General features: G+C 45.5%; 2 protein-coding genes across 2 annotated transcripts; both read right to left on the bottom strand.

Moving 5' to 3' along the window:
* Positions 1–10065: 10065 nt before the first annotated feature.
* ARHGAP30 (Rho GTPase activating protein 30) lies at positions 10066–56596 on the bottom strand. The gene is made up of 12 exons (XM_066608883.1): positions 56424–56596; positions 33289–33391; positions 33017–33161; positions 31478–31560; positions 29480–29587; positions 29101–29228; positions 28525–28690; positions 28257–28357; positions 27204–27281; positions 22230–22739; positions 19368–19693; positions 10066–17098 (listed from the first exon to the last, which is right to left on the bottom strand). The coding sequence occupies exons 1-12, from the start codon at positions 56527–56529 to the stop codon at positions 15176–15178; spliced, it is 3777 nt and encodes a 1258-aa protein (XP_066464980.1). The 5' UTR covers positions 56530–56596; the 3' UTR covers positions 10066–15175.
* Positions 56597–58042: 1446 nt separating this feature from the next.
* NECTIN4 (nectin cell adhesion molecule 4) lies at positions 58043–124287 on the bottom strand. The gene is made up of 9 exons (XM_066608882.1): positions 124078–124287; positions 76553–76906; positions 72691–72981; positions 72026–72137; positions 64603–64754; positions 62097–62244; positions 61019–61100; positions 59727–59795; positions 58043–59249 (listed from the first exon to the last, which is right to left on the bottom strand). Exons 1-9 carry the CDS (start codon positions 124133–124135, stop codon positions 58965–58967), a joined length of 1551 nt encoding a protein of 516 aa, XP_066464979.1. The 5' UTR covers positions 124136–124287; the 3' UTR covers positions 58043–58964.
* Positions 124288–126417: the final 2130 nt, after the last annotated feature.

Raw genomic sequence — 126417 nt, 5'->3', positions numbered from 1 at the left:
TTCCTTCTGAATTTTTTGTCTTTGTTGCTTCTTTCCACTTCTAATAGCTGGGGTCTCAAATGTATTAATTACCTGTATATTTTTACCTGGCCTTTCACTTCCCTACCCATATTATTCTAGTTTAAAGCTCTCCTAAGGAGTGAAGCAAGGCGCCCAGCAAATATATGCTTACCTGTTTTTGTAAGGTGCAACCCGTCTCTAGCAAGCAGTCCATCTTATAAGTAATTCACTCCATGGTCTAGAAATCCAAATCTTTGCTGATGGCACCATTTACTTAGCCAGTTGCTTACCTCTAGAATCCTGTTCCATCGTCTTATTCCATGGCCATCCACTGGGAGGATGGATGACAAGATCACCTGTGCTCCTAGTTCCTTCACCTGCTTTCTGAGGTCTTCAAAGTCTCTGCAGATAGTTGCAAGGTCCTTTTTTGCAGTGTCATTTGTCCCTACATGTATTAGTAGGAATGGGTGATGTTGACAGTCTATCAGACACATCTTTGATTTATGCAGCCTATTACAGGCAGCGCTTAGCTAATGAATAGCTAAGCGCTGCCTGTAATTGGCTGAGCGCTCAGCCAATCAGTGCAGCACTTTCAGAAGGCAGGGATTTTTAAATCCCCGCCTGCTTAAAGTGCTGGACAGCAGTGCAGGGGAGCCAGCCGGAGGACGCACCTGAGCGGCGGAGAGGTGAGTAAAGTCTTTTTTTGTTTTTCTCACCAGCTAGACATGATTTTCAGGGAAGAGATTATATTTCAAGCCCTTCCCTGAAAATCATGCTTTGGGGGTTGCCTAAAAAACACTGCTTTCAATGGGGCCGGCAGCAGCGCCAACTCCATTAAAAGCAATGGGATAGCATCCTGGACTTCTGTCACAGCTGTGGCAGAAGTCCGCGATATACTCCCTATGTTTTCAATGGGGCTAGCGCTGCTGCCGCTGGCCACGTTGAAAACACTGGCAGTATCGCAGATTTCTTCTCTGCGATGTGAAGCTCTGCTGAAACATCACAAATGAGTATGAAACCATTGGAAATCATTGGTTTCATAATCATCACTGTCGCATAGCAGGGAAAAAAAAATCACAAGTGGGTGTCCACCCTCATGAAGACTTTGCACCTTTTCCTCCAGTAGAGACACAAGCTTGTATTTCTGGCAGGTGAAGTTTGGCTTTTCCTCCAGAAGGTCTGTAAACATATAGCATACATTGCAGCTCACCATATGGCTCCTCTCCTTTTCCATTGTGTCAAATAATGTCCACTTCCAAACTTCTAAAAGTCAAGAATTGTAGTGAAGTTACTACTGATAGTGAAGATACTACTAAGTGTACAACTGGCGATGTCCTCCGAGCAGCTAGACCTGGCTAATCCCGCCAATCTTCCCGCTTGCAGTGATTCTTTGCTCTTTCCAGAATGTGCAGGGAATATGCAAATGAACTTCCTGTGGCTTCACTCTCTGGTGTGGCAATGTCCCCCAAGCAATAATGTGAGACCAAACCCCTAATTATATTATGACTAGAGATGAGCGAGTATACTCGCTAAGGCACATTACTCGAGCGAGTAGTGCCTTAGCCGAGTATCTCCCCGCTCGTCTCTAAAGATCCGGGGGCCGGCGCAGGTGACAGGTGATTTGCGGGGGGGAGAGAGGGAGGGAGAGATCTCCCCTCCGTTCCTCCCCGCCCCCCGCCGGCCCCCGAATCGTTAGAGACGAGTGGGGAGATACTCGGCTAAGGCACTACTCGCTCGAGTAATGTGCCTTAGCGAATATACTCGCTCATCTCTAATTATGACTCCAGATAAGCCCAAAAAATAGTTCCTACACCATCCAGTTTTGCACCTCCATGCTGGATGTTGGTTGACGTCAGGACCCGATGCCAGGAGCTTGGAGGGTATTTACACAGGTTGCAGTCAGGACCCGGTGCCTGGAGTTTGGAGGGGATGTATACAGGCCACTGCCATCAGGACCAAGCACCAGGAGCTTGGAGAGTATGTATGCAGGCTGCCGTCACGACCAGGTGCCAGGAGCTTGGAGGGGATGTATACAGACCACTGCTGTCAGGACCCATCGCCAGTAGCTTGGAGGGGATGTATTCAGACTGCTTCCATCAAGACCAGGAGCTTGGAGGGTATGTATACAGGATGCCACCATCAGTACCTGGCGCTAGGAGCTTGGAGGGGATGTAAACAGGCAGTAGCCATCAGGACCCGGCACCAGGAGCTTGGAGGGGATGTATACAGTCTGCTGCCATCAGGACCCAGCACTAGGAGCTTTGAGGGTATGTATGCAGGCTGCCGTCACGACCAGGTGCCAGGAGCTTGGAGGGGATGTATACAGACCACTGCCGTCAGGACCTGGTGCCAGGAGCTTGGAGGAGATGTATTCAGACCGCTTCCATCAGGACCAGGAGCTTGGAGGGTATGTATACAGGATGCCGCCATCAGTACCTGGCGCTAGGAGCTTGGAGGGGATGTAAACAGGCAGTAGCCATCAGGACCCGGCGCCAGGAGCTTGGAGGGGATGTATACAGTCTGCTGCCATCAGGACCCAGCACTAGGAGCTTTGAGGGTATGTATGCAGGCTGCCGTCACGACCAGGTGCCAGGAGCTTGGAGGGGATGTATACAGACCACTGCCGTCAGGACCCGGTGCCAGTAGCTTGGAGGAGATGTATTCAGACCGCTTCCATCAGGACCAGGAGCTTGGAGGGGATGTATACAGGACACCGCCATCAGTACCTGGCGCCAGGAGCTTGGTGGGGATGTAAACAGGCCATAGCCATCAGGACCCGGCGCCAGGAGCTTGGAGGGGATGTATACAGTCTGCTGCCATCAGGACCCGGCGCCAGGAGCTTGGAGGGGATGTATACAGTCTGCTGCCATCAGGACCCAGCACTAGGAGCTTGGAGGGGATGTATATAGGCTGCCGCCGTCAGGACCTGGTGCCAGGAGCTTTAAGGGGATGTATTCAGGCTGCCGCCAAATTCATCCAATAGATGAAGGTGGATTTTGTGGGTTTTATGCTCCTACGCTGGTTTTAGCCTCTCTCCCCTGCAATGCTGAAAGCCTTATAAGGTGTTGGGGTGAGGGAGGCTACAAATAGGGCGGCTCCCAATAACAGCGGGCGAGTTGACGTGTCTTAGAGATGTGTATGTAGTTCTATCATACTCTGTACCGCCCACCGCTGTGTGAGAGAAGCCATAATGTTCTCTCATATGCCATCTTACTCTGCCTGGAGTTTCTTTTTCTAATTTTCTCTCTGCTTAACCCGTGTAGGACCAGGCACTGTAAAATTACGGCGGCGATTTAAGTCTCCTGTCTCTGCAATCAATCAGAGCAGGGGTTTTTAACGCTTCCTGCCCTCTGCTTCCCCGAGTACCCATCGGGAGCCCGGGGGATCATGTGACCGCCTGGGTTCCCTACTACAGCAGAGCTGGAGGGTCAGATTAGACTCTGTCCAGCTCTGCCAGTGACTACTGTCATTGCAGGGGCTGTTTTCCCTTGTAACTGGGGCTCCTATGGACGCCCCAGCTACAGTGGGAAAGTGTCAAATAAAGAAAAAAAAAAGTGAATGTTCCCCAGAGGTCTTACATGACATCATGGGGGACAGAGATAGTAAAAAAACATAATTACATACATAAGTAAATAAAAATTACAGAATAAAGCAACAATACATACATAAGAAAGAAAATAACACGAAGCCAACGCCAACAAAAACCGTCGCCGTATGCACCCTGTAAACCAAAACCATACATACTATATATCAAAACGTCCGAAACAAATAGAGAAACTCGTTCCCATACTTTATTTTAGCATAAATATACTAAATAAAAAAAAATAACTATAAATGTTAAAAAAAATCATTTTTTTTAGCATTTTACCCCCAATAAAACTAAAAAACAGAAAAAAAGTCAGTGAAAAAGATATTAAAAATATAGCCCGATATGTCAGGGGGAAAAAAACACAGCAAAAATAATTTTGATAGCTAAAGGAAAAAAATAGGGCAGTAAAACCGCCACATGGGTAAAATCCCTTAAAAGTGTCTTGTCCTTAAGGTACAAAACAGCCTGGTCCTTAAGGGGTTAAACCTGTATGCAGATGGTTTGGTTCATGTGCCAGGCATTCCGAGGAATACAAGGTCACTTCATATGAAGCCTTAAAATGCGCAATTAACTCAGGTGTAAATAGAAAGTATACGTAGTCCCCAGCGAGCGGAAAGTAGGAGAAAAGAACAAGTAATTAAAAGTTGGACCTCGTTTAAGAAACAGATATGTCAGTCTTAAAAGCCCATTTACACGCAACGATTATCGCATACGAGCGATAAACGTTGCATGTAAACACTGTCATTGTTCACTCTTTGGCTGAACGATGATTTTAAGGTGAGCTTAAAATCCATCGTTCAACTGGAGAAAGATAACAGGGACCGCATGCTTTGTTCTGCACAGGAATCTGAGATTACATTTTATTCTGCCAACAGCCTGTGCAAGAACAATGGAGCTGTGTGCAGAACTCAGACCACATGTTGTGCTCTGCAAGCAGCTCCCGGAGGCCCTTTTACACACAAATGAAGCTGGTAAAGTGTTAATGGACAATTGTGTCCATTACCACTTTATGCAAAACGATCGCTAAAACTGTCAATGCTTCAATCAATTGAAAGATTGTGTTTGCGTATAGATGGGACTTAAGACTGCTTTAACATGGACGATGCAGTATCGCATCTTTGTTATGTGCAATATTGTGATTTTGTTTCACTACAAAGTTGCGCAACTTTGTAGCGCTCTTTTGCCGAGAGTTTTGGATGGGGTGGGGGTTGGCTTGAAATATATGCCCTACCCCGAAAATCCTAGCTGCTCCATCAAACTTGCTTGAAGTTCTCTGGCAGAGCTCCCTGGTCAGGAGTTTGAAAATCTCTGCCTCTGATTGCTTTCTCAAACGCAACGGCTCAGCCAATCTGAGCCTGTGCTCAATGAACCAATCACAGCCAGCCCCTCCTGGAGATGGGGATTTAGATCCTCCAATCCAGGAAGGGCTGGCAGAAGACTTCAAGGTTGTGTTGGGGAGCTTCAGGGGAGAAGTCACATTGGAGATGAAAGGGCCTCTTAAGTGATGTATAATTATTAGAGATGAGCGAACGTCCTCGGTAAGGCCGATTTCGCAATCGAGCACCGCGATTTTCGAGTACTTCACTACTCGGGTGAAAAGTACTCGGGGTCGCCGGGGGGAGGCGTGGCGGAGCGGGGGGTAGCAGCGGGGAACAGGGGGGAGCCCTCTCTCTCTCCCTCTCCCCCCCACTCCCCTTTGCAACCCCCCCGCTCACCCACAGCGCCCCCGAGTACTTTTCACCCGAGTAGTGAAGTACTCGAAAATCGCGGTGCTCGATTGCGAAATCGGCCTTACCTAGTACGTTCGCTCATCTCTAATAATTATTTTTTTTTTTTACTGCAGCCTAGGGCTAATTTTTTGGGTAGGGCTTATATTTCAACCCCCCTCTCCCACATCCCCTCTGAAAATCCTCACATGTGGTGATACACGGTTGTCTGACTTTGTAGGGATATAAAAATCGCACTACAGCCGCGAGAAAACGCAGTGATATCGCACGGACCACCGATGTGATATCGCTGCAATTTTCTTGCGTCGCCCACGTGAATGCAGCCTTAAAGGGGTTGTCTCGCGGCAGCAAGTGGGGTTATACACTTCTGTATGGCCATATTAATGCACTTTGTAATGTACATCGTGCATTAATTATGAGCCATACAGAAGTTATTCACTTACCTGCTCCGTTGCTGGCGTCCTCGTCTCCATGGCTCCGTCTAATTTCGCTGGCTTCTTGCTTTTTTTAGATGCGCTTGCGCAGTCCGTTCTTCTGCCTGGTGAATGGGGCCGCTCGTCCCGGAGAGCTGGTCACCGCGTCGTCATCGTAGCTCCGCCCCGTCACGTGTGCCGATTCCAGCCAATCAGGAGGCTGGAATCGGCAATGGAATGCACAGAGCCCATGGTGCACCATGGGAGAAGACCCGCGGTTCACCATGGGAGAAAACCGCAGTGCATCCCTGGGAAAGGACCGGCGGCCATCTTTGGGAGAAGATTTTTATAACTCCATATTTCGTCGGATCGGTGAGTAGCAAGCGATTTAAAAACCGCTTTAAATTGCTATTTTATGCCGGGGGGGTAACAGGGGGAATGGGGTAAGGTAAAATTTTGATGTTTGCCGCGAGACAACCCCTTTAAGGTGAATGTATTTTATGTTTATAAATTAAACCTTGTAAGTCTTTACTAATCAATAATTGCGAAACCCCGGCAGTAATGCTTATACATTAAAGGCGGAAAAAATAATTCTATACTTCCCTATTCCTCTCCTGGCAGTCTTCTTACTGTATCTTCTTCTCCCCGATCTTCTGGCTCCTGAATCCCCGGGTCACCTCGCCTCCAGCCATCCGGATCCTCTCCTTCCCGTGATGCCCATTCACTACAGCTCACTTTCTGCAGGGCAGTGTACCCAGGCACTACTGCCGTAGCATTCCCATAAGCCTTTGAATTCAGAACACAAGACTTTACCTGTAGCGCTCCATTGCGCTAACAGCTGTGACTTTAGGCCAAACCCGGAGCGCCCCCGGTCTTCACTCTTTAACCCCTTCATGCCCCAGGACATACATTTATGTCCTGGGCATGCAGGATCTGTAGTAAGCAGAATCAGAGCCAACCCCACTCCATACAGGGCGGATACCCTCCGTTTTTAACAGCTGACAACAACCGCGGTCAGTAGTGAACATTGATTGCGGCTGTTAAGCCTTTAAATGCTACTGTGAGTTCTGATAGCAGCATTTAAATGCCCAATTGGTATACAGGGATCCCAAACAGCCCCCTGTGATGAAATTGGGAGGTGTCATTCAGTTGCCATTGCAGCCTGGGGCCTTCTGTAAAATGTAAAAATGAGTTTTTAAACCTTTTTTCTCGTCCATTACATTAGGAGGCACAGTTGCATACTGTGAGTATAGCTACGGCCACTAGGAGGCAGACACTAAGCAAAAAAAGTTGGCCCACAGAGGAGGGTGAGGAGAAGGAAAGGAGGCACGGTCAACATTAATTTAATCCTGACCCTCCGGCCATGGTGCCCTCTATTCATGGAGCACTCCCTCTCTATTGAAAGGCAGGCAAGAACTGGGGTGTGCACTGCTGGAGTGTTGTACGTCACAGAAGGAAAGGTGAACATTGGGATTGAGGTCATTCTCCTCTTACTCTTCCCACACCACTACCACCTCCACCATCCTCTTCAGCCTCACTGAACTGCAACCTCCCCAGCTTACCTGTGCCAGCTCTTCTTGTTAGGGACCCAAGATGAGATGGCTTTTCATACCTTTCAGAGGTGAATTGGCTCCTCATTCTTCTTTTCTCTTCCTGTAATCTCAGCCTTTTTTGATTCTTTTTGGGGTCCACTTCTGCATTCCCTGGGTGGGGGTCTCACAGCATCTGTGTATGCTGCAACTGTTGATGTGGGGTGAGATTCTGCCTGCCCCTGACTCCCCACGTGAATGGGCTGGCGAAGGCTTCTAACTGATAGGCACAGGGTACTTCCAGGGGCAGTGTATGTGTGTGTGTGTGTATATATATATATATATATATATATATATATATATATATGTATATGTGTGTGTGTGTGTGTGTGTGTATATATATATATATATATATATATCATTAGATTTTAAAATATATATATTCTTGATGCATGCACAACACAAGTACTTAGTCTATTAAACTCAATATATTGGGTTTTATATATTTGAATACTATTGAACAGTAATAAGACAATTTCTACTTGACAAGCCTGATAAGTGTGTTACAAATAGAGTCAAATTAATAGCAATAGTTTTTACTTAAATTTATAATGTTGATGGATTTTTGGTGTCAGAGACCTGCCCAGTCAACTTATTAGGGGCCTACAGCAATGCAAGCAACAATTGCGTATACCCCAAATGGTATTAGGGGACTAGCCCCCTTACTAACCAACAGTTAACTGCTATTTGTGCTGTGCATATCCTTACAGACTCACAGGATAATGTATCTCTTTATATGCAACAAGTTTTTGCATCGCTACCAGAGATACTGTGGGCCAAAAACAAAATGGATGTTGGACAACATGGATCTAACTTGGATCTGGATTAACTTGGATCTGGACTTCACTGCAGGGTCCTCAGGCTGTAACTCTTGGAGTGTGGTTGCTGATGCAACTATAGACCGAGACACTGTTCTAGTGAGAACACCAGAATAGGATCAGCGTGAGGTAGCAGGCAGAGGTCATACTACTGGGACCACTCCTAGAGTAGCAACCTGTGGACCCCGCCGCAATGTCCAGATCCAAATTGGACTGGTTAAATGGGGGAAGAAAGAATAGGAAAGACTAGAAGCAATGGGATGAAACTGAAAAGGAGGAGACAGATTAAATATTAGACAGTGGGGGTGATCAATGAGTGGAACAGGTTACCACGGGAGGTGGGGAGTTCTGCTTCAATTAAAGTCTTCAGAGGCTGAACAGACATCTGTCTAGTGATCCTGCATTGAGCAGGGGGTTTAGACCCGATAACTATGGAGGGCCCTTTTAACTCAGCCATTCTATGAAGACCAGGAAGCTCCAGGTCTCTCCTCTGGGTTTGGACCGAAGTCACACCAGTGTGGGGTAAAGAGGGTCCACATCCGCAAAACCTGACAAAATAACACATAAAGTATATCTTGTTTTTTCCATGTCCTTGAGGCTCAGGAAAATTACTTGTGATCTACTTATGTAGAACATCTGCTTATTCCACTGTAAACTGTACATCTGTCCTGTTCATTGCACATCTGTTTTTTTTAGATCTTTCTTTGTTTTCACTAATTAGTTATACAGTTCATTCCTTTTCTTCATTCTTTTTACTATGCCCCTGTGCTGTGGTCACTGGCACAGATGCTGCATGGACGCTTGGCATTTCACACAGCCCTTGCTAGTATTGGACCTGTAATTTTTATTTCCAGACAGCGCATCTATGGAGCTGTTTGGTAGGTATTCTGCAGATCGCAATGTTGGGAGGGCACAAGCATGAAGGAAGGACGTCATCAACATTCAAGTAGCACCAGTGAGCGGAAAAACAAAGCTTCACAGGTGTTACTAACAAATTTGCATGTCCCAGGGCACAATCATGGAGCTTCCTGTAGCCTGCAGAAGTCAATGCTAACAGCACACTGAGGGGTCAGATTACATGCTTCCCATAGAGGTCTATGGAGAGAAAAGGAGGAGCTCAGTGAGAGAGACATAAAGATACTACAGCACTAATTGTGTTTTACTGTTTTACAGCTACTGGGCTCACAAACCAAATACAGGGAGGAGGAGGGGCACTGTTACACTTTACATTACCTGGTGTAGGTCCCATCTAGAGGGAGGAGGGTCACTGCTAGACCTACTGGTACCTGCAAGACCCAACTAGAAGGTGTAGCTGGTACCATTCTTGGGCTGATTAGGAGTCCCAGCAGTTGGATCCCCAGTTATCAGACATCCCCTATCCTCTGGGTAACTTGTGGATTTTGACACTGATTTGGCAAGGGTTTGACATGGATTTCATTCCTTCATTTGAAGAGGTGAAATCAAACTGAAAATCCACAGTATAAAGTGACACGCTGCAGATTTAAAATTTGAAACCAAAGGTTACTGTATGCTGCAGAGTATTTTTGCAGTAGATGATTGATTTCTAGGGATGAGCAAGTATACTCGCCAAGGGCAATTGCTCGAGCGAGCATTGCCCTTAGCGAGTACCTGCCCGCTCGAGACAAAAGGTTTGGGTGCCGGCGCGGGGGACCGGTGAGTAGCGTCAGTCAGCGGGGGGGATAGGGAGAGAGAGATCTCCCCTCCGTTCCTCCCCGCTCTTCCCCGCAGCTCCCTGCTTGACGCCGGCACCCGAACCTTTTGTCTCGAGTGGGCAGGTACTCGCTAAGGGCAATGCTCGCTCGAGCAATTGCCCTTAGCGAGTATACTCGCTCATCACTATTGATTTCTTAAAATTTCATCCATACATATGGTATTGTAGAATGCTGATGTTTTCCGGGGCTGCTGCAGTAAATGTGCAGCATTTCCACTACATGTGAAGCTATCGTAATATTTCTTCTCCACTGATGAAATGGCAGGTGAAATGCAAAGCAATAAAGTCATCCATTAAGGCCTTATACGGGCGAATGCGATTTTGGTCAGTGAAGAACTGACCTATTTCACTGCTAGCGTATGTGTGTTTAAAGTCAGATGTTGTATTTTTTTTATTCCTTTTTAAGCATGATTGTTCTCAGTAAAAGAAAACACATAATCTTGTAGATATGATACTTTTTAATGGCTAACAAAAATACATGATGTTATAGCAAGCTTTTGGACTTGCCAAAAAAATGAAAGTTGGTACAACTGATAACACTTCAATGGTCTGGGTTCTGTCTGAATTTTCAAATTTGGATAAAATGTGAACATTAAAATCACGTTACATTTGTGCAAGCCATGTGAACAGCGACTTACATGAACACAATCTTTAGGGGGCTGGATGAGAAATGGGAAGGGGATGCACTCACAAACGGACATGAAACATAAATCAGATGTGCATACCAATACCAGGTGGCCAAATACTTACCAATAAACCAATACACATAGGCAGATGCAATTGCTAATAAATACGAGGTATTGGTTTGTATTTTGGCCAGAGTACATAAGCTCACAAGTCCACGTCAAGGGTCCTCGTTGCCTTTTGAGTCGCAACACTAACAAGACTTCACAACCAGCAAACCCTGCCTACAGGTAGGGCGATTGTACCATTAGGGATGGCTCTACACTGGAATCTAGGTGCCTGGCTCGCTCTAGATGGTAACAGGCAGAGACAGAGCAAATACAAACAAGGCAGCAAACCACAAACAAGACATTGTTCACATAAGGTGTCAGTACACCTACAGACAAACAAGACAAGGCCTTAGTGTCCGCCTACCAACAGATGAAGGGGACAGGACAAGCCTTGGGCGTCGGCCCACCAATGGATGGGTAGGACAAGCAGACAAGAAAAAATTCCTTCCTGACTCCAAGCTGGCAATCGGAATAATCCCTGGATCAACAACCCTTTTTGAAGTTTTTAATGACTGTAACATACAATATTGTATTGCTCAAGAAAGACGTCTAGGCCCCTCTTGAAATTTTTTATTGAATTCGCCATCACCACATCCTCAGGCAGAGAGTTCCATAGTCTCACTTTTGTTGCCCGCCTTTCCTGTCTATTTGCATGACTTTTATCAGTGTTAAACCTCAAGTGCCACTTTTATGCCCAACCTCCAACTTCAAATCAAAATTCCCCATTTTGGCCATATATCGGCAGGAGACCCTCCGATCCTGAATATAGCATAATTTTAGTCATGATTTTATCTATTCAATGATATCAAGTGTGACACACAGATTATGCCATGGTACGCAGCTATGTCATTTCAGGGTGTTACCCAGATCCTCTTGCAATTTCCTTGCGTCCTCTCTTGTGTTAATTTCTTTACATAGTTTTGTGTCATCTGCAAATATTGATATTTTACTGTACAATTCTTCTACCAGGTCATTAATAAATATATTACAAAGAATAGGGCCCGACCCCTGTGGTACCCCTTCTAGTACCCCCTCCAATACTGCCCCCTGTGGTACCCACTAGTAACCCCTCTGATACTGCCCCCTGTGGTACCCACTAGTAACCCCTCCAATACTGCCCCCTGTGGTACCCACTAGTAACCCCTCCAATGCTGCCCCCCGGTGGTACCCCACTAGTGACAGTGACCCAATCAGAGTATGTAGCATTTATACCCACCCTCTTCTTTCTATCACTGAGTCAGTTACTTACCCACTTGCACACATTCTTGCCCAGACCAAGCATTCTCATTTCATATACCAAGTGTGACATGCAGATTATGCCCTGGTGCGCAGATATGTCATTTCAAGGTGTTACTAAGTTCGTAGCGCAACGTGTAGATGCGTTTTGTTCAGCTGGCCTGTCCGATTCTGAAAATATAATTCATATCGGGCTAGGCCCTTCAGATGACCCAATAACTTTTATTAAAAGATTATCTTAATAAAAAGCTTTGCATGGCTTTGGCTGTGTGAACTGACAAAGATGTCAATCCACACCACCAGGGGGTCATTTAGCACTTCTGTGATAATGGCTAGCTTTATTGCCAGTGGAGCAGGATTCCTTGGCCTCTAGTACATCAAAGACCTGACAGATGCAAAGGAGGGGAGAGTGAGGTTAGAAAATTGGTCAGACTTGTAGCAATAGTCGCCTTATTGGTCAGACTTGTAGCAATAGTACCCTTATTGGTCAGACTTGTGTCATTTTTTGCCTTATTGGTCAGACTTCTAGCATTAGTCGCCTTATTGGTCACACTTCTAGCATTAGTCGCCTTATTGGTCAGACTTGTAGCATTAGTCGCCTTATTGGTCACACTTCTAGCATTAGTCGCCTTATTGGTCAGACTTCTAACATTTGTCCCCTTTTTGGTTGGACTTGTAGCAGTAGTTACCATACATTTTAAAAGGTTATTTTTTTATATTACGTTTATCCCTACTAACAGTTCTGCCAGTTCTAACTGTACTAACTCCTCCCACTGCTCCACCTCCATTTCTATTACTTGGTCCCAGGTCACTGTCTACACGGTCCAGGTGGCATTCATCACCAGGTTATAGGAGATGCTGGATGAGAGGAGATAATGGGCAGAAAGAGGTACTGCAGGAAAGGAGATACGGGGGTGGGGTGGGGGGATAATTGAGGAGAGGAGATACTGGTGGAGAGGAGATATGGGGGGGATCTTGGAAGTGAGTAGATACAGTTGGGGAGATGCTGAAGGAGAGGACATACTGACAGAAAGGAGATATGAAAGGGAAGATGCTGGAGGAGAGGAGATACTGAAGGAGAAAGGATACTGGGCGGAAATGAATCCTGGGGGAGAGGAGATATGGGGGGAGTACTGGAGGAGAGGGGATACAAATATGAGTGGGATACAGGAAGTGAGGAGATACAGAGGGGGAGATACTGGTAGAGAGTAGATATGAGGGGAAGATGCTTGAAGAGAGAAGCTACTGAAGGAGAAAGGATACTGGGTGGAAATAGATATTGCAGGAGAGCAGATACGGGGAAAAGATACTTGGGAGGAGGAGATATCCTGGGGATGCTGGGGAAGAGGAAATATGGGGGATACTGGAGGAGAGAAAATATGGGGGTGGGGGAGATACTGGACTAGAGGAGATATGGAGAGGAATACTGCAAGAGAGAAAATATGGGGAAGATACTGGGGTAGAGGAGAAATGAGAGGGGATACTGGGTAGAAGAAGATACTAAAAGAGTGGAGATACAGGGTGAGATACTGGAGGAGAAGAGATATAGCGGGAGGGGAGGTGGAGGGGCAGTTCTGGCTGTCGCTGAAGGCACTTTTTCACTGGCAGATTTTCTGCCCAGAGCAACCATGATTTGCCATGTTTACATAGGAGGATGTGCTTTGGTGTTGTCTAAAAGAAGTGATGTCCTTACAAACAACTATTTGCTCTTTTGTTGGCTGACTGCTAGCACCTCCATATGGGGCAATGATGGATGAACATTCATTTCTGATTATCGGCCCATGTAAAAGACTCTTAAAGACGTACTCCATCTCTTTCATGGCTTAGATGGGAATACTTGCATCTGTGATCTGACCTCCCTGACAGTTATTGCAGGAACTTCTAAGGTGACAGCCTTATGTTGTTTCTGTAAGTCTCATTGAAGTGAATTTGAGTTATGGAAACAGAGAAGCACAGTGAGCTATGCTGTTTCCATAATTCCGAGTGGGGTGGTCAGATCACAGATGCAGATACATTCATCGCAGACATGATAGCCCAAGAATAGGAACACCCCTTTAGAGTTTTCAGCCAACCCAAAATAAAATACTTGATCCGCCCCCGCTCAGTGACAGAAAGCAGAGGGTGGTTATTAACTATACATTCTCCGATATAGTCATTATTACTAATGGGGTACCACAGAGAGAAGTATTGGAGGGGTCACCATTACTAGTGGGGTACTACAGGGGGCAGTATTGGAGGGGTCACTGTTACTAGTAGGATACCACAGGGGTTGGTATTGGAGGGGTCACCGTTACTAGTGGGATACCACAGGGGTTAGTATTGGAGGAGTCACCGTTACTAGTGGGGTACCACAGGGGTCAGTACTGGAGGGGTCACCATTACTAATAGGGTACTACAGGGGGCAGTATTGGAGGGGTCACCGTTACTAGTGGGGCACCACAGGGGTCAGTATTAGAGGGGTTACCATTACAAGTGGGGTACTACAGAGTGCAGTATTAGAGGGGTCACCATTACTATTGGGGTACTACAGGGACAGTGACTTCATTGGGACATGACCGTATTGTGCACATCTCCTTATATGATCTCATTATTATGTGACATCATTATACACACCTCCGAATGGGACCTCATTATGACATGACCTTGTTGTACAATGAACCTCATTGTGCACATCTCCTGATGTGATCACCTGTACCTGGTGAAGATGTCTTATTGTGTGCATGTTATATTATGGGAGGTGTAGGATCTCATTCATGAGGTGTGAGCTTGCATGGTGCCATCTGTTGTGGTGACAGTAGGACTGCATCAGTTTATTAATTGTCATTCTCTTTTATAAAACATTGTTCGGAAGCTCATACATGTTATACATGGGCAGTTTGATTCTACTAAGGCTAATTTCACATGGGTGAGTGTAATATCGGGCCATGAAATTCGCCTGATATCGCGGTTGGGAACGTGTGATGTCCTTGCAGAAGTGAGGCATTTTTGTGTTAAGGGCAGTATCGACCCTCTGGCGCGGCAAGTCTTTCCCATTGTTTTCAATGGGAAACCTCGCATCACACTCATGTTCACTTTGCACGCCGTGCAATGTTTTTTCCAGCCCTATTGAAAACAAAGGGGCAAGGCATTTTGAGGGAACGTCAAAAGATAGGACATGTCGCTATGCGAAGCGGGAAAAAAATTGCTTGTGTGTATGACTCTATACAAAAGAATTGGGTTTATATTCGTGCGAGATTTGTGCGTCTCGCATCGCACAAATCTTGCACGATTTGTTTGGCCTCGTGAAAGTGGTCTAAGAGAAGTCTATTAGTGACCCCAGTGGTGGTGGGGGAACTTCTTAAAGCAATGACCGGCGCTGTTGGTGGCACTTGCTTTGATCATCCCCAACACATGGTTCACCTAGCCTTGGCATGCTTAGTCTGTTCCTGTGGCAGTTTTCTTTTGAGTAGTCATCAGGTTTGTGGGCAGATATGGACTGGGCATCGTATATGGTGTCTTTTTCTACAGTATTAGGTCCATGCTGTTCTCCCTCACTACAAGACAGGGACATACAGCTGATAGGTCTGTGTGTTCTGCTAGAGGCCGGCTTCACCGTGAACCTTGGACCATGGGGAGCAGAGTCTGTTCTGTCTATAACTTCATAGGAATCTCCCATACAGTATGTCTGCATCCGTCTGACTGGGTTCTGAGACTGCCGTTCCTTGGCCAGTGCCATCGCTGTATCAAAGGAAATGCTGGTGGCGTTCCTCCAACTGGATCGTCTCTTTGATGCTGTGTCAGAAGATGTTTCTGGTGTCTTCATGTGGCTGGTCTTTTCTGACTTTGGTGACCTTGTCTCCCTGCTTGTAGATAATGAGGAGCCGACTTGTATCTTACCCTTTAGAGCTGGAGGCAGCTTGGCGAACTGTGGTTTAGGTGGCACAATAGGAACAGACTTTGCTTGATGGATTTTATTGGTGGTGGCCATTAGCCTCATGGTTACACTTCCATCAGGGTGCTTTCCATCAGGGACAATGTAGTCTATGGCAGCAGGAGGCTTGGAGACATCAGGTAGCCTCTTCTTTGTAGGGTAGGCTTCATTATCTTCATTTGGCTGGGCATGATCTGTTTCTTCTTGAGAATCCTTCAGCATTTCCTCAGGGGTTGTTGGGTTTATCTCGTTGCATGGTTGATTGTCTTCCACAGCTTTTTCATCAGATGCACACAGACAATAAGAATTGTCATCATCAGATCCATGATGATTTTCAGTGATGGACTCTTCTGCAGATGTTCCTTTGGTGCAGTATTGCTGGAGTATCTCTGCATGTTCTGGGGAAGAATTGATTCTAGAGATGCTCTCTGTTCTGGAGAGACGATTCTCTGAGGTGTTTCTGTCAGATGTCATTGATGAAGCATCGCCTTCATTGGAGGAATCAGCAGTTTTTGCATCTGAGTCTTCATCTTCACAGCTGTCATTTTCCAGTGTGGCATCAGATAGCAGGATGTTGAGAGCCATTGGTTGTTGGGATGGCATTGGTGCCCCTGGTATGTCGTCATCCTGTCTCTGATCTCCATGATGCTGATCTGCTGTACAGTCCATGTTATTTGCAGCTCTTTCATGCCTGGGGGGTGCAGAGCAATCCTCTAATTCTATACTTTTTACACTTTCCGTATTGTCTTGTTGGTCGAGTGCTTTGTGTTGTATTTCTGTAGCTTCTGACATAGCAACTCTATTCTCAGGAGTGACAATGTTCATGTTGTTCCCGTCTGTGAAGCCTGCGTCCTCCTGTAATTCATTGTTAGGAACAAACGGGCCTATATATGTTATATATTCCGACTCTTCTATGCAGACCATATGCTGTATTGTAGCTCCATCATCTGGGTTACAATGTTGGCCGTGTAGCTCATTCACCATAATAATGTCTATCTCATTACATTGTGTTTCTGAAGCCCTCAGTGGGTGATCCTGACTGTTGGATATATTATAAAGCCCGAGTGCATCCTCCTTAAGGTTCCCTTCTGTTGGGCCTGTATTTGAGGGAAAATTCTCATTTAGTATACAGTGCTGTTCCTCTGAAGATGGCTCCATGTTCTCTGGTTTCAGCTGAACTATTAGATCAAGGTCATTGTGTGCACTCAGATAAATGTCTTCTAGGCTCTCCTGCATCTCCTTCCAATGTCCGACCTCATCCACACAGCCAGTGGGCATGAAGTACATGGACTCAGGGTCATCCTCTACACACAGGTAATCTGATGGAGGCTCCACGGAAAACTCCTCCATCTGGAAGACAACAGCAAATAGAAGACTGTGATGTAAGACTTATATGACTTATAGAATGTATGGTCCTTTTAGAGCAGCAGTAAGGACAGGTGACAAATGTAAAGAGGTTTCAAGGGGTTGATGCTCGGACTGACCATACAGCACTGATAGAGCACAGGAGGCATTTTCTGGAGGTGACCTCGGATTCTCATCCCATAATTAAGCAGTCAGTGACATGTGGAGGTGAAGCTGAGGGGCTCTAATTAGCAGTAGATTGTACAGAGATGCAGCAGAGCTGACAGTGTGATGCCTTCATGAAGAGATTGATAGGACATAAGACTGACTTCACCTTCACTAATCTGAACTACAGAAGTGAGCAGCACCAACTCCACTTGATGACAATTTTCAATGGGTTATATCTGATCATGCACTATCTTCATGCAGTCACCCTTTTCACCCCCACACTAAATTGCAGTCCACAAGATCCCCATAAACAAGGCGGCCATGTTAATGCGAGGACTATAAGGGAAGAGCATCTGCTGTACACATTTTGCCCCACTAGGATACTCCGTGCAAGAGGAGCAGTAGCACTGATTCAACTAGGCAGCCTCTCCCTTCCTCTCCTTTACTAGGGGAGTTTTTCTCTCTTCCTCCTCTCTACAGCTTTTTTCTCTCTTCCTTTCCCTCTCAATCTTACCCTCTCTCTATCTCCCCTCTCTTTCTTTTCCCCCTTCCCTTTTCCTAACTCCATCGCTCTCTCTTCTTCTTTCTTTCTCTCTCTGTTCTCTCTTTCTTCCTCTTTTCCTTTCCTGACTTCCTTTCTCACCCCCTTTTTCTTTCTCTCCCCTTTCTATCTCCCCATTCTCTCCACCCTCTCTCCATTTCTCTTCCCCTCCCTTTCTCTCTTCCCATCTCTCTTCCTCTCTTCTGTTCTTTTTCTCCTCCTCTCTCTCTTCCATTCTCTCTTGCTTCTTCTTTTCTCTTCTTTTCTCTCTTCCTATCTCTGTTCCTTTCTCACTTTCTCTATCACTTCGACCCCCTTTCTTTCCCTCTTCTTTTTTCTCTTCCTCTTACCCTTTCTCGTTCCTTCCCCCTCTCCACTCTCTTCTCTCCCCTCTCTAACCCCCATCTTCCCTCTGTCTCCCCCACATCTCTCCTCCTCCCTCTTTTTCTTTCTCTTTCTTTCTTTCTTTTTCTTTCTTTCTTTCTCACTGTTCCCCTCTCTCTTCCCCCTTCTCTTTATTTCCCTCTATTCCCCTTTCTCTTCCTTTCTCCTTTTCTCACTCTTCCCTATCTCTCTTCCTCTCTCCCATTCTCTTCCCCCCTCTGTCTCTTCTTCCTTTTCTCCACCTCTCTCCCCTGTCTCTCTTCCTTCTTATTTTATCTTTCTTTCTACCTCCCTCTCCACTCCTCTAACCCCCACCTTCCCCCTTTCTCTACCCTGTCTCCCAACCACATCTCTCCCCCTCTTTCTTTCTTTCTTTTTCTCTCTTCCTCCCCTCTCTTTATTTCCCCCTATTCCCTTTTCTTTTCCTCTCCCCTTTTCTTGCTCTTCCCCTTCTCTCTCCTCCCTCTCTCCTCATCACTCTTCCGATTCTCTCTCCTGTGTTCTCTCTTCCTTTTTTCTTTCTTTCTCTTTTCCTATCTCTCTTTTTCTCTCTCCCTTTTTTGTATAATTAATTAGGAGAAATGAGATGTCTGGAACAACATCACAATAATGGACCTGAAATGAGAACCCAGGATTTCCGGTATCAACCCTACTCCGAGCCTGAACACCAGCAATCAGTTCCTACTCAGAAAATTAATACTACTGTCACACACCATTAACCCCCCAGCTTACTTCCATCTGTATCCGACCCCTGATCCAAATAATTACAGAGAGGCTGGTGTCACAGCTAAGCCTGGCATGAAAGTATATGGAAATGCTAAAGTTTCAGTGCTGTGGGTTATAATACTCAGTACTATGGCTAAGTTTCCAGACCGGTCCTGTATGAAATAAGTGCCGTGAGCATCTTTCCATGCAATAGCTTATGCACAGCAACTAGTGTGAGCAGGCAGAACTACAGTGTAAAGCATGGGGAAAGGAAAGCACCTCAGACTGAGCCTCTGATGGCACAGAAGATAGTACTCCTTGCTATTCCTTGTCTCTTATACTTGGCATCTCAATGACATTAGAGATTACAGCAGCAATATTGAGGATGTCTATGAGCTGAAGTAGAAAATGTCCTGATGGGATGCTTAATATTTGGGGATGGGTAGGTGGGGGGGGGGGGGGGGGGGGAATACTTGCCTTGTTCACAGCGTGTAGGTCATACTCCAGCATCTCGCTGTCCACTGTGTTTTCTGGTAATTTCTCGATGCTGGTGTCCTGGACATCCAAGAAGGAGAAGGTGTCTTGGACCTCTAATGAGATTCGAGTGTTCTCTGCTTTGGGCTCCTCTGTAGTCAGGGAGTCTGTTCCTGAGAAGAAACCTTCCTGGACCCCTAATGAGATTTGAACGTTCTCTGCTTTGGACTCCTCTGTAGCTGGGGTGTCTGTTCCTGAGCAGAAACCTTCTTGGACCTCTAATGAGATTCGAGCGTTCTCTGCTTTCGTCTCTGCTGTTGCTGGGGTTCCTGTTCCGGAAATAGGAAGAATGACAGAAATGACAATCACAATTAAAGAAGCTGCTGGATGTCATTATGAGGAGCTCTCTGCTTATTAGAATTCTCCAGTGACCATTCCTTGTCACCATTATATGAAGATGCAGCAGTTACGTGCTCAGATGCTCATTCTCTGCTTTATTGCTGGTGACTCTTTCAAATAAACAGGAAGATTTATAAAGAAAGGGTGCAATTATCCAACCTCTACTTATGAAAGACTAATAATTATTAGAAAATTATAGTACCAGTGTTTCTACTGGCCACACAGCTGTGCTACATGGTACATCCATTATGATCCCTACACATCACACATACAGCTCTACTACATGCATCCTAATTCACACACATCACACAGACACAACTGTGGTACTTCCATGCTGATTTCCAGACATCACCACCTCAGCAGACTCCTGGCTACAGTGATCAGCCCCATGGCATGTGATCCCTGACTCCACCCACACAGGTGATCACATGACGGTGACATCATCACAGGTCCTGGTGGCTGCTGTCGGCTTATCCACTTTTTAGTACTTTTCACAAAACTGCACAATGACTTCTCCCACAGCAGTGACGTCACCGTAGGTCCTTCAGCCCACCGGATCTCTTTTACCAAACTGCACAATGGCTTCTCCCTCATTAGTGATGTCACCACAGGTCCTTCAGCCCACTGGATCTCTGTGGTGGGGGTAAGTCGCTGTCTTCTGTCAGGACCGCTGAGCTGTGTCTGAGATAATAATGGCTTAGTTGTATTCTCATTTTGTTATTTTGGTCCTCCCCTTCCGAGAGCCCTAACGGTGTTGTTCTTCTGTCTGTCAGGCTCTGTGTTTTATATATACTGTAGAACCTGTGATGACGTTACCAGGGGCGGAGCATGAGAAGCACCTACACACAAACATACATATTCACGGTCAAGTAGGCATTAGTAGTTTGATTGACAATATGCATGTAGACCTTCAATTCACCGATAGTACAGCGGCGCCACACTCAGATTCCATTCAGGAAGAGCAGACTCTTCACACAGTGCTGCACGCTCAATGCAGAAATCCGGACAGCAGGATCTAAAGTTCAGCAGTCCATATATCACAATTAAAGAGCAGCAGTTGAGGTACTAAATTCAATCCATACTCACACATAGATCATCTGATCAAAGCGTTTATTCTGAGCATAGGCTCCACAGCACAGCAATGTTTCAATCGTTAGCACGGTCATGCTTGACAAAGACCGTGCTAATGGTTGAAACGTTGCTGTGCTGTGGAGCCTATGCTCAGAATAAACGCTTTGATCAGATGATCTTTGTGTGAGTAAGGATTGAATTTAGTACCTCAACTGCTGCTCTTTAATTGTGATATATGGACTGACAACATGCATGTAGACTGAGACCAGGAGTAGTCATGAGACACAAACATCAAGGCCTCCAAAGGAGCATCCTATATTGTAACCTATTGTGCCTCATATGTTATGGATCAGGTCATAGTGGCACTTCCAGTATGGAGCCTTCATTGCCTTTCAGACCAAGATGTCATGGACATGATTCATCATGTCTTCTTTAGATGAGTGCCCCGTAAAAGACTTGTAACTCAGACCTATAAATCTCTTATTATTCTATTTAGTTATGTACCATGATGCATCATTGATGCAGCAGGAGCTAATCTCTGACTGAACTGTAACCTTAGGAAATATGTGACCCTCATGAAGTCACTCTTCAGCCTCTCATCATGTATGGTGGACCATAATCTTAGATTATGTGACTCCATGAAGTTGCCCTTCAGCCTATAATCCTGTATAGAGATGAGCGAGTATACTCGCTAAGGCACATTACTCGAGCGAGTAGTGCCTTAGCCAAGTATCTCCCCGCTCGTCTCTAAAGATTCGGGGGCTGGCGGGGGGCAGGGAGTGGCGGGGGAGAGTGGGGAGGAACGGAGGGGAGATCTCTCTCTCCCTCTCTCCCCCCCCCCCCGCTCCCCCCTGCTCCCCGCCGCAACTCACCTGTCACCGGCGCCGGCCCCGAATCTTTAGAGACGAGCGGGGAGATTCTCGGCTAAGGCACTACTCGCTCGAGTAATGTGCCTTAGCGAGTATACTCGCTCATCTCTAATCCTGTATAGTCGACTGTAATCTTAGGATATGTGACCCCCATGACGTCACCCACTGGTGTAGCTATAGTGGATGCAGGTGATGCGGTTGCACCCAGGCCCAGGATCCTCAGTGGGCCCATAAGGCCTCTCTTCTCCATATAGGGAGCCCAGTACTATGAATAAAGCATTATAGTTGGGGGCCCTGTTACAAGTTTTGCATTAGGGCTCAGGAGCTTCAAGTTATGCCTCTGCTTAAGAGAAGTTGGGGGGCCCCAAGATAAACTTTTGCACCCAGCCCCATGAGCCTTTAGCTACGCCCTTGACGTCACTCTTCAGCTTCTCACCATGTATAGTGGACTGGACTGTAATCTTAGGAAATATGGGACCTAATGAGGTTGCCCCTCAGCCTCTCCTCATGTATGATCGATATTTACCACTGTGCTTGTTGCTATCTTTGTCGACCACTTGTCTTGGTTTTGCTTTTTCTGCATCATCAGACTCCACAGACAGACTGTCTTCCAGTGAGATGAGCTTTTCAGCGCTCCTGTGTGGGGTCACTATACTCAGTCCTGGACACTCCATCCCTCTGGTCAGTCGAGATAAGTTGGATGTAATATGGAAGGGGAGAGTAACCGAGAACGGTCCGGAGATGTGGACACCCACGCACTTCTCAGCTCGGCTTGGATTAGATTTAGGTGAGCGGCCTTGTGGGTTCCCTGTTATTGTAGACCTTCCTGGTTTTGGTGTTGTGGGCTCTGACTTGGCTTGACCTTCTTCTTCTTCATAATCTCCATCATTTGTGTCCATTGAGTGCAACTGCTCCTCAGAATCCAAGAAGGTAAACTCCACATTCTCTTTGGATGGAGACCCAAAGCTTTCTCTTCGAAGAGAGAGATGGTTTCTGGGAGACCGTAATGCCAAGCCATTTTGCTCTAAATCACTGTCTGTGAATGTAAGAAAAGAAAGGCTTCAGTTTTACATGTAAGACATACAATGAAAGGGAAACTGAAATGTAAAAACATAGAGGATAAGAACTGATCTTAACTTTTGGACAGAGGAGTAGACCTCAGTGCTTCATCCACTGTCCATGCAGTGGTATGTCCCCCCGTGACTGGTGTGTGATATGTAGCGGCAATTGACGCATTGCATCACCCCTGACACAATGTATCAATATAGCCCTTCTGCTAAGAAAGAACACATGGCTGGCAATGGAGCCGGTCATGCACAGAGTCATCCGCAAGCGGTGCAGCCGTGTTATCGTGCAGGAACACGGGCGGATCGGCACCCGTGTGACTGAGCCCTCACTCGGTATGGAGCGTGGCTGCACCTGAATAAGGGAGATTTCTTCTCCTTTGCCGACAGAGTGCAGGAGTTTGAATAAAGAGGCAGGAAGCTAGCGGCCGCCCGATCCTCCCCGCACGATGTATTCACTACAGGGCAGGTCCAATCTTTTCCCGGCTGTACAAATCAAGTCTGGGAAATGAGGTGGTGAAAATGAAACCACTGAAATCCCATAGAGATCCTATAGAGATCAGTGGTTTTGTTTTGCCCCGTTATACGGCGGTGATCATCATGCTGGTCTGAATCCGCCCTAACAGACATTATCCAGTTATGTACTATGTAAAATTTTTATAAATATTTTTAATGCACTATGTCTCATTCAGAGACTTAATATACAATCCAGTACTTGTGCTTAGTGTTTATGTATTGATTCTTATGAGCATCTTCCATAAATTTTTTCACACAGTGTGACTTCATTTTATGCAGTTTTAAAAAATATTTATAATTTATATTCATTATCTATTTCATTATTTATTCAACTATCCTGGGTCTTGTGTGGTACAGAGTGTTAAACTCTCGCTCACGGCCTGAAGGTTGCGAGTTCAATCCCTGCACAGTTAAGGTAGCTGCTCATGATTGACTCAGCCTTCCATCCTTTTGAGGTTGGTAAAATGAGTACTGAGCTGGTGGTGGTGGTGGGTAATAAATAAAGTACCTGAAAGCGCTGCGGAATAAGTTAGTGCTATACATATAACAAGTCCCTTTTAGAGATGAGCGAACGTGTTCTTAACGAACACTTACGCACCCGGACACCGGCTTAACCGAGGACTTCAGTGTCCGCGCGTAAAGATTCGGGGGGCGCCGGGGGGCGGGGAGAGGCGCGGCGGCGCGGGCGGCAGCAGCGGGGAACAGGGGGGAGCCCTCTCTCTCTCCCTCTCCCCCCCACTCCCCGCCGCACCCCCCCGCGCTGCCACGGCGACCCCCGAACTTTTTTCGCCCGAGCACGGAATTGCTCGCAAAGTTCGGTGTTCGGGCGAAAAGGGGCGGAGCCGAACACGTTCGCTCATCTTTAGTCCCTTTCCCTTATCCAATGTGCAATTAGTTTTGATGGCTGATTGTCTATATATTTTTTAGAATATAAGCTATATTATGCACAATGTGGAATTCAAGTATTTGCTCTAATTCTGATGTATATACATTTTTTTCCTTTTTTGTATTTCTCTTTTTTTTTCTTTTTCTGTCTCTATTTTGTATCTCATCTCACCTATCATCTGTTATATCATGTACATATAGCACCCATTACAGTCATTTCTGAGGAAAGGGTTGCGTCCCCAAAACGCGTTAAACACTGGCAGTTTTTTAAAATCTTTAATAAAGAAGAACCGGGTAAAACTACCTACATGAATACCATTTCATGAGAGTTGTGCCTCCATGTCCACAAATTTTCATGATTCCTTTCAATCCAGTAGTAATAGTGACTCCCTATAATGGCCCTAGTAGTAACACTGACCCCCATATTGACTCAGTAATAATAGTGTGCCCTATATTTACCCCAGTAGTAATAGTAGTAATCTCCATAATCTTTGAAAATTCCTAGTGAACAGGAGAAGTCCCAGAGGATTGGAAAAGGGCAAATGTTGTCCCCATCTTCAAAAAGGGAAGAAGGTGGATCAAGGAAACTACAGGCCTGTGAGCCTGACATCTATACTGGGAAAGATCTTTGAACAAATTACTGAACAGCATGTATGCAATTACTTGGATAAAAATGAAGTAATTAACCAGAGCCAGCATGGGTTTGTAACAAACAAGTCATGCCAGATGAATCTAATTTCCTTCTATGACAGAACCACCAACTGGGTTGATCAGGCAAATGTGGTTGATATAGTATATCTTGACCTTAGTAAAGCATTTGACAAAGTATCTCATACCATACTTATTGAAAAAATATGGGATTGATAAGGCAACTGTTAGGTGGATTCACAACTGGCTGAGTGATCAAAGTCAAAGAGTGGTCATAAATGTCTGCACATACAAGTGGAAGAATGTATCAAGTGGGGTACCACAAGGCTCTGTCCTAGGCCCAGTGTTGTTCAACATTTTTATAAATCATCTAGAGGAGGGAATTGATGGGAAACATCTAATTTGTTGACGACACAAAGCTAGAAGGGATAGCTAACACTAGGGAAGACAGAGAGAATATTCAAAATGATCTAGAAAAGTTTGAACAGCGGGCAGTGACTAACAGAATGGTATTTAACAAGGAGAAATGCAAAGTCCTACATCTGGGCAAGAAAAATGAAAAAAAGCATATACAGAATGGAAGGAATTGGGCTAAGCAGCACATGTGAAAAAGACTTGGGTACACAAATAGATCATAGACTGAACATGAGTCAACAATGTGATGCAGCAGCCAAAAAGGCAAACACAATTCTAGGATGTATTAAGAGAAGCATAGAGGCTAGATCAAGTGAGGTAATTATCCCCCTCTACTCTTCCTTAGTCAGACCTTATCTAGAATACTGTGTCCAGTTCTGGGCATCCCACTTTAAAAAAGACATAGACAAACTGAAGCAAGTTCAGAGAAAAGTTACCAAGATGGCGAACGGTCTGCAAATCATGTCCTATGAGGAACGGTTAAAGGATCTGGAAATGTTCAGCTTGCAAAAAAGAAGGCTAAGAGGAGACAATAGCTGTCTACAAATATCTGAAGGGCTGTCACAGTGCAGAGGGATCAGCCCTATTCTCATTTGCACAAGGAAATACTAGAAGCAATGGGAGGAAACTGAAAGGGAGGGGACACAAATTAGATATTAGAAAAAACTTTCTGACAGTGACGGTGATTAATGAGTGGAACAGGTTACCATGGGAGGTTGTGAGTTCTCTTTCAATGGAAGTGTTCAAACAAAGGCTGGACAAATATCTGTCTGGGATGATTTAGTGAATCCTGCACTGAGCAGGGGGTTGGACCAGATGACCCTGGAGGTCCCTTTCAACTCTACCATTCTATGATTCTATTTATAGTGACCCCCTATATTGGCCCCAAGTAGTAATAGTGACTCCTATAATGGCCCCAGTAGTAACACTGACCCCCATTGTGGCCCCAGTAATAATATTGTGCCCTATATTTGCCCCAGTAATAATAGTGACCCCTATAGTAGTCCTATTAGTAATAGCAATCTCGTAATTGGCCTCTGGCCGGGCAGAACCCCTATAAGCTTTCTACTTACCCAGCCTACATCTCTAGTCCGGCAGCCGCAGCTGAGTCTGTGACCCCTGACCTCTTATATTGGCGTCTGCGCTGCATACAGGACAGCACGTACAGATGCCAAATGTGAGAGGTCAGAGTTCACAGACTGCATTGCCGCTGCTGGACTGGAGCTGCAGGTGGGGTGAGGAGAATTCCTGTTAGGTTTGATGCACAGGTGGCGGGCCACATAAAAAAAAGGGGTGGGCCTTGTGTTTGACATGTGTGCCCCAAACTAACTGTTTTCCACTGTACAGAACGACCACTGCTACCTCGTTTCACCCATTTCCTCATAGATTGTAAACTCTTGTGAACAGGACCTTCACCCCCTATTGTTTAAGTTGTTTAATTCTGTACATAATATCTGATGACTGTACATGTGCCCTTTGACCTGTACCGTGCTGCAGAATATATAAGCTATATAAATAACAGCTATTATTCCCTGCATGGCTGTAGAGTAACATGATAGCATTCTATCTGCCCCCACCACTAGGGGGAGCTTAGAAGCTTTCTGCATGCTGTTATACACTGACCTAAATAATAGGACATTATGCTGTCAGCTCCCCCTCGAGGTGGGAAATTCTGTGTAAGTTCCAGATGTGACGCTAGACAAAGGTGAGAAGCCACTGACCCATTCACTCCAGCTTAGTAGATGTGGGACATGGTCTCCCTAAGAGGTTCAGAATCTAAAAGGGAGTAGATGGAGCTTGGTAAGATCCTGAGGGCCTCCACAGCACTGAGGCTTCTATGGCGTTACTTGGTTCTCAGCACCTCCAACACTTCTACATCCCTGCAGGCTAAATCACCAAGTGTCATACAAAACCACCCATTCCTTCAGATCCTGCAGATCTATTATAGTAAAATTGGAAAGAAGTCTTCTCACCAACTGTTGCATGTGGCACTGAGCTCAGGGAGTCCATACTCTTGGCTGGACGGAGGCTCATTTTTCCAAATTTTCCTTCTGTAAAAGAAAAGAAGCAAGAGCCTTCTCAAAATTATACAGGAAAGACTGAGATAAGTAGTCAAAGCGACAGGCAGGATTCCGGCGAGGGCGCGGCACCACATCAAGGCCTTTGACTGCATCGACCATGACAAGCATCGACCATCAAAATCACCTTTGACTGCATCGACCATCAAAATCAACAACGAGGCCATAGAATGTGTGCAAGACTTCATCTTCCTTGGCTCAAAAATTGACCAGGCTGGAGAATCTATGCCAGAGATAAATCGCAGGATAGCATTGGGGCGAAGCGCTATGCTAAACATGGACAAAATATGGAGTAGGGATATCTGTATAGCAACTAAACGCAGGATAGTGCAAACCACCGTTTTCCCCATAGCCATGTATGGATGTGAAAGCTGGACTGCGAGGGAAGCTGATAGAAGGAGGATTGATGCGTTTGAGCTGTGGTCTGGCAAAAGCTGCTGCGTATGCCCTGGACAGCAAGAGTAACAAACAGAGAAGTCCTGAATCGTATAATACCTGATAAACCATTGGAGGCCAAGATGACCAGACTCAGACTCATGGATTTTGGTCATGTAATGCGAGCAGAGCCGCAAGAAAAATCTATAATGCTTGGACAGATCAGTGCAAAAGAAGATCTGGCCACCAAAGGAGACGATGGCTGATACTGGCATGGATATCACATAACTGAAAGAAGCAGTGCAAAACCGAAAAACATGGAGGGAGCTCGCCTTTAGGGTCGTGAACGACCACACAGCTAACAACAACAAAAGAAACATTGATCCAAAAACAAGATTCAGCAGGAGATCAAAGCTTGAAGGACCTCCTGGCCCAGCAATAACAAAGGGATGGAGCTGTGCGGATTTTGGAAGATGCTTGAGACTTTACAAGACACATTGCAGTGATGGGGATGGGCGGCTGACTCCTGATCTGAGACTTGGGCCTGTTTTGTCCTGCACCCCAATCTCTTACCTTTATCCTCTTGTTTGTGAGACTTGCGCTTGGAATCTGGGTTAGACCTTCCAAGGTTGAAGATTGATTTCCATTTCTTAGCCTTCAAAGAACCCTTTCTCCTGCAGATAATGTCACAGTTATAAGGCTGTCTCTTTATAGTCATGAAGTGTGACTTCCTCACATGTGGATTCCCTCCACAGATGCCCATCACCCAAAATCCTTAAGGACCATATGTCTTCAATGTAGAAAACCAGGAGCTCTAGTTGAGGCAATAATAAGGACTTACTTGTGGTCTGAGAACTCAATGATGGTGTGGTACGGACGAATCTGTGGTGGACCATCCCCATGGTTCAGCATGTTCGGTAGATTGTAGGACAAAGAGCGGTAATAGTCCTCAGGGACACAGGTGGGCAAGTTCATTGAGGTTAAAGTGCTGCCATCATTGTCTTTTCCTGGTAGGATAACAATATAGACTTCAGTCTGACAACTATGGGTTGTATTTTTGGCCTGCTGGACACTTGGGAGTAGGAACCTAAACCTGTAATTGTGGTTGGGCTATTGAATGATGCCACTGGGGTGGGGATATAAGAATAGGTCACTGGGCTGAGGGTTTAGGAGGATGTAACTGTGGAACACCATGATGTGGCCCAATGACTTTTGTGTGACCCTCCTATAGTAGGAGCCCTGAAAAAGTTATTTGCAGAAGTGCTCATTTTCATGAAAAGAAGGCTATGACCATCACAGAGAGTATGCACTTCTACTGGGGAGGTGGGGGATGATGATAGAATATTGTGAGTGATAACTGTAAGGTTGTTGGGGGTATCTCTTGTTTTGGTCATAACCTTCCTTTGAGAACACCTACCATAATTTCTCCAGTCTCCAAACAGCTGCTCCACATGAGTTAGGATGAATTCTACCACAATGGACTGGATTCTCACCTCCATAAATGCGGCGGTGCCATTAAACCCCGTTGACTCAATGTCTTTGGACCTATAAATGATAACAGAAGTCATTTATGGGGATCACTTTGATTGAGTTTGGGTCACAGTAGAGCACTGGGTTGTGTGACAGTGAGGGTACAATAAATATCTAGAACTTATGTTGGAAACATTTAAACACTTGTCCTACTTCCCTGCTATCTTATACTGGTCCATCTGCCATAGGAGTAGAAGATGGATGTGATGGTAAAACCTGGAGACAAGGGATGAGCTGTCAACAAAGGCTGAACCACGTCTGCCTACCTGAGCAGGTTAGGGGCCCACACTATGGCCAGGTTCCTCGCATGCATGTTGGTTTGAGAACTGTATGAGGCCATTCTGAGTAAGTGTTTCATGAGATGTTCCAAGGTCCTAGAAGAAAATGACCAGAGGTATAGCTCATTCTAAATGGCTTATTCTGCCTGCACATTTTATACTGTATGACACTGGTGAACATGAAATGCTTCAGGGTATAAATGCAGGATGAGGCCGGTGCACCGTGGTGGGAACAAGTGTGTGCTCCATTGGAGGGTGTCCACCTTGGAGCAGTAAATGTTTCTGGACAGAGCAAATAGTGAAGTCATAAACTTGCATGAAACTCACAAGTACAGGTGTCGAGAGCAGTTTTAAACTTGAATTCACAGTGGGCATCACAGATGCTTAATAGATTGGGATTCACAGAGAGGATCTAAAACTTAACTTTTATTCGTGTGTCTAATTAAAAACATGAGCAGATATATAATGACACAGAACTAGGGGTGGCATGATTGGTACCGTCCCACCCAGATGGTAGGTGGACAGTCTGGGTGGGACGGCACAATCATCTGGTTTATTACTTTACTCACAAGCATCCTGTGGCTCTCTTTGGGCTCCTTCGAACGAGACAGATACATGTCTATCAGAATTGCGTTGAGCCTGAGCGCTAGTTAGTTTGAGCACTAATTTTCATATGTATTTGCGCCACCCTAGATTTGCGATACCGTTTTTAATTTTTGGGGTTCAGGATCACCAGGTTATCTCGATGCTGCCAGCCTGGACCCCCATTAAAACGCCACTAGGTCACCTCCAGGCATCGTGGCTGTTTTACAGCACCTGAGGAGACCAGCATTCTACTAAAGCTGTGTGGCGGGGAGGAGGCACTTACCACTTTTATTGTGTACCTCCCCCATGTCTGTTGATCCCCCAACATTGCCAGGGGGTAGATCTGCGGCTCTCTATTTGGACCAATTTCATCATTGCAGATTTAACAATGGGCACAGTGGGAGGGTTAGTGCTATCTTGGAAAACAGATGACTATTCGGTGAGAGGGGTAGCAGCAACGGTGCGCCTCCCACTGATTCACATTTCTTTAGACACGCCCACCGACACTAGTTTTTGGTACCGTAGGAACCTAAGGCTGCCTCCTAGTTTTTAGGATCCAAGCTGTTGAGTCCCTTGAGGTGGCATACCATCACACTAGTTGGTGTGACCTATAGTTCTGTGTGATTATACATCTGCTCTTGTTTTTAATTAGACCCACAAATAAAACTTAAGTTTTAGATCCTCTCTGCGAATCCCCAATTTTTAACTTGCCATAGGAAATAATGAGTTTTCTGCTAAATCGCAGAAATATAGAACATCTTTTATGTAAATACACACATTGCAAATAATGGATTAGAGTTTCACGCATCTCGCAATGCACAAAACCTTCCGTGTAAAAACAGCCTTAAACCCCATTTACACACAAACATAATCACTCAAAATTAATTCAAAATATAGCTTGATTTACAGTTTGAGCAATCATTTTGCATAAACTAGTGATGGGCACTAATGCCCATTAATAGCTTATTAGCTTTATTTGCGTGCAAATGAGTCTCCCTTCGCTGTATGCAGATAACAGCGGGTGGTCTGTTATCTGCATACAGCTCCATTGTTCTCCTGTGGTACTGCAGCTGAAAACAATGTCATCAGCACTCTTGTGGATAATCAGAGCGTGCAGTTCCTTCTATCAACTGGCTGGCCAAATGATGTTTTTTATGCGGAACTAAAAATCATCGTTCGGCCAAATTGTAACCGATAGTAACATTTACACACAACGATTATCGCTCAAAAGACATCGTTTGAATGAATTTTGAGCTATAATCGTTGCATGTAAATGGGGCTTTAGTCATAGACAATACTGAAAACCATTAGCTCTCTCCCCCTCATTAGTCTGGTGGGCTGAGCCCATGTTATTTCAGCTGTTGCTGGCACTTATAATAATGCTACCGGCAGGGTTTCTACCTGTAATGAGGGAGTGGAAGTTCCTTCAGCACCTCTCTGATCTTTATCAGCCGCTGCTCCTCCAGCTGTATAGCCACTGCATCCTGAGAAAGCCCAAATGATAAGAAACAAACATAACCAGAAAATCTTCTCCGAATATCAGTCACAAAGGGGCTGTCCTGTGATTGAGGCAGGACACAAATATCTTGTAGCATTTTCTCAAAGTGTCTTCTCTATTTCACCATATGGGTTATGATTAGAGATGAGCGAGCGTACTCGGAAAAGCACTACTCGCTCGAGTAATTTGCTTTATCCGAGTATTGCTGTGCTCGTCCCTGAAGATTCGGGTGCCGCTGCGGCTGACAGGTGAGTCGCAGTGGGGAGCAGGGGAGAGCGGGCGGGAGAGAGGGAGAGAAAGATCTTACCTCCGTTCCTCCCCGCTCTCCCCTGCAGCTCCCCGCTCCGTGCCGGCATCCGAATCTTCAGACCCGAGCACAGCGATACTCGGATAAAGAAAATTACTTGAGCGAGTAGTGCTTTTCCGAGTACGTTCGCTCATCTCTAGTTATGATTTATTGTTTTACATCTAGTAGGGTTGTGACTTTGAGTCTACATTGATAATGGATACGCCATGAATGTTAAGTAGGAAGCAACTTTAGTGTTTGGAGATGATGGGAACAGACGATGAGTGTCTAGGTACGGTGGGCACATATAGTCAGTGTCTAGGTATGGTGAGCACATATAGTGAGTGTCTAGGTAAGTTGGGCACATATAGTGAGTGTCAAGGTATGGTGGGCACATATATTAAGTGTCTAAGTATGATGGGCACATATTGTAAGTGCCTAGGTATGTGGGCACATATAGTGAGTGTCTAGGTATGGTGGGCGCATATAGTGAGTGTCTAGGTATGGTGAGCACATATAGTGAGTGTCTAGGTATGGTGGGCACATATAGTGAGTGTCTAGGTAAGTTGGGCACATATAGTGAGTGTCAAGGTATGGTGGGCACATATATTAAGTGTCTAAGTATGATGGGCACATATTGTAAGTGCCTAGGTATGTGGGCACATATGGTGAGTGTCTAGGTATGGTGGGCGCATATAGTGAGTGTCTAGGTATGGTGGGCACATATAGTAAGTGTTTGGGAGTGATGAACACATCTGGTGAATGTCTAAGGACAGTAGACACATCTAACAATTGTTTGGGAGATGGTAGGCACATGTGATGAATACCTGAGAGGTGGCGAGCACATTTGATACATGTCTGGTGACAGTAGTCACATTTGGTGATTGTGTGGGAAGAGTGGGCACATCCAATAAGTGTTTGGGGGAGACACATCTAGTGAGTGTCTGTGGATGGTGGGAACATCTAGTGGTGTCTAGGGACGATGAGCACATCTGATGAGTGTCTAAGCACATCTGATAAGTAACTGTTTTTAGCGGATACATATGATTGGTTCTCAGTGGGGTGGACATCCGTTGAGTCAAAAGAATGGAAATAATGTATCTTTTATGGAGGTAGGAACTTCTGAAGAACACCAAAGCATTCTTGATATACGTACAGCAAACTTGTCATAGAGCTGATATGTCAGCAGTGGATTAGGTAGTTCTCTGAAATATGCTTTGCAGAGGGAGCTGACACAGTGGACATCTTGCAGGTAGGTACTCTTGTTTAACTCTGGTAGCCGCTCTATGTCAAACTCTTGTCTGTATTGGAACGATAACAGAAGAAGATATAGTATTATATGTGTGTAGTAATGTATAGCATTTTATAGGGTTCAGCTTCTTTATTGTCCATTCATTTTCTTATTTGCAGCAGTTTAAAAGTACCTACCTCAATTTATGTACATTGGAAGCAATACCACATAACCGGTAGATCCCATCCACGATTCCATGCTCTTCTACAAACTCTGCGCAGCTTTTCAGAACCTGAGGAACTGACCACATGAACTCATTAAATGGGTATCTCGCACATCTGCTCCCATTCAACTGTCTTCACTAATGAAGACCTGTGCTTGCTGTTCCGTAATCCTCACACTTACATACTGGAGATATTGGATCTACTGATTTAAACTCAGACTCAATTGTTAGTTGGTGCAGCAGGCGATTTATTTACAGCAGTGAAACAACAGAAGTCATGCAGAATTACATCCAATGAAAGAATCGAAAAAGCTTTGTCCATATGGTCAATTGAAAGGTTATGTGGGTTGAGTGGAATCTACATCTGCCAGGCCTCCCATAACTGAGCAGCTACATACCTTGCACCTTATAGGTGTCTCAGGACTACTCAGTTTACTGCCGAAAATGTAAAAATTAAACGTCTTCCTTTCTAAAACTGGTATTAATGGAGAGCTGCCGGGAAAGTAGTCACCACCACCTCTACTCTCTTCAAAGATGTTTCCTGCTAAAAACTTCCCTAGCCATGGCAGGTAGATAGACCTCTGCGGGCATCATGCCACATACACCAGTTCAGTGGGCTAGAATCATCCCCTCCACCACAGCTCCGGCCCCTGGTAGCGAAATGTCACGTACTGTGTTCCCATGCTTCCCCTCTGGAAAACTTTTTGTCACTCACTAACAATAACTAAGCACCATAGGGATGAGCTATGTCCTCTTCATTACCCCACAGCTCATTTATTATACTAGGAAAGGCTCCTCTATATACTACACCACACGGGAGAGCCGACAGCTCCTTTATATATAACACTAAACAGGAGAGCCGATGACTCCTCTATATTCTACACCACATTGGGGAGCTGACAGCGCCTCTATATACTACACCACACAGGAGAGCCGACGCCTCCTCTATATACTACACCACACAGGAGAGCCAACGCCTCCTCTATATACTACTCCAAACAGGGGAGCTGACAGCGCCTCTATATACTACACCACACAGGAGAGCCGACGCCTCCTCTATATACTACACCACACAGGAGAGCCAACGCCTCCTCTATATACTACTCCAAACAGGAAAGTAAAAAGATCCTCTATATACTACACTACACGGGAGAGCCGACAGCTCCTCTAAATAATACACCAGACAGGAGAGCTGATAGCAACTATTTATATTAAAGCAAACAGGAGAGCCGACAGCTCCTCTATATACTACTGTAAGCAGGAGAACCGATAGCTCCTTTATATATTACACAGCAGAGGAGAGCCGACAGCTCCTCTATAGAGTACACCACACTGTATAGCTGACAGCTGCTCCTTATACTACACCACACAGGAGAGCCGACAATTCCACTATATACTACCTCACACAGGAGAGCCGACAATTCCACTATATACTACCTCACACAGTAGAGCCGACAATTCCACTATATACTACCCCACACAGCTCCACTCAATACTACATCAAAAGGAGAGCCGACATCTCTATATACTACACCACACAGGAGAACCGACAGCTTCTGTATATACTAATAAACACAGGAGAGCCGGCAGCTCCTCTATATATTAAACCACACGGCAAGCCCACAGCTACTCTATATATAACAACACATAGGAGAGCCGACAACTCATCTATATACTACACCACACAGGAGAGCCAACAGCTTCTCTATAAATTACACCACACAACAGAGCCAACAGCTTCTCTTTATACTTGACAACACAGGAAAGCCGATAGCTCCACTAGATACTACACCACACTTGATAGCTGCCAGCTCCCCTATACACTACACCACACAGGAAAGCCGAAAGCTCCTCTATATACTACACCACACAGGAGAGTCGTCAGCTCCTCTATATACTACACCATACAGGAGAGCCGCCTCCTCTATATACTGCACCATACAGAAGAGCCAACAGCTCCTCTATATACAACACAAAAACAGGCGATACGGCAGCTCCTCTATATGCTACACCACACTGAGGAGCCGACAGCTCCTCTTTACACTACACCAAACAGAAGAGCCAAAAGCTTATCTGCATACTACACCACACAGAAGAGCCGACAGCTCGTCTTTACACTACACCACACAGAAGAGCCGACAGCCCCTCTATATTCTACACCACATAGGAGACCCGAAAGCTTCTCTATATACTACAGCAAACGGTAGAGCCGACAGCTCCTCTATGTACTACACCACACAGGAGAGCCGACAGCTCCTCTATGTACTACACCACACAGGAGAACCGACAGCTTCTGTATATACTACACCACACAGGAGAGTCGTCAGCTCCTCTATATACTACACTATACAGGAGAGCCGCCTCCTCTATATACTACAGTATACAGAAGAGCCAACAGCTCCTCTATATTCTACACCACATGGGAGACCCGAAAGCTTCTCTATATACTACAGCAAACGGTAGAGCCGACAGCTCCTCTATGTACTACACCACACAGGAGAGCCGACGGCTCCTCTATGTACTACACCACACAGGAGAGCCGAAAGCTCCCCTATATACTACACCACACAGAAGAGCTGAAAGCTTCTCTATATACTATACCACACAGGAGAGATGACAGCCTCTCTACATACTACACCCCACAAGAGTGCTGAAAGCTTCTTTATATACTGCACCACACAGGAGAGATGACAGCCTCTCTACATACTACACCAAACAGAAGAGCCAAAAGCTTATCTGCATACTACACCACACAGAAGAGCAGACAGCTCCTATATATTCTACACCACAGGGGAGACCCGAAAGCTTCTCTATATACTACAGCAAACAGTAGAGCCGACAGCTCCTCTATATACTACACCACACAGAAGAGCCGAAAGCCTCTCTACATACTACACCCCACAGAAGAGCTGACAACTCTTCGATATGCTACACCACACAGGAGATACGACAGCTCCTCTATATACTAAACCACACATGAAAGTTGATATCTCCTCTACATACGATACCACACAGGAGAGCCCACAGCTCCTTCATATCCTACACCTTACAGGAGAGCTGACGGCTCCACTAGATAGTACACCTTACAGGATAGCCAACAGCTTCTCCACATACTACACCACACAGGAGAGCTGACAGTTTCTCTACAAATTACACCACACAGTAGAGCCCACAGCTTCTCTTTATACTAGACAACACAGGAGAGCTGAGAGCTCCACTAGATACTACACAACCCATGATAGCGGCCAGCACCCCAATATACTACACCACACAGGAGAGGCGTCAGCTGCTTTATATACTACACCACACAAGAGAGCCGAAAGCTCCTCTATATACTACACCACACAGGAGAGTCGTCAGCTCCTCTATATACTACACTATACAGGAGAGCCGCTGCCTCCTCTATATAATACTCCACACAGGGGAGCCAAAAATGACTCTATATACTACACCATACAGGAGAGCCAACAGCTCCTCTATATACAACACAAAAACAGGAGATACGGCAGCTCCTCTATATGCTAAGCCACACTGAGAAGCCGACAGCTCCTCTTTACACTACACCAAACAGAAGAACCAAAAGCTTATCTGCATACTACACCACACAGAAGAGCTGACAGCTCCTCTATATTGTGCACCCCATGGGAGACCGGAAAGCTTCTCTGTTTACAACAGCAAACGGTAGAGCCGACAGCTCCTCTATATGCTACACCACACAGAAGAGCCGACAGCTCCTATATGTACTACACTGCACAGGAAAGCCGACAACTCCTCTATATACTACACCACATGGGAGACCCGAAAGCTTCTCTATATACTACAGCAAATGGTAGAGCTGACAGCTCCTCTATATTGTACACCCCATGGGAGACCCGAAAGCGTCTCTGTTTACTACAGCAAACGGTAGAGCCGACAGCTCCTCTATATACTACACCACACAGAAGAGCCGACAGCTCCTATATGTACTACACTGCACAGGAAAGCCGACAACTCCTCTATATACTACACCACATGGGAGACCCGAAAGCTTCTCTATATACTACAGCAAATGGTAGAGCCGACAGCTCCTCTATATACTACACCACACAGGAGAGCCGACGGCTCCTCTATGTACTACACCACACAGGAGAGCCGACTGCTCCTTTTTATACTACACTCCACAGAAGAGCCAACAACTCCTCTATATACTACACAACACAGGAGAGCCGAAAGCTTCTCTATATACTGCACCACACAGGAGAGCTGAAAGCTTCTCTATATACTGCACCACACAGAAGAGCCGAAAGCTTCTCTATATACTGCACCACACAGGAGAGATGAGTAAATTTTTTGCCAGGCCCTGACCATTCCCAGGGACTTGAGGTACGTTACTTCTGTCTGCGGCCTTATTTATTTACTGCCGAGTGTCATACCAGTGGGTAACGGAACAGTGGCGTCACCCATAAATCTGCTATCCCTGTTCTCCAGTTTATTGGTAATCCCTATCCTAGTGGTGTCCGGAAGAGGCCCAGCACTGTCCTGACCGAGGCTACGTGCATCCCTCAGGGAGGGAGCGTGGTAAGTGCCGCCTTGACAAGCCAGCATCTTGCCCTTGCAGCTCCTCAATGTAAGTCCTGTGCCCACGGTCACCCTATGGGACCACTACACCACTCAGGAGAGCCTACAGCTCCTCTATTCATGAAAGCATAGAGGAGAGCCGACAGCTCCTCTATACTACACCACACAGGAGAGCCGACAGCTCCTCTATACTACACCACACAGGAGAGCCGACAGCTCCTCTATACTACACCACACAGGAGAGCCGACAGCCCCTCTAAATAATACACCAGACAGGAGAGCCGATAGCAACTATTTATATTAAAGCACACAGGAGAGCCGACAGCTCCTCTATATACTACTGTAAGCAGGAGAACCGACAGCTCCTTTATATATTACACGGCAGAGGAGAGCCGACAGCTCCTCTATAGAGTACACCACACTGTATAGCTGACAGCTGCTCCTTATACTACACCACACAGGAGAGCCGACAATTCCACTATATACTACACCACACAGGAGAGCCGACAGCTCCTCTATATACTACACCACACAGGAGAGCCGACAGCTCCTCTATATACTACACCACACAGGAGAGCCGACAGCTCCTCTATATATTACACCACACAGGAGAGCCGACAGCTCCTCTATATACTACACCACACAGGAGAGCCGACAATACCACTATATACTACCTCACACAGTAGAGCCGACAATTCCACTATATACTACCCCACACAGTAGAGCCGACAATACCACTATATACTACCTCACACAGTAGAGCCGACAATTCCACTATATACTACCCCACACAGTAGAGCCGACAATACCACTATATACTACTCCACACAGGAGAACCGACAATTCCTCTATATACTACACCATGCAGGAGAGATGATAGCCCTTCTATAACCTATACCACACAGATAAGCCGACAGCCCATCTATATACCACACTACGCAGGGAAGCCAACAGCTCCTCTATAAACTACACCACACAGGAAAGCTGACAGCTCCTCTATATACTACACCACACAGGAAAGCTGACAGCTCCTCTATATACTACACCACACAGAAAAAACGACAGATGCTCTATATACTGCACCACACAGGAGAGCCGATAGCTCCTCTATTTACTACACCACATAGGAAAGCCCATAGCTGCTCTATATACTATGCAACACGAGAGAGCCGACAGCTACACTATATACTACACCACACAGGAGAGCCGATAGCTCCTCCATATACTACACCACACAGGAGAGCCCACAGCTACTGCATATATATTACACCACACAGGAAAACTGACAGCTCCACTATATACTACACCACATGGGAGAGCCGACAGCTCCGCTATACTACACCACACAGGAGCAGACAACTTCTTCATGTACTACACCACACAGCAGAGCCGACAGCTCCTCTATATAGTACACCACAAAGTAGAGCCAGCAGCTCTTCCATATAATACACTATTAAGGGGAGCTGAAAGCTCCTCTATATACTACACCGCAAAGAAGAAACAACAGTTTCCCTCACTGCTTCATGCGCCCACTTCTTAGCAACCAGTGTACCGACTCTCGGCTCCGTACTGGCTGCCGGCTGGATGCCACTGACAGCTGGATGCCCCGCTCACTCACTGTTCTGTGCTGTGTGTGGCTCTCCTGCCGCCGCTGCCTGTGGCTCTCTTGCCGCCACTGCCTGTGGCTCTCCTGCTGCCATTGCCTGTGGCTCTCCTCCTGCCACTGCTGCCTGTGGCTGTTCCGCCTCTGCCACTGCTTCTGTGTCTCCTGCCGCAGTCAACCCCTGGCATGTCACAACACTCCCTCCCATGTGGCTCTCGTGACGCCGGTGCCTGTGGGTCTCCTGGCGCCGCCGCTCCCACTCTTGCCACTGTCGTCCCCGATGGACCTGTCACAGCGGCACTTGGGGGGATTAAACACGCCCCAAGCCAACATACTACCAGCCAATCAGAAGCTGGGGGCGTTACTACATTTGAAGAGTGCTCTTCCGGGGGTGACAAGATACAATAATACTGAGTCGAGAACCACTCTATATATACTACACCACGCAGCAGAGCTAAAAACTCCTTTATATACGACACCACAAAGTAGAGTCGACAGCTCTTCTATATACTACACCAGACAGAAAAGCCAACGGCTCCCCCATATACTACACCACCCAGGAGAGCTAACAGATTGTCTAAATAACATACCACACAGGAGAGCCCACAGCTTGTCTATACGCTACACCACAAAGCAGAGCTGACAGCTACTTTATATAATGCACCACTCAGGAGAGTCGACAGATTCTCTGTATACTACAACACACAAGAGAGCTTACAGATGCTCTATATAATACACCCTAGGACAGTCGACAGCCACTCTACATACTACACCCCACAGGAGAGCTGACAGCTCCTTTATACAACAACACACAGGAGAGTCGACAACACCTCTATATACTACACCGCACAGTAGAGCCAATACCTCCTCCATATACTACACCACAGAGGAGAACTGACAGCTCCTCTATATACTACACCACAAAAAAGAACAGCATCTCTTCATAATACACCACAAAGGAGAGCGGACAGCCCCTCTATATACTACACCACACAGGAGAGAAGACAACACCTCTATATACTACACCACACAGGAGAGCAGACAGCTCCTCTATATACTACATCACACAGGAATACCGACAGCTGCTCTATACAATACACAACACACGATTGCCAACAGCTCCTCTATATAGTGCACCGCAAAGAACCAATAGCATCTCTATATACTAAATGACACAGGAGAGTGGACAGCCCCTCTATATACTACACTACACAGGAGAGCAGACAACTCCTTCATGTACTACACCACACATCAGAGCCGACAGCTCCTCTATATACTACGCCACACAGGACAACCGACAGCTGCTCTATATACTACACCACACAGCAGAGTCAACAGCTCTTTTATATAATACACCACACAGGAAAGTTGACAGCTCCTCTATATACTAGTTTACACAAGAGAGCCGAAAAGACCTCTATATACTACACCACACAGGATAGCTGACAGCTCCTCTAAATACTACTCTACACGGGAGAGCCGGCAGCTCATCTATATTACACTACACAGCAGAGCCGACGGCTCCTCTATATACTACACCAAACAGGAGAGCCAACAACACCTCTATATACTACACCACACAGAAGAGCCGACAGCTCCTCTATATAATACACTACTCAGGAGAGTCGACAGCCCCTCTACATAGTATGCTACACAGGAGAGCTGACAGCTCCTTTATAGACTGCACCTCACGGGAGAGCCGACAGCTCCACTATACAACACCACACAGTAGAGCCGACAACACCTCTATATACTACACCACACAGGTGAGCCAAGAGCTCCTCTATATATGACACCACACAGTAGAGCCAATACCTCCTCTATAAACTACACCACACAGCAGCTCCTCCATATACTACACAATATTGAATAACTGACAGCTCATCTCTATCTGCTAGACCACACAGGAGAACCGATAGCTCCTCATTATACTATACCATACAGTAAAGGCAACAGCTCCTCTATATACTAAGCCACACTGGAGAACCGACAGATCCTCTATCTACTAGACCACACAGGAGAACCAACAGCTCTTTTATGCGCTACACCACACAGGAGATCTGACAGCTCCTCTATATATTACACCACACAGGAGATCTGACAGCTCCTCTATATATTACACCACACAGGAGAACTGACAGCTGCTGTATGCACTACACCAGTGTTCCCCAAACTCCAGTCCTCAGGGACCACCAACAGGTCATGTTTTCAGGATTTCTTCAGTGTTGCACAGGTGATGTAATAATTGTCGGTGCCTCAGATATTGCCACAGGTGTTCTTACCATAGGATATCCTGAAAACATGACCTGTTGGTGGTCGCTGAGGACTGGAGTTGGGGACCTCTGCACTACACCACACAGGAGAGTAAAGAACTCCTCTATATACTACACCACACAGAGGAGAGCCGACAGCTCCTCCATGTACTACACTACACTGGTTAGGGTTAAGGTTAGTTTCAGTGTAAGGCTTACATTAACAGCTGTAAATATTTCTATGGTAATGCGGGCCCACTTTCACATGGAAGCATTTACAGCTTATAATTTAAGCCTAAAGGCCCATTTAGACACAACGATTATCGCTCAAAAGATGTCCTTTGAGCAACTTTTGAGCGATAATTGTTGGGTGTATTTACAGGGCAAGGTGATCGCTCAAACGTTGAATGATCACCTTGCGCTCCAAGCGGGGGATGCAGAAGTCAAGTGGGGCCACTTGTCTTCTGCATCCAGCTGTTCTCTGCTCGGAGCGCCCGGCTGTTATACAGTTGAGCACTCCGAATGGGGGAATCAGAAGACAAGCGGGGTCGCTTGTCTTCTGCATTCAGCTAAGCTGTTGTCTGCTCGGAGCACCTGGCTGTTATACAGCCGAGCGCTCCGAGCAGGGTATGAAGAGCCCAGCTGGACAGCTGCGTTCTTCATACTCCGCCTATATTCAGAGAGTGGGATACAGCTGAAACAATAGTATCAGCTGTATCCCGCTGTAAATTCCTGATAAGGCTGATCGTTCTCTTTCAGCATGCTGAAAGATCAGTGATCAGCAACGGTTTAACGAAAACTGCACGATGTCAGTGCAGTTACACACAAAGATTATTGCTCAAAAGACGGCTTTTGAGTGAATTTTGAGCGATAATCGTTGTGTCTAAATGGGCCTTAACACTGAAACTAACCCTAACCCTCCATCCAAGCCAAAGTTCAGTTCTTCTGACATGTGCCCCCATGTAATCTCTTCTGGCTGTGGCTAGGTGCTCCGATCCCCTGCTGTGACTGTTCCCTGCAATGTCCCCCGTTGTGAGTGTCAGCGTGCCAGCAATACGAGGGGGTGCTAATAGGTCATTGGATTTGTGTTCTTTTTTGTTTCTATGGTAACGATTGTTGCATCACATGAAAGCCTTATGTGTCTAATATATGTTTTCAAAATTTTGTGTTTGTAGCTTATGGCAACAGTGATCTCGGCACGCGGGAAAACAAAATGGCGGAGTCTAAGGCGATATTCACAGCAAATGAGAGCAGAGGAGTGATACAATTGTTGTTTCTCAAGGAAAGTCTGTGAAGGATATTCATGGTGATATGTCGCAGACATTGGGGGATCAATGCCCTTCATATTCCACAGTTAAGGGCTGGGTTGCCAAATTTAAAACAGGCCACTTCAGCACCAATGATGAGGAACGTCCTGGACGACCGATAGAGGTTGTTGTTCCGGAGATCGTCGATGCTGCGCACAACCTCATACTGGAGAATCGGCCAATTTCAGCTAAAGGAATAGCAGACATCATGGGGATTTCTCGTGAACGTGTTTGTGTCATTATCCATGAACATTGGAACATGAAGAAGCTATCTGCAAAGGGGGTCCCCAAATGTTTGACAACAGATCAGAAAAGCGTGCGAGTGAAAACTTCCCGGTCCATTTGTTAACATTTACGGACTGATAAGAACTTCCTGGATCGACTGGTTACTATGGATGAGACCTGGATTTATTTGTATGACCCTGAAACCAAGGAGCAGTCAAAAGAGTGCAGGCACAGTGGTTCTCCTTGCCCAAAAAAGTTCAGGGTGCAAAAATCAGCCACTAAGGTGATGGTGTCTGTGTTCTGGGATAAGGAGGGCGTTCTGCTAGTGGACTACCTTCAAAATGGTTCCACCATCAACGCAAGGTATCACATTGAACTTTTGGACCAATTGAAGGCAGCTCTGAAGGCCAAAAGGCGGGGCAAGCTGTCCAAAGGAATCTTGTTTTTGCAAGACAACGCCTCCGCTCACACTGCACAAGTGACCACGGCAAAACTGGTGGAGCTAGGCTTCCAGCTGGTTGACCACCCACCTTATTCACCAGATCTAGCTTCCTCCGACAATCATCTGTTTCCAAACCTGAAGAAACACCTCAAGGGTACCAAATTTCACACCATTTCTGATGTCATAGCTGCTACGGATAACTGGTTTGAGGCACAACCAAAATCCTTCTTTTTGCAAGGCTTACAGAACTTGGAATACCAATGTAAGAAGTGTGTTGGCATCAGTGGAGAGTATGTGGTATAAATGTAAAGTTTCATCTTCCTATCTTTCTGGGTAAAGCCAAAGATTTATCAGCAGCCCCTCGTATGTGAGGATGCTGTATGGATTGATGAGCTCCCCGCTCGGGATAACTAGTCTCCCCGGTAATCTTACTTCCCCGCTGCTGTGACTTTGTTTGTGTTAAAGCCCCCTGTCCAACTCTAGCTTCCGATTGGCTATGTGTGGGTCTGTTGCAGTACTGTGCCATGGGTCAAGGCTTACGGTGACTGTTACAAATGACCCCACCACTGCTGTGACTGACGACCCCGCCGCTGTTGCAAACAGTGTTTCCAGCAATCTATTTCGTGCCTGCGCTATGGTTACTGTGCTGCACGCCGCTGTGGGTGAGACAGTCCCTGCCGCTGTGCTCCCGTCAGTGTAAGCATAACTTAAGGCTCTGCTGCTTGCCGGCACTGTGAGTTTTACAAGGTGCTGCCATAGCAGCTCAGCTGAGACTCTGCTGCACGCTGCAGTATCATCTCCCCTGGCAAAGTCCCGACAGTTCTCCCAACATCCCCAACGGCTCAGTAATCCTTTGGCCGCGCTGAATACCACTTTGTTTCCCCCGAGCCCTGAATGGTCGGATCTCTGACACTGTTAGCAGTAGCCACAATAGCTGCTGCGTGTCCCATGTAAGGCCATAGCGGTGTCTTGCAGAGGCAACAATGGATGAACTCCGGTAATTAAGTGTGGGTACTGAACAGCTGGGGGAACGGGACAGCCAATCGGAAGCAATAGGCTTGACAGGGGGCGTTACATCCACAAAAGCCCGGTCTGCCCCTAGCTTCCGGTGTGGACAAGGTACAACAGTACCAAACTTCTCTATACTACACCGCAAGGGAGAGCCAACAGCTACTCTAAATACTACACCACACGGGCGAGCCGGCAGCTCCTGTATATAATACACCATACAGGAATGCTGACAGCTCCTCTATATACTACACCACACAGAAAAACCGACAGCTCCTCTATATTGGGTGAAAACGTGTGTATCTGGGTAAAGAATTGGCTCACAGATAGAAAGCAGAGGGTGGTAATAAATGGTTCGTACTCTGATTGGGCCACCGTTGCTAGGGGGGAGCCACAGGGTTCAGTATTGGGCCCCATTCTGTTCAGTATATTTATCAACGACCTGATAGAGGGGCTGCACAGGAAAATATCAATATTTGCAGACAATACAAAATTATACAAGATAATCAATGCAAAGGAGGACAATGTACGGTTACAAACGGACCTGGATAAGCTGGGGGCTTGGGCAGAAAAATGGCAAATGAAGTTCAATGTTGATAAATGTAAGGTTATGCACATGGGCAGGAGAAACGGATGTCACCAATATACACTAATGGGGTACTGCTAGGGAAAAGTGAGATGGAAAAAGACATGGGGGTACTAGTGGACTGTAGACTAAACTGGAGTAACCAATGCCAGTCAGCTGCTGCAAAAGCTAATAAAGTCTTGGGGTGCATTAAAAGAGGTATAGGGGCGAAGGACGAGAACATTATCCTCCCACTATATAAGGCACTCGTCAGGCCCCACATGGAATACTGCGTACAGTTCTGGTCACCGATGCTCAGGAAAGATGTTACAGTGCTTGAGGGAGTTCAAAAAAGGGCAACTAAACTAATACATGGAATGAAGGGACTGGAATACCCAGAGAGGCTATCAAAATTGGGATTATTTACCCTGGAAAAAAGACGGCTAAGGGGCGACCAAATAACTATGTATAAATACATGATGGGACAATACAAGGATCTCTCCCATGGTCTGTTTATACCCAGGACTGCGACGGTAACAAGAGGGCATCCACTACGTTTAGAAGAAAGCATGTTTCATCACCAACACAGAAAAGGGTTCTTTACTGTAAGAGCAGTGAGACCATGGAACTCTCTGCCTGAGGATATGGTGATGGCAAAATCCATAAGGGAGTTTAAAAGGGGACTTGATGTCTTTCTAGAGCGGAAGGATATTACAGGATATAAATCTTAGGTCAATTGTTAATCTGGGTATACAGGCAGGTAGGAACTATTAGAGGTTGATCCAGGGATTAGTCTGATTGCCATTAGGGAGTCAGGAAGGAATTTCCCCCCAAATGGGCTAATTGGCTCCTTGGGGTTTTTTGCCTTTCTCTGGATCAACAACATAGGAGGATAAACAGGCTGACCTAGATGGACATTGTCTTCATTCGGCCTTACATACTATGTTACTATACCATACAGGAGAGCTGTCAGCTCCTCTATATACCACACAGGAATGCTGACAGTTCATCTATATACTACACCCCACAGGAAATCCAACAGCTCCTTTATATACTATACCATACAGGAGAGCCGACAGCTCCGGTATTCTGGAACCTTGACGCCACCGGAACTGGTGGGTGTAGCCAAGGGTGAGGCACCTTGACAGCCAGCTCATGCCCCTACTACCTGATTGGCTACACTCACCATTCCAGGGCTGAATGGCTGGACTCACCCCTCCGGCGGTCTTCTTGTCTGCTGCAGGTGAGTGATCTGCTCTTTGAAGGTCACAGCAACGTCTGCAGTGATTGTAGCGTCTGCTGGAGGGTTATCGGTGGTTGTTGCTGGTAGCCTTACATTATTAGGTCTACATGCTTTCCTGTTACACTTGTAACATAGCAGCATGTAGAGGTAATAAAGTAAGCGTAGCAGCAAAAACCACCACTAACCCTCCTGCAGAGCCTACTATCACTGCACAGGCTGCAGCTGATATGAGTGTACCCGCGGCACGTCGTGTCCACAGAGCATCGGTGGCATCCACGGAGCACAAGATGATAATGCTGCTGTCCCACCCCCCTGCCGCCCGACATCCCATCTGACAGAACTGCCGCCCGACCGTTCGCCTGACAGAACCGTGTGTCGGCTCTCATCCATAAGTTCCCTGCGGCGGCGGACGACGTTCAGGTCCGAAACTACGATGCAACGGGGGCTCCTGGGAGGGCAAGACGGAGGGCACAAAGTCAGCACATCCATGGCTGAACAACTACTGGACTCCCGTGGAAACACTGAACGGAGGCGGAGGACGGCCACTCCGGAGCTGCAACTCGGGGGCCCTGAACCTGGTTAAACAGCGGAAGAGGGCACAGACAGTGGATGGGTGGACAGCCCATACTGGTACACAGGGGCACAGGAGAAGGGGGGACAAACTGCACATCGGAGGAGGCACAGGAAAAGAGGGAACACTGAGGAATCAGCAGGCACAGGAGATGTACTGGCAGCTAATCGAAAGCTAGGGGTGTGACAGGGGCATCTGTCCATTGAAGGGCTCTCACACCGGTGGTGTCAAGATACAATAAAAACCAACAGCTCCTCTATACACTACACCGCACAGGAGAGCTGACAGCACCTCTATATTCTACACCATACAGGAGGCTTAAGAGCTCCTCAATATACTACACCATACAGGAGAGCTGACAGCTCCTCTATATACTACACCACAAAGGAGAGCCATCAGCTCCTCTACATACTACACCACACAGGAGAGCTGTCAGGTCCTCTATATACTACACCACACAGGAGAGCTGATAGCTCCTCTATATACTACACCATACAGGAGACTTAAGAGCTCCTCAATACACTACACCATACAGGAGAGCTGACAGCTCCTCTATATACTACCCCACACAGGACAGCCATCAGCATCTCTACATACTGCACCACACAGGAGAGCTGTCAGTTCCTCTATATACTACACCGCACAGGAGAGCTGTCAGCACCTCTATATTCTACACCATACAGGAGGCTTAAGAGCTCCTCAATATACTACACCATACAGGAGAGCCATCAGCTTCTCTATATACTACACCACACAGGAGAGCTGATAGCTCCTCTATATACTACACCACACAGTAGAGCAGACAGCTCCTCTATATACTAAACCGCAAAGGAGAGCTGACAGCTGCTCTATAAACTACACCACATTAGAAAGCCGACAGCTACACTATATACACTACACTGCATAGAAGAACCAACAGCTCTTCTATATACTACACCACAGGAGAGCTGACAGATCCATTATAGACTACACCACATGGAAGAGCCAACAGCTCCTCTATAGTACACTGCACAGCAAAGCCGACAACTCCTCTATATACTACACCAAATAGAAGAGAAGACAGCTCCTCTATATACTACACCACAAACGAGGGCCGACAGCTGCTCTATATACTACACCACACAGAACAGCTGACAGCTCCTCTTTTCTACACCACACAGGGAAACAAACAGTTCCTCTATATAACACACCATTGAGAATAGTCGGCAACTCCCTTATATACTATACCACACAGGACAGCCGACAGCTCCTCTACATACTACACCACACAGGAGACTTGAGAGCTCCACTATATACTACACCACACGGGTGATCCGACAGCTCCTCTATATACACCACCTCACAGGAAAACTGAACAGCTCCTCTATATACTCCACCACACAGGAGAGCAGACAGCTTCTTTACATACTATACCACACAGGAGAGCCAACAGATCCTCTATATACCGTGTTTCCCCGAAAGTAAGACAGTGTCTTACTTTCTTTTTATCCCCAAAAGCCCCACTATGTCTTACTTTCGGGGTATGTCTTATAATAAAAAAAAATCATTACTCACCTCCCCCGGCGTTCTGTCGCGCTCCGGCAGGATGTCGCTCGCTCCTCGTCCCCGGCGCAGCATTGCTTTCTGAATGCGGGGCTTGAAATCCCCGCCTCCAGAAAGCTAATACACACGCCGTCAGCCAGTTACAGCCATTCAATGACAGCATTGAATGGCTGTGATTGGCTGAAGGCGCACGTGGCTTCAGCCAATCACACTATTCAATGACATCATTGAATGGCTGTGATTGGCTGAAGCCACGTGCGCCTTCAGCCAATCACAGCCATTCAATGCTGTCATTGAATAGTGTGATTGGCTGAAGCCACGTGCGCCTTCAGCCAATCACAGCCATTCAATGCTGTCATTGAATAGTGTGATTGGCTGAAGCCACGTGCGCCTTCAGCCAATCACAGCCATTCAATGCTGTCATTGAATGGCTGTAACTGGCTGACGGCGTGTGTATTAGCTTTCTGGAGGCGGGGATTTCAAGCCCCGCATTCAGAAAGCAATGCTGCGCCGGGGACGAGGAGCGAGCGACATCCTGCTGGAGCGCGACAGAACGCCGGGGGAGGTGAGTAATGATTTTTTTTTTTCTCCACTACGGTATGTCTTACTTTCGGGGTACGGCTTACATTGGCCGACCCCCCTGACACCCCCGATACGTCTTACAATCGGGGGTGTCTTACTATCGGGGAAACACGGTAGTACACCACACAGGAGAGCTGACAGCTTCTCTATATACTACACCACACAAGAGAGTCCACAGCTCCTCTATAAACTAGCCGACAGCTCTTTTATATTCTATGCCATACAGGCGACCTGACAGCTTCTCTATATAATACACCACACAGGAGAGACGACAGTTCCTCTATATACTATACCTCCATCAGAGGAGAGATAGGAGCTGCAGGAAGATTATTTGCATATTCCCTGCGCATGCTGGGAAGAGTGAAGAGTTACTGTAAGTGGGAAGATTGCTGGGATTAGCTGGGGCTAGCTGCTAGAAAGACATCAAAGGACATTGCCAGACTGTGCACTTAGTAGTAGCTTATATATCTTAACTACAATTCTTGATTTTTGGAAGTTTGGAAGTGGACATCAACTGACAACATGGAAAAGAAGAGCAGCCATATGGTGAGCTGCAACATATGCTATTTTTTTTACAGACCTACCAGAGGTACTCCCAAACTTCAGGAGAGAATAGTTACTTTGAAACTCATTAAGGAAGGTAAGGATTTGCTTGACAAAGTAAAAGAAAGTCTTCAAAATGTAGAAGAAAAGAAATGTCCATTGTACCTGCAGAAGCAGAGGAATGAAAGCATGTGACCCAAAGAAGCAGGAGGATCAGGAATAATTCAGCACTCATACTGTTCAGGAACTGGTACCAGGCTCTCATGCAGGATAACAATGAAGAGGTACAGCAAGAAGTGACTCTACCCACAAAGAACTGTGTAGTAAGCACACAGTCCTCTTGGATGGAGAAAAAGAAGTGCTGTGGTGAAAAAGAAAAGGAGAGTAGTGGTTGTGGGGGATTCCCTATTGAGAGGAACAGAGGCCACTGTGTGCAGACCTGACACCTTACGAGAGGTGAGCTGCCTTCCAGGTGCACAAATCAAAGATGTGTCTGATAGGCTGTCAAGACTCTTCAGTCCTACAAAACACCACCCATTCCTACTAATACATGTACGGACAAATGACACTGCAAAAAAGGACCTTGCAACTATCTGCAGAGACTTTGAAGACCTTGGAAAGCAGGTGAAGGAACTAGGAGCACAGGTGATCTTCTCATCCATCCTCCCAGTGGATGGCCATGGAATAAGAGGATGGAACAGGATTCTAGAGGTGAGCAACTGGCTACATCGATGGTGCTGTCAGCAAGGATTTGGATTTCTAGAGCATGGAGTGAATTACCTATCTGATGGACTCCTTACTAGAGACAGGTTGCACCTTATAAAAAAGGTAAGCATATATTTGGTGGGTGCCTTGCTTCACTTATTAGGAGAGCTTTAAACTAGAACAACATGGGAAGGGAAGTGAAAGGCCAGGTAAAAACATACAGCTAATTAATACATTTGAGAACCTTCATATTGGAAGTGGAAAGAAAGAACAAAGACAAAAAATTCAGAAGGAAAGTAGAGGAGCAAGAGACACCGATCACAAACTAAAATGTTTCTGCACAAATGGCCAGAACATGGGAAACAAACAAGGAGAATTGGAGCTCCTAACACAGGAAGAGAAGGATGATGTCATAGGCATATATTGGTGGAATGATACACATGATTAGAATACAAGCCTTGAAGGATACAACTTATTTATAAGAAACAGACCTAAAAAAAAGGGGAGGAGGTATTGTGTTATATGTTAGGAAGACATTCATCTCCACAGAGATTCAAGCTTCAGAGCATGGGCCTTCTGTAGAAACTGTTTGGGTAAGACTACAAGGAGAGAACAACAGAAAGGACACTACTGTAGGCATTTACTGTAGGCCACCTGGACAAGCAGAAGATATTGATGAACTTTCTACATCAGATGGCCAAGCTCTCAAAAAAGTACAACATTGTGATCATGGGAGATTTTATCCATCCAGACATTTGTTGGGGATCTCTCTCAGGTAAAAGTAATGGATCCAACAAATTCTTATCCGCTCTTGCTGACAACTTTATCTTCTAAAAGGTAGAAGAGAAAATAAGGGGATCTGCTATCTTGGATCTAATTCTCACCAATGGGGAGGAAATGGTTGAGGAAGTAAGAGTGGCTGGGACCTTAGGAGGCAGTGATCATGATATCCTTGAATTTTGGATAAAAAAGGGAGAAAGACCTGAGAAAACTGAGACCTCAAGGTTAAATTTCAGAAAGGCAGTTTCTAATTAAATCAGAAAGAGGGTAGGAAAAATCCATTAGCTGGATGTTCTTAAGGACAGAAATGTCCAAGAAGATTAATAAATATTGTGAAGTGAGATTCTTAAAGCACAATCGTTAACAATCCCTAAAAGAAGGAAGAATGGGAAGCATTTAAAGAGACCAGGATAGATGAACACAGAACTTGCACACATGTTAAAAACGAAGAAAACTATGTCTCTTTCCATTATCAAATGGAAAGAGGGGGGAATAACTAAAAAAGAATATAATGCTGTCTGCAGAAACTGTAGGTCAAGGGTCAGAAAACCTAAAGCTAATAATGAATTAAGGCTTGCAACAGAGGCCAAAAGCAATAAAAAGGATTTTTGGGGTATGTAAAAAAAAAAAAGTCAAAGCTGCTGTTGGATGCTTACACAATGAAAATGGTGAATTGAATGATGTCGAGAAGGCTGAACTTTTACATTCTTATTTTGTATCTGTTTTCTCTCAGAAAGTAAATGTAACATTAACTGATCTTCCCTGTGCTGTTGGGAGAATACAAGAATGCAGGCTATATATAAGCAGGGAGATGGTGAGGGAAGACTTAGCCAACCTAAATCAAGTCTCATGGTCCAAATGAATTACATCCTAGGATACTAAAGGAAGCAGCAGAGGTAATTGCTGAACCACTTTGAAAATTCCTGGAGAACAGGAGAAGTCCCAGAAGATTGGAAAAGGGCAAATGTTGTCCCTATCTTCAAAAAAGGGAAGAAGGTGGATCCAGGAAACTACAGGCCTGTGAGCCTGACTTATATACCGGGAAAGATCTGTGAATAAATTATTAAACACCATGTATGCAAGTACTTGGATAAAAATGGTGTAATTAACCAGAGATGGCATGCCGATGTAGTGGCCTGAAAAAAGGCGCTACGTAGCGCTTTTTTGGCTGTGGGGAGCGGTAATATCTAATAGCGGAGTCATTTCGCACAGCAGAGGCAGGTAACCTAGCAACCAGTTAGTTGTTTTATTCAGCTGCACAGTTTAGAAAAAACTCCTAGAGATTTAGATGAGGCAGGTAGCCTAGCAACCAGACAGGTTATGAATGGCTGTAGACAAACTGGTCAGGTGACAGTGCCAATAAATAGCCAGACAATTGTCGCAGGAGGCATAGAAGTGCCAGAGAGAGTAGTGAGAAAAGAGTACTGCCAAGGAGAGAAAAGCCAGAAGGAAAAGCACCAGGGAGAGAAGCACCTGGCAGAGAAGTGCCAGGAGGAGAAGGGAAGCGCCAGACAAGAAAGAGAGCAGCAGTGACAGCGAGAGAAGAACAAATAGGAGCAAGAGAAAAAGAGAGACAAGAGAAGAAATAGAAAGCAGAGGAACAGGGAGAAACAATAGAAAAATCAGAAAAACATAACAGAGAAGGAGAGTCAGCCTTGACAGTGAGTAGAGGAACAATAAGGCCCCCCTGTCCACGGATGTGATTTTGCTGGCGGTAAATCGCTGGCGAATCACGCCATCTGAAGCTTTTCATAGAGTTGCTATGGAAAGCTCTGGCCTCGTGTCCCTGAGCGGAGAATCATTGCAATTCTCCGCTTGTGGGCGGCAATTCGCTGCATGCTGCGAATTGCTGCGATTCTCTACGGTCAGCCTATCTGTCAGATAGGCTGACCGACGGAGATTCATCTGCTGGCCCCTGCTCCTGGGCGGCGGCTTCCGCGGCGGAGATCCAGTGCGGGATTCCGCAATGCCCGTGGAAAGGGGACCTAGAAGAGATGTAAATATGAAGAGAGGGAGATAAAGAAATAAAGAGATGTATATACAAAGAAGTATAGAGAAAAGAAATCCAGAGTTAGGCCTCATGTTCACTGGACAATTCTATTTAGCAAATCCGCGCGGATCACCCGCACGCGTAATCCGCCCCCATAGGGATGCATTGGACACCGCAGGTAAGTAAATACCTGCGGATGTCATTTTTTCCTGCCACGCGGATCACACGTGCGGGAGATAACCTGCAGCATGCTCCATTTTCTGTAGGTTTCTCGCACGGATGGCTCCCACAGGCTTCCATTGAAGCCTATGGAAGCTGTGCGGATCCACAGCACACCCACAGCTGAATTTCTGCTTTCTGTTCTGCCGTGGGAGCACGGGAAAGGAGTTTTAAAAAAAAAGAGTGCACGGCGTATGCGCGCGGAACGCTGCCGGCGTGCCGAGTACATCCGCCGTGCAGAACAAAAAGAGATCCCGTCGCAATGGGAGGGAACCCGCAGCGTACGGACAGGTAAGTAAAATCTATTTTCAAGCCTCATGTCTGTAGGAAAGGAGGGACCTGCTGCGGGATTCTGCATGGAGAATCCGCGCCGGCCCAAATTTCCCAGTGGACATGAGGCCTAAGCTCCCAGTGTATAAATGTGTTAGACACAGGTGTCTACATTGTTGCAACTTCTGTATCATTTCTTATTCAGTGTGTTGAAGAAAATTGCCTCATCTTCCTGCTTTACTTAATAACACCATGTTTACAACAAGTTATGCAAAATATCTGACTCCGTGTATTATTCAGCACCTCACCACTCACAACTACAAATTGTGCCCAAGGGCACTGGCGTCTGAACTAATAGAAAAAGAGAAAACAAATCATAATTAGGGGGCCTACCCACTAGCGTCTTTTTTTCTTGCACTGCGAGAGCGAGTGAAAACACACACCTCATAGTGCAAAGAAAACACTGCGATATCGCTAAATGCATTTAATGAGGCCAGCAGCAGCGCCAGCCCCATTGAAAGCATATGGAGTATATAGCAGACTGCGGGGATGAAGGAGTTCTCTGTCACAGCTGTGGCAGAAATCCAGGATGCTATCCCATTGCTTTCAATGAATGGCTGAGCGCTGCCTGTGATTGGCTGAGCGCTCAGCCAATCAGCACAGCCCTTTCAGGATGTGGGGATTTTTAAATCCCCGCCTGCTGAAAAAGCTTCACAGCAGTGCTGGGGAGCCAGCTGGAGGACGCGCCTGAGTGGCGGAGAGGTGAGTATATTATTATTTGTTTTTCACCAGCTAGGGATGATTTTCAGGGAAGGGCTTATATTTCAAGCCCTTCCCCGAAAATCATCGCTGCAGGGGGTTGCCTACAACCCACTGCTTTCAATGGGACTGCAGCAACACCGACCCCATTGAAAGCAATGGGATAGCATTCTGGACTTCTGTGGTAACAGCTGTGGCAGAAGTCCGCGATATACTCCCTATGCTTTCGATGGGGCTAGCGCTGCTGCCGCTGGCTCCGTTGACAACACTGAGCGATATCGCAGAATTTTTTCTCTGCGATGCGAGGCTGGAATGAAAAATCACAAATGAGTATAAAACCATTGAACATTATTGGTTTCATAATCATCGCTCCCGCATCGCATGGAAAAATATCGCTAGTGAGTAGAAGCTCTTAATCATCCACAATAACAATACCGCTCACCATACCAGCCGAATCTAATTTCCTTCTATGACAGAATCACCGATTGGATTGATCAGGGAAATGCGGTAGATTTAGTATATCTTGACTTTAGTAAAGTTTTTACAAAGTATCTCATACCATACTTATTGAAAAAATGACCAAATATGGGATTGACAAGGCAACTGTTAGGTGGATTCACAACTGGCTGAGTGATTGTACTCAAAGAGTGGTCATAAATGGCTGCACATCCAAGTGGAAGAATGTATCAAGTGGGGTACCACAAGGCTCTGTCCGAGGCCTAGTGTTGGTCAACATTTTTATAAATGATCCGGAGGAGGGAATTGATGGGAAACTGATCAAATTTGACAACGATAAAAAGCTATGAAGGATAGCTAAGACTAGGGAAGAGAGAGAGAATATTCAAAAAGATCTAGAAAAGCATGAACAATGGGCGGCGACTAACAGAATGGTATTTAACAAGGAGAAATGCAAAGTCCTACATCTGGGCAAGAAAAATGAATAAAGTACATACAGAATAGGAGGAATTGTGCTAAGCAGCACATGTGAAAGATCTGGGTATACTAATAGATCATAGACTGAACACGAGTCAACAATGTGATGCAGCAGCCAAAAAGGCAAACACAATTCTAGGATGTATTAGGAAAAGCATAGAATCCGAGTCACGTGAGGTAATTATCCCCCTCTACTCTTCCTTAGTCAGACCTCATCTGGAATACTGTGTCCAGTTCTGGGCATCCCACTTCAAAAAATACATCAACAAACTGGAGCAAGTTCAGAGAAGACTTACCAAGATGGTGAGCGGTCTGCAAATCATGTCCTATGAGGAAGGGTTAAAGGATCTGGGAATGTTTAGCTTGGACAACGCCTGGACAAATATCTGTCTGGCATGATTTAGTGAATCCTGCACTGAGCAGGGGTTGGACCAGATGACCTTGGAGGTCCCTTCCAACTCTACAATTCTATGATTCTACTACACAGGAAAGCCAACAACTGCTCTATATACTACACCACACAGGACAGCCTACAGCTCTTCTATATACTACACCACACAGGAGAGCCAACAGCTCTTCTATATACTACACCACACTGGAGAGATCAATTCTTCTTAGACTCTAGTACATCTCACAGTTTTGTAGTTCTTGATTAATCATAGATCTGCACACCGATGTGGCCTCCACCATTGCTGGCCTGAGGTTAATCCATGGTTTGTCCATGAGATAGAGTCCACAGAAAGAAGCTGCTTTATTGCAGAACCTAATGAATTCTCTTGGTAGACTGCACTAGTAAGATGTGGACTCTGTCCAGAAAGATGCATTTAATGGTTTTAGTCTCTGATCTGTAGCCTGTGAAAAAAATGAGTCGCCTATAATGCTTTTCGGGAGACCTGTTCCACATTCTTACCTGTCTGAGCTGGAATGTCATCTTCATTATTCATTACATATACTACATGGAGAAGAATGCAGGGCATCAACGTAGACAACGTAGGCCGTCATCATACACTTACCTTCTTGTCCTGACAGTTGGAGATGTTCCAGTAAATCACACCCAAAGATTTTATCTTTGACCGTCTTTTTCTTTACTTTCTGCCTGGCCTTCATGGCGAGCGACATGGCTTAAGATGGTCACACTTGGCTTCCTTGGATTTAGTGCATCCTCTGGCACCTGCTGCCGCCTTGATTCTCTACTCTTACTTTGCAGCAGATAAGATGCAGAACTTAGTAATGTACAGGAAGTGGTTCTGGTAGAGGAAGGAGCGTGTTACAGAGGCGATTACCACCCTTATGTGATGCACCAAGCCCCTGCCCCTCTCAAGCTGTGAATGTGATGATCAGAGTTTAGAGGAAGCCTGAGTTGCTGTCTGAGAACCACATCCTGTTCAGAGCATCATCCAAACCGCAGAACAGTGTAAGAAAGGAGTAAGAATTGAGGTGCAGGTTGTTCTGTAGGACACAAAAGTTTTTATGCCCCACTCCCACTGAGCCACCAGCAGGGTAAAATCCTGACAGTCCCTGTCGGAAGCTCAGGACTCGTGGACCATCAGGGGGGCATTTCTAAAACATTTTTCAACACTTTCAGGTGGAAAAAAGTTGCCAAGTTTGGCACACAAAACTTTTCCAACTCTTGTCAGTCTGCATCGCTGTCTGCCACTTTCCCTTAGACCTCTTTTACACGAGCGTCATTTCGATGCTAAGTAGGCATGTCAAAAAATCGCGGCTATTAGACCCAATGGTTTCTTGCGAAGTCCTTCAAACAAACAATTTTTGATGCTCAAAAGAAAAACTGCACCGCAAAAGATGGGACAGAAATGCGTTATCTCAACGCCAAAATTTCTTCATGCACTAAAAAGATAGGTCATGTTCTTTCTTTGGGCAGACCAATGCAGAAGGCTCCATAGACATGGGAGTCTATGGGAGTCATCTGAAAAAGGGAGGGGAAGGGAGTTTAGCAATAGCTGGCACTGCTAAACAATGACAGGTCCTAAAGTAGTTCTGCTGACCGAGGGATTTCAGGGCTGCGGTGTTACCTCACCGCGGTCAGCCGTGAGAATAAACTATAAAATCGTGAATAATATCCGCGACTTGGTCGCAGCTACTCTTCGTTCATCATGATTTTTTGGCACAGCTCACTTTGCCGAGAAATTATGCTTGTGTGGAAGGCTCCTTAGAATGGGCCCTGAACCAATATATTTATGACAGGAAGGTATGACAGGTTGGACCTGGATATGGAGGTGCCGAGATGTGCCTATAAAGAGGAAATCGTATTAAGCCAGGAGTTAGAAATGCTGGTCTCAATAAATTACCCCCTCAATGTCTTAAGGCCCATTTACACGGAGCGATGATCGCTCAAAGACCGCTCAAACGGCAGTTTGAGTGACAGCTTTGAGCGATCATTTTGCATATACTTAATAGCAATTAAGTGTGCAAATGAAGCCTCTAGCTGAAAGGAGTTAATAGCCCGAGCGATCATCGCTGCGTGTAAATGGGCCTTTAGACTACAAGAGCTCCAGATGTAATATGGGGCAGCGGGGCGGAGTCTTCACCCGCCTCGTTACCCATCTCTGTTCTTCCCGTCAGTGCGGTCATATGGTGGATCATCTCATACAATGAAGACATTTACACAAGATCATTTCACATCCCGTTTTTTGTGATTTACAGACATTGAACTTCAAGTATTAATCAGCTTTGTACAAGAATTTCCCTGCAAGGAAGATAAAAAGAGCCCGGCCCTGACATAAATACCAAATGTAGAAAATCTATACAACACATATAAATATTCCTCTCGTCTCACATGTCCATAGAGTGCGCAGAAAAGAACTTTACATCAATATGTACAAATACTAGCGAGTGTGTAACTTCCCGCACTTGGAAAGAACAGCAGTCCGCAGCTGGAGCTGCTCATTGGGGTGGGCCCTCATTCACACCATCATCCCACCACAGCATGGTCTCCACGGGAATCACAGCCTGAAGTCGTAGTGGCTGCGATGGGTTTATTCGGATGGAGGGAGGGGTGTTTTGGCCCTACAGCCTCGTCGTAGCTGACATTTCACAACGGACCTGCAGTGAGTCATGCTGGTTCCTCTTCTTCTAGCCATTCAATTAATGCTGTTACAATGAGGTGATTATACAATGTAGGGCCATAACTCCAAGCATGGCGAAGACTTAGAAGCTGCCTGTCCAGAGGACAACACTTGGACGTTCTAGTTATGGGAAGCTGGGATATCCACAAGGACATAGTCTACTGATGAGCAAGATCCCACCATGGGTGAATTTGTACAAGCCCAGAACCTCTTCCCAAGAGTCTCAGATGTAGCAGACTGCGATGATACAGGTCTTGGCTCCAGTGACTAGCAGGTCTGCCATATTGAATAACTGGGGGGAAATGACACCAGGAAGAAGTCAATGGTTTGGGACAGTTAGATCTAGTAAATGGCCACCCCATGTCGTCCTCCAGGTGCATTCACTAAGATGTCTCTTACTATATAGTGTCACGGCTCCTCGCCCACAATGTGAAAGTCTTATAAGGATGGGGGAGGTGGGGGTCACAGTTATACCAGGTGTCCTCGACCATTTATATAGATCCCATTAGGAGTCGGCTTGGCTCGTAGAGTCCCATTCTCCTGATAGAAATGGCTCATTCCCTGCTTGATAAATGGCTGGGTGGACAAGAGTCCTGTGCTCCCTCCTTCACTTTGCTCAAGTTCTTTCTCCTCCAGAGCTTCCTCCTCCTCCTTCACCTCCTCATCTGGAACCGTCGCCAGTAGCTCTGTCTGGGTCTCTATTTCCCGTACAGTAGTCAGAGTGGAGTAGCTGCGTCGGTCGGCGTCTTCTCCCTGAAGGGCAGTAATACACGGTCATTAGGTCCTATATTGCACAAATCTAGCCCTATATAAATGGGACAAGCCCAGAGATTGATGGAAGGGACATCTGCTGCACCCTGGTAGGGACTCAATATTAAGGCAATTAAAATTGGGACCGTTGTGCAGAACTCACAGTAGAGATGTTATACGTGGAGGGTCCACAGCTCTGCTACATATGGACAGGGGCATAGATAGCAGTATAAGGGTGGCATGGCCTGCCCACCAGTGTGCAGATGCTGTCACTATTACATAAGTTGGGCAGAGAGGCTGGGGGTCTTCTGCACTCCCTTATATTATAGCTAGGGGCCGATGTAACTTTAAACCCATCCGCTGCACACTCAGGTGTTGCTTCTCATACCGGGCAACAGTCTAGCTGCCCCTGGATGGGGTGCAGGTACCTGCTATCTACAACATGCAGGCCCTGTGTATATAGGTGAGAATATTGGTTACCATCATGGAGCTGATACTGGGGTCCCGCAAGCTGTCCGGGTGATGTCTGAGATTCAGGCCTTCTTCTAGCTAAAGACACAGAAAACAACAGTCAACACATATGTGTCAGTACCTGGATGTGTATGTGCAGATGTACCTACCTGCAGTCTTGTGTCAGTACCTGGATGTGTATGTGTGGATGTACCTACCTGCAGTCTTCTGTCAGTACCTGGATGTATATATGTGGATGTACCTACCTGCAGTCTTGTGTCAGTACCTGGATGTGTATGTGTGGATGTACCTACCTGCAGTCTTCTGGCAGTACCTGCATGTATATATGTGGATGTACCTACCTGCAGTCTTGTGTCAGTACCTGGATGTGTATGTGTGGATGTACCTACCTGCAGTCTTCTGGCAGTACCTGGATGTGTATGTGTGGATGTACCTACCTGCAGTCATGTGTCAGTACCTGGATGTGTATGTGTGGATGTACCTACCTGCAGTCTTGTGTCAGTACCTGGATGTGTATGTGTGGATGTACCTACCTGCAGTCTTGTGTCAGTACCTGGATGTGTATGTGTGGATGTACCTACCTGCAGTCTTGTGTCAGTTCCTGGATGTGTATGTGCAGATGTACCTACCTGCAGTCTTGTGTCAGTACCTGGATGTGTATGTGTGGATGTACCTACCTGCAGCCGTGTGTCAGTACCTGGATATGTATGTGTAGATGTACCTACCTGCAGCCTTGTGTCAGTACCTGGATGTGTATGTGTGGATGTACCTACCTGCAGTCTTGTGTCAGTACCTGGATGTGTATGTGTAGATGTACCTACCTGCAGTCTTGTGTCAGTACCTGGATGTGTATGTGTGGATGTACCTACCTGCAGTCTTGTATCAGTGCCTGGATGTGTATGTGTGGATGTACCTACCTGCAGTCTTGTATTAGTGCCTGGGTGTGTACATGTGGACGTACCTACCTGCAGCCGTGTGTCAGTACCTGGATGTGTATGTGTGGATGTACCTACCTGCAGTCTTGTGTCAGTACCTGGATGTGTATGTGCAGATGTACCTACCTGCAGTCTTGTGTCAGTACCTGGATGTGTATGTGCAGATGTACCTACCTGCAGTCTTGTGTCAGTACCTGGATGTGTATGTGCAGATGTACCTACCTGCAGTCTTGTGTCAGTAACTGGATGTGTATGTGTGGATGTACCTACCTGTAGTCTTGTGTTAGTACCTGGATGTGTATGTGTGGATGTACCTACCTGCAGCCGTGTGTCAGTACCTGGATGTGTACATGTGGATGTACCTACCTGCAGCCGTGTGTCAGTGCTGGCCGTGTTAGAGTTCAGTCTCCGCCGCGATGCCTGTCTGGATAACGTTGAAAGCTCCTCTCTGTAATACCAGATAGAAGTTACATCATCAGAACCTTAACCAACCAGGTGAGGACCGACCGCTCCACTATTGCTGGGACGCAGCGCTCACTGCAACATCTTTACAGGGATCCCACACTCACCGCCCCATTGTTGCAGGGACGCAGCACTCACCAACCTACTATTGAAGGCATGTAGCCCCATCGCTGCCCCTTTACAGGAATGCCACACTCACCGCCCCATCATTGCAGGGACGCAGCACTCACCACCGTGCTTTTACAGGTACGCCAAACTCACCTACTCGTAATTTAATGTACGCAGCACCCACTGCCCCACCATTACAGAAATTAAGTATCCACCGCACCCACTGTTGCAGGGACGGAGTACACACCCTCTCACCATTGCAGGGATGTAGCCCCCACCGCCGCTGCCCTTTTCCATGAACGCCACACTCACCGCCCCACAATTGCAGAGATGCAGCACCCACCGCGGCTCTTTTACAGGGACACCACACTCACCGCCCACGTACGCACCAGCCACAGCCCCACCGTTGCAGGGACGTAGCAACTACCACCCCGCTATTTCAGGGACACAGCACCCACTGCCCCACCCTTGCTGGGGTGCAGCACCCACCACCCCACCGTTGCAGGGATGTAGCACCCACCGCCCCACCTTTACAGAGACGTTACGCTCACTGCCCCACCGTTGCAGGGACGCAGCACCCACAGCCACACCATTGTAGGGATGCAGCAACTACCGTCCCACCATTTCAGGGACACAGCACCCACTGCCCCTCTGTTGATGGGATGCAGCACCCACCGTCCCACAAATGTAGCACCCACCGCTCCACTATTGCAGGGATGCAAAACCCATCCCCCCACTGTTGCAGGGATGCAGCACCCACCATCCCACCGTTGCAGGGACGCAGCACCCACCATCCCACCATAGCAGGGACGCCATGTATAGACGTGTCACTACTAGGCCTGATCACACATCGCCGTCCTCTCACAGGACTCACATTTTCTCTGAAAGTCTCTTTGTCTTCCTCTTGTGATGTCGGTTCACTAGGATGACAATTATCACCAGAATCAGCACCAGAAGCGCCGTCACAACCGCAACCGACACCAATGAGACCGACACCAGGTTCATGTTCCGGGGTTCACTGGCTGGTGGAGAAAAGAACATGGTTGAGCGGATAATTAGTGCATATGGCTAACCGGGGGGCCCTGCACAAGATTCCGTGGCCCCTCTGGTGACTTCATTGCTGTTCATTACATTGATAGAGCTACAAACTTCAGGATGAGAGATCTCATGGCCTGGGGGGGGGGGGGGCACTAATAATAATAATAATTATTTGTATAGCGCCAACTTATTCCGCAGCGCATTACAACTCCCAGGAGCATTGAAACTCCCAGAATGTCAGTCCTCATCACCCTGAATCACTACAACTCCCAGCATGTCAGTTCTCATCACCCTGAATCACTACAACTCCCAGCATGTCAGTTCTCATCACCCTGAATCACTACAACTCCCAGCATGTCAACTCTGATCATCTGGAGGGGCTATAACCCTGATGCAGACATGGGTCATCTGCTGTCTAGGAAGAGATGCGGGGTAACGTGGCTGCTCCACTCTGCATTCAGGGGGTCACATTCCGGTTGCAGCGCAGGAGGAAAGTTTTATTCATATGAAGTGCCGACTCCACCCAGACCACACCTTAGTCGCAGACGGCTTCTTCCACTCGGGTGATGCTGCCATGGGAGGTCACGGTAATCGCTGCCTCGTTCCATATGAACTTTTAATTACAGAACTTTTACTCTTTAGTTGCTGGGTTGAATTACAGACCAGACTCGAAAGTAATTGAACTATATTATAGCATGTGTGTATGCTGATGACCTCTCGCCTGATAACAGCCATTTCTGCAGCAATGACCACTATACCTCAAAGTAATAACCCCCCATTCCCTGCACCGGTGAGGACTGGAAGGAGCTTAGAGAGGCCTCTTGTTCTAGTGATGGCAGAAGGGTCACAGATCACCCATAATATGGTAGAAGCAGAGAGATGGTGAAGAAACACTTAGCTAACCTAAATGAATTCAAGTCTCAAGGTCCAGATGAATTACATCCTAGGATACTAAAGGAAGCAGCGGAGGTAATTGCTGAACTACTCGCTATAATCTTTGAAAATTTCTGGAGAACAGGAGAAGTCCCAGAAGATTAGAAAAGAGCAAATGTTGTCCCTCTCTTCAAAAAGGGAAGAAGGTGGATCCAGGAAACTACAGGCCTGTGAGCCTGACTTCTATACCCGAAAAAATCTTTGAACAAATTATTAAACAGCATGTATGCAAGTATTTGATGAAAATGCAGTAATTAACCAGAGCCAGCATGGGTTTGTAACAAACAAGTCATGTCAGACTAATCTAATTTCCATTTATGACAGAATCACCGACTGGGTTGATCAGGGAAATGCGATGGATATAGTATATCTTGACTTTAGTAAAGCATTTGACAAAGTATCTCATACTATACTTATTGAAAAAATGACAAAATATGGGATTGACAAGGCAACTGTTAGGTGGATTCACAACTGGCTGAGTGATCGTACTCAAAGAGTGGTCATAAATGGCTGCACATCCAAGTGGAAGAATGTATCAAGTGGGGAACCACAAGGCTCTGTCCTAGGCCCAGTGTTGTTCAACATTTTTATAAATGATCTGGAGGAGGGAATTGATGGGAAACTAATCAAATTTGCCAACGACACACAGCTAGGAGGGATAGCTAACAGTAGGGAAGAGAGAGAGAGAGTATTCAAAAAGATCCAGAAAAGCTTGAATATTTGTCTGGGATCATTTAGTGAATCCTGCAATGAGCAGGGGGATGGACCAGATGACCCTGGACCAATGTTACAATGCTAGAAAACGCATGCAGTGTTGCATGCAGATTCTAGAAAACGCATGCAGTGATGGGCATGTCGATCTGATTAGAAAGTTTGTGAAGAATCAAAGAGACTAACCGGAAACAGAAAGACCAGCCACCGAGCCACGGGAAACTATGGATAATGAATAAATGGGCAGCCCCAAAGGCGGACAGAGATGGGCACACCTCCAGAGGCAGATAGAGACAGGCAGAACCCCAGAGGCAGACATAGATGGCCACACCCCCAGAGATGGACAAAGACGGGCACGCCTCCAGAGGTGGACAGAGACAGGCACACCTCCAGAGATGGACAGAGACAGCCATCCCTGCAGACATGGACAGAGACAGGCATGCCTCCAGAGGCGGACAGAGACAGCCATCCCTGCAGACATGGACAGAGACAGGCATTCCTCCAGAAGCGGACAGAGACAGATATTTCACCACAGGTGAACATAGATGGGCACCTTACTAGGGTTGTATGAGGAAGGACATGGATTTGCTAAAAATATCTTCAACAAATGGTAAAGGCTCCCTCTAATACCCTCCCACCTCTAACAATATCCCCTTATCTCTGATAACACCCTTCCCCCACTCATGATGATGATCTACCTGTAATGGGTACAGTGACTCTGGCTTGTTTCCTGGTTACTCCGTTGGTGGCCTCACAGACGTAGTCCCCAGCATCATCAGTGCTCAGCGGGCCTGTAAATTTCAGCTGGTTTCCTTCAGTCTTTGCATTGTTTGGGATAGAACCATTGACCCTGAAAATAAGAATATTATTCTTCATTAGGGACTATTGAAATCATCAGGTCAGGAGTGCCCAACCCAATGTAAAAAAAATAATAATCGTGAAGTGGGACAGCGGTTCATAAGTATGAATGTTGTGCGTTTTTGTTCTTCTATGAATGTGGTTCAGTGGTTAGTGCAGTCCTGCAGTCCTTGGACAACATCTGCATGGACTTTGAAAAACTCCATCCAGATATTGTCCATGGACAGATTTGAATCTAGATCTCCAGCAGTGCCAGGCAGAAGTTCTAACTACTGAACCACCACACTTATCTGTTCTACTCCAGAGGAGGAGAACAACAGCAGAAAAAAAGAAAAAGAGAACATAAAAACTCCATCCAGATATTGCACTTAATCAGATTTGAAGCTACAGCTCAGCACTGAAAAAAGCAGCACTTACAAGTGAGCCACTGCACTCATTCTTTCTTTCTTCTCTAGAGGAGGAGAAGATGGAGAGGAACAAGAATAATAAACACAAAAGGAACATCAGCCGTGAACAGAGGCATAGTTTGAAGCTGCTGGGCCCCAGTGCAAAATCTGCAACTGGGCCCCTAATTATAAAGCTTTATTGATAATATTAGTTTGCAATATGGGGAAGAGAGACTTTATGGGCCACTTAGGGTTCCTGGGCCCAGGTGCACCCTCTATTCATATGCCCTTGGCCATGAACGTACAACCCCAGCACTACAAGGCAACAGTGCTAACCACAGAGCCACCAAGCTTCTTCCTCCTCCTGATTCTTCTTCTATGGAGGAGAAGGAGAGAAAGAAGAAACAAAAAGAGAATGAGATCTTCTTCTCCTTCTTATTCTTTGCCTTCTCTTCCTTCTCCTTTGCACTGGAGAAGGAGGAATAAGAAGAAAGACTAACAAGCATGGAGGCTCAGTTAGCAATGCTGGGGTCCTAGGTTCAGATCTGTCCAAGGACAGCATCTGTACAGAATTTGTACGTGTTCTTTGTGTTTCTTTGTCTTCTCCTCCTCCACAGATAGACAACCAAGCATGGCAGCTCAGTCATCACCATTGCTCCGCAGTGCTGGACCTATAGGTTCAAATCTAACCAACGGCAACATCTGGACTCATTCATTTTATTTGTAAAACGATTTTTTGTTAATTTTGGCTAAAATTTGGGCCGAGGTGACCTGATATAATTTTGTAAAAATGGGCCAAATTTTATGTCCTGCTGCTCATGACAGCAGCACTATTCTTCATCATAGGGCGCAGCTGTGGGTGTCCAAACAGTCCTGTCTAACAGCACAGATGCAATGCAGGCCTAAATGTGCTACATCTCTTCATATGTAGAGACACAGAAGTGAAGACATGGCCTGGAATGCTGCCATGGGGTGAACAGAGTCTGGGGGGCTGAATGTTACACTGGGCTACCATATGTGATACAACTGGAGAGAATGTAGCATGACCTGTTCCTCCGGTAGTGAAGGGGTTACCCTTGTTAAAGGAGCTGTCTTCATACACACAAGCAGCAGCTCGCATGGCGAGGTGTGATGCTGACATCATCGTGAACTGGTCTGGCAAGAAATGCAAGCCTCAGCTTTCCCACAGACTTGCTGGTTTGGCAGAAAACAAAAGGTTTGCCTGGACCTGACGCCAGGAATTGTAAGACTGTAATTGGTGACCCGGCGCTGGACTGCAACCAAAGGGGTGGAATATATACATACAGTATATATATATTGCATGGTTTTCTGTACTGACCACCCCTTATATAACAACCCGTAACATCCCTGCTATGGTGTAAAACACTCCTGCCGCCATTAACAGAACTGTTAGAACAAACAATAGAAAAATGTTTATTCATATTATATATCAGTCATAGCCCATACAATAAATAACATAGCATATCACACATCACCTAGACAATGAATTACATTTCAGACATTAACTATGCAAAAACTAACATATCAACCGTGAACCATACAATAAATATCAACTATCACCCAGCTAATAAATAACAAATCAGCTATCACCTATATAATAAATAACATATCAGTCATGATGCATACAATAAATATATCAACCATCACCCATATAATGAATTACATATCAACCATCGCCTATATAATAAATAACATATCAGGCATGACCTATGTAATGCATATCAGCCATGACCCAGACAATAAATAACAAATGAGCCATCAATCATATAATAAATTATATATCAGTCATGACTCATACAATAAATATATCAGCTATCAAATGAATTACAACTCACCCATGAAAATAGAATAAATAACATATCAGACATTACCCATAAATAAATAATGCATCAACCATCATCCGTACAATGAATTACATATCAGACATCAACTATGCAAAAACTAACATATCAGCCATCACCCATACAACAAATATCAGATCAGCCATGACCCATACAGTAAATAACATATCAGACATCACCACAAGTGACCCAAATGCCAATCGCTGGTGTAATTTTTTGACTGGTCATTTTTCTTTTACTTCTATAGAATTTTTGGATCTCAAGATCTCCTTGTCTGAGAGGAGGCTTTGCACTATAGTTCATAGAAAGAAGACGACTAAAGTCTGTTACACTATTCAAGTTTCCATCCAATTACTTTGAAAAAAGGCACTCCAACTAGTCAATTTTTCGAATTCGCCACAATTCCAGAAATATGGCTGGATCTGACCAGGAGATCCAAGGAGAGAGGGTTCCCACGTAATAAACCTCGATTGATTGATCCTTGGAAGATGTCAACAAATCGAGAATGTTTTAACTATCATTACTATCATGCTGTTGTCCTTTTTATATGGAGCCCATTAGGACTGGATACTATGATGGAGGGACAGGCTCAAGGAGAGACAAATTAATGCGTATGGCGATGGCGATGGGGGTGGGGTGGGAGGGCGGTTGGTCCAAGACAGGCTCCACCATTCCCCGCATGGCTAGTTAGGACTATAGGGTTAGTTTTATTAGTATGTGAACCCTGTAGGGATAACATGTGATAATATCCACCCATCAGTCTTGGTGATATAATATATGAAGCTGGTAGGTAATGGATAAAGCTATGGAATAAGGAAAGTCTTTATGTTAATATGTACATACACCATACAGATTTGTGACTGCAGAGAGTATTCAGTAGGATATTCTCCAAGTATTGTCATTGCTTCTGTTATTTCCTGGACTTATGTGCTTGGCAACAGTAACTCCTGTGCCGGAACCAAACCCTGTATGGAGTCTGTGTCTATGTCAGCCTCAGATGCCACAGCCCACGGCAGGCTCTTGTTTTCAACACCATTGCTTTAGCGTATTTACGCATCCGGGATAAAGGATCCACACTGCCATATTGTGGCCGTGGATTTTTTCTTCCAAAGGTAAGTTATATATAAATATACACAGAATCAGAAGATTTACCCTGAGGAAGCCTCTCTACCGTAGGTGCGATTGTCACGGTTTGACGGCCGCAAGAGGGTTGTGGCATAGCGGCCTCAATACGGAAATGGACTGGCGGCACAATATCAGCCGAGCCTTGTTATGACTCTTCTAGGGTTTGTTATGCCTTAGGCTTCCCTCATCATTGCTGAGGGTTCCTTGGGAGTCATATGTGGACATTCCCTTAGATGTTTTGTGTTTCTCCTACTGTAGTGTGAGTTATGCTCAGGAAGCCTTACTCATGTTGGTGAAGTTGGTGGTCCATATCCCCTGGGGGCAGCCATCTTACTGGGGATAAGTAGCTGGCATACTACTATATATTGGTGTAACGTCTGCCTCAGTTGTGTCTATTGTATTTCCATCTGTTTATAGGCAATCCCTGTTTCCACCTTGGGACAGTGTAGGTGGCCCATATTTAGGATGTGGGGCAACCCTTATTGGGCGATCACCCTGCTTTAGGCAGGGGTTTTCCTTCTTCTGGCTGATTGACCTAGATTTCTGTTTTTTTTGTTTTGGTTGTGTTTAGTGGTGGATTTTGTGTTAGACATGGGACTTACTGCTGCCTATTTGTCCCGTTTGGACACTGCCTTACATCCGTGCTGGGTGTGATGCGTTAACCTATGATCTCCTGCGCTCCAGTCAGTAGCTCTCCCTGATGAGCCATCCAACCTTCTGGACAGCTCCTTTGCTAGACCTTAGCCTGGTTCCCGTATCCCTGATCCAATTCCTTGTCTTGGCTCCACTCTGATCTTGATTAGGCTAACTATAAAAGCCTGGAAGATAGTAAATAGTGGCAGCATCAAACAAAGGTGTCTTGATTTAAAAGTAGAACATCTTTATTAATTCCATAGCAGCAACGTTTCGGCCATTACAAACGGCCTTTTCAAGATGTTCTACTATTAAATTAAGACACCTTTGTTTTACACTGCCACTATTTACTATTTTCCTGCATGTTTGTGGAGACCTTGGGTTCACATTTCCTATCTGTGGCTTTGCATGTAATTTGCCTCCCACTGGATGTGGTCTGCATTGAGTGCCATGGTTACTAATATTTTTGTTATCTATAAAAGCCTGATGCTGCCTCAGATCCAGCACACAATTATTGTGCTCCTAACTTTGATCAAGCTTTACTGCTGCCTGCTCCTCTGCTATTAAACTGGGACCTCTGGCTTCCCTTCTGACTACGCTACCTGCCTCATCCATCTGTACTACAAACAGAGACCTCCCGTTGCTGACTCCTGGCTCTTCCCTGACTACTCTCCAGACCTTTGGTTATTACACCTGAGGCTCCACTCTAATGTCTGAAACTGCTAAACGATATGCATGGGATTTATTTCACCTCCCCATTGTTTCTTGTGCCAGTCAACCATTATGTAATCAATTTTATACTTCTGCTTTTGGCTGATCATGCATATGATCTTTTTGCACGTTGCATTTTATTAGTAGTGCTCTATGCTAGGTACCTTTGTGAATTAGTTTTGTGTATACATATTCTGAGTCCTAGACCACTTTATGTTACTATGGTAAATCTGTGTATTTTACAGATGGCTGTAATAATGTGCACTTTATATGGAACTTTTTAAACTATTATGTAATCCTTTTCAAATTTTTGTCTTTGGCTAGTAGGATCCTTTACCACGCATATGATTAGTTTGCACTTCATTCATAGTGCTCTATGCTAGGTACCTTTGTGGATTAATATCGGATCTATTGGATCCTAGATTGTTATATGTTACCATCGCAATAGGTTTGTGCATTTTATATATGGCAGGATGATTAGTCATATATTGTAATGACCTTTCTTTGTATTTCTATTAACGGTCCATTTGGGGCGCTATTTTAATTGTTTTTAATGTGTTTTTGTGTATGTGGCTATAAATATTACTTAATAAACTTTACTAGTCTAAATGTGGTATTCATACACAGGAGAGGACGGACACAGGAGAGGAGAGACACAGAGGAAGAACACAATAGATGAGAGAAGGGAAACGGCAGAGGAGAGAATGGAGACGGCAGAAGAGAGAAGGGAGACGGCAAAGGAGAGACGGAAGACGGCAAAGGAGAGACGAAAGACGGCAGACGAGAGACGGAAGACGGCAGACGAGAGACGGAAGACGGCAGACGAGAAACGGGACACGGCAGACGAGAGCTAGTACAAGTGCCATTATGGAATCGAGAAGGAATTTTTCCCCCCAAAATGGGGTAAATTGGCTTCTGCCATGTTGTTTTTTTTTGTCTTCCTCTGCATCAACAAGGGGGGGATGGAAATAGGTTGAATTGAATTGACAATGTATTTTTTGGGCCTAGCATACTATGTTACTATGATCTAAAAGAAGAAAGTAGAAAACCATGAAAATCTGTAAATCATGGTGGCCACTAGCATGTGTCCTTTTCTCCACACTCTGATGCAGAACAGAGCACAGGTTCAGAAGCAGTCAGTCATAGTTAAGACGTCGATATGGCACTAGGCAAGGAATATGGGAGTGTTGTAAGCACCTGTGCGAGAGTGGTAGGTATGTACAGTATAATCTTCTGCTTGACATCCAATTTCTCTCTGAAGTAATATCTTATACCTTATCCACTCCACTCGCCAACAGGAAACTGTCAAGGACAATAATGGACAACCCCGGCCCTGACGACCAGTCCAGTATAAAGGCCTTTTTAGACACAAAGAATTTCCCTCGAAAACATTCAAAGCCATCTTTTGTGTCTAACTGCACTGACATTGTGTAGTTTTCGTTAAGCCGTCGCTGATCGCTGATCTTTCAGCGTGCTGAAAGATCAGTTATCAGGAATTCACAGCGAAATGCAGGTGATACTATTGTTTCAGCTGTATCCCACTCCCTGAAGACAGGCGGGATATGAAGAACACAGCTGTCCAGCTGTGTTCTTCATCCCCCGCTCAGAGTGCTCGGCTCTATAAAAGCCGGGTGCTCTGAGTGGGGAACAGTTGGATGCAGAAGACAAGCGGCCCCGCTTGTCTTCTGCATCCCTTGCTTGGAGCGCTCGGCTGTATAACAGCCGGACGCTCGGAGCGGGGAACAGCTGGATGCAGAAGACAAGTGGCCCTGCTTGTCTTCTGCATCTCCCACTCAGAGCGCAAGGTGATCGCTCAACGTGTGAGCGATCACCTTGCACTGTAAAAAAAGCACACGATTATCGCTCAAAAAAAAATCGCTCATAAGATTTTTTGAGCGATAATCGTTGTGTCTAAACCAGGCTTAAAAACCCAACCCTGGGCCCTGACCACCAGTCCAGTATAAAAGCCCTACCTAGGGTCCTGATGACCAGTTTAGCATAAGAGCCCTACCCTGGGCCCTGATCACTAGTCCAGTATATAAGAGCCCAACCTTGAATCCTGACCACTAGTCCAGTATAAGAGCTCTTCCTGGGGCTCTGACCACCAATCCAGTATAAGAGCCCTACCTGGGGCCCTGACCACCATCCAGTATAAGGGCGCTAACCCAGGCCTGACTATCAGAAAGGTATAAGAGCCCTACCCTGGCCCTGACCACCAATCCAGTATAAGAGCCCTACATGTGACTCTGACCTCCAGCCCCGGGGCCCTGATTACCAGTCCAGTAATGAAGGTGCTACCCCAGGCCCTGACCACCAGTCCAGTGTAAGAGCCCTACATGGGGCCCTGACCACCAGCCACGGATCAACAATATAGTATAGAGGTACTATCCTGGGCCCTGACCACTAGTCCAATATAAGGGCGTTACCCCAGGCTCTGACCACCAGTTCATTCCTTAGTGGTGTTTTTGAAAGATAGAAAGGTATAGTGAACCATCATATATGCAAATATGTACACATCCACCAGTAGTTGCTGCATTAGGCGTTACCTGAACCACGTGTACTGGGGAGTTGGGTGGCCTTCACATGAACACTTAAGCGCTGCGTCCGTTTTTCCAATAAACCATTGTTCATGGCTTTGTATGGTGACATCAGCCAGGTCTGTAGGAAACAGAAAAGCACATGCAGTATGTTCTGTACCGACAGACGACGTCGTTGACATGTATGTTGTACCAGTAGATGCATGTGCAACTATGCAGGATATGTGACTCAGAGACAGGTTCCACCCAGACCTGATACATCCAGAAATCCTGAGCTTCAGGACAGCACGAATGTAGTGGACAAGACTGCATTAAAGCTTAGGGCTCTTTCACACAAGTGTCGCTTTAATGCGCAGATAGCTGCGCTAAAGCCGCGTTAAAACAGCGCGGCTATCTGAGCGTTAAATTAGGTGAAAAAATAGCAGCCGCGAGCACGTGTTGGCTGCTATTAGCAAGTATGCCACTCCCTCCTCCCTTTGCCGGCCAGCTCCCATAGGAGTCTATGTGAGCCACCACTGCGCTGTGCCGTTCATCTGAAAAGACCCATAGGAAACCAAGGGTTCGTTTAGATGCGATTTCTTGACGCTCTTACTCAGCGTGAAAACGACGCTTGTGTGAAAGAGCCCTAATGCGCATGAACCTGTTGGCCTTTTCCATATATTGCATGTACTTACATTCCACCTCCAGCGTATGTGTGATCCTCTTCTCCTGCTGGAACACGGGATGAGACACCACACAGGTCAGCGGCTTTTTGTGCATACTGCGAGTTGGAACAACGTAAAACTCACTAGTCACCGATGCTGATCGAGTGTGAGAATAAGTGCGTGTAGTATTTTCCCCAGACACTTTGGTGTCCCACGTCAGGCTGGGAGCAGGGTTCCCCTCAGCTGTGCAGGAGGCAGCGAGGGTCCGGCCCACGCCCTCCACCAGTGGAGGACCAGGGTTCAGCGTTGGCAAAGGCGGCACTAAACAGCAAAAGAGAAATAGGTAAGAAAACCATGATAGAAACTTCCTGTCCTTCTACAGAATGTGGAAGACTTCATTATACAATGAACCTAGAACCCCAAGGTCAGGTAGTCTAGAACAATGGAGGTAAGACTAACACACAGATACCACGCAAGTTATTGTTTTCCTTTGGTAATTTGCTGTTAATTGAGGACACCCGCTATGTGTACCCCACCTACAGCAGCGAGACGGCCTCCAATCATGATATAGACGTATGTCCGAGGAGCTGCAGGGACAGAAGGTTAAATGGCGGAGCGGTGTAGTGGCCCAGAACATCATGCTGGTCCCCTCCATAAATGGCATACATGTTTTGTCCTATGTAGATGCACTGTGCAAAGCTTGTCCTATCATATCCAGTGTGTGTGTTGCACAGCTGCAGCGCTTGAGAGGTTAACAGTAATAAAATCCCTGTTTGCATGTAAATGTATCAGTTTGTCTTGTCATGTGGTATGAGAGAAGGTATAAATAGGAGTGATTGAGAGCGAGAAAGGAGATCCATCTTGCCTGCTACAGAGTGCTAACACAGAGCCACATGGAAGCACCTTCAGCTTCCATGTAGGTGAAGATGGAGGAAGAGGAGCGATATCTCACAGCGTTTGGAGTGTGGATGTGAAAGGAGTGAGTCCCATCATTAGAGAGAAAGAGAGACACCTACAAAAGTTTTCTAAACAAGTACCCGTTGACACTACAGGCTTTTCCTGTGTGGCCGTCCATAGTTAGGATCACCGCATAGAGGTACTTTATTGTGTCACACCCATGCGCCTGCCATGCAAGGTGTTTTATAGGCTAAGCCTTCTTTAATACTTGTCTGTCAGAGAGTCTGCCGAGTGACCCCTACCCCCCTTCCTCCTCTGGAGTGCTCCCAATCCAGGAGCGGTGACATACAGATAACGTGGCCTGTAGGTCTGTATTTATTTTGTTTATCCTACCTATCTCTGAGCTATAGCCTGCTAATGTTTAAAGTGAATTGTACCTGCAATACATGTAATTAATCAACCAAAAGTTATACCGGGCCCTAACCATTCCTGGGGACCCGAGGTACTATACACAAGTCTCTGTGTTCATTTCTCCACCGCGTAACATACCAGTGTGTGGGAACGGTGGCGTCACGAGTGATAAGTACTACTACTGCCCCCATCCCATTTATTGGCATTCCCTATCCTAGGGGTTTTCAAAGCTGGCCTGCGATACTACACTGGCCTTGGCTATGTGTCATCTTTCAGAGACCAGAGCATGGTAAGTGCCACCGTGACGAGACAACACTTATCCCTCCCTGCTCTTCACGTTAGCCAGGTGCCCAGGGTCATTCCTCTGGGGTGTTGCAGCGGTACTGTTCATCTTGCATGTCGCTGCTTACTATTTGTAAAAATTCTGTTCTTAATGAGAAGGTACCTACTGCAAAAGAAGCCATAGCGGCCGCTACAGGACTAACGTCTCAGGAACCTCGGCTCCCTGCAAATGTGGTTACTAGGCGGGGAAGGCAATAAAAAAAAAGCAATTATAGCTCACCTCTTTCACTACCTCCCACAGCTTCAGTCTGGTCCTTCCTCCCTCCAGTTAGTGCAATCACATGCTAAACGGCACGTTATCTTTGTAACCAATCCCTGGCTCAGTGTCTGAGGCCATGATACCAGGAAGTGAGGCTCAGAACAGCAGAGGTAGTGAACTAGATTAGTATATTATTTAGGAGGCAGAAGAGGGGACATTATTCCTGATAAGGGTGTCAAAGGTGGAATTATTATTCATGGGAGCAATATTAGTAATAGGAACCTACAATGAGTCACTTTTATTGTGTAGAAGGCACTAAAATCAGCATTTACTGTATTGCACCTAATTACTATATGGGGCACTATGGATGTAGAGACTGTGTAGAAATGTAAGGAGAGTGCTGGAGAAGAAAGTAGCCAAAGATGTCTGTACGCTAGGTTCTGCTGGGAGAAGTTGTCAAAGTGGTCTGAGCAGGATTGAAAATAAAAAGGAAAGTGACTCCAGTCAGGTAGGATGTTACCTGTGATTGCAGCAGGTAACTCTCGAGTAATCACTTATACAGTCTGCAGAGTGCTCATATAGAGATGACAACTGGCATTATATGGTCACTGCATGGGGGTAATATTAGTCTTTATTCAGAAACACTGTCGTGAAATTATTCCCTCACCATGTGGTAGTGGTATGACAGTATTAATTTGCCCTTATACAATGATCCCTCAAGTTATAATGGCCTCAGGGTTCAACGGCATAGATGTATGAAGATTTGTATGCTTGCTTTTTGGCAGTCACTGTAACTAGAAACTAGACTCGCCATACAATGTCATAGGCAGTCTGGATCTGAGGCACATGGAAGATGTAGCCAATCATTATTGGGGTGTCAGTGGTGTCTGACTGGTGTTTAGTAGTGCTTCTCTACAGTACAGTGCGGTACTACATGTCCTATACTGCTATATGCATGTACCAGGTGGGTGAGCAGCTCTCTACAGTACAGTGTGGTACTACATGTCCTGTACTGCTATCTGCATGTACCAGGTGGGTGAACAGCTCCTACAGTACAGTGCGGTACTACATGTCCTATACTGCTATATGCATGTACCAGGTGGCTGAGCAGCTCTCTACAGTACAGTGCGGTATTACATGTCTTGTACTGCTATATGCATGTACCAGGTGGCTGAGCAGCTCTCTACAGTACAGTGCGGTATTACATGTCTTGTACCGCTATCTACATGTACCAGGTGAACACAGCTTTCTGCTGTATCTCTGGTGTACTGTGTTCTGTACAGACCCTGAAGAAGATGCTGTCCTCACACAGAAAGTAGCTTACAGCCTGCAGCAGCTCTCTGTTCTATGTAAGAACTTGCTTCATTTGCATTAGTTGTTGGATTCGTTTTTTTCATCTTCATTTTGTATGACTTTTGAATGACATTTTGGGGCTTCGGATCCAAGTTTTCCATACCGTTCTGGCTTCATCATACAATATTTCCAACATACAATGGTTGTCTCCAAACGTAAATATTGTATGTTGCAGGAGTGCTGTATATGTGTTATCATTGGTAATAATGGTCTTTGTAGTGGTCTTTATTCAGTAACAGTATGGCAGTATTATTCAGTCACTATGTAGAGGGAATGATAGTAGTCAGAGGGACGGTGTTATTTGGCCCTTATATACCGTTATTATTGTATAGCTGTCTACAGTAACAGTGTGCAGATATTTTTTTATCACTATGTGGTGGTATTATGTGGAAACAATCTGGGAGTATTATTTAGCCCTTATCTAGTGTTGTTATAGGTAATGCTGATCTTGGTATAGTAGGTTTTGTTCAGGGACAGTATGGTGATGATATTTGCTTCTTGTATATATGGTATGCAGTATGATTTAGGGGCCTAGTCTGGGGAAACATCACTGCTTCGCTGTTTACACTACTCCTAAGCCTGTAAACCTTCTACATGGGGCTGGTAAATGTCCATATCCGTGGGGTGGAGGGCACATTCAGAATTTTGCTACGGGGCCCACCCATTTCTAGCTATACGCCCAGTTCTTACCAAGCACCTTCAGAGCCACATCAGCCTCAAAGTTTCCTGCTGGGAAGGTGTAGACCCGGCAGTGGTAGATGCCTTCATCCGCCTGGACAACATTCTTCAGGATTATAGTCCCATCTTCTTGCTTCAGCGGAGATTTTTCCCTCACTCGGTCGCCATAGTTCGGAGGGATGTAGGCCCCAAACTCTGGGCTCAGGATAGCAATCTGCACGCTCTGACCATTCGGGACTTTCTTTGACCAGATTACCTGAGTAACCGTCTCTTCTTCCTGGGCTTCGTAATAACACATAAGAGAGACGTCTAATCCCAGGACCACAGTGATACTCTTCTCTGTTCTCACAATGCCAGCCAAACATTCTGTGGAGAGAGGAGGAAACAATAAATGACCCAAGATATTGGGGTACAATACTAGACCATCAAACCCTACCCGGACCTCTAACACAAGACACGCTACAGCACGCTATACGGTGCCAGTCTGTTCATATACCCAAGAGATGGGGCACCATTGTATATTATGTAATACTACCCAGCACTCTAACCCACGTTATGTGTCCCCAGCAAGTCTCAACACTACCAATTGTCCCCCTATTTTCACTGTACATGGCTGGAGCTGGAGCTTACTATATATATACAACCACCACAAGGAGGAGCTACAGAGTTTACTGTATACACAAGATTATTCCAAATGATCCCCCCGATATGAGACCCCTCAGAACTCCTGTTTAATGACATTCAGACACAGAAATTTGATATCAATGGAAGCACAAATTCAAAAAGTTTTGTTGCACAAAAACGTTTTCCCCCTCAGATGTGCCCCCCTTTGTCACTGGACACACATGAAGTTGGTAGTCATGTTCCTGCCATACACGTTGTAGTTGATCACGATGGATTAATACAATGGCTTCTGGGATGCCACAGATCATGGTGGGCATGTAGTGTATTATTGTATCTTGACACCACCGGAAGCTAGGGGTTTGACAGGAAGAACGCCCCTGCCACACCCCTAGCTCCCAATTGGCATAATTATTGAAGGTCCTAGCAGCCTGTGTATGCCAGGCAATGCACGGTGGTAGGAAGTTGGCAGCCGTTTAATGTTATCTTCCGTGGACCCTGGAAGCGGGGGCCCACTGCAGCCGCGCATAGCCACATAGCCACAGTTGTAAGCAGCTTCCCTGCAGCAGGGGCAGAAGACGCCCCCCTCTTCCCCTCTCTCTTTCACCGCAGAGGGGTGTCTGCAGCAGGAACAATCTCTGTACGTCAGCGCACTGAGAAGCAGGCAGCCCATAGTACCGCACGGCTGCTGATCTCTGTATGTCAGCGCTCAGCATGTTTAGAAGCAGGGAGGCCAGAGCACCACACGGCAGAATTTAGGAGGACAGCGCGGACCCGAGGAGCCCATGGAGAGTCACAGCAGCAGTGGCCACTGCTTACTTCAGGGCCAGAGCCGGTACAGCAGGAAGCGATCGGCATACGACAGTGCGGAATATAGCAGGACAGCATGGACCCCATGGAGAGTCACTGCACCAGCTTCCTTCAGGGCAGGGAGCAGGGACAGAAGAAAAAGAGGGCCCTGCCAGGAACACACAGCGGGAGCAGCAGCGGGGAAAGGGCCAGGGATACGTACACAAGCGGCGGGAGCTTCCATCTGCACGGTGAGCCGACACTGCGGAAGAATACTGGCCTGCCAGGACCTGCAGGGAAGCCTTCTCTGCAGCCAATCAGATACAAGGGGCGTGACCGGCCTGTCACTCTTGTCTCCACCAGGACTTCATGGTGGCGTCAAGATACAATAATACTGGCATGTAGACTCTAATCATAAGGTGAAAGGTCTGGGGAACATGCAGGACAGGGAAGAAGTTCCCTATTCCCATCACCTGTGTGGCCAATCCATCTGTTTGGTAGTCGCTGCTCACTTCTGACCTCATTGTGATAATGGGAAAATCCTAGCCGTCTGGCTGCTAACTCACATACTATTCTCTCTAACACAGTGGCCTTGCACCACAACACATCATAGCAATGTCCATGATACCATACCCAACCAGGGTGTCATTCAAGGAGGCGTGCTCCCTGGTCAGACTCCCACCGCTTGGTCCGCAGGGAGGCTTGCAGCCCTCTTAGCTCATTCTCAGCTTTCTGACACCCACTGGCTCATCTAGAAGGATCCTTACCATTAGAAAGCTTTGTTAAAGGAAAATTTTTGAGTTTCTGTTTCAATTTATATCAAATTTGTGTATCTGAGTGACATAAAAAAGAGTTATAGGAGGCCAAATCAGGGGGAATATTCGTAATAACACAGGATACAGTCACCACTAGGAGGAGCTCAGGAGCTAACTGTATATATACAGCCACCACTAGGAGGAACTTACTGCATACTGTTTATATACCGCCACCACTAGGAGGAACTTACTACATACTGTATATATACAGCCACTAATAAGAGGAACTTACTACATACTGTATATATACCGCGACCACTAGGAGGAGCTTACTACATACTGTATATATACAGCCACCACTAGGAGGAACTTACTGCATACTGTTTATATACCGCCACCACTAGGAGGAACTTACTAAATACTGTATATATACAGCCACCAATAAGAGGAACTTACTACATACTGTATATATACCGCGACCACTAGGAGGAACTTACTACATACTGTACATATACAGCCACCACTAGGAGGAACTTACTACATACTGTATATACAGCCACCACTAGGAGGAGCTTACTGCATACTGTATATATACAGCCACCAATAGGAGGAACTTACTACATACTGTATATATACTGCGACCACTAGGAGGAACTTACTACATACTGTATATACAGCCACCACTAGGAGGAGCTTACTGCATACTGTATATATACAGCCACCAATAGGAGGAACTTACTACATACTGTATATATACAGCCACCACTAGGAGGAACTTACTACATACTGTATATATACAGCCACCAATAAGAGGAACTTACTACATACTGTATATATACCACGACCACTAGGGGGAACTTACTACATACTGTATATATACAGCCACCACTAGAAGGAACTTACTACATAGTGTATATACAGCCACCACTAGGAGGAGCTTACTACATACTGTATATATACAGCCACCAATAAGAGGAACTTACTACATACTGTATATATACAGCCACCAATAGGAGGAACTTACTACATACTGTATATATACTGCGACCACTAGGAGGAACTTACTACATACTGTATATATACAGCCACCACCAGGAGGAACTTACTACATACTGTATATACAGCCACCACTAGGAGGAACTTACTGCATACTGTTTATATACAGCCACCACTAGGAGGAGCTTACTGCATACTGTATATATACAGCCACCAATAGGGGGAACCTACTACATACTGTATATATACCGCGACCACTAGGAGGAACTTACTACATACTGTATATATACCGCGACCACTAGGAGGAATTTAATACATACTGTATATAGACAGCCACCAATAGGAGGAACTTACTACATACTGTATAAATACAGCCACCACAAGGAAGAACTCACTACATATTGTATATATAAAGCCACCACTAGAAGAAAATTACTTAATACTGTATTTACAGCCACCACTAGGAGGAACTTACTACATAAAATATATCTACAGTCACCACTAGAAGGAACTTACTGGCTACTGCATTTACACCCACGACTAGGAGGAACATGCTGTATTTATACAGCAACCACTAGGAGAGACTTACTATATGCTGTATATATGCAGCCACCACTAGGAGGAACTTACAGCATACTATATATATAAAGCCACCACTAGGAGGAACTTACCATATAATGTATATATACAGCCACCTACTGCCTACTGTATATAAACAGCAACCACTAATACAGTGATGGCGAACGTTTTTAGAGACTGAATGCCCAAACTGCAACCCAAAACCCACTTATTTACTGCAAACTGCCAACACATCAAGGGGCGGGGCTTATTACGACATACTATTTTCCCCTGTCGTTCTAAAAAGAACAGGGCCGGTTCAAAATAGGCAGGGTGCAGATTTTGACTTCTTTTTGGAATCAGAAATGCTGCAGAATGTCCTCAGCGGAAATTTCTGTGGAAAATTCTGCAGCATTTCCGCATCCAAAAACCAGTCACAATCTGCACGCTGCCTATTTTGAACCGGCCCTGCCCATTTCCGCCACATGTAAACATACCCCAGCGATAATAGTGACCCCTCCCAGCAGCCCCAGCGATAATAGTGACCCCCCCACCAGTGGCCCCAGCGATAATTGTGACCCCCCCCCCCCAGCAGCCCCAGCGATAATAGTGACCCCCCCAGCGGCCCCAATGATAAAAGTGACCCCCCCCCATTGGCCCCAGCGATATTAGTGCTGTATATCACTGTATCACAGTGACCCCCCCCCCCCCACAGCAGCCCCCAGTATCACAGTGCCCCCCACAGTGGCCCCCAGTATCACAGTGACCCCCCCCCAACAGCAGCCCCCAGAATCACAGTGACCCCCCCCCCCCCAGCACAGCGGCTGTCCAGTATCACAGTGACCCCCCCACAGCGGCCAGCAGTAGTAATAGTGACACCGCACAGCAGCCCCCAGTAATAATATTGACACCCCATAGTAGCCCCCAGTAATAATAGTGACACCCCACAGCAGACCCCAGAAGTAATAGTGACATCCCACAGTGGCCCCCAGTAGTAATAGTGACACCCCACAGTGGCCCCCAGTAGTAATAGTGACACCCCACAGTGGCCCCCAGTAGCAATAGTGACACTCCACAGTGGCTGCCAATAGCAATAGTGACACCACAAAGCGACCCCCAGTGTAATAGTGACATCCCACAGCGGCCCCCCCATTCCCCCCCGAGACCCACATACTTACCCCCTCCTCCTCATGGAACCGTCGCTCCTCCTCTGCCCGGCGCGCCCTCCAGCAGTGCTGATCACAGGTGCACCCTGACGTCAGTCTGCTGCTGGACACCTCCTCCCCCTGCTCTCGCGGAACCAAGTAGGAGATGTTGGGGGAGGGGGAGGAGGATCCTGGCTGCACACTGACATCACAGTGTGCGCCGTGATCAACACAGGTAGCAGCGCTGCTGGTTGATTGCCGGCAGGGGAGCCGCGGTCCCTGCCAGTATTCACTATCGTTGTGAGCGGTGGACGGTGACACTTGCCAACAGGGAGGGCTCTGCATGCTATATACATACAGCCACCACTTGCAGGACCTTACTGCTTACTGTATATATACAGTAACCACTAGGAGGAACTTATTACATGCTGTTTATATACCACCATCACTTGGAGGAACGTGCTACATACTATATATATATACAGCCACCACTAGGAGGAACTGACTGCATAATGTATATATAAATATATATACAGCCACTAGAAGGAGGAACTTACTGCCTACTGCATATATACACTCACCACTAGGAGGAACTTACTGCTTACTACGGTATATATACAGCCACCATTAGGAACAATTTACTACATACTACGGTATATATTAACAGCCACCACTAGGAGGAACTTACTGCCTACTATATATATATACAGCCACCACTAGGAGGAACTTACTGCCTACTATATATATACAGCCACCACTAGGAGGAACTCACTACCTACTGTATATATACAGCCACCATTAAGAGGAACATACTGCATACTGTTTATATACAGCATCCACTAGGAGAAACCTACTACATGCTTTATATATACAGCCTCCACTAGGAGGAACTTACTGCATACAGTATATAGGGTTGCCACCTTTGTCATGAAAAAATACCGTCCATGGTAAAAAAGGAGGCGTGGCTTAGGGCGTGGCTTATTGCAGCATTTTTTCCCCTCCTTTATTATTCATCACTGCTGCAGTTCTGCGGGCGACTAACCAGTAGACCCAGCCGCATCAATGTCACGGGTCTGAGTGCATCACCGAGGAAGTCATCCCCTACCTGCCAACCTCCAGCTCCTGTGAAACTGTAAGTCCCAGCATGCTCTGCCAGCTGCAGAATGACATAGCATGATGGGAGTTGTAGCTTCACAACAGTTGATGGCTGCTGTTACAGACTTGTTATATTTGCATTGCATGAATCAATTGTATCGCATGCCAGCAGAATCCCCGTACAGATCCCAACAGGTCAGTGCAGTGCGCAGTCTATGACACGACTCTCCTAGTAACTTTCTGCAGGCTATCACTGACAGGCAGGCCCTCTCCCTCTGCCCCTTATCCCAGATCTAAAGTGCTCTGTAAGGGCTAATTCTCACCGCCGGATTTCTGACGCGTTTTACGTGGTGGAAATCCGTGGCGTTAGCTCGGAGCTATTAGGTTCTATTGAACCTAATACCTCAACGTCCACCCTACGGAATTCCACAGCGTGAAACAAACCATGGCATGTTCCAATTGTCACAGGAATATGTGCGGCTGGCTTCCGGCTGTCACGCTATACTTCCGCTGTAGCACAGCGGCGGAAGTAATGTGTGAAACGCGTCCCCCACCGCTGGCCATGTCATATGACACTGCTGACGCATCACGCGCTGTACTGCGCATGCGCGCCGGCTTGAAGGACCAGAAGAGCGCTGCGGATCTGGGAGGTGAGTCTGAGGGTTTTGGGGGTGCTAGCAGCTGGATCCTCTTTATTCCCTACGGGGATGAAGGAAACATCTGACGCATTTGGCAAATGTGTTCTTCATCCCCGCGGGAGACACGGCAGCGGCGGACAGGTAAGTACATATATATATGTATATATATATATATATATATATATATAATTTTTTTTTTACACTGAAAGGGATGAATTTCAGGAAAGAGCTTATATTTAAAAGTCACTTCAGGGGTGCCGGCAGACAATTGCCTTCAATAGAGCTGCCGGGAGCAGCCGCGGCTCCATTGAAGGCAATGCACGGACCTTCATACTCGCGTGTTTTTGCGCGTACATGGGTGCACACCTATGTACGCACACGCTCGTGTGAAGACTCCCTTTTATGTCTTCATGGTCTACAGTCGCCGGGGCTCGACCAAAATACCGGCCTGTAATATGGCCAGTAAAAACAAAATACCAGCACTGGCCTGGTGGGAAAAATACCGGCCAGGCCGGTGAACTGCCTGCCAGGTGGCAACCCTCCGCTCCCTTCTAGCGGCCCCGCTGTGACTCTCCGTGCCGCCTGTCTTCTCCCACCTCCCTTCCAGCAGAGAGGCGGCGATCGGCAGATGTCAGTGCTGATGAGCGCCGGTGGGGTCGACTCTGATCAGCGGAGCAGTTTGCCGGTAGCACTGTAAGTCCAGCCACATTAAGAAGCAACCTGTTCCCTGGGCAAACAGTGTAGTGATTTTTGCCTTGCCTGGAGGGTTAGGTATGTTTTGGTGTCAGGCTTACATTATTTGCTCTAAATGCTTCCATGTTACCGCTGTAACATGGAAGCATGTGGAGCTAATGATGTGGCCTAACAGGAAAACTAACCATAACCCTAACCCTCCAGGCAAAGCAAAAAGCAGTACAGAGGCTGCAGCTAGGACCTTCAAGGACCTTACAGAAGTCATCAATTGGGAGCTAGGGGTGTGACAGGGGCGTTCCTGCATCCAAGCCCTGTCAAACCCCTAGCTTCCCGGTGTTGACAAGGTACAATATAGGCTTGTGTTACTCGCGGCAATAATCCGACTGTGAGTAACACATAGTACGCTTTCCATAGCTTTGCTATAGAAAGCGCACCACCCTGTACACAAGCAGAGAATCATAGCAATTCTCTGCTCGCGGGACTCAAATCACTGCATGCCACGATTCTCCGCGGTGAGCGTATCTGTCAGATAGGCTCACCGCTGAGACCTCTGAGTGCTCCTCCCTCATCCCCCGAGGCGGAATATCGTGGACAGGGGGCCTAATACCTATACACCCACCACTAGGAGGAACGTACTGCATAATGTGTATATAAAGCCTCCACTAGGAGGAATTTACTGCTTTCTACATATACGGCCACCATTAGAAGCAACTTACTACATACTGTATATATACAGTCACCAGCCAAAGCCTGGAATGAAAGCTAGAACTGTTTCAGAGCAATTTGTTGCTACAGCCGCCCTGAGAAAATGTTCCAATGCCATGTCTGCAAATGTGAATAGAAGTTCTATATTACCACAAATCAATGTGATGCAACCGTTTTTGCCCATGGATCTGAACTGTGTTTGTCTGCTGGAACGTTGCACTATTCCCTCTCTCCCCTGCAATAAAGAGTCGAAAATTTATTTTATCGAAAGACCGACTGCTGGATTATTTCCCACCATTTACAACAACTACACTGAGGTACCACACAGCTCTGCTGGAATTGAAAAATTACTACCTCCATTTTTGTTTAGTTCTCTAATTTTTGTACTTTACTATATCTGCCTGATATCGGTCCCAACCTGTATGCAGGGTGGCGTCATAATAGATCAATGTACATTTGATGTTAACCGTCTTCTTCATCTATTCCTATTTTTACCACTCTTGCATGTGACTCACCGGCCATGACTGCGATTTCCCAAGTTGGAGGGAAGCAACAGAGCCACCGTGACTACCCTATTATTACTCCCCGCTGCTTTACCCATGTTTCTGGTTTGCATTCGGTCATGCCCGCAGCACCACCACTAGGAGAAACCTACTACATATATATATGCGAGAGTCCTCACTGATTAACTGACTAATTCTCTAACTTCCCGATGTACAAATGGGAAATTTGGCACGGACATTCCTTAGGTCCTAAATAGAAATAGTAAAAGGATCACAACTTGATTATTTAATGCTAAGTGCAAATGTAAGTATCCCTCTATGTTATATAACTTTCAGGTGTTGTAAAAGCGTGAAATTCGGCATGATCATTCTTAAGTTCTTAAATAGCCAAAGTAAAGGAATCTCAACTTGATTATTCAATTCTAAGCGACCTCCTAGTTTTGTACCTAATCTAATTCTCTAACTTTCCGGTGTTGTACAAACCTGAAATTTGGCACAACCATTCTTTAGGTCCTAAATAAGAAAGGGAAAGTGGTTGCAATTTGATTATTCAATTCTTAGTGCAAAAGTAAGTGACCCCTTATGTAATGTAACTAATAATATCCATCTGTACTGCACAAACGGGAAATTTGCCACAACCATTCTCCATGTCCTAAATAGGAAGAGTGAAGGTCTGGCAACTTCAATATTCAATTCTAATCATGAAAGCACATGTAGCACAGCGGAAGTATGACGTGAATATGGGTCCCCGCCCAATGCCGGCCATGTCATCCCGCACTGCAGGAGTGTCATGTGCTGTACTGCGCATGCGCACCGGCCCTCCATGCCGGATTCATACAGCAGATCTGGAGTGGTGAGTATGGGGGCTTTGGGGGGGGGGGGGGCGCCATGGTTGACTCTGCTGCGATATTCCACTGGCAGAATTCGTCACAGCCGTGGGCATGAGACCTAAAATGCGGTTTCTCCAAATTCACCATAAAATGCCACTTTAACTAAGTGCTAGAGTCTCAGAATTGTCATAGGCACTAATAAGAGTACATCAGGGGTTGTCTCAAGCACACCTGGTACTACTAATGAGGAAAACAAAATTATTAATTGCATCAGGTGTAGATGAGATGAAACACATCAGTTACCTGGACTGGCGAGGGCTTTGTTGCCAATATATTTGAATGCATGTTAGAAATATGGCTAAGTCATGAGAGACATGTGAAGATGGTGGCTTACAAGCCCAAGAATATTAGTGACCCGGAGTCCATTGTCCATGAGGAACTGGATAAGACTCTCAGGAACGCCGTCAGAAGCCGCCGTCTGGCTGCACATCAGGTCTGCAGCAGAAGAGGTTCTACTAAAAAATATTAGTGTTTCCCACCATTTAAAATGGCCTCACAGCTGCTCTGTCCTTCTTGGACCTGGACATGTGACTACTGCAGCCAATCACTGGCCATAGAAGGTCACTTATGGTTGGTCATTGGCTGCGGCCAAAAAAAATCTGGCGACGTATATTGGTGGTTCGGTTGTATCATGAATGTGAAAGCAAAAGTACAGAAGATTTTGATCAGTTTTCTACATCCTAGTTGTCCATCATGTGTGCCCCCTCATCAGCCAGATATATGCAACAGTCCGAGAGAGCAAGACCTCGTTAAGGCCTCTTTCACACAAGCGTTATTTCTCCGCTAAGTTAGCCGCGCCAAAAAAATCACGACCATCGAAGGAGAAAATGGCATCAATGAAAAATAGCCGCGGCAGTGTGATGCAGTGCAACAACGCCACAGCCCCGAAATTCCTCTTTAAATGCCTCACTGGTGGCACCTGTCAGTGTGCAGCAGCACTAGCCGCTGATAAACTCCCTCCCTTTTTCTGGCGGTTCCCAATGCACGTAGTTTTGCAAATGCACTTTTTGGTGCGGTTTTTATTGTCCCGTGTGAATGGAGCCTCAGTGCTCAGCTATTTCATTGAATGTCGTGTAAACTACTTTTATGGTATCCTGTTCTACAAGCCATCCCAAAATTAAACTTACACCACGGAGAGACTGCAATTACCTGCATTACATACTTTAGTCCACAAAAAACTGAAGGTGCACATTTTTTTTTAATACTCAAGGTCAAAGTTTACATCATGTGTAAAAACGTAATATATTATTATAAAACAATTTTTAGGAAACGTGCACCATTTTCTTCAAAATGAGCCCAAGATGGCGGCTATATCAGAACCAGAAGCAAGGTTATACTCTTTTTTTTGTTGACTTAGTAAACAAAAATGTCACATTTTTTCTCATGTTTACAGCCTGCTGTATGAATCCCGCTAAAACGTTACCGCTGTCAGTTACTTTATACCTCTAGCGTCCTGCCAAACCTCATGAAAACCTGAGATAGTCTGACTAGGAGCTGTGATGATTGATGATTTGGTATGGAATGGCCCTTTTATGAGAGATATATTGTAGGATGTGCATACCCTATTTCCCCGGAAATAAGACCTACCCTGAAAATAAGCCCTAGTAACACTGCATTAACAACAACAACAAAAAATACATTACCTAGCAGGCCTGGCTCAGGTCCCTTCTGCTGCTCTCTAAAGGTTCAGCGTGGTTCCCACCTCCAGGAAGCAATGGCTGTGACTGGTTCTTCGATCGCTGCTCAGTCAATCTATGCAGCGCTGGATGAACCAATGCGATGGTTATGATTGGCCAAGTTCAGATAATTCATAAATCACGCTTCTACAACGCGATGGCTATTGATTGGTTTATCCAGCGCTGCATTGATTGGCTGAGCGGTTGAGTCCAGCCCTCAATGGGTCACCGAGGGACCAACATGTTTTGGCTGATTAGTGTATGATGCCACTATCATGCTCCTTATCTAGGAGACAATCCCACCCTGAGCCGAGAGCCTGAGTAATTTCTCATGAGTGGGGTAAGCGTATAACAAAGGAAGTGATCATTAATGGATACCACACCTAGGGCCGGGTGAGGGAAGCAGGTTGGGGCTTGTGAGAGCCGTGACCAACCAGGGTGACTACTCACACGAAAGGAACCTGTAGAGTGACTGGGTGTGAGTGATACCACGTGTGCATCAGGCTGCCATGTAGGATCTGTCATTGTGAAGGGTGGCACCGAGCACGACTGGAGCAAACACTGCAATGACTAATTAAAAACTAGTCTACCAGTGACGGCATGATGTCAAGAAAATGCTCCCGCCATCATTCCTACTCCTTACTGGACTTAGGGCCCATTCACATGGGGTATCTTCTGTCCGTATTATTTTGGGATTGAATGCAGAGAGAATATAGACTCGTTGAATTAAATTGGTGTATACAGATGTGCGGTTTTTTACGCAGACCAATGTTTTGTATAAAAAAAAAAAAAATCACAGCAGATCCTATTTTGGTCTATATTCGTAGACCAAAATCGGCCGTTAACATCTATCAGCGTGTAAGGAATCCACATTGAATACATATTAACACCCGTATTCACTGCAGGTGTTTTTGCACAGCTTGTGGGTTGTGACTACTTGGGCCTCTTGCCGTTTTTTTTTCGAGTTTGTTAAAAATACGGTGAATATGGATGCAGCACAGACACAAAAACTGCAGGTACGCACCAATACACGCATATGAAACAAAAACTGTGTTTTTTATGGACCAAAATTGCAATGTATGCCATGTAAATGGGCCTCTAATAGGGCTTTACACGGCATACATGTAGGCCTAACACAGGAAAAGAAATATGATGTCATAGGCATCACGGAAATTTGGTGGGATGATACACATGATTGGAATACAAGGCTTGAAGGATACAACTTATTTATAGGAAACAGACCTAATAAAAGGGGAGGAGGTATTGGGTTGTATGTTAGGAAAACATTCATCTCCACAGAGATTCAAGCTTCAGAGCATGGGAGTTCTGTAGAAATTGGGTAAGAATACAAGGAGAGAACAACAGAAAGGACACCATTGTAGGCATTTACTATAGGCCGCCTGGACAAGCAGAAGATATTGATGAACTCTTTCTACATCAGATGGCCAAGCTCTAAAAAAAGCACAACATAGTGATCATGGGAGATTTTACCCATCCAGACATTTGTTGGGAATCTCTCTCAGGTAAAAGTAATGGATCCAACAAATTCTTATCCGCTCTTGCTGACAACTTTATCATCCAAAAGGTCAAAGAGAAAACAAGGGGATCTGTTATCTTGGACCTAATTCTTACCAACAGGGAGGGAATGGTTGAGTATGTAAAGGCCCATTTACACATGACGAATGCCTGACATTCATCTTTGTGTTTCCTCGCTCCCGTGCTGTTGCGAGAGCAGCCAGCAGGGAGGCGGGGCAGTGCAGGAGATTTCTCTCCTCTCACTTGCCCACCCCTTTCCATTGACTTAACACAGCAGCCGTTCAGTACTGAACAGCTGCTATTTACACTGAATGATGAGCGATGAGCTCATCGTCCATCGTTATGCTGCATTAACAATGGACAAAGAGCTCATCGTTCAGTGTAAATAGCAGCCGTTCAGTACTGAATGGCCGCTGTATTAAGTCAATGGAGAGGGGCGGGGGAGCAAAAGCAGAGAAATCTCCTGCACTGCTCCATTCCAATGCTGGCCGCTCTGTGAGCGAGCCAGAAATACTAGCTGCCCTGTTACAGCACAGGAGCGAGGACATGCAGGGACGAGTGTTGGGCATCGTTTGCTCGACATTCATCCCGTGTAAATGGACCCTTAGAGTGGCTGGGACCTTAGGAGGCAGTGATCATGTTATCCTTGAATTTTGGATAAAAAGAGGAGGAAGGCCTGAGAAGGTTGGGTTTTAGAAAAGCACATTTTAATGAACTCAGAAAGGTGATAGAAAGAATCTAATGGCTGGATTTTCTTAAGGACAGAAATGTCCAAGAAGGTTGGGAAATATTGCGAAATGAGATTCTCAAAGCACAATCATTAACAATCCCTAAAAGAAGGAAGAATGGAAAGCATTTAAAGAGACCAGGATGGATGAACACAGAACTTGCACACATGTTAAAAAGGAAGAAAAATATGTTTATCAAATGGAAAGAGGGGGGAATATCTAAAGAAGAATATAATGCGGTCTGCAGAAACTGTAGGGCAAGTGTCAGAAAAGCTAAAGCTAATAACGAACTGAGGCTTGCAACGGAGGCTAAAAGCAATTAAAAAAGGATTTTGGGGGGTGTGTCAAAAACAAAAGAAAAGTCAAAGATGGTATTGGATGCTTGCAGGATAAAAATGGTGAATTGGTTAAGAATGGTGTTAAGATGGTTAAACTTTTAAATTCCTATTTTGTATCTGTTTTCTCTCAGAAAGTAGATGTAACATCAACTGATCTTCCCTGTGCTATTGAGGGAATAAAAGAATGCAGGCTATCTATAAGCAGAGAGATGGGGAGGAAGACTTAGCTAACTTAAATAAATTCAAGTGTCAAGGTCCACATCAATTACATTCTAGGATACTAAAGGAAGCAGCAGAGGTAATTGCTGAACCACTTGCCATAATCTTTGAAAATTCGTGGAGAACAGAAGTCCCAGAAAATTAGAAAAGAGCAAATGCTGTTCTATCTTCAAAAAAGAGAAATGCGGTGGATATAGTATATCTTGACTTTAGTAAAGCATTTGACAAAGTATCTCATACCATACTTATCGAAAAAATGACCAAATATGGGATTGACAAGGCAGCTGTTAGGTGGATTCACAACTGGCTGAGTGATCGTACTCTAGGAGTGGTCATAAATGGCTGCACAGCCAAGTGGAAGAATGTATCAAGTGGGAACCCCAAGGCTCTGTCCTGGGCCCAGTGCTGTTCAACATTTTATAAGTGATCTGGAGGAGGAAATTGATGGGAAACTGATCAAATTTGCCGACGACACAAAGCTAGCAGGGATAGCTAACACTAGGGAAGAGAGAGAGTATTCAAAAAGATCTAGAAAAGGTTGAGCAGTGTGCAGCGACTAACAGAATGGTATTTAAAAAGGAGAAATGCAAAGTCCTACATCTGGGCAAGAAAAATGAAAAAAGCACATACAGAATGGGAGGAATTGGGCTAAGCAGCAGCACATGTGAAAAAGACTTGGGTATACTAATAGATCATAGACTGAACATGAGTCAACAATGTGATGCGGCAGCCAAAAAGGCAAACAGAATTCTGGGATGTATTAAGAGAAGCATAGAGGCTAGATCACGTGAGGTAATTATCCCCCTCTACTCCTCCTTAGTCAGACCTCATCTGAAATACTGTGTCCAGTTCTGGGCACCCCATTTTAAAAAAGACATAGACAATCTTGAGCAAGTTCAGAGAGGAGTTACCAAGATGGTGAGCGGTCTGCAAATCATGTATGAGGAACGATTAAAGGATATGGGAATGTTGAGCTTGCAAAAAAGAAGACTGAGAAGAGACTTAAAGGGGTTGTCCCGCGGCAGCAAGTGGGTCTATACACTTCTGTATGGCCATATTAATGCACTTTGTAATATACATTGTGCATTAATTATGAGCCATACAGAAGTTATCAAAAGTTTTATACTTACCTGCTCCGTTGCTAGCGTCCTCGTCTCCATGGTGCCGACTAATTTTCGGCCTCCGATGGCCAAATTAGCCGAACTTGCGCAGTCCGGGTCTTCTGCTTTCTTCAATGGAGCCTCTCGTGCAGGATGCCGGCTCCGTGTAGCTCCGCCCCGTCACGTGCCGATTCCAGCCAATCAGGAGGCTGGAATCGGCAATGGACCGCACAGAAGAGCTGCGGTCCACGGAGGAAGAAGATCCCAGCGGCCATCTTCACCGGTAAGTATAGAAGTCACCGGAGCGCGGGGATTCAGGTAAGCGCTGTGCTGTTTTTTTTTTAAGTCCCTGCATCGGGGTTGTCTCACGCCGAACGGGGGGGGGGGGGGGGGTGTTGAAAAAAAAACCCCGTTTCGGCGCGGGACAACCCCTTTAATAGCTGTCTACAAATATCTGAAGGGCTGTCACACTGCAGAGGGATCAGCCCTATTCTCATCTGCACAAGGAAAGACTAGAAGCAATGGGATGAAACTGAAATGGAGGAGACACAAATTAGGTATTAGAACAACCTTTCTGACAGTGAGGGTGCTAAATGAGTGGAACAGGTTACCACGGGAGGTGGTGAGTTCTCCTTCAATGGAAGTGTTCAAACAAAGGCTGGACAAATATCTGTCTGGGATGATTTAGTGAATCCTGCACTAAGCAGGGGGTTGGACCAGATGACCCTGGAGGTCCCTTCCAACTCTACTATTCTATGATTCTATGCTTTTATGTTTGTTTTTTTCACTTTAGCACTTTCTGAGCTTCGTAATTGCCTTAATGCCACTGACAAGGGGCCACCTTACACCTCTTTGGGCAGCAATGGCAGCAGACAACACAATCAGTCACATTAGCCAACTCAAGCAGAAAATGTTAACAGGTTCCCCGTACAAGAAAAACCTGCCGCTCTGGATTCCACAAAAACTTGTTAATCCTCAGCAAATCTTGCACAAAGCCGAACCCGAGAGACAGGGGCGCAGGAACATTACTCAGCAACTTCTGCCTTACTGGAAGGATCTGCCCCCCCCCATGAGACAAGCTGTGACTGACTGGAGAAAACACACTGTGCGGAGACATGAGACTGGAGGGGCGATACGAGATAAAGTATGCAATGATGGAAAACAGGCATGTTTTATTCACCTATCAGTGTGATATTTCAGCTCTCTGGGTCTTTCTCCAGCAGTTGCATGAGTGTGTAAGAAGAAAGCCATCAATCAGCCAATTAGCATTGAAGCATATAATAAAATATATCCACCCATAGAGAGTAGAAAGCAATAATGAGCATTGTCAGAGCCCAGGTGCAGAACTCCACTACCCATCTTTTGCAAAGTGAGGGCCAGAGGGAGGTCTGCTGATCCTCCAAGGAAACTTCAGTTGCAGTTACTGACTCCAAGTGCCGAGGTGTCACCTGGAGAGACCACTAGAGCTAGAGCAAATAGTTTCATTGCTGTGTAGTCATAAGTACCATTCCCCAGGCTCATGACTAGTAAATTGGATTATTGTGACTTCTACAGTCTCCGCAAAGGTTCTGTGCTAATAATCTGTTCAGGAAACAGTGACTGCAAATTTCAGATAGGAGATTTAGTCATTTAGTTAACTGAAGTTCCTGCAGGATCAAGTAACATCAGAGGAGACTTCTACTATCACCCAGCATCTGTGGAGCTATTTGCCTCTGGCTGGGGTAAACCATTAACTGACTGTGATAATTCTATATTGCATGCTCAATATTAAAGTCACGCTATTTGTAGGATACGGACCAAGGTATAGCATCAATCGAACGTTAATAAACTGTTTATTTTCAATCTACATAATTCTGTTGTGTTATTACCTAATTATACTTTATAGTACATTCAGTAAAGCATTGTTTGTTCCACTGAACTGGTGTAACGCCTCTCCATCACTGGCCTCATATTCTGCACCTGTCAACGGTTTCACAGCTGTAGTAACTATTCCCAACTAGCCTCCTCACAAAAACTACCACTCACAACCAAGGCAGAAGTCCATCAAGCCACACATAGAGGAGCTTATACACTCTTAATGCTGGCTCACACACTTGGCTTCATGTAACATTTGACAATCCCAAAATGAATACCTTCTCCACATAACCCAAAATACAGAAAGAAGAGTATACAATGAGAACAATCATTTTATTCTAAACCCCTGGTGATTCACAGACAGAGAAGTCTGCAATGAGTCAGAGGAATACGAAGGAGATAGAAGCATCTGGAGGGGAGAGAGGAGTCTGTAGGGGACAAAGGAGTCTGGAGAGAGACAGAGGGAACAGAGCAGTCTGGAGGAAGACAGAGTAGTACAGGCGGGATAAAGGAGTTTGGAGAGAAACTGAGAAGTACGCATGAAACACAGGTGTCCGGAGCGGAAAAAGGAGTCTGAAGAGAAACAGAGGAGTATGGAGTAGACAGAAAAGTCTAGAGGGAGATAGAGGAATACAGAGGGAACACAGAAGTTTGGAGGTGACGCTGGAGTCTGGAGGGAGATAGTGGAGTATGGAGGGGACAGAGGAGTCTGGAGTGAGACAGAGGAATACGAAGGAGATAGAGGCATCTGGAGGGGACAGAGGAGTCTGTGGGGGACAAAGGAGTCTGGAGAGAGACAGAGGGAACAGAGCAGTCTGGAGGAAGACAGAGTTGTACAGGCGGGATAAAGGAGTTTGGAGAGAAAATGAGAAGTACGCATGAAACACAGGTGTCCGGAGCGGAAAAAGGAGTCTGAAGAGAAACAGAGGAGTATGGAGTAGACAGAAAAGTCTGGAGGGAGATAGAGAAATACAGAGGGAACACAGAAGTTTGGAGGTGATGCAGGAGTCTGGAGGGAGATAGTGGAGTATGGAAGGGACAGAGGAGTCTGGAGTGAGACAGAGGAGTCTGGATGGAACAGAGGAGTCTGGAGGGAACAGAGAAGTCTGGAGGAGACAAAGGAGTCTGGAGGGGACAAAGGAGTCTGGAGGGAGACAGAGGAGTATGGAGGGGACAGAGAAGTCTGCAGAGAAAAAGAGGAGTACGGAGCAGACAGAAGCATCTGGAGGGGACAAAGGAGTCTGGAGAGGACAGAGGAGTCTGAAGGGAGACAGAGGGAACAGAGGAGTCTGGAGGGAGACAGAGGCATACAGAGGGAACAGAGGAGTCTGGAGGGGACACAAGAGTCTGGAGGCAACACAGGAATCTGGAGGGAGATAGTAAAGTATGGAGGGGACAGAAGAGTCTGAAAGGAGACAGAGGAATATGGAGGCAATAGAGGAGTCTGGAGTAAGACAGAGGGAACAGAGGAGTCTGGAGGGAACAGTAGAGTCTGAAGGAAACAGAGGAGTCTGGAGGGAGACAGAAGAGTCTGGAGGGAGACAGAAGAGTCTGGAGTGAGACAGGGGAGTATGGAGGGGACAAAGGAGTCTGGAGAGAAACTGAGGAGTATGGAGGAGACAGAGGTGTCCGGAGGGAAAAAAGGAGTCTGGAGAAAGACAGAGTTATCTGGAGGGAACAAAAGAGTCTGGAGAGAAACAGAGGAGTACGGAGTAGACAGAGAACTCTAGAGATGACAGAACAGTCTGGAGAGAGACAGAGGAATACAGGGGGAACAGAGGAGTCTGGAGAGACGCAGGAGTCTAGAGGGTACACAGGAGTCTGGAGGGAGAAAGTGGAGTATGGAGGGGACAAAAGAGACTGAAGGGAGACAGAGGAATATGGAAGCAATAGAGGAGTCTGGAGTGAGACAAAGGGAACAGAGGAGTCTGGATGGAACAGAGGAGTCTGGAAGGAACAGAGGAGTCTGGAGGGAACAGAGGAGTATGGACGGAACAGAGGAGTATGGAGGGAACAGAGTAGTCTGGAGGGAACAGAAGAGTCTGGAGGGAGACAGGGAAGTATGAAGGGGACAAAGGAGTCTGGAGAGAAACTGAGGAGTACGGAGGAGACAGAGGTGTCCGGAGAGGAAAAAGGAGCCTGGAGAGAGACAGAGGAGTCTGGAGAGAGGCAGAGGTATCCGGGGGGAACAAAAGAGTCTGGAGAGCAACGGAGGAGTACGGAGTAGACAGAGGACTCTGGAGATGACAGAACAGTCTGGAGGGAAACAGAGGGAACAGAGGAGTCTGGAGAGAGACACAGGAGTCTGGAGGAGACAGAGGAGTCTGGAGGAGACAGATGAGTCTGGAGGGAACACAGAAGTCTGGAAGGAACACAGAAGTCTGGAGGGAACACAGGAGTCTAGAAGGGACACAGGAGTCTGGAAAGAGACAGAGGAGTATAGAGGAGACGGAAGAGTACAGAAGGGTCAGAAGAGTCTGGAGGGAGACAGAGGAGAATCGAGGGGACAGAGGAGTCTGAATAGAGACAAAGGAGTTCAGAGGAGGCATCCAGAGGGGACAAAGGAGTCTGGAGAGATACAAAGGAGTACAGGGGGGATAGAGGAGTATGGAGGGGATAGAGGTGTCTGGAGAGATACAGAGAAATATGGAACGGACAAAAGAGTCTGGAGGGAGAGAGAGTAGTACAGAGGGGACAGAAGAGTCTGAAGGGAAACAGGGGAATGTGGAGGTGACAGAGGAGTCTGAAGGGACATGGAGGGGACAGAGGAGTGTGGAGGCAGACAGAGGAGTACAGAGGGGACAGAGGAGTCTGGAGAGAGACAGAGGTATCTGCAGAGAGATAGAGAATTACAGAGGAGGCAGAGGAGTCTGGAGAAGATAGAAGAGTCTGGAGTTAGATAGAGGAATATGGAGGGGGCATGTCGTCCTTAGAGGACAGAGGAGTCTGTAGGGGAATAAAGACTCTGGAGGGGACTAAGGAGTTTGTAGGGGACTAAGGAGTCTAGAGGGAAATAGAGGAGTACAGAAGGTACAGAGGAGTTTGGAGAGAAACAGAGGAGTATGGGGAAGAAAGAAGAGTCTGAAAAGCACAGAAAAGTCTGGAGAGCACAAAAGAGTTTGAAGAGCACAGAAGAGTCTGGAGGGAACAGAAGAGTCTAAAGAGGACAGAAAAGTCTGGAGGGGACAGAAGAGTCTGGAGAGGACAAGTGTCTAGAGAGGACAGAAGAGTCAGGAGAGGACAGAAGAGTCTGGAAAGCACAGAAGACTCCAGAGAGCGCAGAAGAGTCTAAAGAGGACAGAAAAGTCTGGATGGGATGGAAGAGTCTGAAGGAAACAGAAGAGTCAGGAGAGGACAGAAGAGTCTGGAAAATACAGAAGAGTCTAGAGAGAGACAGAGGCATCTGGAGGGGACAAAGGATTCTCGAGACAGACAGAGGCATGCAGAGGGGACAAAGGAGTCTGGAGATAGAAATAGGAGTCTGAAGAGGACAGAAGAGCCTAAAGAGGACAGAAAAGTTTGGAGGGAACAGAAAAGTCTTGATGGAGAGATAGGGGACAGAGAAGCCTGGAGGGGGACAGTAGAGTATAGAGGGAGACAGAGAAGTATGTAGAGAGACAGAGGGGACAAAGGAGTCTCGAGAGGACAGAGAGTCTGGAAGGGACAGAGGAGTCTTGAAAGAACAGAAGAGTCTGGAGGGGACAGAGGAATCTGGAGAGGACAGAAGAGTCTGGAGAGAGATAGAGAAGTCTGGAGAGAGAAAGAGGAATCTGGAGAGAGATAGAGGAGTCAGAAGAGAGACAGAGCAGTCTGGAAAGAGACAGAGCAGTCTAGAGAGAGACAGAGGAGTTCAGAGGAGACAAAAGAGTCCGGAGAGACAGAGGCATCTGGAGGGGACAAAGGATTCTTGTGGGAGACAGAGGCGTCCGGAGGAGACAAAGGAGTCTGGAGATAGAAATAGGAGCCTGGAGGGGACATAAGAGTTTAATAAGGACAGAAAAGTCTGTAGGGGACAGAAAAGTCTTGAGGAGAGAGAGAGGGGACAGAGGAGTCTGGAGAGGACAGAAGAGTCTGGAGAGAGACAGAGAAGTCTGGAGAGAGACAGAGGAGTCTGGAGAGAGATAGAGGAGTCAGGAGAGAGACAGAGCAGTCTGGAGAGAGACAGAGCAGTCTAGAGAGAGACAGAGGAGTTCAGAGGAGACAAAAGAGTCCGGAGGGACAGAGGCATCTGGAGGGGACAAAGGATTCTTGTGGGAGACAGAGGCGTCCGGAGGAGACAAAGGAGTCTGGAGGGGACATAAGAGTTTAATAAGGACAGAAAAGTCTGTAGGGGACAGAAAAGTCTTGAGGAGAGAGAGAGGGGACAGAGGAGTCTGGAGAGAGACAGAGGAGGATGTATGGAACAAAGGAGTCTGGAGAAAAACAGAGAAGTATGGAGGGGACAGAGGAGTCTGGAGAGGACAGAAGAGCCTGGAAGGGATAGAGAAGTCAGAGTCGTTCGGAGGGGACAAAGGAGTCTGGAGAGGGAAAGAGAAGTACAGAGGGCACAGAGGAGTCTGATAGGGACTTTTTTATCTTTCCATTTTGTAACAAATGTGCAAACGAACAAATTTGAGTGATAATCGTTCAGTGTAAATGCCCCCTGCTGAGCGAGAAGCAACAAGAAGTCCGCGATCAAGTGGTGAATTCTGTTAATGTAAACACTCCGCATGAGCACTGGCAATTACTAGCGGTAATGTCAGCGCTCAGGCAGTCGTTCAGTCGACTGCCATCCTGTGTAAAAGAGACATTAGCCTGAAAATAGGAAAGTCAGAAAATAAGGCTTCACAGTAGTTGATACCTTTCAATGGCTGACTGATAAGATAATGAGCGGTCATAGTTGTGTAGACGTCTGAAGCTTTTTCATTAGACATCAGGGTAAAAAAGGTGCAGAATCACATTTATACACAGAAGAGAAAGTGCACCTGAGGACTGACTGTAAGAATGGTAGAGTAACACGGGGATCAGAGCCCACAGTGGATTACAGTTTTGAGCCCAGCCGGTGACCTTGCGTACCTGCTATTTCTGTATTGTGTATACCGCGGAAGCTTGCTATCGGCCATGCACAGTACAGTTTTTTTTCAAGGTATGTAATGTTAATTGCATATGAGCCGCATGTTGAACGGCCTTCATGGACTTCAATGGAGGCCGTCTGCACAGAGTCCGCAGCAAAATAGAGCATGCTGCAATCTTTTTCCGCTCGCGTTATAGGCAATTCGTATCCGTGAGTGTGAACAATATAGCTAAATTGTGGATTCTGCAATTCGAATCCGCCCCTGTGACCCATCCTAAGGGAGCGGGGGCGTTCCCTGTTGGTTGTACGTACCTGCCTATAGATATCTGACATGTCTTCTTTATGCTTTGGCAGAATACTTATCTTTTTGCAATGATTCCTGAGACTGGAAGAATCGTTATCTTTTAACGATTATAGGCCAATCTCTGAAGTCCATCAAAAACGTTTTCAGGCAGCTGAGAACGTTAGCTGAGAAATTGCCTATGATTAGCAAGTGGCTGATCCATAAAGATAAAGCCAATACTGTAAGGAAAATTATGGATGTTATGCTATGAAATGACTCAAAATAACCCAATCACCAGACAATGGACTAAACCTCATAAACTAATGACTGTACAATGTGTGGAGGCAAAGTGAGAGGTAAGTGCTGCATGTCCAACAGTTCCTCATGCACCAGGGAATGTAGACTGGGCTTTGAATGAACGGGCATAGAGGTGGCCCGGCTTGTGTCTTCTGGGCCTGTTGGCTTGCACACAGGGGTTGAAGCTTAGTGACATCTAGGAGATTCCAGCCATGATGCATACATTATCAAGTCACAATCTATGGTGCAGTATGTATTGTCTGGTCTTTTCCCCTATACACAATCTATGGTGCAGTATGTACTGTCACGTCTTTTCCGCTATACACAATCTATGGTGCAGTATGTATTGCCAGGTCTCAACGCCTATACAAAATCTATGGTGTAGTATGTATTGCAATGTCTTTTCCCCTGTACACAATCTATGGTGCACTATGTATTGTCGGGTCTCTTTTCCTATACACAATATACGGCGCCAAATATACTGTAGGGTCTCTTCCCCTATACACAATCTATGGTGCAGTTTTGTACTGTCAGGTCTCTTCTCCTATGCACAATCTATGGTGTAGTATGTATTTTCAGGTCTTTTCCTCTCTACACAATCTATGGTGCAGTATGTATTGTCAGGTCTCTTTTCCTATACACAATATACGGCGCAGAATATACTGTAGGGTCTCTTCCCCTATACACAATCTATGGTGCAGTTTTGTACTGTCAGGTCTCTTCTCCTATGCACAATCTATGGTGTAGTATGTATTTTCAGGTCTTTTCCTCTCTACACAATCTATGGTGCAGTATGTATTGCTGGGTCTCTTCCACTATACACAATTTATGGTGCAATATGCATTGTCAGGTCTCTATTATCCTATACACAATCTATGGTGCAGTATGTATTTTCAGGTTTTTTCCTCTATACACAATTTATCTTGCAGCATGTATTTATTGTCAGGTCTCTTCTTCTCCACACAATTTATGGAGCAGTATGTATTGTTAGGTCTCTTCCTCTCTACACAATCTATGGTGCAGTATGTATTGCCAGGTCTCTTCCCCTATAATAAAAAGAGAAGGCAGTGAAGAAGCACTAAAATCATGCAGGGAAAAAACAATGTGTAAAGAAAAAAAAATCAAAATTGCTAAGTAGGAGGCAGAAAGACTGATCGCCAAAGAGAGCAAAAATAACCCTAAACTATTCTTCAATGATATAAACAGTAAAAGCATTTTCAATGAAAGCACTGGTCCTCTAACAAATAATGGAGGAGAAACCATAGAAGACGATGGTGGGGAAAGGCTTATCTATAAAATAGTTTCTTTTCAAATGTATTCACGAATGAAAAAGTTATGTCACATGAGATGCAGGGGAATAAAATGACCCCCCATCCCCCGCTAAATATTGCATGCCTAACAGAGGAGGAAGTGCAGAGCCAGTTAAAGAGGATTAAAATCAATAAATCGCCGGGCCCAGATGAAATACACCCAAGGGTTCTAAGGGAACTAAGTGATGTGATAGCTAGACCGCTACTTCTTATATTTATGGACACTATCGAGACCGGGGTTGTACCACTGGATTGGCGCATTGCCAATGTGGTTCCAATATACAAAAAGGGGTCCAAAAGAGAGCCTGGTAACTACAGGCTGGTAAGTCTCACTTCAATAATTGGAAAAATATTCAAGGGGTTTCTGAGGTGCAGCATGTATTGTCGGGTCTCTTCCCCTATACACAATCTATGCTGCAGTATGTATTGTCAAGTCTCTTCCTTTCTACACAATCTATGGTGTAGTATGTATTGTCAGGTCTTTTCCCCTATGCACAACCTATGGTCCAGTATGTATTGTCAGGTCTCTTCCCCTATGCACAAACTATGGTGCAGTATGTATTGTCAGGTCTCTTCCCCCATATACAACCTATGGTGCAGTATGTATTGTCGGGTCTCTTCTTCCCATACATAATCTATGCTGCAGTATGTATCATAGAATCATAGAATAGTAGAGTTGTAAGGGACCTCCAGGGTCATCTTGTCCAACCCCCTGCTCAGTGCAGGATTCACTAAATCATCCCAGACAGATATTTGTCCAGCCTTTGTTTGAACACTTCCATTGAAGGGGAGCTCAGCACCTCCCGTGGTAACCTGTTCCACTCATTGATCACCCTCACTGTCAGAAAGTTTTTTCTAATATCTAATTTGTGTCTTCTCTCTTTCAGTATCATCCCATTGCTTCAAGTCTTTCCTTGTGCAAATGAGAATAGGACTGATCCCTCTGCACTGTGACAGCCCTTCAGATATTTGTAGACAGCTATTAAGTCTCCTCTCAGCCTTCTTTTTTGCAAGCTCAACATTCCCAGATCCTTTATCCTTTCCTCATGGGATATGATTTGTAGACCGCTCACCATCTTGGTAACTCTTCTCTGAACTTGCTCCAGTTTGTCTATGTCTTTTTTAAAGTGGGGTGCCCAGAACTGGACACAGTTACCTCATGTGATCTAGACTCTATGCTACCCTTAATGCATCCCAGAATTGTGTTTGCCTTTTTGGCTGCTGCATCACATTGTTCAGTCTATGATCTATTAGTATACCCAAGTCTTTTTCACATGTGCTGCTGCTTAGCCCAATTCCTCCCATTCTGTATGTGCTTTTTTCATTTTTCTTGCCCAGATGTAGGACTTTGCATTTCTCCTTGTAAATATCATTCTGTTAATTGCCGCCCTCTGCTCAAGCTTTTCTAGGTCTTTTTGAATACTCTCTCTTTTCCCTAATGGTGTCTATCCCTCTTAGCTTTGTGCTGTCAGCAAATTTGATTAGTTTCCCATCAATTTCCTCCTCCAAAGTATTTATAAAAATGTTGACCAACACTGGGCCTAGGACAGAGCCTTGTGGTACCCCACTTGATACATTCTCCCACTTGGATGTGCAGCCATTTATGACCACTCTGAGTACGATCACTCAGCCCGTTGTGAATCCACCTAACAGTTGCCTTGTCAATCCCATATTTGGTCATTTTTTCCATAAGTATGGTATAAGACACTTTGTCAAATGCTTTATTGAAGTCAAGATATACTATATCCACCACATTTCCCTTATCAACCCAGTCGGAAGGAAATTAGATTCGTTTTTGAAGATAGGGACAACATTTGCCCTTTTCAAATCTTTCGGGACTTCTCCTGTTCTCCAGGAATTGTCAAAAAATTATGGCAAGTGGTTCAGCAATTACCTCCGCTGCTTCCTTTAGTATCCTAGGATGTAATTCATCTGGACCTTGAGACTTGAATTAATTTAAGTTAGCTAAGTGTTCCCTCACCATCTCTCTGCTTATAGATAGCCTGCATTCGTTTATTCCCCCAATAGCACAGGGAAGATCAGTTGATGTTACATCTACTTTCTGAGAGAAAACAGATACAAAATAGGAATTTAAAAGTTCGGCCTTTTCAACATAATTCTTAACCAATTCACCATTTTCATCTTGTAAGCATCCAATGGCATCTTTGACTTTTCTTTTGCTTTTGACAAGACCCCAAAATCCTTTTTTATTGCGCTTGGCCTCTGTTGCGAGCCTCATTATTAGCTTTTCTGACACTTGCCCTGCAGTTTCTGCAGACAGCATTATATTCTTCTTTAGATATTCCCCCCTCTTTCCATTTGCTAAACATATTTTTCTTAGTTTTTAACATGTGTGCAAGTTCTGTGTTCATCCATCCTGGTCTCTTTCACTGCTTCCTGTTCTTCCTTCTTTTAGGGATCGTTAACGATTGTGCTTTGAGAATCTCATTTCGCAATATTTCCCAACCTTTTTGGACATTTCTGTCCTTAAGAACATCCAGCCATTGGATTCTTTCTATCCTCTTTCTGAGTTCATTAAAATCTGCCTTTCTGAAACCCAACCTTGAGGTCTGAGTTTTCTCAGGTCTTCCTCCCCTTTTTATCCAAAATTCAAGGATAGCATGATCATTGTCTCCCAAGGTCCCAGTGCCCTTTTTTTTCTCAACTATTTCCTCCCTGTTGGTAAGAGTTAGGTAGTAGGAATGGGTGGTGTTATGTAGGACTGAAGAGTCTTGACAGCCTATCAGACACATCTTTGGCTTTTACACCTGGAAGACAGCTCACCTCTCGTGAGGTGTCAGGTCTGCAGACAGCGGCCTATGTTCTTCTCAAGAGGGAATCCTCCACAACCACCACTCTCCTCTTCTTCTTCACAACAGCACTTCTTTTTCTCCATCCAAGAGGCCTCTGAGTGCTTACTACACAGTTCTTTGTGGGTAGAGTCATTTCTTGCTGTACCTCTTTCTTTTCTGCTCTGTTCTTTGTGGTTAGAGTCATTTCTTGCTGTACCTCTTTCTCCTCTGCTCTCTTCTTTGTGGGTAGAGTCATTGAGAACCTGGTACTGGTCCTGAGCAGTATGGGTGCTGGTTGACTTCTGATCCTCCTGCTTCTTTGCGTCACATGCTTCCATGTCTCTGCTTCTGCAGGTACACTGGACATTTCTTTTCCTTCAACATTTTGAAGACTTTCTTCTACTCTGTCAAAGAAATCCTCACGTTCCTTAATGAGCTTCAACGTAGCTATTCTCTCCTGAAGACTTTGCACCTTTTCCTCCAGTAAAGACACAAGCTTGCCTTTCTGGCAGGTGAAGTTTGGCCTTTCCTCCGGTAGGTCTGTAAACATATAGCATACGTTGAAGCTCAGCAAATGGCTCCTGTCCTTTTCCATATTGTCAGTTGATGTCCACTTCTGAACTTCTGAAAGTCAAGAATTGTACTGTAGATATATAACCTGTACTACTAAGTGTACAACTTCGCGAGCTGTCAGGAAATATGCAAATGATCTTCCTGCAGCTCCAGTCTCTGGTCTGGTGATTTCCTCTGAGCAGCTATGACCAGCTAACCCCAGCAATTTTACCGCTTACAGTGATTCTTTGCTCTTCCCAGAATGCACAGCGAATATGCAAATTATCTATCTGCAGCTCCAATCTCTGGTATTGTCAAGTCTCTTCCTCTCTACACAATCTATGGTGCAGTATATATTGTCAAGGTCTCTTCCTCTCTACACAATCTATTGTGCAGTATGTACAATCTGGTCATTCCCCTTTACACAATCTATGATGCAGTATGTATTGTCGGGACTCTTCCCTTATACGCAACCTATCGTGCAGTATGTACTGTCAGGTCTCTTCCTCTCTACACAATCTGTTGTGCAGTATGTACTGTCAGGTTTTTTCCCCTATACATAATCTATTGTGCAGTATGTACTATCAGGTCTTTTCCCCTATACACAACCTATGGTGCAGTATGTATTGCCTGGTATTTTCCTGTCTACACAATCTATGATGAAGTATGTATTGTTGTGACTATTTCCCTATACATAATCTATGGTGCAGTGTGTATTGTCAGGTCTCTTCCCCTATGCCCAATTTATGGTGATATGTATTTTCAGCTCTTTTCCTCTAGACACAAGCAATGGTGCAATAAGAATTGTCAGGTCTCCGCCCCTATACACAATCTATGGTTCTGTATGTATTGTCGGGTGTCTTCCCCTATACACTATCTATAATGCAGTATATATTGACAGGTATCCACCCCTATACACAATCTATGGTGCAGTATATAGTGTCAGGTCTCTTTCTCTATATACATTCTATGGTTCAGTAAGAATTAGCAGGTCTCTTCCTCCAACAAAATTTATGGTGCAAAATGTATTGTTGTGTCTCTTCCCCCTATACACAATCTATGGTGCAGTACGCATTGTCAGGTCACTTATCTTATACACAATCAATGGTGCAGTATGCATTGTCAGATCTTTCCCCTATACACAATCAATGGTGCAGTATGCATTGTCAGATCTTTCCCCTATACACAATCTTTCTTGCAGTATGCATTTTCATGTCTCCAACCCTATACACAATCTACGGGGCAAATACATACTAATTTGTATGTGCAGTATACACACTCTATGGCCCAGTATGCATTGCCAGGTCTCATCACCTATATTCAATCTCTGTGGTGCAGTATACATTGGTAGGTCTCATCACCTATATACAATCTTTGTAGCACAGGATAGATTGTCATGTATCCATTAAATACAAACTTTGTGGTACATTGCACATTGTCAGGTCTTGTCACTTATATACAATCTCTCTAGTACATTATATATTGTCAGGGCTCCTCCTCTATACACAATCTATGCATCGTTAGGTATCATCACCCATATACAATCTCTGTGGAACAGCATACATTGTCAGGTCTCATCACTGATATACAATCTCTGTAGTGCAGAATTCATTGTCAGGCATTGTCACCCATGAACAACCTCTGTGGAATAGTACACATTGTTGGGACCTATCACCCATATATAATCTCTGTGGTACAGTATATATTGTAAGGTCCCATCACCTATATACATTCTCTGTGGTAAAGTATGCATAATCAGTTCTTATCACCTATACACAGTGTGTAGTGCAGTATGCATAATCAGGTATCAGCACCTATATACAATCTCTGTGGCACAGCATACATTTTCAGGTCTTGTCACATATATATTTTTTGTGGAATATGACACATCATCATGTCCCCACCCCTATACACAAGCTATGATACAATATACAGTCCTATGTCATCACCTATATATAATCAGGTGTCCTCCTCTTTACACAATTTATGCTACTGTATGCTGCAACAGGCATTATCACCTATATACAATCTTTGTTGCACAGTAAACATTATCAAGTCTGATCATCTATATATAATCTCTGTAGCATATTGTACACCGTCAGGTCACCTCTAAACACAATCTATGGTGCAGTATGCATTGTCAGATCTTATCACCTATATATAATTTTTATGGTACATTATATATTGTCAGGTCTCATCACCTATATACAATCTTTGTGGTGCAGAATACATTGTCAGACATTGTCACCTATGAACAACCTCTGTGGTATAGTACATATTGTCAGGACTTATCACCTATATACATTCTCTGTGATAAAGTCTACATTGTCAGGTCTTGTCACTTATATGCAATCTCTGTGGTAAAGTATAACTAATCAGTTCTTATCACCTTTACACAATGTGTGGAGCAGTATGCATTACCAGGTCCCATCACCTATATACAATCTCTGAGGTACAGTATAGATTGTCAGGTCTCCTCTTTACACAATCTATGGTAAAATATACATTGTCAGGCCTTATCCACTATATATAATCTATGATATACATGATATATGGTACAGTATGCATAATCAGGTCTTATAACCTACATATAATATCTGTGGCACAGTATACATTGTCAGATCTTATCACCTACATATAATCAATGGTGTGTTATACATTGACAGTTTGTTTCACATATGTACAATCTCTGTGGTACAGTATACATTGTCAGATCTTATCACCTACATATAATCAATGGTGTGTTATACATTGACAGTTTGTTTCACATATGTACAATCTCTGTGGTACAGTATACATTGTCAGGTCTCCTCTTTACACAATCTATGGTAAAATATACATTGTCAGGTCTTATCCACTATATATAATCTATGAGGTACATTATACATTGTCTCATTACCAATTTTAAACTTTTCCTGTGCAGTATATATTGTCATGTCTCCTCCACACACAATCTGTGGTGCAGTATGCATCACCAGGTATAATCACCTATATACAATCTCTGTGGAGCGGTATACATTGTTTGGTCTTGTCACCTATATACAATTTCTGTGGCACAGTATACATTGTCAGGTCCTATCTTCTATACAAAATTTTAGTGGTGCAGTGTACTTTGGCAGGTCTCCTCTATGCACAATCTACGGTGCAGTATACATTGACAGGTCTTTTTACCTATATGTAAACTCTGTGGTACAGTATACATTGTCAGGTCTACTCTTTACACAATCTATGGTGAAATATACATTGTCAGGTCTTATCAACTAGATATAATCTTTGTACTACATTACACATTCTCAGGTCCCATCCCCTATATAAAATCTTTGTGGTGCAGAATACACTGTCAGGTCTCCTCTAAGCACAATCTATGGTTCTGTATACATTGACAGGTCTTTTCATCTACAAATAATCTTTGTGGTGCAGTATACATTGTCATGTCTCCTCTACACACAATCTATAGTACATTACATATCATCAAGTATCATCACCTATACACAGTTACTGTGGCACAGTATACATTGTCAGGTCTTGTCACCTATATACTATCTCTGTGGTGCAATATACTTTGTCAGGTCTTATTACCTATATACAATCTCTGTGGTACAATATCTGTATATATTGGGTTTCATCACCTATATACAATCTCCATGGTGTAGTATACATTATCAGGTATACACAAAATCTGTGGTATGGTATATATTTTCAGGTAACATCACCTATATACAGTCAATGTGGGAAAGTCTACATTGTCAGGTCTTGTCACCTATATACAATCTCTGTTGTAAAGAATACATCATCAGTCCTTATAACCTATACACAGGGTGTGGTGCAGTATGCATTGTCAGGTCTCATCACCTATACACAATCTCTGTGGTACAGTATATATTATCAGGTCTCCTCTATACACAATATATGGTACAGTATGCATCATCAGGTGTTATAACCTACATATAATATCTGTGGTGCAGTAAACCTCAACAGGTCTCCTCTATACACAATCTATGGCACAGTATACATTGTCAGGTCTTATAACCTATATATAATCTTTATGGTACAGCATACATTGTCAGGTCTCTGGTCTCCTCTATACACAAGCTATAGTGCAGTATGCATTGTCAGGTCTTATCAGCTATATACAATCTTTATGGTGCAGTATATATTGTCAGGTCTCCCCTATATACATGCTATGGTTCAGTATACATTACCAGGTCTTATCACCTATACATAATCTTTATGGTGCTGTATACATTATCAGGTCTCCTCTGTGATAATAACGGCTTAGTTGTATTCTTATTTTGTTATTTTTGCCCTGACCTTTTCAAGAGCGCTATGTTCTTCTTCTGTCAGTCAGGCTCTGTGTTTTATATATCCCATAGGACATGCAATGATGTCACCAGGGGGCGGAGCATGAGAAGAACCCACATACAGTACTGTCTACCAAACTGTAGAATGGCTCCTTTCACAGCAGTGACGTCACTACAGGTCCTTCAGCCCACTGAATCTCTGGTGGGGGTAAGTCGGTGTCTTCTGTCAGGACTGCTGAGTTGTGTCTGAGATAATAATGGCTTAGTTGTATTCTCATTGTGTTATTTTTGTCCTCCCCTTTTCAAGAGCCCTAACTTTGTTGCTCTTCTGTCGGTCAGGCTCTGTGTTTTATACATGTTGTAGGACCTTCAATGACATCACCAGGGGGTGGAGCATGAGAAGCACTCATAACCATACTCATGGACAAGTGGTCGTTAATAGTTTACAGTATACATTGTCAGGTCTTCTAACCTACTGTGTTTCCCCCAAAATAAGACACTGTCTTATATTAATTGACATCATTGAATGGCTGTGATTGGTTGATCGAACGCCGGCTCTGATTGGCTGACACGGCGCTCGATGAACCAATCAGATCTCAGCCGATGTTCAGCAGTACATGGAAGCCTGCAGCCACGCCGGAGACAGAGCAAGGGACCCGAACGCCGTCTACTCGGTGAGTATTGCTTTTTTTCATGCAGTGCAGCTAAGGCTTATTTTCAGGGGAGGGCTTACATTACAAGCCCCCTCCCCCTCCCCTGAAAATCTGGGTAGGGCTTATTATCAGGGTAGGTCTTATTTCTTGTGGAAACACGATATATATAATCTTTATGGTAAAGTATACATTGTCAGATCTCCTCTACACTCAATCTATGGTACAGTATGCATCGTCAGGTCTTATCAGATATATACAATATTTATGTTGCGGTATATATTGTCAGGTCTTCTCTATACACAAGCTATGGTACAGTATACATTGTCAGGTCTTATCACCCATGTATGATCTCTGTGATACAGGGTGCATTGTCAGCTCTACTCCTCTATATCAGATTTGCCCAACATCTATAATAGTCTCTGCAATATGGCGACACTATTCACATGAATTGGTTTTATCTAGTTAGGTTTCATCGCATCGCTATGGCCACTGTTATATATAGTGGATAATCACAAGTGCTGGATGGATTATTATATACAGGTTATCAATGTCTAAAGGCAGTAAATCCTTATTGCTGCATCAGCTCTGCTTAGCATGTGGTTGTATTAGGGATAATCCATCATATACATAATGAAAGCTTTGTATATTATGACCTATACCTTATGGCTTAGCTGACTCTGGAGCGTTACACATTCCTGATAGGTTATATAATAGTAACATTCATGTATTATAAGGTGACCACACGTCCTGATTTAGGCAGGACAGTCCCGCTTTGGAACCCTGTGTCCCGCCTTCCATCGGGACCCTGGCGGGACAGCCATTTGTCACCGTAGTAATTACAAGCCAGGGTACTGCAGCTCCCCGACAGCATTCACTTTGCGGCGCCGCGACAGATGCACAAACTGACGGCATAAAGGATCTCCCCTACCCCTCCCCTGACCTCTCCTCTTTAGCTCCGCAAGAGGAGGGGAGAAAGGAGGAGGCGCTCCTAGGGGTACACACACACTTCCTCCCACAGAGAAGAGGAGTAGCGGCACTCTGAAGACCAGGAAGAGGGAAAGTATATCGGTTTCATGGGGGCTCTACTATTACTGTGTGGGTCTCTGTTACTACAGGGGTTGATATAAGGGACACTATTAGTAATAGTGTCCCCTATATCAGCCCCAGTAGTAATAGCATTAGCACTGAGGCCCCTGTTGGGGTCACTATTACTACTGAGGGCTACTGTGGGGGTCACTTTTACTACTGAGGGCCAATGTGGGGGTCACTATTACTATTGGGGGCACTGTGGGGGTCATTATTACTATTGAGGACTACTGTGGGGGACACTTACTACTGAGGATGACTGTGGGGGTCACTATTACTACTGAGGGCACTGTTGGGGTCATTATTACTATTGAGGACTACTGTGAAGGACACTTACTACTGAGGACGACTGTGGGGGTCACTATTACTACTGAGGGCCAATGTGGGGGTCACTATTACTATTGAGGGCACTGTGGGGGTCATTATTACTATTGAGGACTACTGTGGGGGACACTTACTACTGAGGACCACTGTGGAGGTCACTATTACTACTGAGGACTACTGTGGGGGTTACTATTATGGTATTATTGTATCTTGACACCACCCGAAGCTAGTGCTGAGGGCACTTTGAGGATCACTATTACTACTGAGGACTACGGTTGGGGTCACTATTACTACTAAGGGCCACTGTGGGGGTCCCTATTAATACTGCGGACTAATGTGGGGGTCACTATTACTACTGCGGACTACTGTGAAGGTCACTATTACTATTAAGGGCCACTGTGTGGGTCACTATTACTACTGAGGGCACTATAGGAGTCATTATTACTACTGAGAACTACTAAGCGTGACACTATTATTATGGAGGGCTACTGTGGGGATCACTATTACTTTTGAGGGCTACTGTGGGGGTCACTATTACTATGGAGGGCTACTGTGGGGGTCACTATTACTACTGAGGACTACTGTGCGGATCACTATTACCACTGAGGACTACTGTGGAGGTCACTTTTACTACTGAGGGCACTGTTGGGGTCATTATTACTATTGAGGACTACTGTGGAGGACACTTACTAGTGAGGACCACATTGGGGGTCACTATTACTACTGAGGGCTAATGTGGGGGGTCACTATTACTACTGAGGGCACTGTGGGGGTCACTATTACTTTTGAGGGCTACTGTGGGGGTCACTATTACTATGGAGGGCTACTGTGGGGGTTACTATTACTATGAAGGGCTACAGTGGGGGTCACTATTACTACTGAGGACTACTATGGGGATCACTATTACTACTGACGACTACTATGGGGATCACTATTACTACTCAGGACTACTGTGGGGGTCACTATTACTACTGAAGGCACTGTGGGGGTCATTATTACTACTGAGGACTATTGTGGGGAACACTATTATTACTGACCAACTACTGTGTTGGTCACCATTACTACTGACACAACTCTGCATGTGGCAGCATAAATGAAGCTGACTTATGGTATGTTTACAGGTGGCAGAAATACTGCAGAAAATCCTCAGTAGAAATTTCTGCAGCAGTTCTGCATCCAAAAAAATCTATTCAATTGGTTCGGACTTTAACTGGAAGTCAGCCACGTATCCACAGCTGATTTCATACCAATGCGTCACTCCCCATCACCTCCTCCATAGGCTTTTGGCAGTTAGTGCTCCCCAGTTTCCAATTCTCAGTGGCCTGGTCAGTGCGGTACTGCACTTCTGGTAATGCTGGTCATGTGTGGTGCCGATGGTCAGGTGAGGCCACTATAGGCGGCTGGGAACCAAAAGGTGTGAAACGCTAACTGCAGGAAGGCCTACGGAAGAGGTGGGGGGAGCGCCGCATAATATGAAATCAGTTGTGGGTACGCAGCTAATTTTCAGTCAAAATTCGCACAAATGGCATGGATTTTGACAGTTTTTAATGCAGGAATGCTGCGCAATTTGCTCCCTGTCTTTTTAAACGGCCCTGCACTTTTTATAACGACGCAGGTAAATCATACGACGCGGTAAGCCTGCCCCCTGACCACCCCCCTATGTCCCGCTTTGACTGTGGGCAAATCTGGTCACCTTATGTATTACAAGCTCCTCCTGTGCATTGCAGAGCATTAGTGCTGATTTCTGAATTTTCCAAGATGGCGGGTGCTGGTATGACATGTGATGCGTGTTGGTCACATGACATACTGTGTATCATGTGATCTATGCTGCTGTCAGGAGGTGTTAACAACCAATCTACTGAGTTCCTCTTGTTTGGAGGAGAGTGACGCCCCCTCAGTAACTGGAGCATATATAATTGCACTGGGCCGGTCTCAGTCCCCTAGCAGGGCTCTATGGCCACTGTTTATATGATTATCCTATAAGACTGAAAGATTTTTCCTGTTGATTTAAAAAGCTCCTGATGAAACATCTACTATTATGATGTGTAAACGTGTAGAGTATTACAGCAAGCAGAGATACTGATGTTTGCAGCAGCTGGCTCAGTATACTATAGCCAGTATTGGGGGCATGGCCTAACATGGAGGGGAGAGGACGGGATTCTGTGGAGCTCCACCGGCTAACCAGGGAATCTGGATCATCCAGCTTTTCCTGAGCACACTACAGCACAGATTGACCTGATATTGTCCCTTCCAGCTCAATGCAAGTAACTAGAGACCTTTCAAGGTCTATTAGGCAACGAAGACCCGCTGGGGTCTACTAAGGACTACACATCCCCGGGCTGAATTTCTGGGTGTGTACACCCGGAAGGCAGTCATCCAGAACTGCTGCTGCCGTGAGAGTTGGAGATGGCCCCCAGGAATCTGGCGGTGGAGAAGGAGACCCCATTGCATAACCCCCACTGCAGGGACAAGGCCTCTATAGTGAAGCATAGTGCATCACAGAGACTGGTCACAGTTTATAGACAATTGAATATTGCAAACTACTGAGATAATGGACGCCTAATCCACAGAGCACGAGGGACCTCAGACTGGGTAGAAGGGTCACCTTCCAACAAGACAATGACCTAAAACCCTGGTCAAGACAACAACAGGAGTGGGGACAACTTTGTGAATGACCTTGAGAGGCCCAGCCAGAGCCTTGAACTCAGCGGGACATCTCTGGAGAGACCTGACAATGGCTGTCCACAGACGGCCCTCATCCAACCTGACAGAATATCTTCAAATCCAGGGTGCAAACCTTGTTGTATAATCCCCAAGAAGACTGGAGGCTGGAATTACTGCTAAAGGGGCTTCACCTAAGTACTGAGTACGCAAATATGTATACTTATGTCAGTACAAAATGTTAGTTTTTCATTAAAAAAATTTACAAAGATTTTTCCCATTTTTTTTTGGTCACTTTGTCATTTTGGGGTATTGAGTGCAGAATATTGTGTGACACAAGGCCACAACATAACAAAATGTATGAAAGTGAGAGGATCCAAGGACTTTCTGAATGTAGTGTATACTGTAGTGATTCCTATAAGCTACTCTACTGCACCATTACATAAACTTTCCTACCTCTTTTCATGTGACATTAGTTACTATGAATCATAAAAAAACAAAAACCGACAGAATGATGGAGTTCAGTCGTGGGATTTATTAGGCAACACAAGAGACAATGATTTGGGTGGAGCAGGGCTGGGTCTGAACGCCCAAGCTGAGCATGAAGCTGCATAACAAAGCAGATGAGCAAGGAGGGCGGCTTCTCCAAACACATCTGAAGCCTGGATGTAGGTCACTTCCTTCAACCCTAAACAGTGACACCTTGTGGGCCATGGACTTCCTGTTTACCTATAATAGTCCTGTGAGGAGGAGTCCTGACTATTGTTTACTTATCCTGGTGGTGACTAGACTTAAGGCCCTTTTACTCACAAAGATAATCTTTCAAACGACTGAAAGATTTAGCAATCTATTTACATGAAGTGGTAATGGCCATTAACACTTTATCATCTTCATTTGCATGTAAAAGGACCTCCAGGAGCTGTTTGCAGAGTGCAGCATGTGTTCAAACACACACCCAGCTGCGCAAACAGCTGCCAATACATTGCATTGTTCTCCTCGCGGCTGCTGACACATTCCATTGTTTTCCTCGCGGCTGCCGAAACATTCTATTGTTTTTCTTGCAGCTGCTGGAACATTCCATTGTTCTCTTCGAGGCTGCCGACACATTCCATTGTTCTCCTTGCAGCTGCCGGACATTCCATTGTTCTCACAGCAGCCGAAACATTCCATTGTTCTCCTTGCAGCTGCCAGACATTCCATTGTTCTCACAGCAGCTGAAACATTCCATTGTTCTCTTCTTGGCTGCCAACACATTCCATTGTTCTCCTTGCAGATGCCAAAACATTCCATTGTTCTCCTTGCGGCTGCCGGAATATTCCATTGTTCTCCTTGTGGCCAATGTAAACATGCCGTTAGGAGAGTATTCTGCAGTCTATTGAAAGATGAGTGAAATACATTCAAATAGAACATATTTTCTCAGTCTTTCAGCTGCTGAATGCTGGATTTTATGTAAAGTAAAATTCATTGTTCAAAAGAAAAGTGCACGATGCCCGCATTTACGTGTAATGATTATCTCTCATTTTTGGCCGTTTGGACGAATTTTGAGCGATAATCGTTGCGTGTAAAGGAGCCTTTAAGAGGAACAATATGACGATGAGAGGAGCTCCTAAAAATGTCTCAGCACAACCACCAGAAAAGACCTTGGTGTGGCCTTGTGCTGTCCGATGCAAGATGTGCCTGAGACTCACATACACATGTGTCAAAGATCCCTTAAAGCGGTTTCCAGGCCTGGACAAATAAACATGGCCGCACCAGCTTCTCTGACTAGCTAATGTACACTGTATATTAATATGCATTGGCAGTCTAAGAAAGTACATGCTACTCTGACCGGCCGCCACGGCTCATGTGGACAGCACTGGTTAATAAAAGCAGGCGTAGTGTTTTAGACTAATGATACATTCAGTGTGCGTCAGGTAGTCAGAGAAGCTGGTGCAGCCATCTTAGTTTGTCCAGGGTCGGGGGGTCGCTTCAAGGTCACTATTCTCATTATGAAGTGCCTTTCCCATTGACTGTTTATATCATTCTATGCTTCTCTTTCAGGACAGTCACCCATCCTTTCTTTTCAGCTTCCGAGCTATGTTTGCATGTTATGCTTGTATAACTATGATTCATGCTTTTACGGGACATTCCATTCGCTTTGTTCAGAAAATATAAATATAAAAAATCTCTCCAGTCCATTTTATTACATGTTCAGCCATTTCCAGTCCATCATATAACATGTCAACATCCATCTCCTGTTTTACTATAACACGTCTACAACCCTATCCAGTCCATCAAGCAACAAGTCTATAACCATCTCCTGTCCATCCTATAACATGTCTATAACCAGCTCCTGTCCATCCTATAACATGTCTATAACCAGCTCCTGTCCATCCTATAACATGTCTACAACCAGCTCCTGTCCATCCTATAACATGTCTACAACCAGCTCCTGTCCATCCTATAACATGTCTACAACCAGCTCCTGTCCATCCTATAACATGTCTACAACCAGCTCCTGTCCATCCTATAACATGTCTACAACCAGCTCCTGTCCATCTTATAACATGTCTACAACCAGCTCCTGTCCAGCCTATAACAAGTGTATAACCATCTCCTGTCCATCCTATAACATGTCTACAACCAGCTCCTGTCCATCCTATAACATGTCTACAGCCAGCTCCTGTCCATCCTATAACATGTCTACAACCAGCTCCTGTCCATCCTATAACATGTCTACAACCAGCTCCTGTCCATCCTATAACATGTCTACAACCAGCTCCTGTCCATCCTATAACATGTCTACAACCAGCTCCTGTCCATCCTATAACATGTCTACAACCAGCTCCTGTACAGCCTATAACAAGTGTATAACCATCTCCTGTCCATCCTATAACAGGTCTATAACCAGCTCCTGTCCATCCTATAACATGTCTACAATCAGCTCCTGTCCAGCCTATAACAAGTGTATAACCATCTCCTGTCCATCCTATAACATGTCTACAACCAGCTCCTGTCCATCCTATAACATGTCTACAGCCAGCTCCTGTCCATCCTATAACATGTCTACAACCAGCTCCTGTCCATCCTATAACATGTCTACAACCAGCTCCTGTCCATCCTATAACATGTCTACAACCAGCTCCTGTCCATCCTATAACATGTCTACAGCCAGCTCCTGTCCATCCTATAACATGTCTACAACCAGCTCCTGTCCATCCTATAACATGTCTACAACCAGCTCCTGTCCATCCTATAACATGTCTACAACCAGCTCCTGTCCATCCTATAACATGTCTACAACCAGCTCCTGTCCATCCTATAACATGTCTACAACCAGCTCCTGTCCATCCTATAACATGTCTACAACCAGCTCCTGTCCATCCTATAACATGTCTACAGCCAGCTCCTGTCCATCCTATAATAGGCTCATATCTTGCAGGAATAAAAGGGTTAGAAATAGGAGAAAACCAATGGGGATCAATAAAGCTGTAAAGGGGGCAATAAACAACAAAAATAAAGTGTGTAAACTACTAAAACAAGAAGAAAAGAAGCACTAAAAATCTATAAGGGAAAAAGAAAATTATGTAAAAATCAGATAAAAGAAGCAAAGATGGAGACAGAGGGACTTATTGCCAAGGTGAGTAAAACTAACCCTAAACTGTTCAACCCTATAAACAGTGAAAAGAGTAATACTGAAAGCGTTGCTCGCCTAATAAATAATGTAAGAAAATGTGTAGAGGGTGATGAGAAGAAAGCAAATTTATTAAATATTTTTTCCCCAGTGTATTCACATAAGAAAATTAAATGTAAGATGAGATGCAGAGTGATAAAGTAAACTCTCCACTAAATGTCACCAGTCTGAAATAAGGAAAGTGCAGAGCCGAATTAAAAAGATTAGTAATATGATAGACTGCTGTTTCTTATATTTAAGAACCCATTAATGATGGGGTCTCTTCTACTGGTGCTGATATTTTTATTAAAAAGGGGCAAAAAGTGAAACTGGAAACTATAGGCCAGCAAGTCTTACTTCTATTGTGGGTAAAATGTTTAAAGTGTTTCTAAGAGATGCTATCCTGGAATACCTCAGGGAAAATAGCTGTATAACTCTGTATCAGCACAGGTTTATAAGAGATTGTTCTTTTCACACCAACCTGATCAGCTTCTACGAGGAGGTAAGTTCTAGATTGGACCGGGGAGAGTCACTGGATCTTGTGTATCTGGACTTTTCCAAAGCGTTTGATACTGTGCCGCATAAAAGCTTGGTGTATAAAAGGAGGATACTTGGTCTAGGCGAGAATGTGTGTAAGTGGGTAAGTAACTGCTCAGTGATGGAAAGCAGAGGGGGGTTATAAATGGTGCATACTCTGATTAACTCCAACAACAATGTATAAATATATCCAGGGTCAGTACAGACATCTGTTCCACAATCAAATAACAATGCATAAATATATTAGAGGACAATACAGAGATCCCTACATCATCTATTTATACCCGGAACTATAACAAGGGGGCGCTCTACCATGTACGCTTTAGTAAAGCATTTGACAAAGTATACCATACCATACTTATTGAAAAATTGACCAAATATGGGATTGACAAGACAACTGTTAGGTGGATTCACGACTGGCTGAGTGATCGTACACAAAGAATGGTCATAAATGGCTGCACATCCAAGTGGAAGAATGTATCAAGTGGGGTACCACAAGGATCTGTCCTAGGCCCAGTGTTGTTCAACATTTTTATAAATGATCTGGAGGAGGAAATTGATGGGAAACTGATCAAATTTGCCGACGACACAAAGCTAGGAGGGATTGCTAACACTAGGGAAGAGAGAGTATTCAAAAAGATCTGGAAAAGCTTGAACAGTGGGCGGCGACTAACAATGGTATTTAACAAGAAGAAATGCAAAGTCCTACATCTGGGCAAGAAAAATGAAAAAAGCACAAACAGAATGGAAGGAATTGGGCTAAGCAGCAGCACATGGGAAAAAGACTTGGGTATACTAATAGATCATAGACTGAATATGAGTCAACAATGTGATGCAGCAGCCAAAAAGGCAAACACAATTCTGGGATGTATTAAGAGAAGCATAGAGTCTGGATCATGTAAAGTAATTATCCCCCTCTACTCTTCCTTACTCAGACCTCATCTGAAATACTGTGTCCAGTTCTGGGCACCCCACTTTAAAAAGACAGAGACAAACTGGAGCAAGTTTAGAGAAGAGTTACCAAGATGGTGAGCGGTCTGCAAATCATGTCTTATAAGGAATAGTTAAAGGATCTGGGAATGTTTAGGTTGCAAAAAAGAAGGCTGAGAGTAGACTTAATAGCTGTCTACAAATATCTGAAGGGCTGTGACAGTGCAGAGGGATCAACCCTATTCACATTTACACAAGGAAAGTCTAGAAGCTATGGGATGAAACTAAAAGGGAGGAGACACAGATTAGATATTAGAAAAAACTTTCTGACAGTGAGGGTGATCAATGAGTGGAACAGGTTACCATGGGAGGTGGTGAGTTCTCCTTCAATGGAAGTGTTCAAACAAAGGCTGGACAAATATCTGTCTGGGATGATTTAGTGAATCCTGCACTAAGCAGGGGGTTGGACCAGATGACCCTGGAGGTCCCTTCTAACTCTACCATTCTATGATTCTATGTATAGATCTATCAGAGGACAGTATAGAGATCACTCCCATCATCTATAATACCCAAGACTGTAACAAGAGGGCGCTCTAATAACTATGTATAGATATATCAGGGGACAGTACAGAGGTCTTTCCCATCATCTATTTATACACAGGACTGTAACAGGGGGAGGCGCTCTAATAACTATGCATAAATATATCAGGGGACAATACAGAGATCTCTCCTATCATCTATTATTAGGTCACCAGTTTTTCTCAGGGTCAAAGCGGGACATAGGAGTGTGGCTTATCACAATGTATGATTTTACCTCTGCCATTATAAAAAGTGCAGTAGTGGTTCGAAAAAAGACAGGGAGCAAATTCTGCAGCATTGCTGCATCCAAAAAACAGTCAAAATCTGTACAATTTGTGTGGATTTCGACTGGAAATCAGCTGCATGTATGCAGCTAACCTCATACTATGTGGCGCTCCCCCTAACCTCCTCTAAAGGCTTCCTGCTGTTAGCATTCCCTGGCATCTGGTTCCAAGTGGTCTGTAGTGGCCTCACATGACCAGCATCAGCTGACCAGCGGCGTTGCACCTAACCAAGTCGCTGGCGACAGGAAGTTGACAGCGGGAAGCCCTCGGAGGAGGTGAGGGGAAGTACCGCTGCGTATCTGCAGCTGATTTCTAGTCAAAATCTGCACCAATAGCACAGATTTTGACTGTTCTTGGAATTTGCCACAGAAATTTACACTGCAGACATTCTGCAGCATTTCCACCATGTGTATACATACCTTAAGCCAGCTTGAGGTACACTGCCACATGTACAGTTGCCTCACTAGTAATAGTGTCCCTTATACCAGCCCCAACAATAATAGTGACCCCAACAGTGACCACATTAGTATTATCACTCCCCTATACCAGCCACAGCAATAGTAGAGACACCCACAGTGACCCATAGTATTATCGCTCCCCTATACTTGCCCCAACAATAATAGTGACCCCACAGAAGCCCCAGCCATAGTAGAGACCCCCAAAAGCCCCAACAATAGTAGTTACCCCCACAGAAGCCCCATAGCATTAGCGCTCCCCTATACTAGCTCCAGCAATAGTAGTGACCCCAAAAGAAGCCCCAGCAATAGTAGGGACCCCCACAGAAGCCCCAGCAATAGTAGGGACCCCCCACAGAAGCCCCAGCAATAGTAGTGACCCCACAGAAGCCCCAGCAATAGTAGTGACCCACACAGAAGCCCCAGCAATAGTAGTGACCCCCACAGAAGCCCAATAGTATTAGTGCTCCCCTATACTAGTCCAAGCAATAGTAGTGACCCCCACAGAAGCTCCAGCAACAGTAGAGACCCCCACAGAAGCCCAAGCAATAGTAGATATCCCCACAGATGTCCCAGCAATATTAGTGACCCCCATATAAGTCCGAGCAATAGTAGTGACCCCCACAGAAGCCACAGCAATAGTAGAGACCCCCACAGCAGCCTAAGCAATAGTAGAGACTCCCCACAGAAGCCCCAGCAATAGTAGTGACCCCAGTAGAAGCCTCATAGTATTAGTGCTCCCCTATACTTGCCCCAGCAATAGTAATGACCCTCACAGAAGCCCAAGCTATAGTAGAGACCCTCACAGAAGCCCCAGAAATTGTAGTGACCCCCACAGAAGTCGCAGCAATGGTAGTGACCCCAGAAGTCTCATAGTATTAGCACTCCCTATACTAGCCAAAGCAATAGTAGCAACCCCCACAGAAGCCCAAAGATTAGTAGAGACCCCTACATAAGACCCAGCAATAGTAATGACCCCCACTAAAGCCCAATAGTATTTAGTGGTCCTTAGACTAGCCCCAGCAATAATAATGACCCCCACAGAGGCCACAGCAATAGTAGTAATCCCCACAGAAGCCCAAGCAATAGAAAAAACCCTCACAGAAGCCTCAACAATAGTAGTGACCCTTACAGAAGCCCTTGCAATAGTAGTAACCCCCACAGAAGCCCCATAGAATCAGCACTCCCTTTTACTAGCCCCAGCAATAATAGTGAACCCCACAGAAGCCACAGCAATAGTAGAGACCCCAAAAGAAGCCCCATAGTATTAGTATTTGCCTATACTTGCTCCAGCAATAATAGTGACCCTCACAGAAGCCCCAGAAATAGTAGTGACCCCCACATAAACCACAGCAATAGTAGTGACCACCATAGAAGCCCAAGCAATAGTAGAGACCCCCACAAAAGCCCGAACAATAGTAGAGACCCCTTCAGATGCCCCAGCAATAGTAGTGACCCTCACAAAAGCCCAATAGTATTTAGTGGTCCCCTATACATAAGTCCCAGCTATAATAGTGACCCAGAAAGAAGCCCCAGCAATAGTAGTGACCCCTACAGAAGCCTCTGCAATAGTAGTGACCCCCACAGAAGTCCCATAGGATTAGCACTCCCGTTTACTAGCCCCAGCAATAATAGTGACCCCCACAGAAGCCTAAACAATAGTAGAGACCCCCACAGAAGTTCCAGCAGTAGTAGTGACCCCCACAGAAGCCCCATAGGATTAACACTTCCCTTTACTAGCCCCAGCAATAATAGTGACCACCACAGAAGCCACAGCAATAGTAGAGACCCCTTAGAAGCTCCAGCAATAGTAGTGACCACTAAAGAAGCCCCATAATATTAGCGTTTGCCTATACTGGCCCCAGCAATAATAGTGACCCTGATAGAAGCCCTAGAAATAGTAGAGGCCTCTACTGAAGCCCCAGCAATAGTAGTGACTCCCACAGAAGCCCCAGCAATAGTAGTGACCCACACAGAAGCCACAGCAATCGTAGAGACCCGCACAGAAGCATAAGCAATAGTGGAGACCCCCACAAAAGCGAAAGCAATAGTAGAGACCCCCACAGAAGCCCCAACAATAGTAGTGGCCCCAATAGAAGCCTCATAGTATTAGCACTCCCCTATACTATCCCCAGCAATAATAGTGACTCCCACTGAAGCCACAGCAATAGTAGTGACCCCCACAGAAGCCACAGCAATAGTAGAGACCCCTACAGAAGCACAAGCAATAGTAGAGACCCTCCACAGAAGCCCCAGCAATAGTAGTGACCTCAATAGAAGCCTCATAGTATTAGCACTCCCCTATACTAGCCACAGCAATATTAGAGACCACCGCAGAAGCCCAAGCAATAGTAGAGACCCCTACAGAAGCCCCAGCAATAGTAGTGACCCTCACAAAAGCCCAATAGTAATTAGTGGTCCCCTATACTAGCCCCAGCTATAATAGTGACCCAGACAGAAGCCTGAGCAATAGTAGTGAACCCTACAGAAGCCACTGCAATAGTAGTGACCCCCACAGAAGCCCTTGCAATAGCAGTAACCCTCACAGAAGTCCCATAGAATTAGTACTCCCCTTTACTAGCCCAAGCAATAATAGTGACCCCCCCCCCCCCCCCCACAGAAGCCCAAGCAATGGTAGAGACCCAACAGAAGCCCCAGCAATAGTAGCGACCCCTACAGAAGCCCCATAGGATTAGCACTCCCCTTTACTAGTCCTAGCAATAATAGTAATGGTATCCAAGGAGGCGGCAGCATCAACGGTGTAGAGATTATAAAAAAAGGGTTTTATTGCTCCATAAAATGGCGACGTTTCGACTTAATCTAAGTCTTTTTCAAGCCTATAATAGTGACCCCACAGAAGCCACAGCAATAGTAGAGACCCTAAAAGAAGCCCTATAATATTTGTGCTTGCCTATACAAGCCCCAGCAATAATAGTGACCCCGATAGAAGCCCCAGAAATAGTAGTGACCCCCACAGAAACCACAGAAATAGTAATAACCACAATAGAAGCCTCATAGTATTAGCGCTCGCCTATACTAGCCCCAGCAATAGTAGTGACCCCCACAGAAGCCCAAGCAATAATAGTGACCCCCACAGAAGCCCCAGCAATAGTAGTGACCCCCAAAGAAGCCCAAGCAATAGTAGTGACCCCCACAGAAGCCCCAGCAATAGTAGTAACCCAAACAGAATGCCCATAGTATTAGAGCTCCCCTATACTAGCCCCAGCAATAATAGTGACCCCCACAAAAGCCCCAGCAATAATAGTGACCAATAATAATCATTTCATTTCCATCCAAGCAGCAAGCCTGGCCTGTAATGTGATTGTGGTGTAATTCAGAGGGGCTTCTGTCGGCATACTGCCCTTAAAGAGAAGTGGCCAAAAGTGGCTACCTGTTACTGTTCTCAAGCCATTAAGCGTGTGATACAGCGCAGACATTCTGGTGGGAATTGCAGGCGACAGTGAGGCCGGGGCAAGTAGCGCTGACATAGCAGTGTGAGGTGTGGTTTTTGGGGTTTGGGTCATCATTGTAATGAATTGTGATTCCAATTAGAAAATAATAAGTTAGCATAAGAAATTATAAGGCACGGACTCTGGATCTACTGCCAGGAAGCCTGGAGGATGGCAAAAGCACGGGCTCAACCAGGACTCTACGGTCCATTGTGCGCGATCTCATGAGTCACCCGTCTGCGTGCTCAGGAAGGTGGACGCTCCTTTCATGCCTCCTGGAATGTTTGATTGCTTCATGTTTGCTTTCTACAGCCAGGGATACAATGGTCAGGAGCAGAGCCAGGTACACACTTCTCAGCGCCTTTCCTGACACCATCACACCTGCTTACTCCCTTCTATGTGCCTGAACTGGCCCACCTGAGGGCTCCACCTGTGTCATCCCAGACAGCTGAGTCCTCCTCATCAGCTCCTCGGGAATGTGGCCGTATCAGTGTGATTAATACAAAGCGCCCCAAACCTTCACACGCCCTGAGATGAGAGAGGGCGCCACCCTTCTCCTGAGGAGCTCACACTCAGGCAAGGTCTCCACTAGATGGCTCTGCAGGTGCTCTTATACGTAAGACTGGATGAAGACTGTAGCGCCCCCTCACAGTGACAATATTGCCCTGCCTATGTGACATTATTATCATTGAGGATAGGGATCCTGTGGGAGATATCCCCCTCATCTGATCAAAGGCTGTGCAGAAATGTCAGCTCTATGGCTCCAATGCACAGTCTTCAGAAGGGCCCCACCAAGTGTGCGTATGTATAATACTGGTGTCTTCTTATGTGGCAGAGGGGCCCCTCAAGCTCAAACGTTGAAGTAAGACTGCTTCATCTGCCCCCTATTGCTCCATCCTAACCCTAGTGCAAGTTAAATCCAGGGCTAGGGTCTCCATTCCCCGCCGTGACCCTCAGCTGCCTCTCTGCTTGTCTCATGGCTCCTAAATTCTTAATTACAGACTATAATAAGGGCTGGACAAGAAATAACCCGAGTCCCATAAAACACCTTCCATAACTGTGCGTGAGACTCTGCAGTCTAATTGCCGTGCTGGAATAACATCACAACATGATTCACATGGACAGACGGGCTCAACATATGCAGCATTCTGATGACAGCATGCAACGCACCCTCATCATCATCATCATAAACAAAAAGAATGATAATGACCACATTGGCTTCCGGGGCTCTTCTCATGTGTACATGAATAAATATATATGTGCATCTATGCCGGATATTTGTATAGACTATATACAGTATATGCGACATTATATATACACGTATATGAATTTATTGTTGATACCTGTGTGCCTGTCTATGTCTAGTTCTGTCCAAGTCTTGTATATATAGGTAATCCTTCTCCTTGGTCCGCTGCCTGTGACATGTCAGGCTGTAGACAGTTCCATCCCACCTCCATATATAGGCTACAGTCGGTGACTACAATAGCATTGCCCCCTTACCTGTACAGGTTAGCAGCAGCAGCACTGCTCCACAGAGACCCCTGTGTCCTCCAGGCATTGTATCTGCCTCAGCGGCTTTCTGTAGTCCAGTGTGTACCCCTAGAAGAGCGGCTACCCCACAATCCAGGCAAAACTGATTTCCCCGGAGCAGGGTGGTGATTCCTCTGTCTGTTTCACTCTTCCCTCTCACTGCTTACTTCCGGATTAAAAAGTAGACAAACTAGTTCCAAAAGGGCTAAGCCACTAAGAGGTGTGGAAGAAGGAGAGGAGGAGGGTGGAACCTGGCTGAGGATACTTAGACTACTAGCCCTAACACTAACCAAAATCCTAAACCTGCGAACTTCAAAACTGACCCCAAACTACTACTACAGAGGTGAACGAAGATGAAGGGAAGGATGGAAACAAAGTAAGGATCCTAAGACACCCCCAAATTGATCCTCACCAACCATGAAATGAAAGGGAGAAAAACAATGGAAAGTAAGAAGTCTAAATGTGCAAAGTCTAACTCCAGCCTAATCCCAAGCTTGCTCATGATCCAGTAGAGAAGAAGTGGGTGGAACGAAGTTCCTGAGACTGCTAACCGCCACTCCAACGCATAACCCCACCATGGACTCTAACCAACTGAGAAACTGAAGAGGAAGAGGGTAGAACGAAGCAGAGGAGACTGGTAACCGCAATTGCATCCTAAGCCCAACCTCAACCCAACAATGAACCCTAACCGAGGAATGTTGAAGAAGATGGGAAGGAGGAAGGTGAGGATTCTGATGCAGCTAACTGCAACCCTAACCAAAATCATAACCTTAACCCTGACATCAAAAATGACCCTAATGAACTGACAACTGAAGATGAAGAAGGTGTAATCAGCATGCAGATTCTAAACCGGCTACCCAATGTTCTCTAACTGTATCTCCAACCCTAACGCCAAACCCGAAACATAATAACCTACTGAGAGGTTAAAAAGAAGGTGGAAGGAGGATGGTGGAGGCAGAGGAAGGATCAATAGGGTTCCTTACATCGGAGAACTGTCAATATGCTTTCACATAAGAGCAATAGTAGTTCATTCTATGGAGGCGTGGTGCACCAGAGATATCTTCCTGCCACCCGTCTGTATTTACTGTGAACAGATAGTTGTTACACTGAGTGAGAAGTTGCTTATTACTCGCATTGTTTCTGTGAGCAGAAACAAAACGTCTAGTGACTAATGAGCAATTTTTCAAATACATATGTCCATCCAGACGAGCCTGTTACCCCCCACCACCACCCCCACCCCTCGGCTGAACCAGAGGAAGACAAAAATCCCCAATGAGGTAGAAAAATTCCTTTCTGACTAGAATCCAGCAATAGGAATAATCACTGAGCCTCCTGAAGTTATTAATGATTATAACATATAATATTGTAACAATCAAAAAAGACATCTAGGCCCCTCTTATCCTTTTTTATCGAATTCACCATCACCGCATCCTAAGGAATGAGTTCCATAGTCTCACTGCTCTTACAGTAAAGAACCCCCTTCTATGTCGGTGTAGAAACCTTATTTTCTATAGATGTAGAGAGAGCCCCCTTGTTACAGTCCTGGGTATAATAGATGATGGGAGAGTTCTCTGTATTGACCCCTGATGTATCTATACATAGTTATTATAGTGCCCTTAGAAGTCTTTTTTCTAAACTAAATAACCCCAATTTTGATAGCCTCTCTGGGTAATTGCATTTATTACTTTAGTTGTCCGCCTTTGTACCTGCTCAAGCTCTGATATGTCCTTCTTGAGTACGAGAGCCCAAAACTGTACACAATATTCCATTTGTGGTCTGACCAGTGACTTGTAAAGAGGAAGAACAGTACTCTCATCATGCGCCCCTAGACCTTTTCTGATGCACCCTATGATTCCATTTGCTTGGCAGCAGCTGCCTGACACTGGTTGCTCCAGTTAAGCTTACAGTTATAATGCTCCCAAGTTCTTTTCCATGTCAGTGTTCCCCAGTGGTTTCCCATGTGTAATGGTGACATGTATTTCCTGCCCATGTGCATAAGCTTACATTTATCAGTGTTACACCACATTTGCCACTTTTCTGCCTCCAACTTATCCAGATCCTCTTGCAATTTCCTTGCGTCCTCTCTTGTGTTAATTTCTTTACATAGTTTTGTATCATCTGTAAATATTGATATTTTATTGCACAATCCTTCTACTAGGTCATTAATAAATATATTACAAAGAATAGGGGCAAAAACCGACCCCTGTGGACCCCATTAGTAACAATAACCCCTCCAACACTGTCCCCTGTGGTGCTCGAATAGTAATGGTGGCCCCTCCAATACTGCCCACTGTGGTACCTCACTCTTAA

Source organism: Eleutherodactylus coqui, chromosome 6 (assembly GCF_035609145.1).
Source record: "Eleutherodactylus coqui strain aEleCoq1 chromosome 6, aEleCoq1.hap1, whole genome shotgun sequence".
In the NCBI taxonomy this organism is placed as follows: Eukaryota; Metazoa; Chordata; class Amphibia; order Anura; family Eleutherodactylidae; genus Eleutherodactylus; species Eleutherodactylus coqui.
The sequence above is the reverse complement of the archived record's forward strand: the minus strand, read 5'-3'. Positions and strand labels throughout refer to the sequence as shown.

Coding starts and splice junctions, on each gene's coding strand:
- ARHGAP30 (XM_066608883.1), bottom strand. CDS start 56,529: ATGTCGCTCGCCATGAAGGCCAGGCAGAAAGTAAAGAAAAAGACGGTC. Junction 33,162..33,288: donor TCCAATGTACATAAATTGAG/GTAGGTACTTTT, acceptor GTTCCAATACAG/ACAAGAGTTTGACATAGAGC. Junction 29,588..31,477: donor CTTCCACTCCCTCATTACAG/GTAGAAACCCTG, acceptor ATTTTCTTCTAG/GACCTTGGAACATCTCATGA.
- NECTIN4 (XM_066608882.1), bottom strand. CDS start 124,135: ATGCCTGGAGGACACAGGGGTCTCTGTGGAGCAGTGCTGCTGCTGCTA. Junction 62,245..64,602: donor AGTCACTGTACCCATTACAG/GTAGATCATCAT, acceptor TTTCTCCACCAG/CCAGTGAACCCCGGAACATG. Junction 61,101..62,096: donor AAGAGACTTTCAGAGAAAAT/GTGAGTCCTGTG, acceptor CTGGTATTACAG/AGAGGAGCTTTCAACGTTAT.